Source organism: Oncorhynchus keta, chromosome 29 (assembly GCF_023373465.1).
Source record: "Oncorhynchus keta strain PuntledgeMale-10-30-2019 chromosome 29, Oket_V2, whole genome shotgun sequence".
Classification (NCBI taxonomy): Eukaryota; Metazoa; Chordata; class Actinopteri; order Salmoniformes; family Salmonidae; genus Oncorhynchus; species Oncorhynchus keta.
This window is the reverse complement of record NC_068449.1, coordinates 15,881,820-16,025,998: the sequence shown is the minus strand read 5'-3', so window position 1 is coordinate 16,025,998 and position 144,179 is coordinate 15,881,820. Positions and strand designations below refer to the sequence as shown.

At 43.5% G+C, this 144,179-nt stretch overlaps 3 protein-coding genes across 6 annotated transcripts; all 3 read right to left on the bottom strand.

Annotated features, from left to right (window-relative positions):
• Positions 1-26,352: 26,352 nt before the first annotated feature.
• On the bottom strand, positions 26,353-125,072 carry LOC118362340 (collagen alpha-1(XII) chain-like). Of its 3 annotated transcripts, none has more exons than XM_052486113.1 (66): positions 124,790-125,069; positions 123,874-123,978; positions 116,189-116,305; positions 115,926-116,069; positions 114,871-114,927; positions 113,636-113,899; positions 113,189-113,353; positions 112,887-113,060; positions 110,962-111,252; positions 110,207-110,809; positions 108,304-108,582; positions 107,579-107,854; positions 107,205-107,480; positions 95,544-95,813; positions 93,679-93,945; positions 93,182-93,374; positions 92,859-92,980; positions 90,622-90,771; positions 90,331-90,450; positions 89,801-89,965; positions 89,443-89,589; positions 86,688-86,827; positions 78,619-78,748; positions 77,882-78,027; positions 77,327-77,456; positions 76,984-77,120; positions 74,587-74,716; positions 70,144-70,283; positions 66,360-66,492; positions 66,222-66,245; positions 65,903-66,042; positions 63,092-63,221; positions 62,681-62,820; positions 62,266-62,395; positions 60,283-60,425; positions 58,532-58,661; positions 58,276-58,418; positions 57,949-58,078; positions 57,422-57,541; positions 53,488-53,634; positions 53,271-53,387; positions 52,501-52,653; positions 52,244-52,318; positions 51,993-52,132; positions 51,705-51,828; positions 51,369-51,512; positions 50,970-51,134; positions 50,806-50,844; positions 50,498-50,636; positions 49,126-49,268; positions 48,638-48,747; positions 44,295-44,453; positions 43,859-43,936; positions 42,879-42,965; positions 41,590-41,643; positions 39,944-40,039; positions 39,630-39,683; positions 36,727-36,780; positions 36,244-36,297; positions 35,478-35,549; positions 35,183-35,218; positions 33,684-33,750; positions 33,369-33,551; positions 32,794-32,871; positions 29,676-29,846; positions 26,353-27,309 (listed from the first exon to the last, which is right to left on the bottom strand). In XM_052486113.1, exons 2-66 carry the CDS (start codon positions 123,941-123,943, stop codon positions 27,152-27,154), a joined length of 9,363 nt encoding a protein of 3,120 aa, XP_052342073.1. In that variant the 5' UTR covers positions 123,944-123,978; positions 124,790-125,069; the 3' UTR covers positions 26,353-27,151. The 3 variants fall into 3 exon arrangements, with proteins under 3 accessions (XP_052342073.1, XP_052342075.1, XP_052342074.1); XM_052486114.1 differs by lacking the exon at positions 26,353-27,309 and adding an exon at positions 28,726-29,292 and having other exon boundaries at positions 124,790-125,072; XM_052486115.1 differs by lacking the exons at positions 92,859-92,980; positions 93,182-93,374; positions 93,679-93,945; ... (10 more) ...; positions 115,926-116,069; positions 116,189-116,305 and having other exon boundaries at positions 124,790-125,044.
• A 1,964-nt stretch (positions 125,073-127,036) lies between these two features.
• On the bottom strand, positions 127,037-133,306 carry LOC118362339 (cytochrome c oxidase subunit 7A2, mitochondrial-like). Of its 2 annotated transcripts, none has more exons than XM_035742584.1 (4): positions 133,127-133,302; positions 130,321-130,410; positions 129,302-129,386; positions 127,037-127,275 (listed from the first exon to the last, which is right to left on the bottom strand). In XM_035742584.1, exons 1-4 carry the CDS (start codon positions 133,142-133,144, stop codon positions 127,220-127,222), a joined length of 249 nt encoding a protein of 82 aa, XP_035598477.1. In that variant the 5' UTR covers positions 133,145-133,302; the 3' UTR covers positions 127,037-127,219. The 2 variants fall into 2 exon arrangements, with proteins under 2 accessions (XP_035598477.1, XP_052342072.1); XM_052486112.1 differs by lacking the exon at positions 127,037-127,275 and adding an exon at positions 127,282-128,871 and having other exon boundaries at positions 133,127-133,306.
• Positions 133,307-137,902: 4,596 nt separating this feature from the next.
• On the bottom strand, positions 137,903-142,695 carry LOC118362338 (cell cycle control protein 50A-like). The gene is made up of 7 exons (XM_035742583.2): positions 142,199-142,695; positions 141,906-142,025; positions 141,395-141,502; positions 141,164-141,248; positions 140,156-140,299; positions 139,859-140,071; positions 137,903-139,593 (listed from the first exon to the last, which is right to left on the bottom strand). Exons 1-7 carry the CDS (start codon positions 142,445-142,447, stop codon positions 139,400-139,402), a joined length of 1,113 nt encoding a protein of 370 aa, XP_035598476.1. The 5' UTR covers positions 142,448-142,695; the 3' UTR covers positions 137,903-139,399.
• Between the last annotated feature and the right edge of the window lie 1,484 nt (positions 142,696-144,179).

Sequence of the window (144,179 nt, the reverse complement as noted above, 5' to 3'; positions counted from 1 at the left end):
GTGCAATGTGAGTCCTCTGTCTTACCTGTAGATCATGACACCTCAAATTGTCAACCAAAGCGTCAGCAGTCCTTCCAGTCTTCGATGCCCTCTGTCTATACAAGGTCATCAACCAAGTGTGATGGTCAATCTCAGCATAGAAGATGTTTGGCAAGTTCTGGTTTGTAATTCACTGGAACTCTGCATACACCTACATCTGGAATAGACAGACAACAAAGGACAGTAATTTAGAAGTTCGGAAGACAGTATCACAATTTAATTCAGTATAACTAATATATTAAAGCAACTCAAATTTGTGTAAAAACAGCATTGCAATTTTACCTACAACTCAGAGATCAGGGAACTCCTATCCTATCCTGCTTCAGCAGGAAATGGTTTGGCAGAAAGTTAACTTCATCCCACTTAATTATCTTTGTGTTTGAATGCATTTGTTCATTCTCTGGATTCCTTCTGCTTATTATTCCTGTGTTACAGAGACCTCCTGACATCCTGCTTACCTCAACTTGGTTATGTAGTTACCCATCTTGAAGTTGATGCTGTTCTTCCATCCATTCCACCCAGTGTCAGATCCTGCCTCTTTCAGACAGTGGCGTTTCGTAACAAGAGCTTCAGCTGCTTTTCCTGTCTCTCAGTCATTTGGGTAAGCCTTGAAACTGTACACAGTAGTAGCAACTTTTAGTAGAATAACTTTTGTAAATGAAAGTTCATAGGAACGAAGATGTTCTACATACCATGACTCAAAGTGACTGCAGAGAACATAAGCATTGTTATTCACAAGATATATCTGAGCAATTTTGCAGAACTAAGGCAGCCCCCCACTGACTCCAACTGACACAAACATGCCAGGGGCATAGTCTGTGCCATCAACGGTGACCTTTGATGTAGTGTATATTGTGTTGCTAGTTGTCTAGCTGGATGTCATAAGGTGTAAGGTGTATGCACCAATTTGTAAGTCGCTCTGGATAAGAGCGTCTGCTAAATGACTTAAATGTAATGTAAATGTTGTCTGCCCCATAATGAACACTTGAGCTTCTTCTGGTAGTGTTGAAAGTAGGATAGAATTAACACTAGATCATTTGGGTCTGTGGTGTGAAGAATGATGGAGCACTGAGATGATACTCCATCATGTACTGGTGTCTGGTTGCCAATGTCTTCAAAATGTTCTTAAAGTTCTTTGTCTCGTGTGTTGCCCTCAAACCACATAGTCCAGAGGTGCACTAAGGGCCCAAACCTCTTAATAAGGTTGGGATAGCGCTTGACATAGTGATGTTTAGGGTGAAGTCTATACTCAGGGAAGATCTCTTTAAGAATTTGTCTGTGGTCACTCATTTTACACTGCAAATACTCACTGGTCTCATCTGTAAACGCTGGACACAATGCCAAGTCTACCACTTCTTTCAAGTCCATTAAAACTGCCCGTGAACGATCACCCTCTGGGACTTCACTGCCCACCAGTAATGGAATTAATCTGAGGAGAGTGGCATTCTCATGTCCATTCCTCGCTATTGTCCCTTTAGAGGTGAATGTCTTGGGAATGGGCTGTGGTCTATCAACTTTGTCTGTGTGCTGATATGGGAACGATGCTATCTTCCTGTTTAAATCATTGGAAGTGAAGTATGAAGGCAAATAATATCTTTAGGGCAAAGAGACAGCTCAACAGGCACAATACCTTCCAAAAGATCATGAAGTACACTACCGGTCAAAAGTTTAAGAACACTTTCTCATTCAATCTTTTTTTGAAATGTTTACTGTTTTCTACATTGTAGAATAATAGTGAAGACATAAACTATGAAATAACACATATGGAATCATGTAGTATCCAAAAAAAGTGTTAAACAATTCCAAATATATTTTGTATTTCAGATTCTTCAAATAGCCACCCTTTGCCTTGATGACAGCTTTGCACACTCTTGGCATTCACTCAACCAACCAATGCTTTTCCAACAGTCTTGAAGGAGATTCCACATGTGCTGAGCACTTGTTAGCTGCTTTTCCTTCACTCTGCGAGAGAGTCGGCTCTTCCCAAACCTTCTCATTTGGTTGAAGTCGGGGGATTGTGGAGGCCAGGTCATCTGATGCAGCACCCCATCACTCTCCTTCTATGTCAAATAGCCCTTATACAGCCTAGAGGTGTGTTGGGTCATTGCTCTGTTGAAAAACAAATGATAGTCCCACTAAACCCAAACCAGATGGGATGGCGTATTGCTGCAGAATGCTGTGGTGTCTTGAATTCTAAATAAATAAATTCTAAATTAATTATAAATAAACCACAGACAGTGTCTCCAGAAAAGCACCCCAACACCATGACACCTCCTCCTCCATGCTTTACGGTGGGAAATACACATGGTTCTTGTGTTTCTTGGCCCTAGCAAGTCTTCTTATTATTGGAGTGGTTTTATTGCAGCAATTAGACCATGAAGGCCTGATTCATGCAGTCTCCTCTGAACAGTGGATGTTGATATGTGTCTGTTACTTGAACTCTGTGAAGCATTTATTTCGGCTGCAATTTCTGAGGCTCTCAACTCTAATGAACTTATCCTCTGCAGCAGAGGTAACTCTGGTGTCTTCCATTCCTGTGGCGGTCCTCATGAGAGCCAGTTTATCATAGAGCTTGATGGTTTTTTCGACTGCACTTGAAGAAACTTTCAACGTTTTTGAAATGTTCTGTGTTGACTTACCTTCATGTCTTAAAGTAATGATGGACTGTCGTTTCTCTTTGCTTATTTGAGCTGTTCTTGCCATAATATGGACTTTGTCTTTTACCAAATAGCCTTATATTCTGTATACCCCCCTACCTTGTCACAACGCAACTGATTGGTTCAAACGCATTAACCTCTTTGAGCTAGGGGGCAGTATTTTGACGTCCGGATGAAAAGCGTGCCCAAAGTAAACTGCCTGTTACTCAGGCCCAGAAGCTAGGATACGCATATTGGTAGATTTAGATAGAAAACACTCTAACGTTTCTAAAACTGTTAAAATAATGTCTGTGAGTATAACATAACTGATATGGCAGGCGAAACCCCGAGGACAAACCATCCAACAACAACAAAAATTTCAGCCTACCACTGTGTCCAATGGCTGTCATGTTTATTATGAGGCAAAATCCTCCCAGATGGCAGTTCCTAGGCCTTCCACTAGATGTCAACAGTCTTTAGAAAGAGTTTCAGCCTAGCTAGAATTTGTAGTTTTTCTAAGTGGCTCCCATTTGGGCTGTAGTGTTTTCATGCGCGTGGATGAGAGCGCGTTCTTTGTTGTTTATCTCCAAAGACAATAACGATTCTCCGTCTTAAATGTTATTGTTTATGTACATATTAGGGTACCTGAGGTTTGATTCTAAACGTTGTTTGAGTTGTTTGGAGAAGTTTATTGGTAACGTTTGGGATTCATTTTGTATGCATTTTTGAAGGAGAGAAACCGGTGGATTATTGATTGAAGCGCACCAGCTAAACTGAGTTTTGGGGGAAATAAGTAAGGGGTTTATCGAACCAAAGGACCATTTGTGATGTAGCTGGGACCTTTCGGAGTGCCAGCAGAATAAGATCTTCAAAGGTAAGGCATTTATTATATCGTATTTCTGACTTTTATGGCATACCTGTTGAAAAATGTTTTTCATGCTTTTGTATGCGGGGCGCTATTCTCAGATAATCGCATGGTGTGCTTTTGCCGTAAAGCCTTTTTTAAATCTGACACAGCGGCTGGATTAACAAGAAGTAAAGCTTAATTTTGATGTATGACACTTGTATTTTCATGAATGTTAAATATTTCTATTTCTGTCATTTGAATTTCGCACTCTGCAATTTCACCGGAAGTTGTCGAGATGGGACGCTACTGTTCAACCTGCCCATAATACGTTTTTAAGGAGGAATGAAATTCCACAAATTAACTTTTAAGAAGGCACACTTGTTAATTGAAATGCATTCAGGGTGACCACCTCATGAAGCTGGTTGAGAGAATGCCAAGAGTGTGCAAAGATGTCATGAAGGATCTGAAATATAAAATCTATTTTGATTTGTTTAACCTCTCTCAGGGAAAATGCAGAGCACCAAATTCAAATAAATTACTATAAAAATCAAACGTTCATTAAATCACACATCCAAGATAGTAAATTAAAGCTACACTTGTTGTGAATCTAGCCAACATGTCAGATTTCAAAAAGGCTTTTCGGCGAAAGCAAACGATGCTATTATCTGAGGATAGCACCTCCGTAAACAAAGAGAGAAAAGCATATTTCAACCCTGCAGGCGAGACACAAAACGCAGAAATAAAAAGATAATCCATGCCTTACCTTTGACGAGCTTCTTTTGTTGGCACTCCAATATGTCCCATAAACATCACAAATGGTCCTTTTGTTCGATTAATTCTGTCGATATATATCCAAAATGTCCATTTATTTGGCGCGTTTGATCCAGAAAAACACTGGTTCCAACGTGACTACAAAATATCTCAAAGGTTATCTGTAAACTTTGCCGAAACATTTCAAACTACTTTTGTAATAAAACTTTAGGGATTTTTTAACGTAAATCAAATTGAAGATGGGATGATCTGTGTTCAATACAGGAGGAAAACAAACTGTAGCTAGCTTTCTGGTCACGCGTCTCTATCTAACAGTACACTTCAAGTGACCCTGGTTCAAGAAGGCCGTACTTCTTCATTACACAAAGGAAAAACCTCAACCAATTTCTAAAGACTGTTCACATCCAGTGGAAGCGATAGGAACTGCAAGGTCCCTTAGAAATCTGGATTCCCAATGAAAACGCATTGAAAAGAGAGTGACCTCAACAAACAAAAAATCTGAATGGTTTGTCCTCTGAGTTTCGCCTGCTAAATAAGTTATGTTATACTCACGGACATGATTCAAACAGTTTTAGAAACTTCAGAGTGTTTTCTATCCAAATCTACTAATACTATGCATATCTTATTTTCTGGGGATGAGTAGCCGGCAGTTGAATTTGTGCATGTATTTCATCCGGACGTGAAAATACTGCCCCCTGTCACCAAGAAGTTAGCACTTTTTTGGTTACTACATGATTACATATGTGTTATTTCATAGTTTTTATGTCTTCACTATTATTCTACAATGCAGAAAATAGTCCAAATAAAGAAAAACCTTTGAATGAGTAGGTGTTCTAAAACCTTTGACTGGTAGTGTATATCTGTTGGAAAACTTGTGATGGGGTGGAAATACTGCAGACTCACGCAGGACATAGTCTGCTTTCACACCCGACTGACTGCTCAGAGTATACATTTACATTACATTTAAGTCATTTAGCAGACGCTCTTATCCAGAGCGACTTACAAATTGGTGCATTCACCTTATGACATCCAGTGGAACAGCCACTTTACAATAGTGCATCTAAATCTTTTAAGGGGGGTTGAGAAGGATTACTTTATCCTATCCTAGGTATTCCTTAAAGAGGTGGGGTTTCAGGTGTCTCCGGAAGGTGGTGATTGACTCCGCTGTCCTGGCGTCGTGAGGGAGTTTGTTCCACCATTGGGGGGCCAGAGCAGCGAACAGTTTTGACTGGGCTGAGCGGGAACTGTACTTCCTCAGTGGTAGGGAGGCGAGCAGGCCAGAGGTGGATGAACGCAGTGCCCTTGCTTGGGTGTAGGGCCTGATCAGAGCCTGGAGGTACTGAGGTGCCGTTCCCCTCACAGCTCCGTAGGCAAGCACCATGGTCTTGTAGCGGATGCGAGCTTCAACTGGAAGCCAGTGGAGAGAGCGGAGGAGCGGGGTGACGTGAGAGAACTTGGGAAGGTTGAACACCAGACGGGCTGCGGCGTTCTGGATGAGTTGTAGGGGTTTAATGGCACAGGCAGGGAGCCCAGCCAACAGCGAGTTGCAGTAATCCAGACGGGAGATGACAAGTGCCTGGATTAGGACCTGCGCCGCTTCCTGTGTGAGGCAGGGTCGTACTCTGCGGATGTTGTAGAGCATGAACCTACAGGAACGGGCCACCGCCTTGATGTTAGTTGAGAACGACAGGGTGTTGTCCAGGATCACGCCAAGGTTCTTAGCGCTCTGGGAGATCATGGAACGGGCAGTCCTTCCCCGGGAGGAAGAGCAGCTCCGTCTTGCCGAGGTTCAGCTTGAGGTGGTGATCCGTCATCCACACTGATATGTCTGCCAGACATGCAGAGATGCGATTCGCCACCTGGTCATCAGAAGGGGGAAAGGAGAAGATTAATTGTGTGTCGTCTGCATAGCAATGATAGGAGAGACCATGTGAGGTTATGACAGAGCCAAGTGACTTGGTGTATAGCGAGAATAGGAGAGGGCCTAGAACAGAGCCCTGGGGGACACCAGTGGTGAGAGCGCGTGGTGAGGAGACAGATTCTCGCCACGCCACCTGGTAGGAGCGACCTGTCAGGTAGGACGCAATCCAAGCGTATCACTTTGCACAACATTTTGTACATTAATGTAGTGTGGTCATGTTTCTGCAATACCTCGTTAATTGCCTCCTTGATTAATGGTTGGGACAAGGAGAATATCTGATTTAAGTGGTCAACAAATTCTCTATCAGCATGCTAAAAGTGCAACCAGCACAGCCGAGAGCTGTGATATCCACGTTCCATCTCCTCATTGGTTATACCCACGTGGGTGAATGAAAGACAAACTGAGGTCGGTCGTCATCATGGTAAAACTATTAGATGCCAATCTCCATATAAAGCCCAAAGACGAAAAAGCCTGGAAGAAGGAGAGATGACTTGAAATGATTCGGTTGACCGTTTTATGTGTGGATTAATTGTCGGAGTAGAGGACCTTGTGCATTTTAGGTAAAATAACAGCTCAAGTCGGAAGTTTACATACACTTAGGTCGGAGTCATTAAAACTTGTTTTTCAACCACTCCACAAATTTCTTGAATTTGAATTCTGACTATTTCCTATGATACACAACATCCTGAAATATACATAGATATATTTGTTATAAAGAATACTGTAGCATGTTTCCTTTGACCAAGTGATGCTGAATGTAAAAAAAATCGAAACTTACCCCACTTCACTGTCACAATTCCAATGGGTCAGAAGTTTACATACACTAAGTTGACTGTGCCTTTAAACAGTTTGGAAAAAGATGTCATGACTTTAAAAGCTTCTGATAGGCTAATTGACACCATTTGAGTCAATTGGAGGTGTACCTGTGGATGTATTTCAAGGCCTACCTTCAAACTCAGTGCTTCATTGCTTGACCACATGGGAAAATCCAAAGAAATCAGCCAAGACCTCAGAAAGAAAATGGTGGCCCTCCACAAGTCTGGTTCATCCTTGGGAGCAATTTCCAAACTCCTGAAGGTACCACGTTCAGCTGTACAAACAATAGTATGCAAGTATAATCACCATGGGACCACACAGCCATCATACCACTCAGGAAAGAGACACGTTCTGTCTCCTAGAGATTAACCTACTTTGGTGCGAAAAGTGCAAATAAATCCCAGAGCAACAGCAAAGAATCTTCTGAAGATGCTGGAGGAAACAGGTACAAAAGTATCTGTATCCACAGTAAAATGTGTCCTATATCGACAAAACCTGAAAAGCCGCAGAGGAAGAAAGAAGCCACTGCTCCAAAACCGCCATAAAAAAGCAGGACTACGGTTTGCAACTGCACATGGGGAAAAAGATCGTACTTTTTGGAGAAATGTCCTCTGGTCTGATGAAACAAAAATAGAACTGTTTGGCCATAATGACCATCGTTATGTTTGGAGGAAAAAGGGGGAGGCTTGCAAACCGAAGAATACCATCCCAACAGTGAAGCACGGGGGTGGCAGCATCATGTTGTGGGGGTGCTTTGCTGCAGAAGGGACTGGTGTACTTCACAAAATAGATGGCATCATGAGGAACAAAAATGATGTGGATATATTGAAGCAACATCTCAAGACATCAGTCAGGACGTTAAAGCTTGGTCGGCAAATGGGTCTTCCAAATGGACAATGACCCCCAGCATACTTCCAAAGTTGTGGCAAAATGGCTTAAGGACAACAAAGTCAAGATATTGGAGTGGCCATCACAAAGCCCTGACCTCAATCCCATAGAAAATGTGTTGGCAGAACTGAAAAAGTGTGTGCGAGCAAGGAGGCCTAGAAACCTGATTCAGTTATACCAGTTCTGTCAGGAGGAATGGGCCAGAATTCACCCAACTTATTGTGGGAAGCTTGTGGACGGCTACCCAAAACATTTGACCCAAGTTAAACAATATAAAAGCAATCCTACCCAATACTAATTGAGTGTATGTAAACTTCTGACCCACTGGGAATGTGATGAAAGAAATTAAAGCTGAAATAAATCATTCTGTCTACTATTATTCTGACATAATATTTTACCTTTATTTTACTAGGCAAGTCGTCAGTTAAGAACAAATTCTTATTTTCAATGACGGCCTAGGAACAGTGTGTTAACTGCCTGTTCAGGGGCAGAACGACAGATTTATACCTTGTCAGCTCGGGGATTTGAACTTGCAACCTTCCGATTACTAGTCCAACACTCTAACCACTAGGCTACCCCCCCGTGTATGTAAACGTCTGACTTAAACTGTATATGACTTCAGATGTAATCAAGGTCGATATTTGTGCCTGTCAAACTATCAACTATCAACTATCTCTCTAAATAAACTGAACACCGCAGAGAGAGAGAGAGAGAGAGAGAGAGAGAGAGAGAGAGAGAGAGAGAGAGAGAGAGAGAGAGAGAGAGAGAGAGAACAAACTAGAGAGAGAGAGAGAACAAACTAAAATCAAGACATAAAAAAGGAACTAAGGTCAGGACGTGACAGTTTCACATTCATTATGTTTACAGAACATTACAATTATTGAATAATACTGTTTGGGTTTACAGTGTAGACATTCAAGCTACTTAGTGACGTAGGGCAAAAAAACGCTCCTACAATGCCAGATTTGGCAGTTTGAATTGATATTCAGTTGGTTTATTTTTGGTGTAAATAACATGATTTTGCAGAGTTCAACAGACATGCAGAAGAACGCAACTGTTTGTAATTTATTTCGGAAACCTGGTCACCAGGATGGATTTAATTGGACCCCTGTGTTTAAATACCCTTCAGCTGAAATGTGGCCTGGCCTTCTTAAGTTACAGTAAGTAACAGGGTTAAGGCCTGAATCCAATGCATCAACATTAATCTCAGGATAAAATGCATTACAACACATGACTCACTCACACGTAGCAGAGACAAATAAAACACTACAGGATATACTGCACCATATATAGTAAGTATACTGTTACAGTGATTGGTTAGTTCAATAAATATCTTAACAATTTGTTCACCGAGAGCAATCCTTCAATCAAACTCTAATGTTCATTTTCTGTAAACAAAACAATGGACCAGTTTAGATGTCATGAAGATATTGTTTCTGTGCAATAAATAGCATGACTAGTTTATGTTTGGTTCTCTTTGATCTCAGCGCGAAAACTGGCGCTGTATTCAGCGTCTGCACAGCATACGGTGTCTCACGTGTTCTGTGTTCTCTGATTTACATCAAAGCAAATGTGCTGAAATGTTCGAAATAACCCTCAAATGCAAAACAGGACCATCACTTCTGTGGTGCTTCATGTGTTGCCCATACATATTACTAGGAGGCACGTATGTAAGGTTTCTGAGTGAGGGGAGAGAGGAAGACCACATCAGCTCTTTGAGAAATGTTTCTCTCACGTTAGGCTGTAGCAAGGGAGCTGCAGAACATACCAGAACAAACATCAGTAAAGATGATCTGTGATAAAAACAGGGATCATTAAGTCCATTCTTTTCCATAAGGCCATCAGATTTGTCACTAATGCTCCTTATTGGACACATCACTGCACTCTACACTCCTCTGTAAACTGGTCATCTCTGTATACCCGTCGCAAGACCCACTGGTTGATGCTTATTTATAAAACCCTCTTAGGCCTCACTCCCCCCTCATCTTCCACATACAACACCCGTTCTGCCAGTCACAGTCTGTTAAAGGTCCCGAAAGCACACACATCTCTGGGTCGCTCGGCTTTTCAGTTCGCTGCACCTAACGACTGGAATGAGCTGCGACAAACACTCAAACTGGACAGTTATCTGAATCTCTTCATTCAAAGACTCAACCATGGACACTCTTACTGACAGTTGTGGCTGCATGTGTGATGTATTGTTGTCTCTACCTTCTTGTTATTTGTGCTGTTGTCTGTGCCCAGTAATTGTCTGTGCCCAATTCCACATACAGTAACTGACTACTTTCTGACAGTACATGAATGACCAAATGGTGGAACTTAACCTTGATGTACAGTATATTCTTTAACCTAAACCCTATATTCCACTGGTACGTTTGGTGACGATGTCAGCGTAAAAGCTTTAAGGGTTGACGAGGGTGTTCGTGTCCTCAAGCCATGCTCTCACCATAAAATAGAAACTGGCTCGCATTACTTCGGGGACAAGAAGAAACTACGTGTGAAAAGGAACAACAAGCATGGACACATGGAACTGTTTTCTACAGATGTTCATATTTCATTCGCAGTTGGTTAGGTTTATGATCATGGACAATATTTAAAGAGTTTTCTTAGTCTTAAAAACAATTTAAGCCTCATTTGCCAATCATGTCTATCTAATTAACTCAATGTTTGCTTACTCTGAAATGTATGTATAACACATTCTACCAGAACCACATTCATGTGGAGATGCAGAATGTGTTCCAAATAAATAGAATTTCATACCAAAACAAGCACAACTCCATTTCTCTCATTCACTCCATATGAGAATGTTTATTGCATCCTAAAACTGAAAAACTACACTTTCTAATACAACAAACGGATAAAAACACCACAAAACATTCTTCATCATGACCAGTATTCCCTTCCCGTTGAACAACAGCAGGCGTTTCTCATCAGCCGCTCCGGTAGCCTTACACTGCCTCCCCCCCCACCCAGAAGAAATCTCAGGGGAGCTTTGTCATCCTGGTTCTCTTCCTCTGTTGGGGGTTCTTCCCTGCTTAACACATCCCCCATGGCCCTAGGTCATGATGACCAACAGTCTACCAGCTGCTCAGAACTGTTCATAACTAGAAGCCTGTCATTGTAGAGCTGAGAGATGATTTTTTTACAAGGAAAAGCTGCCAGGAAAAAATGACACAACACAATCATATTTTGTAGTGAGTATTTCTCCTTATTGCCCTCTAGGGAGAAGCATTGGAGATCATTTGGCCAGGCAGAAAACTTTCAGGCCCCCTCACCAACACCCACACTCAGCTCAGCTACATACATCTGAATAAGCCCAGCTTGAAATAACCAACTGAAATGTTCTCCCTTTGTCCCAGAATGCTGCCAGTGCAAATATGGTAAGCTTCACTCAGACCAAACTGACCTTTCCGGAAAAGATGTGATGATTTGAAATGGAATGTGTATTTTCTATTATATTTCATTGCTTTGTTAAACTGAGAAGAAGGATTGTCAGGACAGAATTCTATGGTCATTTCTTCCTCAAAATAATCCATCTGTGAAGAGGCATCATCTGTCTTTCCATCATTTCCCTCTCGTTAGAGACAGCCTTCATATCAACAGGCTCTGTCTGACATGTTATTATCTCTTTATCATTTAGACCAGGGGTATTTACATTTTACCATACGAGGTCAGTAGCCTGCTGGTTTTCTGTTCTACCTGATAATGAATTGCACCCACCTGGTGTCCCAGGTCTAAATCAGTACCTTATCAGATGGGAACAATGAAAATGAAAAAAAGAAATGCAATGGAACTGGCTTCGAGGTCCAGATCTGAGATTGAAGGATTTAGACTTTGTTTACGAGTCCACAATCCCAGACAGCAAATCAAATCAAATGTTATTAGTCACATGCGCCGAATACAACAGGTCTAGTAGACCTTACCGTGAAATGCTTACTTACGCATTCCCTAACCGACAGTGCAGTTTCAAAAAATATGGATAAGAATAAGAGATAAAAGTAACAAGTAATTAAAGAGCAGCAGTAAAAAATAACAATATATACAGGGGGGTGCCGGTACAGACTCAATGTGCGAGGGCACCGGTTAGTTGAGGTAGTATGTACATGTAGGTACAGTTAATTAAAGTGACCATGCATAGATGACAACAGAGAGTGGCAGTGGTGTGGAGAGGGGAGGGGGAGGGGGGGGGGGGGGGGCAATGCGAATAGACTAGATGTTTGACTAGGGATTGGGGACACTGCCCAGGGTGCCGTTTTTCGGGTGGGACGTGAAACGGGTGTCCTGACTCTCTGAGGACATTAAAGATCCCATGGCACTTATCGTAAGAGTAGGGGTATTAACCCTGGTGTCCTGGCTATATTCCCAATCTGGCCCTCAAACTATCACGGTCACCCAATAATCCCCAGTTTACAATTGGCTCATTCATCCTCCTCCTCCACTCTGTAACTGTTCCCCAGGTCGTTGTTGTAAATGAGAACGTGCTCTCAGTCAACTTACCTGGTAAAATAACGGATAAATTAAAAAAATGTTTTAAAAACTAGCTGTTTAGAAGTCTCTTGAACATAGACTTGGCGCTCCGGTACCGCTGCCGTGTGGTAGCAGAGAGAACAGTCTATGATATGGGTGGCTGGAGTCTTTGATCATTTTTAGGGCCTTCCTCTCACACTAACTGGTATAGAGATCTTGGATGGCTGGAAGCTTAGCCCCGGCATTGTACTGGGCCTCTGTAGAGCCTCGCGGTCGGAGGCCGAGCAGTTGCCATACCAGGCAGTGATGCAACCCGTCAGGATGCTCTCGATGGTGCAGCTGTAAAGCCTTTTGAGGATCTGGGGACCAATACCTAATCTTTTCAGTCTCCTGAGGGGGGAATAGTTTTTGTTGTGCCCTCTTCACAACTGCCTTGGTGTGCTTCAACCATGTTAGTTTGTTGGTGATGTGGACACCAAAAACTTGAAGCTCTCTACCTGCTCCACTGCAGCCCCGTCGATGAGAATGGGGGCGTGCTCGGTCCTCTTTTTTCCTGTGGTCCACAATCATCTCATTTGTCTTTATCACCTTGAGGGAGAGGTTGTTGTCCTGGCACCACACGGCCAAGTCTCTGACCTTCTCCCAATAGGCTGTCTCATTGTTGTCGGTGATCAGGCCTACCACTGTTGTGTCATCAACATATTTAATGATGGTGTTGGATTCGTGCCTGGCCGTGCAGTCATGAGTGAACAGGGAGTACAGGAGGGGGCTGAGCATGCACCCCTGAGGGGCCCCTGTGTTGAGGATCAGTGTGGCGGAAGTGTTGCTACCTACCCTTACCACCTGGGGGCAGCCCATCAGGAAGTCCAGGATCTAGTTGCAGAGGGAGGTATTTAGTCCCAGGGTACTTAGCTTATTGATGAGCTTTGAGGGCACTATGCTGTTGAACGCTGAGCTGTAGTCAATGAATTGCATTCTCACATAGTTGTTCCCTTTGTCCAGATGGGAAAGGGCGTGGAGTGCAATAGACTGCATCATCTGTGGATCTGTTGGGGCTGTATTCAAATTGGAGTGGGTCTAGGGTTTCTGGGATGATGGTGTTGATGTGAGCCATGACCAGCCTTTCAAAGCACTTCATGGCTACAGACGTGAGTGCTATGGGTCGGTAGTCATTTAGGTAGGTTACCTTAGTGTTCTTGGGCACAGACATTATGGTGGTGTGCTTAAAACCAGTTGGTATTACAGACTCGGACAGGGAGAGGTTGAAAATGTCAGTGAAGACACTTTCTAGTTGGTCTGCGCATGCTCGCAGTACACATCCTGGCCCTGCGGCCTTGTGAATGTTGACCTGTTTAAAGGTCTTACTCACATCGGCTGCGGAGAGAGGGATGCACTCATGCAGCTGGTGCTCTCATGCATGTTTCAGTGTTATTTGCCTCGAAGCGAGAATAGAAGTAGTTTAGCTCGTCCGGTAGACTCGTGTCACTGGGCAGCTGGTTCGCGCCCGAGTATGGGCGAGGGGACGGTCTAAAGTTATACTGTTACACGGATATAGCCTATAATCCATGGCTTCTGGTTGGGGTTTGTACGTACGGTCACTGTGGGGATGACATCATCGATGCACTTATTGATGAAGCCAATGACAGATATGGTGTACTCCTCAATACCATTGGAGGTATCCCGGGAATATATTCCAGTCTGTGCTATTAAACAGTCCTGTAGCTTAGCATCTGCTTCATCTGACCACTTTTTTATTGATCTAGTCAATGGTACTTCCTACTTTAATTCTTGCTTGTAAGCAGGCATCAGGAGGATGGAATTATGGTCAGATTTGCCAAATGGAGGGCGAGGGAGAACTTTGTATGCATCTCTGTGTGTGGAGTATATGTGGTCCAGAGTTCTTTCCCTCTGGTTGCACATTTAACATGCTGATAGAAATTTGGTAAAACTGATTTAAGTTTCCCTGAATTAAAGTCTCCGGCTACTAGGAGCGCCGCCTCTGGGTCAACATTTTCTTGTTTGCTTATGGGGGAATACAGCTCATTCAATGCTATGTTAGTGCCAGCCTCTGACTGTGGTGGTATGTCAAACAGCTACAAAGAATATAGATGAAAACTCTCTCGGTAGGTAATGTGGTCTACAGCTTATCATGAGATACTCTACCTCAGGTGAGCAATAGCTGGAGACTTCCTTAGATATAGTACACCAGCTGTTGTTTACAAAATTACATTGACCGCCGCCCCTTGTCTTACCAGACGCTGCTGTTCTATCCTGCCGGTACATTGTATAACCAGCCAGCTGTATGTTGATATTGTCGTTGTTCAGCCACGACTCCGTGAATCATAAGATGTTACAGTTTATAATACAATGGCTACTTCACAAACTAAATCCAACTCAGTTTTGGTAACGTCCTGGTACTGGTCACTATGTTTTGTTACCGTCTGTTGGTCTGTCAGAGTCCGCCATAACCCAGTGTGCATCTGTGATTACTTTGTGGCAAGTGTTTGAAGTGGGCTATGTTCCAGAGACTGTCTCCACTAGCTCCCTACTTCTAATGGTTCCCCTCATTGTCAGACAAACCTCATGTGGCTGAGACCTGCAATTATGTCTCATTTTCTCTATCGACAACACAGCTTTCATTGACGATACTCTGTATACTGTATTTGGTCTGGGATGGTAATCTACAGTATGGAAACCAGTCATCTTGCATACTTTTTAACGACATGGACTGTATTATGTTCAGAAAATAGAGCTTCTTGAAATGAAATCTCTTGTCCTCGTTGTACTTATCAATTTCATTCAACAAGCTTTATTCTCCAACAAAATGTACATATGATGGAACATTACATTTTTATTTGACTGATAACACACAAAATAAATTGACACTTGACTCACAAAGATCTGACTGGGTAGAGACATACAGCAGGACCACTATCATTCTATTGCCATATGAGCACTGATAGGTACAGTATGTGATTAGATTAACTTTCTATTCAATAAGTATTTTATTAAATTTGATTCTATACAGTATACCACACTGCTTTGATGTACCCTCTTACAAGAATAATATCGCTAAGATGCCTAGTACCTGAGCATGTTTCAAAAGGCTTTTCTCCCTGGTGTAATATGACGATACTGAATTCACATTGACCCCATGATGACTGGTCCAAGTGGAGACAATGTCAAACACATTGGCAAGTCAAAACAGTGTCTGTCTGTATGGAGGTTCAAGGAGAGGGAAACCTAACCACAGTGATTCCCACAAGTTTCTGATGTATTATGGTACCACGGAACTGAATAAACGTTCAAAGAAAGTTTGAAAAGTTGTCTTTGTGTCTTTGTAAACAATTTACATTTCATTGTAAGCTACTAATCAAATGGTCTGATTTATAGTGAGTCGTTACATAAAGCACCACACATAATGTAATGCCCAAATGGGCAGAAATAATTGGACCATGCAAGGACATTAGACAGCCCTTGAGCAAAATGTACCCAGCATTGAAAAATGCATTAAAAGTGATTGAGAAGTAAACTTTTATTGGACCTATGATTTTAAAGAGGGCTATGAAAACCCACTGGCCACAGATGTCGTTTCAACGTCTAGTTTTGATTTACATTTGGTTGAGTTGTCAACTGACATGAATTAAAAGTTAAATCCTCTGCCAAAATGTCACAATGTCATTGAATTTAGGTTAAAGGTTGGGTCTAAAAAAGACAATATTCCCTTACTTTGCTTACTTTTTGAAAATCCAATCAGTTATCTATCTTGATTCAATGTCACATTGAATTGTTTTGTTCAAAGGACTTGGAAACAACATTGATTTGATGTTTTTTAGTGGTAACAATAGTATGAGGAAATGACCAGATAAGGAAATTACACATAAAAACTAACATGAGAACATACATGTGGAAAATCTTTATATTTTCCTGAAACTATGGTAATGGTCAGTGCTTTTTGAGGATGCAAAATGTTAACGGTTTTGTGGGGTAAAGATGCACAAACGTGTGGTCATTTTAATAATTCAATAAATGTGAATAACCTCAACTGATTTGGAGTGGAGAACTGTGGATGAAACATGTGACCTTATTTTGGGGTGGATTTTATGGTAAATTGAACAATTATGAACACATTTTACTTTTGGTTCCTTGGGCCTAAACATTTCGGCTCTTGTCATATACACTGTGAGGTTCTAAGTTAACCACATTAATATCATTACTAAACGATTATTTGACTATTTTAAGCAGTCTGTCTATTTGTAGCACCGATATTAAGTTATATTCCTCAGTCAGCTTTTCTGCTTTTGGTCTTGGTCCTTTTCTGTTTGCTTATTATGTTACCACACAGACAGCAGCTCCAAGTATTGGACAAACTATCTTTGTATTTCGCTATGGGAAAGACAGACAGTCTCCACATTGATGCTGGTTTTATATTATGCCCTTTAGAATTTAGAATTTCATTGTTCCATAACACTGTAAACTACAACTGTCATCTTAGTTTTCCTTAACAATTTAGATACTAAATACGTCAGTTTTAATACAAGAATTAGGCTTTTTGTTTAGGAAAAAAAATAAATTCTCTTTGGGGAGTTTTGAGACTGAAATCACAAGAATGTGTCAACATTGGATATTAAAAGGGGGAAAGTATTTTTACTATTGTTTTATGTGGAGGTATTACAAAACAATATTTTTCCAGAGGAGGACAAAGAAAGCACTTATTAAATGCAAATGGTACCTTAGGAACGGAGGCACCAGAACATTCTTGAACTGGAATTCCACATCCAATTATACTGAGGATACCACTTCAAATCAAATCTAATGTTATTGGTCACATACACATGGTTAGCAGATGTTAATGCGAGTGTAGCGAAATACTTTGTGTAAAATCGCCTTACAATTGCATTCTTTATGCGAGGCAACAGGTAGCCTACTGGCTAGGTGTCGCTTGGCAGATTATGAATTAAAGACTTTCTTTAGCATTTTCAGTTGAGTCAAGCAATGTGTGTGTGGTTTTGGGGGTTCTGACCATTACATCAGAACTACCTAGAAACTCTATTTGTGTAGTGATGTAAACATGGAAAAGGTTATTACATCAGGAATGACTGATATGATATGATATGATATTCCAATCCCCAAGGATTGGAAAGCTGCGGCAGTCATCCCCCTCTTCAAAGGGGGAGACACCCTGGACCCAAACTGCTATAGACCTATATCCATCCTGCCCTGCCTATCTAAGGTCTTCAGTCAACAAACAGGTCACTGACCATAGAATCCCACCTACCTTTCCGCTGTAATCTGGTTTCCGTCAAACACCTCAGCCACACTCAAGGTACTAAATGATATCATAACCGCCATCGATAAAAGACAGTACTGTGCAGCAGTCTTCATGCCTCGCCAAGGCTTTCGACTCTGTCAATCACCAAATTCTTATCGGCAGACTCAGCCTCGGTTTTTCGGATGACTGCCTTGCCTGGTTCACCAATTACTTTGCAGACAGAGTTCAGTGTGTCAAATCAGAGGGCATGCTGTCCGGTCCTCTGGCAGTCTCTATGGGGGTGCCACAGGGTTCAATTCTCGGGCCGACTCTTTTCTCTGTATATATCAATGATGTTGCTCTTGCTGCGGGCGATTCCCTGATCCACCTCTACGCAGATGACACCATTCTATATACTTTCGGCCCGTCATTGGACACTGTGCTATCCAACCTCAAACGAGCTTCAATGCCAGCACTCCTTCCGTGGCCTCCAACTGCTCTTAGACGCGAGTAAAACCAAATGCATGCTTTTCAACCGATCGCTGCCTGCACCCGCATTTAACTAGCATCACCACCCTGGATGGTTCCAACCTTGAATATGTGGACATCTATAAGTACCTAGGTGTCTGGCTTGCAAACTCTCCTTCCAGACTCACATCAAACATCTCCAATCAAAAATCAAATCCAGAGTCGGCTTTCTATTCCGCAACAAAGCCTCCTTCACTCACGCTGCCAAGCTTACCCTAGTAAAACTGACTATCCTACCGATCCTCGTGTCATCTACAAAATGGCTTCCAACACTCTACTCAGCAAACTGGATGCAGTCTAACAGTGCCATTTTTGTCACTAAAGCACCTTATACCACCCACCACTGCGACTTGTATGCTCTAGTCGGCTGGCCCTCACTACATATTCGAGACCCATGGCTCCAGGTCATCTACAAGTCCATGCTAGGTAAAGCTCCGCCTTATCTCAGTTCACTGGTCACGATGGCAACACCCATCCGTAGCACGCGCTCCAGCAGGTGTATCTCACTGATCATCCCTAAAGCCAACACCTCATTTGGCCGCCTTTCGTTCCAGTACTCTGCTGCCTGTGACTGGAACGAATTGCAAAATCGCTGAAGTTGGAGACTTTTATCTCCCTCTCCAACTTCAAACATCAGCTATCCGAGCAGCTAACCGATCGCTGCAGCTGTACATAGTCTATAGGTAAATAGCTCACCCTTTTTCACCTACCTCATTCCCATACTGTTTTTATACTGTTTTTATTTATTTACTTTTCTGCTCTTTTGCACACCAATATCTCTACCTGTACATGCCCATCTGATCATTTATCACTCCAGTGTTAATCTGCAAAATTGTATTATTCGCCTACCTCCTCATGCCTTTTGCACACATTGTATATAGACTGCCCATTTTTTTCTACTGTGTTATTGACTTGCTAATTGTTTACTCCATGTGTAACTCTGTGTTGTCTGTTCACACTGCTATGCTTTATCTTGGCCAGGTCGCAGTTGCAAATGAGAACTTGTTCTCAACTAGCCTACCTGGTTAAATAAAGGTGAAAAAAAAAATAAATAAAAATAAAATAAAATGTAATGCGCATTTTTAACTAAGCAAGCCAGTTTAAGAACAAATTCTTATTTACAGTGACAGCCTATGAGGGAACAGTGGGTCAACTGCCTTGTTCAGGGGCAGAACAACAGATGTTTACCTTGTCAGCTCAGGGATTCAATCCAGCAACATTTAGGTTGTGGCCCAATGCTCGAAGAAAGGAATAAAGCACTCCTTTAGATAAAGAAAGAGATTCTCCTCAAAGGTCAAGCATTCAGCATTCAGACAGTAGGTTTCCACAGAGTTTCCAAAACCAGACCAGCGACTGATTATAAGGAAGAAGGATGCAGGCAAAGAGCTCTCTAACTGTGGAGCAGTCAAGTCCTCAATCATGAATTAAAGCCTGTCCTCGTCTCAAACCTGTCCCTCCCATGTCCCGCACATTTCCCAGACAATGGAAAAGAAAGACGTGTGAGAATACTGTAGAGTTCATAAGGCAGACAACATCAGTTCAGAGCAATTCCATTACCATTCTCTACTTTTAGTTTCCCATGTGTATAGTTCCTATAATCCAGTGATAAAATCTGAGTTTCAGAATATAGATCATCTGTGATGTCAGTGTGATGTCAAGTCTTGTTATCTGTGCTGGGAGGCTAAGCAGCACAGCTGCCACTTACAGGAAGTCCCTGAACAGAAAACTGATTTTAATTGACCTTTGTCATACAAGTGTCATCTGATCTAATCTCATTAGCCTAGTCATTCAAGTGTTTTATGCTGTTGTTTACACTCTGTGTGCTCCTGCAGAGAGAGGAGGATAGGAGGAGAGGAGTCTCCATGTGTCCTCCATCTTGGCTCAAACAGCTTCCTCTCCAGCAGAAGGCACCACATGTAGTCTGAGACACAGCTGTGCAGATGGCTGTTACTCAGGCTACCGCTGTTTAGATTCCTCACTCCCAAAGAAGAACTGTTTATATTTGTGAAACAAACGTCTGATCCTGTCTAAGTGTGAGCTCTGATCAGATGTTTTCCCTGAAGTGAAAATCTTCCCAGATGTTTCGCTATCTTGTCCAATGTTGTGTGTAGAGGGCTTGTGAGATTAATTGTCTTGGATACTTGACTGTTGCCATCAGCGGGTATTGTTAGGAGAGATCATTAATCATCAATCCGATTTTTCACTAAATGGACATATACTTTAAGAACTAAATATGATTTAATCTCCTATACTGTCACGTATCTTCGCGTAAATGGTCAGGGCATGGCATTTTAAGTTATTTTCCAAAACCTGTAAAAGTCAAACCCCATCCCATCCAATAGTCATCTTAGGACTTGTTATCCAAAATGTTAACAAGCTTACATGTTTATTATGCCTTTGTTGGAGTCTCCAAATACCATCAGGCAGTTGTGAGATATTTTATTACAAGTCATCTCCAATGTTTGGCATGGTCCATCAGCTTCCATTAAAACATGCTCCTTTCATCCCAACCTCTTACTTCCCTAAACCCATTGGATTTCACAGCAATACCAGCCAAATGACGCAGGAATTTGCTGGAATTCATATTATGTGTTTCTGCCTTCCGAGAACGATAGAACTCCACATGCTGCATCTTGAGTCCAAACTGTGATGACACTGGGAACAGACATCTAAATCTCTGGCGAGACAATTTTGTGTCATTCGGTCTTGATTGAATATAAACCTTTTTCAAAAATAGAGAAACACCACAGTGATTTGATTACATTGGTTGAAATATAGGAATATTTGTGTCTTGCACCTTTTGCTTCTAAATAATATCAGAATTTGTGTAACATTTTAACCAGAGTCATGCAATCCCTTGAGTGAAATACGATAGTGAGTGGAATAATTAGCGGGTATGACACACTGGAACATGGATTGAGCTCCGAGGACAGGGAAAACCTCCATATGACTTCAGAAGTTGTGTCTCCATTGTAAGATGGCGCCGGAGCAGAAGGCAGACATTTTACGTGCCCCCAACCGATTGTGTTTTTTTTGTTTGTAACTTATTTTTTAAATATTTTTTTTTACATAATGTTTCCGCTACCGTCTCTTATGAACAAAAATAACTAAATTACTCACCACAGACTAGCAGAATCCTTTTTCTTCTCTCATGACTCTACGGCTCCCTCGGGAACAGGCCCCGACCCCAGTGATCTGCATGAAAAGGAGGCAGAGAAAGATAGGCCAGAGGGCAGGCTGCATTCTGAAAGAGTCAGAGGTGATCGAATAAGCCCCCACTCCCCTCAATTCTGCTAGCAAACATGCAATCTTCGGACAATAAAATGGATGAGTTTTTGGGACGATTAAACTACCAACGGAACATTAACTTAAAGGGCATGGATCCCGCTAACTTCTTGTTAATCCAACTGCGTTGTCAGATTTCAAAAATACTTTATGGGGATTATTTGAGGACAGCTCCCCACACCAAATTACTTTTCCAAACCAGCACAGGCATCACAAAATCCCAAATAGCGATAAAATAAATCACTTACCTTTGAAGATCCTCCTCTGTTTGCAATCCCAAGGGTCCCAGCTACACAACTAATGGTCGTTTTGTTCAATAAAGTCCTTCTTTATATCCCAAAAATGTCAAATGGTTGGCGCACTTGATTCAGTAATCCACTCTTTCAACATGCATACAAACGAATCCAAAAAGTTACCAGTAAAGTTTGTCCAAACAAGTTAAACGATGTTTCTAATTAATCCGCAGGTACTTTAATATCTATATAAACAATCAAGTTTAAGACGGAGAATAGTTTGTTCAATAGGGAAGATAAATAACGAAGAGCGCACACCTCATTCATGCACGCAACAAGACTACTACATTTCTAATGAGAGACACCTTGGAAAAACTATAACTACTCTGTCATTTTTCCCAAAACAAGCCTGAAACCCTTTCTAAAGATGGAAGCCATAGGAACTGCAATCTGGGAGCTATTTATTTGTATATTCCATAGACAAGCATTGAAATGGACTGTGAACTCAAAATAACATTTTCCGGATGGATTTCCCTCGGGTTTTCGCCTGCCATGTCAGTTCTGTTATACTCACAGACATTATTTTAACAGAGTGTTTAACAGAGTGTTTTCTATCCAATGCCATCAATTATATGCATATCCTAGCTTCTGGGCCTGAGTAACAGGCAGTTTACTTTGGGCATGTCATTCATCCAAACTTCCGAACACAGCCCCCTAGCCCTAAGAGGTTTTAAGGCTACCAAAGGTCATAATTCAGACATGTTGAGGGGGTCAGGTTTTGATTAGCATGGAATGTGGTGTTTTCTGTTGATTTTTAACTTATTTCCTTCTTATACTCACTTCATAATCAGACCAATAGCCCATATCGACTTCAAAGAACAGTTGGTTTTGACACAAATCTGTATGTTTATGCTGCGGTTAACATCTTTAAAATAGAGGATTGGTTTTAGTGCATTTAACAATATCTTATAAACAAAGGTCCTTCAGACTCACTACTCTGATGCTCATATTTCTTTTGATGGTTAAGGATCAAAACCCCTATAGCGTCAAGCTACATACAGTTGTGGGTACTGTATTTGGATTTCAAACCTCTGTGGGTTTTCTCCGCTTTTTAATGGTTAACACATGTCATCTGGTCACAAAAACACTACCTGCAGGCAATTTAGCACGCTCTTATAAGCGGGGCTTTAACAAATAAAAAGCGTGTATCAAATGTTTTGATCATCCAAGAAGCAAATAAAATACTCACGACAGGGTAGCCTAGTGGGTAGAGCGTTGGACTAGTAACCGGAAGGTTGCAAGATTGAATCCCCGAGCTGACAAGGTACAAATCTGTTGTTCTGCCCCTGAACAGGCAGATAACCCACTGTTCCTAGGCTGTCATTGAAAATAAGAATGTGTTCTTAACTGACTTGCCTAGTAAAATAAAGGTAAAAAAAAAAATGTTTTTAATAATAAGCCGTTTTATAGCCGTTAATGTTTGCATCCGGGCGCAGTGTGAAAATACTTGGATTCTTTGACTGCTGAGAATCCAGTGCTTTCAACAGTTTCCCATGTCTGCCAGTGGTAGCAGTCTTGGCCTCCAAATGCCTCTTCTCCCACTCTTTCTCTAGGGGATTTCTTCTATAGAACTCTGTTCTTTTCCCCCAGGCATACATTGTGTGTGCTAGTCAAAAGTTTGGACACCTACTTATTCAAAAGTTTTTCTTTATTTCTTAAAATTTTTACAGGGGGTAAGGGTATTTTCCCTTCATAATGATGAATTGAAATAAACTCAGTTGTTCCTTACTTGGCATTTCTGATCATTTTCCTAAGTGCTTGTTTTCTCTTTGGATGGAGATATTGAGCCAAAAATGCATAGGAGTAACAACCTGAACACTATCACATAGTTATTATTAGGCTACATGTAAATACATTTCTGATAATTAAAAAGCTGATAGCATTAAATTAATCGGCCACTACATTTATGTTAAATCAAGTGGTTCTGATATAGCTTTGTTTTATTAATGTAATCTTGCATTCTGAACTATTAGCCTCAACTCTTCAGATAGTCCTCTTTGTGGGACTCCCATTTTGTATTCCTCAAAGTGTTCTTCTTCAGATAAGCTCTTAACATGAAGCTTGTGGTCATGCCGATATAATAAAGTATTTTAAACTTTCCACAGTTAGAAGAGTGACTGGGAAAGTAAGCTTGAATCCCTCCAAATAGCACCTTAGACATTTATGGGGTTAAAGGCATATGCAAGCACTGCTTATAACTTACCTTTTTAATTGTGTGTCTTTGATGTGTACATCCCTGCTCCAAGGCTGCATATTAGCAGGGACTTCAAAAGGAGTTTCCCATGGGTGACTCATCTGGGAGAAACCACAGTGTTTTGTCTAGCGAGGTCACACACTACATCCTTCTGACTGGAATACCAAAGGCTGAGTGAATACTTCAAAATCAAATCAAATTTGATTTGTCACATGTGCCCTGAATATAACAAATACAACAGGTGTAGTAGACCTTACCGTGGAATGCTTACTTACAACCCCTTAATTAACCAGCAATGCACAATAACGAGACTATATACAGGGGGTAACGGTACCGAGTCAATGTGTGGGGTTACAGGTTAGTCGAGGTAATTTGTACATGTAGGTAGGGGTAAAGTGACTATGCAGAGAAAATATACCATGAGTAGAGCCTTGTAAAAACAAAGGCTGTGTGGCCCTTTGATTAATTGTTCAGCAGTCTTATGGTTTCAGGGTAGAAGTCGTTAAGGAGCCTTTTGAACCTAGACTTGGTGCTCCGGTACCGCTCGCTGTGTGGTAGCAGAGAGAAAAGTCTATGACTTGGATGACTGGAGCCTAACAATTTTTTGGGCCTTCCTCTGACGCTGCTTGGGAAATAGGTCCTGGATGGCAGGAAGCATGGCCCAAGTGATGTACTGGGCTGTACGCACTACCCGCTGTAGCGCCTTATGGTCAGATGCAGAGCAGTTGCCATACCAGGTTAGTGATGCAACTGGTCAGGATGCTCTCGATGGTGCAACTGTAGAACTTTTTGATGATCTGGGGACACACAGCAAATCTTTTCAGTTTCGTGAGGGGGAAAAGGCGTTGTTGAGCCCTCTTCACAACTTTCTTGGTGTGTTTGGACCATGGTAGTTTGTTGGTGATGTGGACACCAAGATACTTGAAACTCTCGACCTGCTCCATTACAGCCTTGTCGATGTGAATGGGGGCGTGTTCGGCCCTCCTTTTACTGTAGTCCACAATCATCTCCTTTGTCTTGATAATGTTGAGGGAGAGGTTGTTGTCCTGGCATAACACTGCCAGTTCTCTGACTTCCTCCCTGTAGGCTGTCTCATCGTTGTCGGTGATCAGGCCTACCACCATTGTGTTGTCAGCAAACTTAATGATATGGTTGGAGTCATGCTTGGCCACACAGTCACTGGAGTGGGTCTACTTCCTGCCTTAAGTTGTTGGTGACCAGTGAGAAATGTGGTTTCTGTCTGATGATGTCTCAATGAAAAGAGTTCAATAGGATGATTTTACATTGTTTAGAACAAACTGAAATGTTAAAAATTAAGCCAGAAACCATTCTATACATTTTAGGCAAAAACCTGCTTGCCTCTGCTAGGAGGCTGTGGCGGCAAGTGGATCTGCCAGCATGACAATAACCCCAAATCTAATCAAAATCCACAAAGAAATGTTTAATTGACTATAAATCAACATTTTGCAATGGCCATCTCAGTCTCAAGACTTTAACCACATTGAAAACCTGTGGTTTGAAATGAAGAGGGCGGTTCATAAGAGCAGACGGGATATCAAGGATAGCAGAATATCAAGGATAGCAGGATATCAAGGATAGCAGGATATCAAGGATAGCAGGATATCAAGGATCCGGGAAAAGTTCAGTTCAGAGGAATGGTCTAGGATCCCCTACATAAAACATTTAAGAATAAGGCTCAGTGTCATTACCCTCAGAAGGGGAGGATGCTAGAGTACTGACAACAGGTTGTCAATCATGTTTTATCCCTATCAATTTTTTATTTATTTTATTGCTTCTTAAACAAAATATCTTTCTCTGAGCATTTCCCAATTGTATTATTTATTTTATACAGACTTTTTTGCTCATCTTTATCAAGGGTGCTCATAATTATGGACCTGACTGTATAGTATATACCCATTGATTATATACCCATTGACCCATTGATTCTTGAATATTAGAACTTATATTATTTAACTTAATTCCTTACGAGGTTAGTTCAACTGTCATACCCAATCAGAACCCAAAATATAAACATGTTGAAGTCCATTGTTTGCATACAATGTAATTGTAAAAATCAAATCACTGTATAGCCTCAAAACATGGTTAGAACTATAATTTTGACGTCAGGGATGGTCAATCCTTGCATCCATAGCTCTGTCTATGAATTTGATAGTGGCTACATTTCTCCAGCCCCATCCCTCATCTTTATACCAAAATAGTGGCAGGGTGGCTGCTTTGTTATAGTTTGAACTGCAGATTGCCCCTTTGTAGCTGTACTCACTCTAGTAAAGACCGTTTTTTGGGGATTGGCATGTGACATGAGATATACTATATCCAGTGTTTGCAGCTACAGTGCATTTATCAAATAACTGGGACATAGACTGAGACACCACAGACATGAGACTGAAACAAAATGTACAATTTTCAGTAGTTTTATTGAAAAATGCCTCTTCTGTTTCAGAAATAAATAAGAAAATAAGGCTGTGGAATTCACAATGTGCAGTTAAAACATGAAAAGGCAATTCTATGTCCATAGTCTTGCAAACAAATTCCAACTGCATTTGGTATTGATACAAAACAATAACTATATTCTGATTTGTTTTTGTTTTGTTGAAATCTTAAATATACAACACAGACAGGCAACTCCACCTTTGGGAAAAATCAGCTGTGAGTTAGTATTATAAAAGAAAGATACACATTTGGTCTAAAGTAACTCATTGAAAGCCTGATTTGATAATAGCTGGGAATCTTTGGGAACTTTTAATGGAGCTGGAACCAGTAACCCTCTTTCTGATGAAGAGGGTTGCCAACTACATGATTTCAAAAGAACAACAGACAGCTTGACATTGTGAAATTTGCAATGAACTGTGAGGTACAGGGCTAATGTGGAGGGGTACAGAGACATACATATACCTTCCCCAACGTATTTGCTGACTTTCCGATGATTAGTGCATTAAACATTGGACTCTAACACTTAATGCAGTTATGTTACAAGCAGAGACACTTAAAGAAACAGTTAGCAAGCACACAGGTTTGTAATGAAATAATGTCCAGATTCATTATATTTCCACTTAATCTTGCTAAACTTAATTTGTTGATGCGTAAAGATATGTTCAATAAAGCCAAGGGTATCAGACCCATAGATTTTATTCTCTGAATCGCACATGTAATAATGGAGATAAATTCAATATAACAATCCTTTGTTTTGTTTTTGTTTATGGTGCTATCCTCTCGGTATCGTCTCTTGATAGTGACCTCTTTCCTCTCTGGTTTCGTGAGTAACCAGGCGACTGTATTGCCTCAGATTCATCTTCCGGTTCTTCCTCGGGTATAGGGACTAGGTAGGTTTCAGGGTCGGGCTCGTAGCCGGTGGCTAGAAACATTAGTTTGGCCAATCAAACAGGACTTTAGTCAACAGGCTGAGACTTAACATGCACAATGTACATCCTAAACGTTTGTCCTAAACATGAATAATCAACCAAAGTATTGAATGTATGGACCAAAGAACTGTCATTTATCTTGCTTGTATGTGATTACATGCACTCTTGAACTTAATGTTATTGAGAAATATGAACCATATTGAACACATACATAAAGATAAATAGCAATTCAAGTAATAAAGCTGGGATTGATTTGTAACAAAACACTAATACAACACTGCCACTTGTCTCTAGCTCTATCCTATCCTTTTGCTACTCCTAAAACCCATTGTGGTGTTATACAACAAATGTTCCTCAGCAAATTAACTAATATATATATCCTTGTTTTTGAAAGAAAAGCTAATTTCTTGTCCATTAAAATAACATCAAATTGATCAGAAATACAGTGTAGGCATTATTAATGTTGTAAATGACTATTGTAGCTGGAAACGGCAGATATTGTATGGAATATCTACATAGGCCCATTATCAGCAGCCATCACTCCTGTGTTCCAATGGCACGTTGTGTTAGCTAATCCAAGTTTATCCTTTTAAAAGGCTAATTGATCATTAGAAAACCCTTTTGCAATTATGTTAGCATGGCTGAAAACTGCCGTGCTGATTAAAGAAGCAATAAAACTGGCATTCTTTAGACTAGTTAAGTATCTGGGGTATCAGAATTTGTGGGTTCGATTACAGACTCAAAATGGCCAGAAACAAGTACTTTCTTCTGAAACCAGTCAGTCTATTCTTGTTCTGAGAAATGAAGGCTATTCCATGCGAGAAATTGCCAACAAACTGAAGATCTCGTACAACGCTGTGTACTACTCCCTTCACAGAACAGCGCAAACTGGCTCTAACCAGAATAGAAAGAGGAGTGGGAGGCCCCGGTGCACAACTGAGCAAGAGGACAAGTACATTAGAGTGTCTAGTTTGAGAAACAGACGCCTCACATGTCCTCAACTGGCAGCTTCATTGAATAACACCCGCAAAACACCCGTCTCAAATTCAACAGTGAAGTATGCTGGCCTTCTAGGCAGAGTTGCGAAGAAAAAGCCATATCTCAGACTGGCCAATAAAAAGAAAAGATTAAGATGGGCAAAAGAACACAGACACTGGACAGAGGAACTCTGCCTAGAAGGCCAGCATCCCGGAGTCGCTTTGTCATTATGGGGTATTGTGAGTAGATTGATGAGGGAAAAAAACAATTGAATCCATTTTAGAATAAGGCTGTAACATAGCAAAATTGGAAAAAGTCAAGGTGTCTGAATACTAAATATATATATAAACAGAAGAAAATGTTAGGAAAATAACGTTTAGCATAGGTTAGGCAGACATACAAAGAATATCATGATTAAATGTACAAATGTCACATGCTTCAGATTGGACCGGAACACAAGCTGTGTAAATCACAGGCCTCATACTGTAATAAAACAGAGGTTATGCTGGCAGTAAGTCAGTAAGAAGCGGGTTATAAGGCACAAGCTCAATACAGATGTTAAATGATTTTAGTGGATTGTGTGGTTCAAACATCATTTACAAGGCACAATTAGTTTATTTACAGATATCACCTCTACGTCAACATGTTAACACTTGTTCTTTGGCTATGATATCCACTTTGTTAGTAGTTTTTGGTTTGTTTGTTTTTTTTACATGCTCCTTCCGGCGTAGAGAAGCACTCTCTCTCTGTTTGCTGGGGTTTTGGTTCAAGATGCAAACAGGCCAGTAGGGTTGCCATCTCTGCAGCTTGTCTGATAGTAGCTGTGAAGTGGTGTTAGTGCGAGTCCACTCCTTTCTGTCTCGTTTTTGGGTTTTTAACGTTGTTCATTAATTATGTCCCCGGTGGTTATCCTTAAGGGCTCATTAGCCAGTGAGCTAACATCTCAGAAACAGGACTGTAAGCAGCACAGGCAGCATAGAGAGTTTACTAGGACCGACCTGGAAACAGTTCAAACAGGGGGTTAGATCTCTCTGTTGCAGAAAGTTATTTGCCATTTCTATTTCTACTTGGCAGTGTTTAACATGCAATTATGAATATCCACTCTATAACAAACATATTGAGACCTTGGACGTAAAGGGTTCATAATGTTGCCAAAAGGGGGTTGTCGAGACAAAAATACGTCCACTGTCCCATTTGAACAAACTTTTGTTAACAATTGCATTTTGTTTAGAACCCTTGAAACCCATGACCTCCGTACATTGAACCAGAGCGTTAGCTGTTGAGTATAAAGTTGTAAATAAATTAGTGTGCATACGTTACATTCACTATGTATTCAGCTACCCTGCCATGCAGACTGGGATTCAGTCAGTTGTGGACATACCTGGGTAACCTTGTCCATTGTAAGGAATGCCAACACATTGGGAGGAGTCGCAGTAGCCAGGGGGTCCAGGTGGTCCCCTCACTCCTGAGGTTCCCTGGCGACCAGGGGGGCCCCGAGGCCCAGCAGAGCCGGTAGTACCTGTGGCGCCAGTTCGAGCCTCGCCTGGTGGCCCTGGGAGTAGGGAGAGGGAGATGGGTTGTGGAAAATAATGAAAGAATAGTCAGAACGAAACCTCCCTGACATCACCCTTAAATCCCAACTGGAAGTGGAGGGGGGGGACTATTGGTTTCTACCACTGTAATTTAAATATTTAGACTGCTCAATTAAAAGTCTGATAAGAAGTGAGCCAGTCAGGGCTCTGGTGAGTTACTCCCTGCCCCTGTCTGTCTAGACAGTACAAACAAAGGATGGAATTTCCTCCACTCTCTCGCTCTCTCTTGCTCTTTGATCTCTTAAGTGAGCACATGTGTTGTCAATGAAGGAGCCACCAAAGCAACGCTCATTGTACAACAATCTGATTCTCCCACTCAACAATGAGTCATCATCGCTAGCTAACTAGCTTCCTCCTACAGGAGTTTAGTAGTGTCTTACTTCATTCACAGAAACAGACTTGGCAGTGTTCGACGGGAGGGGGAAGTAGACATCATATATAGCCTGACATTCCCACGAGCCCCCCTAACCCTTATGATAGGAAAGCTTCTGGGGACTCAGGGCCTTCACATGCTGAATATCAATTAAAGGTGGATGTTATGTTGCCTCCATAAAGACAGCATAATATGAACAGTGAATAAGACTATTAGAGACTAATCCTCATCCATTTCTAGAATGGGTTTGGGATCACTGATGAATGAGAGGTCGGGGTAACATTGTTTTGATGAGAGAAGATAGCAGCTATAATGCATAATGTTAAATCTTTCATCCAGAAATAGACCTTGGTTCTCAATTCCTTTGATGTATCGTATGTTGATCGTATGTTGATCAAGACGTGTGAACATATCTGTGCGGACCAATCCCGTAAATTATCTCTCGAAAAGAGAAGGGTTTTTCTGGGAATATGTTTGACAGTTCACTGAGAATTTATGAAACACAGCTGCCCAAACGAAGGTTCATGAGACACATCTAGGTAAATCTTGGCCTGCCCCTTGGGTCTGTCATTTATATTGCACTGGGAGGAGTTCTAAGAGTCACAAAGAGAGGTCCAGGGATAGGATTTAGAACAAAATGGCTACCATGGTGAAATAAGTTAAGAACTGTAGATCAGGAAGTAGTGAATAGGAACCTCCTGTCTCCAGGTGTTGAGCACAACCATTTACAGTTAGTATGCGGGAAGATTATTATGTTCCATACCTTGTTGTTAAGGTACAGTTGAAGTCGGAAGTTTACATACACCTTAGCCAAATACATTTCAATTCACCTTAGCCAAATACATTTAATACATTCACAATTCCTGACATTTAATCCTAATCCTTGTAAAAATTCCCCGTCTTAGGTCAGTTAGGATCACCACTTTATTTGATGATTTGGGAAATGTCAGAATAGTAGTAGAAATAATGATTTCTTTCTTTCATCACATTCCCAGTGGGTCAGAAGTTTGCATACACTCAATTAGTATTTGGTAGCATTGCCTTTAAATTGTTTAACTCGGGTCAAATGTTTCGGGTAGCCTTCCACAAGCTTCCCACAATAAGTTGGGTGAATTTTAGCCCATTCCCCCTGACAGAGCTGGTGTAACTGAGTCAGGTTTGTAGGCCTCCTTGCTCGCACACTCTTTTTCAGTTCTGCCCACAAATGTTCAATATGATTGATGTCAGGGCTTTGAGATGGCCACTCCAATACCTTGACTTTGTTGTACTTAAGCCATTTTGCCACAACTTTGGAAGTATGCTTGGGGTCATTGTCCATTTGGAAGACCCATTTGCGACCAAGCTTTAACTTCCTGACTGATGTCTTCAGATGTTGCTTCAATATCCACATAATTTTTGTTCCTTATGATGCCATTTATTTTGTGAAGTGCACCGGTCCCTCCTGCAGCAAAGCACTCCCACAACATGATGCTGCCACCCCCGTGCTTCACGGTTGGGATGGTGTTCTTCGGCTTGCAAGCCTCCCCCTTTTTCCTTCAAACATAATGATAGTCATTATGGCCAAACACTTCTATTTTTGTTTCATCAGACCAGAGGACACTTCCCCAAAATGTATGATCTTTTTCCCCATGTGCAGTTGCAAACTGTAGTCTGGCTTTTTTTATGCTGGTTTTGAGCAGTGGCTTCTTCCTTGTTGAGCTGCCTTTCAGGTTATGTCGATATAGGACTCTTTATACTGTGGATACACATACTGTTGTACCTATTGCCTCCAGTATCTTCACAAGGTCCTTTGCACTTTTCGCACCAAAGTATGTTCATCTCTAGGAGACAGAATGCGTCTCCTTCCTGAGCGGTGTGACGGCTGCGTGGTCCCATGGTGTTTATACTTGCATACTATTGTTTGTACAGATGAACCTGGTACCTTCAGGCGTTTGGAAATTGCTCACAAGGATGAACCAAACTTGTGGAGGTCTACACATTTTTGTCTGAGGTCTTGACTGATTTCTTTTGATTTTCCTATGATGTCAAGCAAAGAGGCACTGAGTTTGAAGGTAGGCCTTGAAATACATCCACAGGTACACCTCCAATTGACTCAAATTATGTCAATCATAAGCTTCTAAATCCTTTACATAATTTTCTGGAATTTTCCAAGCTGTTTAAAGGCACAGTCAACGTAGTGTATGTAAACTTCTGACCCACTGGAATTGTGATACAGTGAATTATAAGTGTAATAATCTGTTCGTAAACAATTGTTGGAAAAGTTACTTGTGTCATGCACAAAGTAGATGTCCTAACCGACTTGACAAAACTACAGTTTGTTAACAAGAAATTTGTGGAGTGGCTGAAAATCGAGTTTTAATGACTCCAAATAAGTGTATGTGAACTTCCGACTTCAACTGTATATGAGGCAACTTACTGAGTCAGGGGCTTCCGTTAATGGTCTCTGTTTTCTTGTGAGATGGGAGACTTTGGCAGAGGCATAGCTGTGAAATTGGTTATTGTACATGAGAAGTGAGTGATGACCGAGGTCTTACCAGGGGGACCACTGAGTCCTCTCTGTCCTCTCTGTCCTGTTCCAGGGGATCCTCTCTCTCCCTTCTCTCCTGGCGCCCCTGCAACAGCACAATCAGATACACAGGCAACAGGTTATTAGCAATGACAAAAAGTCTCATTGTACAGCACCATGTATTTGTAATAACCACAAATGAGCATGTCTGAGGATGGAGGGAATTGTAGCATGGATCAGATTTACTATAGGAAGTGAAGCATGATGGCAGATGACCATCAATTATTTACATGATGTGAGGAACTTTATATATTTAGAATAGATGTGTTTTGTACAATCGCTTGCAATCAAAACTTCCATTTGATATTGCTCCAGTCATTATTTAATTGTACCATTGTTGTAAACGTTGCAATGTTACTCCAGGCTCAAAGAACAGACCAACCGTTATCCTAGGATGTTAGATAGGTTAAAGAAGAGGACCGTGTCCTGTCATAACTTAAAGTTTTGCATCTCTGATAGGTTGTAATTTACTTTCTAGCCATACAAAAACAGGAAGTAATAAAAACAGGCAAAAAAATACATAAACAGCACACTATCACTCACCTCTCTCTCCTTGGTTTCCAGGTAAGCCGGGGTTTCCAGGGAAACCATTTCGGCCAGTCTGTCCAGGTTCTCCACGAGGACCCGTGTTGCCGGCAGGACCAGGGGGGCCTGCGGGGCCTGGGTTGTTGCTAGAGTAACCGGTGGGGATCTGGTTGATCATATTATTAATTCTGCTCATTTGACCTGAGAGGAATGAATGAAGATATGATTAAGGCAGAGAGAAAAATCACATAGATGGTTTATTTGTATACATTGTATGTGTGTGTAGGTGTACCCAACCAATGCTGGTTTATGAAGGTCTAAATAGGAACTCACTATTCACAAGCTGTTCGCAAACTTGTCTGGCAATGGAACGCATCAGATTCTGAGATGCAAAGTCCCCCTGGAAAACAAACACATTTTGGTGAGACAAGGTCATTCTACTCTGACAAGCAGGGGTCGACAACAGGCTACTCTGAGAAGCAGGGGTCGACAACAGGCTACTCTGAGAAGCAGGGGTCGACAACAGGCTACTCTGAGAAGCAGGGGTCGACAACAGGCTACTCTGAGAAGCAGGGGTCGACAACAGGCTACTCTGAGAAGCAGGGGTCGACAACAGGCTACTCTGAGAAGCAGGGGTCGACAACAGGCTACTCTGAGAAGCAGGGGTCGACAACAGGCTACTCTGAGAAGCAGGGGTCGACAACAGGCTACTCTGAGAAGCAGGGGTCGACAACAGGCTACTCTGAGAAGCAGGGGTCGACAACAGGCTACTCTGAGAAGCAGGGGTCGACAACAGGCGTCTGGCGGGCAAATAAAAAAGCACCTCCCAAAGTTCTGAGGATTTTTGTTTTTCGTCAAAAAAGGACTAAAATCACCAGGGATTCAGATAAAAATGAGTGTAATTTAGGAAATCTGTTCACCAAGTATTCCCACGAATAAAAAAAGATACGTGATCATGTCTCCATGTAATTAAGGTATGAAATGGTTGTTCTTTTTCAATACAACCTCTTTTGTGCCAGTAGTTGCCTAGCCCTGGACTAAAGGATACAGTAGTTGTCTAGTCCTTAACTAAAGGATACAGTAGTTGTCTAGTCCTGGACTAAAGGATACAGTAGTTGTCTAGTCCTGGACTAAAGGATACAGTAGTTGCCTAGCCCTGGACTAAAGGATACAGTAGTTGCCTAGCCCTGGACTAAAGGATACAGTAGTTGTCTAGTCCTTAACTAAAGGATACAGTAGTTGCCTAGCCCTGGACTAAAGGATACAGTAGTTGCCTAGCCCTGGACTAAAGGATACAGTAGTTGTCTAGTCCTGGACTAAAGGATACAGTAGTTGCCTAGCCCTGGACTAAAGGATACAGTAGTTGTCTAGTCCTTAACTAAAGGATACAGTAGTTGCCTAGCCCTGGACTAAAGGATACAGTAGTTGCCTAGCCCTGGACTAAAGGATACAGTAGTTGCCTAGCCCTGGACTAAAGGATACAGTAGTTGCCTAGCCCTGGACTAAAGGATACAGTAGTTGCCTAGCCCTGGACTAAAGGTTACAGTAGTTGCCTAGCCATGGACGAAAGGTTACAGTAGTTGCCTAGCCCTGGACTAAAGGATACAGTAGTTGTCTAGTCCTGGACTAAAGGATACAGTAGTTGCCTAGCCCTGGACTAAAGGATACAGTAGTTGCCTAGCCATGGACGAAAGGTTACAGTAGTTGCCTAGCCCTGGACTAAAGGATACAGTAGTTGTCTAGTCCTGGACTAAAGGATACAGTAGTTGTCTAGTCCTGGACTAAAGGATACAGTAGTTGTCTAGTCCTGGACTAAAGGATACAGCACATACCCTCTCTCCCTTTTCTCCTTTTATTCCAGACAGTCCCTGTGGAAAAGAGGAAACATGGATGTTCTCAATACAAGGAAAGCCATTCATTTGCATGATATTTGCAACAAAACACCACAAATACACTATGAAATAGGAAGTTGGTTAACATTTTCCAATTTAATCAAATGAAGTGGGATGATTCAAGACAGTCTTTGAAGAGGTAGGATTTCCGATGTTTTTGGAAGATGGCTAGGGACTCTGCTGTCCTTGATGAAACATACATCATCATCATATGACCACTTGTATTTGTACATACTGGGTTTCCTGTGTCTCCTGGTTTTCCTGGGCTTCCTGTGTTTCCTGGTGAACCCGGAGATCCTGGACTTCCCTGGGTGATGAGAAGATGGACAGCGTTATTGCTACATCCACTTACCAAAGTTACGAAACAGTAAACATAAGGACAACAACCACTCCTGGTCCCTGTTAAATAGCTGTTGTACAACAGGGACCAGCCCTATACTGAGATGTATATCCACAGTCAAGGCACAACTTGGTATACTGTGCCAAGAACATTTAAAGGACAACACCACCCAAAAACTATCTTTTGGTATTTGTTTCATTACCGGTTGTATTTCTGTATCTTGAAAACTTGATTGCTGACATGCAAAACATTTTCGGTACAATATCAACAATGGACTAACAAATACCAAAAGATAGTTTCTCTGTGGAATTTTCCTTTATCTGTGTGGAAACACTCCCAACAGGGATGGGTTGCTTAATGGTCCTCAGAGCAGACCGAATGGTAAAGTAGGCTATATATTAATATATTTATTTAATTTTTTATTTAACCTTTATTTAACTAGGCAAGTTAGTTACGAACAAATTCTTATTTACAATGACGGGCCTACATGTTGACAATGACGTGCTGGCCCTTTGCCTATTGGTATGGTGTGGCCATTAACTACTGTAGAGGCAGGCCTCAATCATAGTAGGGAGAATGAGATGCATGTTTTAGCTGCATTACTGACTGAAGGACTGAGTTTGTCCATGTTTTGATCACGTCTTCTGGCTGCAGTACTCACCATCGGTCCTGTTGGACCTCTAGGTCCCGATGGTCCTTCCTTCCCTGGTGGTCCCTGGGAAGAGAAGATAGACACTCACAACAGGCAGCAATAAAAGTTGGCATTAAGTTGTTGTTGTGTTAAAGGTATGTTGTCAATGTTAACTTTATTTCTGTATATATGTACTGTACGTTTTATGGTGCTGTTAAACTGGTGATGCTTCCAAGAGATGGGACTATAAAAACTCAGTGAAATAAACCAGGACCTCGCTAATCTCCCTAGCTACCAATCTCTGTAGTGTGTTCTACTGCGCCAGTTTAATGGAGCCCAATGACGTCATCTGACATGCACCAGAATACTAGGAGCACACAACAGTTTAACTGCGCACGTTGAGTGATCACATGCACACGTTGAGTTAAGTAGGTGCTGGCTAGATTCATGGCCTTTCAACAGTGCCTGTACACTGAGCAGCTCTGTGTAGAGGTACAGAGATGCTGATCTTACCCTCACTCCACCTGGTCCAACAGAACCCATAGGACCAGCAGCACCAGCAGGACCCTGCAGGAACACAACACACTCAATCAAACTCTGCTAACCAGTAATAACACACAATTCTGACAAAATGGCACAAAATTGCCTTTTCATTTAGCCAGAAATGATAACTAGTAGTTGTACTGTGTAATAACTGCTCTCTAGTTTCCTTGTGAGAACTCTCTAGTTTTTTAGTGAGAACATGGTAGACTTTTCTGATGCAATTCAGGGTACTTGATTTGGTTGTTGAAAAGCATGTTGTTAGCAGAACCATTTGACAGCCAAGGCTGCTATAGTCATAGCCATCTTAATGCGATGAGAGATTCTCAAACAAATTATTCTCAAGTATTACTAACATCACAGGGTAATTGTTAGGATTCAGGTGAGTTTCATATTTCGAAAGTAAAGTCGTCCTTGATGGGGGTGAGTGATTCTCAACTAAATTATGTTCATTATTGGCGTCACAGGATAATGCCTCCAATCTTTGAAATCCAGGGGCCGATCATTCAGCACTGGAGTTGTCAGTGATACAATCTGGTCAAGCTGTAGGTTATCAGTGATATAGTTTGGTCATGGTGGAGGTTGCCAGTGATACAATCTGGTCAAGCGGTAGGTTATCAGTGATACAGTTTGGTCATGGTGGAGGTTGTCAGTGATACAGTTTGGTCATGGTGGAGGTTGTCAGTGATACAGTTTGGTCATGGTGGAGGTTATCAGAAATACAGGTTGGTCATGGTGGAGGTTATCAGTGATACAGTTTGGTCATGGTGGAGGTTATCAGTGATACAGGTTGGTCATGGTGGAGGTTATCAGTGATACAGGTTGGTCATGGTGGAGGTTATCAGTGATACAGGTTGGTCATGGTGGAGGTTATCAGTGATACAGGTTGGTCATGGTGGAGGTTGTCAGTGATACAGGTTGGTCATGGTGGAGGTTATCAGTGATACAGTTTGGTCATGGTGGAGGTTATCAGTGATACAGGTTGGTCATGGTGGAGGTTATCAGTGATACAGGTTGGTCATGGTGGACGTTGTCAGTGATACAGGTTGGTCATGGTGGAGGTTCTCAGTGAGACAGTTTGGTCATGGTGGACGTTGTCAGTGATACAGTTTGGTCATGGTGGAGGTTATCAGTGATACAGGTTGGTCATGGTGGAGGTTATCAGTGATACAGGTTGGTCATGGTGGAGGTTATCAGTGATACAGGTTGGTCATGGTGGAGGTTGTCAGTGAGACAGTTTGGTCATGGTGGACGTTGTCAGTGATACAGTTTGGTCATGGTGGAGGTTATCAGTGATACAGTTTGGTCATGGTGGAGGTTATCAGTGAGACAGTTTGGTCATGGTGGAGGTTGTCAGTGATACAGTTTGGTCATGGTGGAGGTTATCAGTGATACAGTTTGGTCATGGTGGAGGTTATCAGTGATACAGGTTGGTCATGGTGGAGGTTGTCAGTGAGACAGTTTGGTCATGGTGGACGTTGTCAGTGATACAGTTTGGTCATGGTGGAGGTTATCAGTGATACAGTTTGGTCATGGTGGAGGTTATCAGTGATACAGTTTGGTCATGGTGGAGGTTGTGTGGTTGACCAGTTCCAAAGCCCTAAACAATTCATTATAAGCTGTTTCCTCTTGTTTCCTCTTTACAAGAGGGGCAATGAATCCATCTAACGTAAGAAGATAAAGGATATCCTCCAAGAAATAACCAGGCCAGGGTAGCTTTGACTTTTGATATGTTTTTCCATTGTCTCCAGTCATCGTTCTTTGGGCTTTTGTCCCATTGTCTCCAGCCATCGTTCTTTGGGCTTTTGATGCAATTTAGGATCCAAATATTCCCAGACACTTTGATGGTCATTGGCAACCTTGACGGATGTAGTCTTATAATCCTGAGGTTGCTTATCTTCACATCCCTTCTTTTCTCAGCTATTTAAATCCAATTAGTGGCACCTAAGTAAAACGAAGAATACACTCACAGGGTTCTTCGGCTGTCCCCATAGGTGAACCCTTTTTGGTTCCAAGTAGAACTCTTTTGGGTTTCATGTAGAACCCTCTGGGGAAAGGGTTCTACATGGAACCCAATAGGGTTGTACCTGGAACCAAAAGGGTTCTACCTGAAAGCAAAAAGGGTTCTTCAAATGGTTCTCCTATGGGACAGCCAGATAACCATTTTAGGTTCTAGATAGCAAATTATTTCTAGGAGTGTAGTCTACAATTCACTCTTTTTGGCCATGACTATAGGGTTTACACTATGGGGTTTACAGTATAGGGTTTACAGTATAAGTTTTACACTATAGGGTTTACACTATGGGGTTTACAGTATAGGGTTTAAAGTATAAGTTTTACACTATAAGGTTTACACTATAGGGTTTACAGTATAGGGTTTACAGTATAGGGTTTACAGTATAGGGTTGACAGTATAGGGTTGACAGTATAGGGTTGACAGTATAGAGTTTACACTATAGGGTTTACAGTATCGGTTTTACAGTATAGGGTTTACACTATAGTGTTTACAGTATAGGTTTTACAGTATTGGTTTTACACTATAGGTTTTACAGTATAGGGTTGACAGTATAGGGTTGACAGTATAGGGTTGACAGTATAGAATATGTAAAGTTCATATTAATCCTCTATTCCCGTTAGCAAGACTCTTCTGTGCTCCATGATAGCTTAACTGCACCACTGGCCTTCCACTGAAAATCAGCAGGTTGCTGAGTGTATACCCCACTCTGGGGACTGCATGGTCTACCTCCCACTTTGAATGTGGTTTCAGCTTTGCCATGTGGACAGATTCCAGACTCCAGTAGCGCTGTTTCTCTCTGTGGATCGTCTCTGGTTTCTTGTTGAAAACCACAGCTAATGAAAAAGAAAGCTGTACTCACTTGCAGCCCAGTCAGGCCTGAGTCTCCGGGATCTCCCTTTGGTCCGGGACGGCCCTGAGAAGACAAAGGGAGGAGAGGTTTAGAGCTATAGTACAAAGAGAACTCCAACCCTAAACAACTACAGATCTGCTCTTTCTCTTGACCACGTAGTCTGTCACTGAGAGTGAATTTACATCCCAGCTTCAGGAGGATGTCTAGGAATGAATAAGGTCGTCTTAACACAGAGTAACTGTGTGTGTGTAAATCATAGGTCAGGGAGGACATCCTACAGTCCCCCACACTGTAAATCCCTAAGAACACTGCAGATGACTTACAGGTTCTCCGGGCAGAGACAAGCCATTAGGGCCTTGTGGACCTGGAGGTCCGGATGGTCCTGGAAGTCCTTGTTCTCCACGGGGGCCCATTGAACCCTATGGTAGAAGCAGAACGACAAAACCAAACAGTCACACTAATATTAAACTATTTACACCATATCTCCCGGTAGACCTCCCCACTGCTTTTCCCAGCAGGGCTGAGAGAATGAGAAGGAACCAGAACAATCAGTGACCGTTGGTGAGAAATATGTTCTACTTCTCATCAGACCTCTCAACATAGACCTCCTTAAATCAAGCTGGGGGGAAATAAACAGGACATAACAAGCTGGAAATTATACAGTACATTCAATAAGTGAGTTCAGATGTGAGAAATCTGTTTTGGCTGATGGGGCATGCTAATGGTATGTGCTTTGAGATAACTACTGCATTAGGCTGAACTCTGATTTACTGTAAATGCGTTAGGCCTTGGACTGTATCCCAGCTCAGTAGGATATGGCTTGATTTATAGTCGGATTCAGGCTTGGACCACATCCATAATATTCAATTAATCGCTCTGGATCCAAGTGTGTGTTAAAACCTCTTAAGGAAGCTGCAAATTTTTATTTTTTTAAATCGCGCAACATTTCAGCGCCCTGCTACTCATGCCAGGAATATAGTATATGCATATGATTAGTATGTGTGGATAGAAAACACTAGACGTTTCTAAAACTGGTTAAATAACGGCTGTGACTATAACAGAACGTGCGTTTCATCGAAAAGTGCAGGAAAATCTGATCACTGAAAATGGAAAAATATATCCATGCGCAACTTCAACCAATTGTTAAAAGTGACCCCCATTAAATGGAGCCGAGGTTGCAATACCTATAGCTTCCACACGATGTCAACAGTCTTGTCATTTGCCTGGTATTTTTTTCAGACACAGGGCAGAGCAGTTCTTCCGGTCTCCGACCGGATATTTTGGTTGAGATTTACCCGGACATTATTTCCAGACGCACAGCTATAGAATATAATTCGCCTCGTGATCAATTTGATCGCTTATTAACGTTTACTAATACCTAAAGTTGCATTTACAAAAGTATTTTGAAGTGTTTTGTGAAAGTTTATCGTCTACTTTTTTCATTTTAAAAAATGACGTTACGTTAAAAAACGCTATTTTTTTTCGTTGATCACACACTCTTCATAGATCGATATCTAGGCTATATATGGACCGATTTAATCGAAAAAAAAGACCCAATAGTGATTATGGGACATCTAGGAGTGCCAACAAAGAAGATGGTCAAAGGTAATGAATGTTTTATATTTTATTTGTGCGGTTTGTGTAGCGCCGACTATGCTAATTATTTTGTTTACGTCCCCTGCGGGTCTTTTGGGGTGTTACATGCTATCAGATAATAGCTTCTCATGCTTTCGCCGAAAAGCATTTTACAAATCTGACTTGGTGGATAGATTCACAACGAGTGTAGCTTTAATTCACTACCTTGAATGTGTATTTTAATTAAAGTTTAATGACAGTTTGAGTTTTTTATCATAAACTATAGGTGGCGCTCTGAAACTCCGCTGAGTGATGTTCCTGCCAGGGAACTGTATTCTGCTACTTCCTTAAGAAGTTTTAAATGGCTTGATACTGATACAAAAGCATTACTTACAGTTGGGCCTGAGTCTCCTCTCTCTCCTCTAGGTCCTTTAGTACCTGGTCCACCCTGGGAAAGTCAAGAAAGGATGAGAGACAGAGTCAGAGACTGAGAGTCAGAGCCATCTCCACAACAGGAGCTGCTTCCAGACCTAAATCCCAAGCCAGCAGGAATCCCCCAATGGCTTAGTGAGGTTGCAGAGTGAAGCAAACATATTCCAGATGTACTGTTTTTTCGATGGGCATTTATCTTTTGACACAACCCTAAGTCTGATAGTCCACACCTCATTGCACAGCATTCATCTCATCTCCCTGTCTTTCGTTTTCCATGGGAAAAAACACAGATACTCACATGTTGACCCCACTCTAATATCCACATGCTTAATCTATAGAGCAGGGCAACAGTTATGAGGAGAAAAGTACCCCTGGAACACTATTCCTATATGTCCACATAATCATAGTGGGGATTGAGAGTGGCATCACCATCATCATCATCATCATCATCATCATCATCACATTAGTGAGTAGAGAGAGAGCCCTACCCTAAGATGAGGACAGACAGAAGCAGAGAGAGCCCTGCCTCAAGATGAGGACAGACAGAAGCAGAGAGAGCCCTGCCTCAAGATGAGGACAGACAGAAGCAGAGAGAGTCCTGCCTCAAGATGAGGACAGACAGAAGCAGACAGAGCCCTACCCTAAGATGAGAACAGACAGAAGCAGAGAGAGCCCTGCCTCAAGATGAGGACAGACAGAAGCAGAGAGAGCCCTGCCTCAAGATGAGGACAGACAGAAGCAGAGAGAGCCCTGCCTCAAGATGAGGACAGACAGAAGCAGAGAGAGCCCTGCCCTAAGATGAGGACAGACAGAAGCAGAGAGAGCCCTGCCTCAAGATGAGGACAGACAGAAGCAGAGAGAGCCCTGCCTCAAGATGAGGACAGACAGAAGCAGAGAGAGCCCTGCCTCAAGATGAGGGCAGACAGAAGCAGAGAGAGCCCTGCCTCAAGATGAGGACAGACAGAAGCAGAGAGAGCCCTGCCTCAAGATGAGGACAGACAGAAGCAGAGAGAGCCCTACCCTAAGATGAGAACAGATAGAAGCAGAGAGAGCCCTGCCTCAAGATGAGGACAGACAGAAGCAGAGAGAGCCCTACCCTAAGATGAGGACAGACAGAAGCAGAGAGAGCCCTGCCTCAAGATGAGGGCAGACAGAAGCAGAGAGAGCCCTGCCTCAAGATGAAGACAGACAGAAGCAGAGAGAGCCCTGCCTCAAGATGAGGACAGATGGTGGGATGGTTATTGTCTTTACCGAGGGGCCGGGTGGTCCCGGTGGGCCAACGCTGTCCTGTGCACATGTGCAGGCATGGGGAAGAGCCGGGCACTTAAGCTCATCTCTCTGCAGTGGAGAAAGGAGATGGCGAAAGAAAGAAAGACAATAAGAATGTTATTTCATTTTTTACTGAAATACAACAGTAATAGTTTATTCATCTGTTGACATCTGTGGGCCTTTCTGGTAACTGACGAAATACAACAAGTGCAAATAGGAGTATCTGGGATGAAAATGAGTGTCACTGCTCTGGCATCCCAAACCATAAAATGATGTCTTGAAATTTTCTGCTAGGAAACACATTAGAAAGGCTGCTAAAGCCATGATAAAACTGGGGTGCATACTAAAATATAACTGCTACAATAGCATGGCCTACACACAAATACTATTTGACAACAAACAATCCATCCGTTTTTTTGTGGAAGGGAATATGTGAAATCTTATACAACACAGCCTTCATTGACATGATACATTAATATCTCATGCAAATTACACAGAGAGAGAGATGGGTAATTGGCTATAGTCAAGTATATAACATGTATCCAGTAATAAACATATCATAGATGGGTACAATGATTTATACTGTCCACCCCATGATCAAAGGGACCAGTTGTTTTGGTGGGGTTGGGATTGTAAAACTGCACTGAGATTAGTCCATTTAGTGAGGAATACAATGGTCTATTCAGGCCTGACAGTGCAATCATTTCATTTCAAATAACTTTCTTGCCAGCTAGGCATCACTTCGTAATGGCTATACAGCATGTGCACTCTTAAACATTAGGAATGACATATAAAACTCCAAAATTAACATGCAAAACTACAATGGCTCTCTTAACCTATAGTAAGTGCTCAATGGTGTATAGTGAAAGATGAGCAGAGTCAATGTATCAAGGCTTGATGGTACAGTACTGTACAGATATGAGGCCGTACTATAGGGCTGTTTACAGTGAAGCTGCTCTTACCGTGGCCGGGAGATCACAGCATTTGTCTCTGCTGGTCCAGCTCAAGCTGCACACAATATCAAACATCTGGAGCTGGAACTGCACAACAGAACAGAAAGATGAGAGAAGAGAGAGACGAACACAGATGGGTGTTACACATGGCTTACATTGAGCGCCAGCGTTCAGGACTTAGAAACAACATGGCTCCAGACGCAGGCCAGAACCCACAGAGAGCTGGAACACAGATAGCATGAGAGAACAAGACAGAGAGAGGAGCGTCTTCCATCCCTCCAACAATGACCGCGAGTTGTCAGCTCTTAATTGAGCATCAACACATGAGGAGCACATCTGGGCACTTTGCACTTCACAGTTCACACCAACAGCTTGTGTGTGAGTGAGGGATGCATTTTATCAGGAGTTTTCCATTTCAAATAAGTGTTGTCAATTTTTCACTCACTGTAGCCGACTCTCTCTTTGATCCTCCTGACTTTGCCATCTTGCCCAGCACTTCATAGCCATCTGTGGAGATGTTGTTGGCCTCCTTGATGGGTTTCTCTGCAACCTCCTGGCAGTCCACATTCAGTTTGACCCTCTCGGGAGAGACACTGATGTGAAGCTTTAGGAGGAGGAGGAAGAAGAGGAGAAGAGGATTATTAGTTAAGATCACTCTAGTCTTCTCAATATGAACAACTACTGCAACAATATTTGGGCATAATGGCTTGGTATAGAGTACTGAAAGTGTTCCGTGTTTTTCACATGGTATTTCTGCAATAGCCTAGTGGTGGCAGGTACTAGTGTAGTGGCAGGTAGCCTAGTGGTTAGAGCGTTGGACCGAGTGAACCGAAAAGTTGCACGGTGGAATCCCCGAGCTGACAAGGTAAAAGTCGCCCCTGTCGATCTGCCCCTGAACAAGGCAGTTAACCCACTGTTCCTAGGCCGTCAATGAAAATAAGAATATGTTCTTAACTGACTTGCCTAGTTAAATAACGGTAAGAAATAAATACAAAATAAAATAAATAAAAGCACAATTCTTTAGGAGTCTCGTACCATAAACTAAGAACCCAGTTGAGCCAATGTGCAAACGAAACCCCTAAAGTCTTCTAACTGATGTTTATAAGGACACTGATACTGTATTTTACTAAATCACCATTATTAATATGATTTTCTGTAAAGAAGTTCATTAAAAATCATTGTAAGAAGTAAGAACATTCTGGTTGTAGGTCCCTTGGAAAAAAAGTTAATGTCAGCCACTGATAAACAGAATGATCAACATGAAACAACAAACTATAGCCTATACATGAAATAACACAAAACTGCCAGGGTATGGGCCATTTCTCAACATGATTAACTCTCCAAAACTCCCATCACATCTCGAAATGATGTTGTTTATGGTACACCATCAAAAGTGCTACACTCTCCATACTTTCCTGCGCAACTGCATTTTTCTGCCGAAACATTCTGACAAGCTTTCACCCTGACAGAGACAGCAGGCTAACGTTGCTGTGTTACTGTCCTACAGAGCGAAACCAACCGGACTTGACAACCACTCACAACATTATTATCTGGCCAACCACAGGAGAGGGGAGGGTCTGATACCCCAAGATCCTGGCATGGGCATACATGATGCACTTGAGGGCTTACCAAAATAATGCTAAATTACATACTGCAAGTGCAAATAATGCGTACATATACATTATTTCACTAACCAACAACAATATTACTGCAAAATGAGGATTCAAGAAAATGTCAGTGTCCTTCACCGAGATTCATCATTTGAAAGCAACATGAAATTCCAGCAGTTGGCTGATGATGGGGAACACAAAGCATATTCTATTGGAACACAATCAACGAGTCACACAATGGCTCATTCTCTAACAAAGGCCTGAGAAATCTATCACACTGACACAGATTATGAAAATCTTCTGAATTGATCAAAAACCACAGGAGTCAAGAAAGACTAGACCTTGACTTCCACTATTACTGACCAAGTCACAATTACACTTAATTACTCCTCCCTCTGACTATAACTCCTCTAGACAATGACACATCTCTTTTTCAGCACTCCATTCACGCTTAGGATGGATCCTCCCTCTGGTATACTAGAAACTATAGTCAGAACAAGTTGTCCAGTCCACAGACATAGCAACAGTATACTGTATATGGCTATATTTGGGTTCCAGTATCTCTGACATACTTTCATGATTTCTATCAGACTCCATTTTACTGTTGTTGGCTGTGTCTTCACAACTCCATGTTTTCACTCCATTTCACGGTGGCGCGTGAAATCACAATTCACATGCAGCCTGATATGGGAATCCTACATTAGTTTGATTAAAAGTAAAAGTGGATCTTTCCTGATATTTTTGATGCACTGACAAATTGCAGATTTCACCAACTCTTTCCAGGAATAGACAAAATCATTCTTCATGTATACCACTGCCGCCATATCATTCCAGACATCTACGCTCTCATGTCCAGTCTTGGATACAATATTCCCATCCTGGTTTCAGAAAAGGAGCTTGCTTAGCTTTGTAAAGTCACCATTTCATATCTGAGTGGCTTCTTCTGTTGCAGGAATGGTTGCATGCGTCATTAAGTCTGCTTGGCTACCTCGCGGAATAGAGGGCTTTTAAAAGAAGGCTTCAGAGGAAACTGTTATAATGAGAGTACAAAGAGGGCAGTCAGGGCTATGGAAATGTATCAGTCAGATTGACCAACGTTTTACACTGCTTTGGTTCTTTGGAGCATTCTCTTCTCCCACTCATTCTCAATTAGTGCTTGCAAATACTGACAAAACCCAACTGCTCATTCCACCCAATCCCTGAATGGAAAGTTTTAGAGAGTTTGGGTCCTCTCAGAGAATAATAGCTGCATTTGTGAAGCTCTAAGTATGGGAAGCCTGTAGAGTGGATGGACTGAATACATCTAGCTATTACCAAAAGCACAATTTGTTTTTCATATTTCCACTTGATCAAAACCAAATGCAAAAAAGCTAATGGCACCAATAATACATACATGAGTTGGTGAAAAACATTCCCCCTTTCAAATCAAACTAAATGTATTGGTCACATACACATATTCGGCAGATGTTATTGCAGGTGTAGCAAAATGCTTGTGTCTCTTATTTAGTGGAACGCTCTTTGCCTGAGAATAAAGTTTTCCCTGGTCAAACGCCCCTCTAAGACCACCACCTCTGCAGTGTGGGGTGGGAATCCTCAGTTGGTTAGAAATATTTCCCACATGGTGAATCAGAGGAGAGCCAGACCTCTCTAACCTGGATAATTCTCTATTTAGCTACTAGCCCAAGGAGAAAGGAGAGGTATATTAGTCTGCACTCTGTAACATACACACTGCAGGCACCACCACAGCCATAGGAAGGGAAAAGAAGCACACGCATCCAACTGGAGCTCTGATGATGTCATTGTACTGATGTTAGTCATGTCATCGGCTGAAGCCCTGACCCGACATTTTCCAGGTTAAAGGAAAAGCTGAAGTTTTTACATAATAGGAGGCATATTGTTCCCCTTCAGAAACATTGGATACAACATTCTTCACGTTCATTGGAAACAGTCATTTTTCATCTTAATTGCATTTTACATACTCACTGACCCCCACTGAGACTTAATATTGTAATCCCAACATAGAAGATTATTAGGGCCCCAATGGGAATCCACATTCGGAGGCAGTAAAGATGTATAGAAAATGCAATATACATGTATGTTAAAATATCTCCATTCATGTTTACATATTGTTGTAGGTCTCTTTCAGCTTGTTTAATGTTTTTGGTCGATTTCATCCATATTCAGATTTTCTCAGACTGTTAGAAACTGTCTGTTGAAGCAGGAAAATAATTTTATTGACAGATCATTTTATTCAAGCAGAAAATACTCCTGAAAATAACTTATTGGGCACATGCAGCTAGCTTTCTTTTATGCGGTCCAAAAGTTCGAAGTGGCTTTTTTCCCAATGTATTGAGTTTCATTTATCATAAACGAGGTAAAACAAAACAAACACTGATCCAATAACATCCCACTTCCTCAGAACGTTCTTGAATTCCCACCTGACCGCCGCCAGGACAATGGCCAATCAGTACGCCGTAAGTCTCCATTGCTAGGCTAACTATAAATAAAATCTTCAGGTTGCACATTGTGCAAGATCACCATGGGTCACCAAAGTCTCCTCCAACCTTTGAAGAGATATTTATCGTCCTTCCAAACCATTCATCAAAGTAACTTCCTTCAGCCTCAGAAAACAAAGCTAACAGTGGAGCATAAAAAAGCCTGAAGACTCAATTTTGGCACCAAACCCACATCGCAATACTATAAGATGGATCACATTTAATTTCAGGAGAGGAAAGTAACCATATCCTAGCTAGATCTTAGTCTTGGCGTTGATTATCCACAAGATCATACCCTCAGGAGGTGTACTCAATGAGGCATAACACTAATCAACAGAAACATCAACTATGAACATGACATGACCGACCATAATGACAGAACACATCTATCATAGGTGGTGACCATATCAAGGCTATACATCCCAGACAGGGTGTCTGTCTACTCTGCCTTGGAAATGTATCTAAACATTTTACAACAGAAATTCATTATTCATTTGAAAATGTATCTTTGGAACCTGGTGTTTTGGATGTTATTATCCCAAATTATTGCTGATTATTGCTGATCTGTATGTCCTTGGGAAATTCAACCAGAAAAATAGGCCAAGATATGTTACTCCTCTGCCAAGCCTTAATGTCACCATATGGGCCACAAACCGTTTTCATTCAAGTGAAATGTTTTTTACCTTGTGGAAGCTCCCGTGGAAAATTCTCTTCACTTGATCCTCATTAAACGTGGCTCTTTGGATCTCCCCTCTGGTGTCCTTGTTGTAGAACGTGATTGTTTTGCTGGAAGCTGAAAAGAGGGAACGATGGCGTCAGATGGACCCTTAAACATGCATTACAGGGAGAAGTCATGACAGACAGACAGACAGACAGACAGACAGACAGACAGACAGACAGACAGACAGACAGACAGACAGACAGACAGACAGACAGACAGACCTTACAAGTGAATACTTGTGGACTTGTAGAAAAAGTGTGAAAAGTCAGTGCCAAACCAAAACTCTTCCCTAGAGGGGGATCAGTGGACTGTAGCAGCCCACTAATCATTACACTGGTCCAAGTTTCTGAAGACTGTTATTTGATTCAGTAAGGAGGGGAATCAGATCATAGCTGTTAGCTGGTAGCTTTAGCTAACCCAGAAGAGAAACAAAGCATGATGGGGGCTTACGGTTGACAGTGACCCCGACCTCAGGGTTGTTGTTACCATCGGCAATCTGCCAGATATCAAAGGCCTGGTTGGGGGTGTCAGGAAGGAGACGGAAGAGCAGGATAATGGTGTAGGATGGAGAAAGACCCTCTGGGTGGATCTCCCTGGCAGGAGGAAAAATACAGGATACAGGTGTCATGGCAGAGCTTTTTTATAAAGCTGAGGGATTCTCTTCTGTAAGATGGTCAACTTCATAGACACCAACACCGAGACAATCTGATCACTAGCTGTATTCACAAAACATGCAAAATGTTGACTAAAGTTAATGAATCAGATAATCATGAATCTTTGATCAAAATGAGAGGGTCCACTAAAACCTGTTTGAATTGAGATAGCCAATCGTAATCTATAGAGCCAATCGTAATCTATAGAGCCAATCGTAATCTATAGAGCCAATCGTAATCTATAGAGCCTTTGTAACTTCTGGAAAATCAAAGACACAGAGAAACAAGGTTGGCATCTAAAAGCCACACCATAAACCAAAAAGACACACAATATCCACCCTGTCACGTAGACCACATAATCTGAAAATGGTTGCCAGTTCTACCACAGACTCAAAAAATTACGGACATATTGAAAGTATTTTCCGTCCCTACTTTACTGCTTGAAGTGTTTCCATTTGTGCACATGAATGACTTACCCACGCACAAATACAGATGATTATTGACAAATGAACTAAGCATGCTCATGCCTAAAATGTTAGCGCAGAACTCTTGAGCAGCTCAGCATTTGCCTGAATACATTTTAATGGGCCCAATAAAGAGCTGGGCTCTTGACCTTCGGCTGCTTTGATTGATCCCTCTATGACATCCACTACCATTCAAAAGTTTGGGGTCACTTAGAAATGTCCTTGTTTTTAAAAGAAAAGCAATTTTTTTTGTCCATTCAAATAACATCAAATTGATCAGAAATAAAGTGTAGACATTGTTGATGTTGTAAATAACTATTGTAACTGGAAACGACTGATTTTTAATGGAATATCTACATAGGCGTACAGAGACCCATTATAAGCAACCATCACTCCTGTGTTCCAAAATTGGCTTTGCTTTTAAAAACAAGGACGTTTCTAAGTGACCCCAAACTGTTGAACGGTAGTGTATGTGGGAGAGGGGCTACCCTGGGAGCAAATAATTTTCTCTTCCTAACACCTCATATTCTACAAGCTGCGAACACAAACAGGGCTGACAAAGGGCTCTTGGCACAGCGCTCTCCGAGCAGAGCCTTTTGAAGATACAACAAAAACTATTGTGCAGGCTGGCCAGCATTACAGTACACAGGAGAGGAGCAGGCAACGCGCAACGGAAAAGGCCCGCAAACAGGCACACACTCTTACTTTGTGGGTGCAGAGATGAATGCATCTTTGTGTAGCCTGTAGCCTATAAAGCTGTTGAAAGAGCCAGGTTCCATGGACACGCCGTTCATGCCAGCGAAGGTCCTGTCTGTGATGTTAAAGCCCTCCAGCATTCTGAAGCCTGGTGAACACACGTCAGGTGAAGACAGAGTCAAAGCACAGGAACACAGTACTGACATTGTTGGTAGGAATGAATTAGGGTGTTTTTCTACGTCAGTAAAGAGCTCCTCGCCATAGGTGTTATCAGCAGCTGTCAGTTTATTCAGAATATAGGTGTAGCATATACTTACCAGGTGAGGTGAACCCGTTGATGTAGATTAAAGGACAAGCTGAGGAGGGAGAAGTAAAACAGAGCGATGATGCAATGGAAAAGGCTGGAGGACAACATAGAGCTAACGCCAATCTGCTTTCACTTGTGTCTTGAGGTACTGTGTAATGTAGATGTAAATCTTACTGGATGTGGCTGTTTCACAGATGAATGTGAGGAGGTTGTCCTGGATCTTGGCGAACGCGTCAAAGTCATCCACAACAAAGACGTGTCTTTCACTTGGCTTGCTGCCGATGTTCCTCAACTCTGCCACGTCCACATCGGCCACACCGACCACAAATACACTGTAACCTGGAGCAAGTCGAGCACAAAGATAACCGTTATGATCCATATGCCCTAGCCCAATGGCTGTTCAGATCTTCCAATTTGACAGTGAAAACCCCAAAAAAGAGTAAGTAATGCTTTATCTCAAAACATATCTAGTCATTTCTAAAGTTCTATAGCTACACTTACGCTGACTAATCTAGACTGAAAATATAATTTTACTGACTTCTGTAAGGGCAAATCCAAATGTTGAACACTTACCAGAGTGTATCAGGTTGGAGGCACTCTTCTGGACCTCGTCTTGGGAGCGACCATCGGTGACGACCACCAGAACCTTAGGCACGTACCTCCTCATGCCGTTGTCTGAGGTGAACACCTTCTCACCAACGTGCTTCAGAGCAGCACCTGTACACAGAGGGGTAAGACATCAATTTCCACCTTTAACTATAGACCCATTCAACTCCACCTGCAAGATGAAGAGACTGTAATGACATTAGTGGTGAGTGAATGTTTGTAGACTTTAATTAACTCAACATTATGCAATTGGTGTTAACGATATCATCCAGTAAGATTGAGAGTAGCAGTCTGTGGGCGTACCTGTCTTGGTGTTTCCTCCCATGTAGCGGACGAGCTGCAGCGCAGCCAAGGTCCTTCCCTTGTCTTGGTAAGTGTTCAGTTTGAACTCTGTCTTGGCACTGTCACTGAACTGCACAAAAGACACCTGTTTCCAGAAGACAAAAAGGGAGTGAGAGGGAGCGAGAGCGAGAGTGAGAGAATAATAAAGCATTGACATGAAGAATACACTCTGAAAGAGGAAAAGAGAAGAGAATATGCTGTAAACATCAAAGAGCTAACGCTCAGAGGATAGCCTGGATGGCTACGTACCTGCATGCCGCCAGGGTGGATGACGTCGAAGGCTCCGATCATGCTGAACACAAACTGAATCACTTTGCTGAAGCTCTCGTCTCCGATACTCCAGGAGCCATCAATCAGGAACACCAGGTCAGCCTTGGCCCCTCTGCACACTGTGGTGAACATAGAGCAAGTCAATGTCAGGTAGGACATGTATAAAGAGTTTCTTCTCTGTGTTACCTTCACTTCTCTTCACAGCAGGCTGACTTCAAGCTTTTCCTTACCGTCCATAGCAGGGGGGATGGTAGGGGGTGGAGGTGGAGTGGGGGGCTCAGTTGGGGTCTCTGTGGGTTTAATCACTGTAACAAAGACCAGAACGTAAACAGTCAAACCATTTGGACTTCACTAGCATGCCCTGTTAGCCCCCTGCAAAGACCCTGAGGTGTTTTCTTATACCCGGAGTGTGGTGGGAGGTATACATGTGTGTAAACACAATGAAATGTTACATGTTACAGTTCTGATGGTTAGTGGAGTTTCTTACGGGTCCTCTCCTTGACGCTGACTCCAGGCCCTTCCAGGTTGGGGGTCTGTGTGTACACTGTGGCGTTGTAGAGGGCGTCAGGGTTCAGACCGTCCCAACAGTAGTGGCTCTCAGACCCAGTGATGGTGGTCTCCTGACCTCCCCTGTTAGAGGCTGTAGGAGGAAAGAGTAACACACATTGGTAGTGGATCAGGTGATTTATCCCCATACACTTTAAACATATACCCCATTTATCCCCAAGCACTTTGAGCAACTGGAAATCACACCTGGTAAAAGCACTATATAAATCTAATTCATTATCATTATAATGAATATTTTCAAAGAGAGGGGAAGGAGAGGGGTTAAAGCCAGCCAGTGATAGTGCTTGGACTGAGGTAGCAGTGGGCTTATACAGTGTTTTGTCTTATTCAACATGCCCTTTCAAACAAACATGAATTAACTTAATGTGGCAAAGTGCAGTGCTTCCAACTATAATGGCTACCATACTGTAAACAGACTTAAATATTGCAACATTTTCCCCCATATTTTTTTTCTCTTACAGTCCTCCAGTGTCAGAGAATTAATAGGAGACAGATGGATCAGTGGGCATGAATAAAATACAATTATATAACATTTTTAGACATTCGAACAAAGACACCTTTGTGATAGGGTGGCAACTTTGTCTACATATCTGATCGACAGTAAACATTTTCACATCAATATAGAAACAGTTCTCCCCCACAGGTATCACGGTTATATGGAATGGGCTCCCAGCCTGGTACAGCACTTACGGTTGAATGGATTTAGTTTGAGTCTGTAGGAAGTGGCAGCCCTATGGGGGGTCCATCTCATGCAGAAGGTGTCATAACCAACGTTGTAGGTGGTCAGGTCAGTGATGTTCAGGTACACTGTGAAAAACAGGAACAGTCAACCAATCAATCAAACAATAATTTGATCAACCAAACAACTAATGAGTCAAGCAACCAATCAAACAACCAATCCACTTACGTGTGGTTCCTTGTCCAATGAGAGGTCCGCTGAGGCCAGCGTCGTACTGGGCCAACACCTTAAGGTCGTAGGTGGTTCCAGGCTGCAGGTTGTGCAGCTGGTAGCTGGTCACATCTCCAACAAACGTCTCCATGGTCTGATCAGTACCTGCAGGCACAGACAGGGACACTCCAGGTGGTGAATAACAGCAGGCACAGACAGGGACACTCCAGGTCAATAACAGCAGACACAGACAGGGACACTCCAGGTCAATAACAGCAGGCACAGACAGGGACACTCCAGGTCAATAACAGCAGGCACAGACAGGGACACTCCAGGTCAATAACAGCAGGCACAGACAGGGACACTCCAGGTCAATAACAGCAGACACAGACAGGGACACTCCAGGTCAATAACAGCAGACACAGACAGGGACACTCCAGGTCAATAACAGCAGGCACAGACAGGGACACTCCAGGTCAATAACAGTAGGCACAGACAGGGACACTCCAGGTCAATAAGAGCAGACACAGACAGGGACACTCCAGGTCAATAAGAGCAGACACAGACAGGGACACTCCAGGTCAATAACAGCAGGCACAGACAGGGACACCCCAGGTCAATAACAGCAGGCACAGACAGGGACACTCCAGGTCAATAACAGCAGGCACAGACAGGGACACTCCAGGTCAATAACAGGAGGCACAGACCGGGACACTCCAGCTCAATAACAGCAGGCACATACAGGGACACTCCAGGTCAATAAGAGCAGACACAGACAGGCACACTCCAGGTCAATAAGAGCAGACACAGACAGGGACACTCCAGGTCAATAACAGCAGACACAGACAGGGACACTCCAGGTCAATAACAGCAGGCACAGACAGGGACACTCCAGGTCAATAACAGCAGACACAGACAGGGACACTCCAGGTCAATAAGAGCAGGCACAGACCGGGACACTCCAGGTCAATAAGAGCAGACACAGACAGGGACACTCCAGGTCAATAAGAGCAGACACAGACCGGGAGACTCCAGGTCAATAAGAGCAGACACAGACAGGGACACTCCAGGTCAATAAGAGCAGACACAGACAGGAACACTCCAGGTCAATAACAGGAGGCACAGACAGGGACACTCCAGGTCAATAACAGGAGGTCAATAACACAGGAACACTCCAGGTCAATAACAGCAGACACAGACAGGAACACTCCAGGTCAATAACAGGAGGCACAGACAGGAACACTCCAGGTCAATAACAGCAGACACAGACAGGAACACTCCAGGTCAATAACAGCAGACACAGACAGGGACACTCCAGGTCAATAACAGGAGGCACAGACAGGGACACTCCAGGTCAATAACAGCAGGCACAGACAGGGACACTCCAGGTCAATAAGAGCAGACACAGACAGGGACACTCCAGGTCAATAAGAGCAGACACAGACAGGGACACTCCAGGTCAATAACAGTAGGCACAGACAGGGACACTCCAGGTCAATAACAGGAGGCACAGACAGGGACACTCCAGGTCAATAACAGCAGGCACAGACAGGGACACTCCAGGTCAATAACAGGAGGCACAGACAGGGACACTCCAGGTCAATAACAGGAGGCACAGCACAACAGGGGCACAGGTCACTCCAGGTCAATAAGAGCAGACACAGACAGGCACACTCCAGGTCAATAAGAGCAGACACAGACAGGGACACTCCAGGTCAATAACAGCAGGCACAGACAGGGACACTCCAGGTCAATAACAGGAGGCACAGACAGGGACACTCCAGGTCAATAACAGCAGACACAGACAGGGACACTCCAGGTCAATAACAGCAGGCACAGACCGGGACACTCCAGGTCAATAACAGGAGACACAGACAGGGACACTCCAGGTCAATAACAGGAGACACAGACAGGGACACTCCAGGTCAATAACAGCAGGCACAGACAGGGACACTCCAGGTCAATAAGAGCAGACACAGACAGGAACACTCCAGGTCAATAACAGGAGGCACAGACAGGAACACTCCAGGTCAATAAGAGCAGACACAGACAGGAACACTCCAGGTCAATAACAGCAGACACAGACAGGGACACTCCAGGTCAATAACAGGAGGCACAGACAGGAACACTCCAGGTCAATAACAGGAGGCACAGACAGGAACACTCCAGGTCAATAACAGCAGACACAGACAGGAACACTCCAGGTCAATAACAGGAGGCACAGACCGGGACACTCCAGGTCAATAAGAGCAGACACAGACAGGAACACTCCAGGTCAATAAGAGCAGACACAGACAGGGACACTCCAGGTCAATAACAGGAGGCACAGACCGGGACACTCCAGGTCAATAACAGCAGACACAGACAGGAACACTCCAGGTCAATAACAGCAGACACAGACAGGAACACTCCAGGTCAATAACAGGAGGCACAGACCGGGACACTCCAGGTCAATAACAGGAGGCACAGACCGGGACACTCCAGGTCAATAACAGGAGGCACAGACCGGGACACTCCAGGTCAATAACAGGAGGCACAGACAGGGACACTCCAGGTCAATAACAGTAGGCACAGACAGGGACACTCCAGGTCAATAACAGCAGACACAGACAGGGACACTCCAGGTCAATAACAGTAGGCACAGACAGGGACACTCCAGGTCAATAACAGGAGGCACAGACCGGGACACTCCAGGTCAATAACAGGAGGCACAGACAGGAACACTCCAGGTCAATAACAGTAGGCACAGACCGGGACACTCCAGGTCAATAACAGGAGGCACAGACCGGGACACTCCAGGTCAATAACAGGAGGCACAGACAGGGACACTCCAGGTCAATAACAGTAGGCACAGACAGGGACACTCCAGGTCAATAAGAGCAGACACAGACAGGGACACTCCAGGTCAATAAGAGCAGACACAGACAGGAACACTCCAGGTCAATAACAGGAGGCACAGACAGGAACACTCCAGGTCAATAAGAGCAGACACAGACAGGAACACTCCAGGTCAATAACAGCAGACACAGACAGGGACACTCCAGGTCAATAACAGGAGGCACAGACAGGAACACTCCAGGTCAATAACAGGAGGCACAGACAGGAACACTCCAGGTCAATAACAGCAGACACAGACAGGAACACTCCAGGTCAATAACAGGAGGCACAGACAGGGACACTCCAGGTCAATAAGAGCAGACACAGACAGGAACACTCCAGGTCAATAAGAGCAGACACAGACAGGGACACTCCAGGTCAATAACAGCAGGCACAGACAGGGACACTCCAGGTCAATAACAGTAGGCACAGACAGGGACACTCCAGGTCAATAACAGGAGGCACAGACAGGGACACTCCAGGTCAATAACAGCAGACACAGACAGGGACACTCCAGGTCAATAACAGGAGGCACAGACCGGGACACTCCAGGTCAATAACAGGAGGCACAGACCCGGACACTCCAGGTCAATAAGAGCAGACACAGACAGGAACACTCCAGGTCAATAACAGGAGGCACAGACAGGAACACTCCAGGTCAATAACAGCAGACACAGACAGGAACACTCCAGGTCAATAACAGGAGGCACAGACCGGGACACTCCAGGTCAATAACAGCAGACACAGACAGGAACACTCCAGGTCAATAACAGCAGACACAGACAGGAGGCACAGACAGGAACCTCCAGGTCAATAACAGCAGACACAGACAGGAACACTCCAGGTCAATAACAGGAGGCACAGACCGGGACACTCCAGGTCAATAAGAGCAGACACAGACAGGAACACTCCAGGTCAATAAGAGCAGACACAGACAGGGACACTCCTGGTCAATAACAATCACATCTGTGACTTTCTTCTATAGCTGGATATGTATATTAAGTAAGCCAAGTGAATCTTCTTTCACAGCTGAATATAATAGTATACTGGAATAGTAAAATAGTAGCTATCTGACCTTCAGGTGAGTAGACCAGTTTGTAGCCCACCACTCTGGAGGGTGCTGCGTCCCAGGACACCCTGAAGCGAGTGTACCACTCATCTGACACTCTCAGATTCTGAGGTCCTAGCATGCCAACTGCGGGGAAGATAATACAGACCGTCAAAACCTATTCAAAACATATTACAACATTTTTAACATTAATATCACAGCCATGCAGTCCCAAGCTATGACTTTGCTTTGATTTGGTATAACTGAGGAAATTATACTGGGTATTGGGCAGCTCTAGTGTGAGATCTAACATTGGAGGACAGCTAGTTCAAAGGTTTCTGGTATTCACAGACAGACTGAACTGAAGCCATGTTTCTGACATCCAGGACAATAATCACTGGCTGAGTTTATAAAACTCCTGTACTGTGAATGTGTCTGTGTGTGACTGTAACTTACAGTATGTGTCTGCGAGCAACTGTGTTCGTGGAGAACCTTGTGCGTCTGTTTGTCTATCATGTTGAATAGTGGACCAAGCGTAGAATGTGCTAGCGTACCTGTATGCCCGTCTCCATCCAGATCTCCCCCTGGTCCGTCAGGGTAGATGGCCTGCACGTTGATCTTATAGGGAGTGTCTGCATCCAGATTGGGCAGGATGACGGTATTTCTGTTCCCAGGAACCATGGTCTACAGGACACACAGGCAAAACATTGTATTACTGTTCATTAATACTATTCAACAGGTACTTCAAACAGAGGAGAAATAAGGATCCTGACAACCTCCTCACATTGTGCCTTGGGCCACACTCTAATTCATGCTGTAGACTCATCAAGATGGTGTTTGATGAGGGTATCATCAGAAATAGCAGCAATATAGGTGCTTACGTGCTCCTCGATGGGGTCTCCAGTGGTGGGGGCGTAGGTAATCTTATACTGCTGCACAGGTCCCTCAGCATGTTCCCATGCCACGGTCAGAGAGCTGGTGGTGGCATCATACACACGCATGTTCCTAGGGCCACTGCGGGGAACTGCGGGGATTATAAATAAATGAGCACAAATATCAAGCATATACTTGGATGTGGATAAACATGTAAAGGCAATAGGATCTTATATATGATAGATATTATATACTGGATCTTACGTGTTGTGCCCTTGTCTTCAGCTGGCGGTCCTTCCCCGTTGGCATAGATGGCGACCACTCCCACGTTGTAAGGCGTGTCCGGGACCAGCTGCTCCAGCAGGGTGGTGGTGGAGGTCCCAGGAACCAGGATCTGACCAGAGGGGATAGAGACACAGAGGTCAGCACTGAAGGACCAATCACAGTCTACAGCATGCAGCATGCATTACAGTGGGTTGGATTCAATCAGACTACAACTCTCGCACCCACACGTTTGAGTCTCAAAACTAGAGAAATTATGATGAAGACAAGCATTAATAGTAATAACAAGGATAGCTGTAACTATCAACATTATTCTACATCAATTAGGCTAGCCTACTCTGACACATCCAGATGGGGGAGAAGAGTCCTGTCTGAAAAGTGTATCAGCTGTAGGGGGAAAACAACAATCATACTGTAATGCTGTTTGTCCCATGGTCCTGGCAGCTCTGACACTCACTATGACCCCCCCAGTCTGACAACCTGACAGCTGTTTCAGTGTGACACCTCTATCAACTCATTCTCACCTCACTCAACAACCACTTGTGTTGACACTTCTCAGTGCTCAGTGAATGGGGGAACACAAGTATGAATTGTATTTCAATGATTTGGCCCCTCCAGACAGTCAGGGCAATAACACACTGAGTAACTAACGTAATGTGTTGACAGTTGCTTACAGCAGCCTGGCTCCTCTGCTCTGTCCTCTCTGGCTGGTGCTCATCTCTGTGTCTGTGTTCTCCCATACTAGACCCCACTTGTCTGTCTCTTGATAACATTATCAAAGGTTATCAGCCTCTACCCTGATCTTCTCATCTACCTGCCTTGTCCTGGTATCACATGCAGTACAAAATATACAGGAGTCCACCCACCTGGCATTTGGTTTCCCTCTCTTTCTTTGACCCCAAACACCATTGTTTTGTGTTCAATGTGTGTGTCTCTATCTCTGTGTCTCTGACAGGACTGTTTTTGACGACTGTCATCGAACCTTTGCGCCGGTCATCGCTTTGGAGGGTTTAATAGCAAAATGTTCTTCTCAAGGAGTAAACCCAATATGACAAGGTTGATTTCCTAATATAGTAGTGCATTCACCAAACCTCCCTGTGTTAAATGTGATGGTGCATCGTGACACTGGCCACATGGCTGCTGACGTGGAAAGCTGGCCCTGGCATTGGAAAAGCCCAGCCCAAGTCAATCATAATATTCCCACAGAAACACAATGTTGTGACTTTAAAAGAACAAAGAGAGTACTTCTTGCTATCAATAAAATGGAACAGCATCACTCTTCAAAGACCTGTTAAGTCAAAACAGGGTCTCAATGTCTCAATGCTTCTCACAGATGTGGCTGTTTGTGCAATGTCAAGTAGCAGTTTATTAGTTGTTTGTGACCTCCTTTAAAACTCCAGATGTGGGCACTGTCAAGCCAGATAAGGAGGGGAAAAAGCCCAGACAGCTTCCTGTTTTAATTAATGAACATGAAAATGTGGCCTTAAACCAGGAATAGACTGTTAAATAAGAACCCCCACCAGAGAGACAGTCGATGTGGAGCACAAACAGGGTGATGTTGTTCCATTCTGTTTCTTTACAAATAGCTGTAGTGATGGAAATCTGTAAATGGACCGAAGCGTTCCACTCGGCCACCCCTGTACACACCCCAAGTCACTGGACATTAACATTTGACCTCTGACCTGGGGCGGGGTTAATCAGAGACCCTATGGGTCTCCCTGGTGGTGACTCACCGACTCGGAGGGCTTGGCGCCGCTCAGGGGGGAGTAGACGACCCTGTACTGCACAACCTTGCCTGAGGCGGGATCCCAGCGCACATTCAGGGTGTTGGTGGTGGGGCCGAAGACCTGGATGTTCCTCACGGGGGTACGCTCCACTGTGGAGAGAGAGAGGGATGGAGGGGGCAGGAGGAGAGAGAGAGAGGGGAAGAAAGGGAGATATGGGGAAAGAAGAGTGTGGGGGTGGGTGGGAAGAGAACAGCAGCTGAAAAAATGTATTAGAGAGTCCAACTAAATTATTGGTGGCTGAATCAGACGCTAGGGAATGTTCACCTTGAAGCCATCAAAGCATTCACTGGGTCTATGTACAATACATACTGTACTAGTTGACTAGTATGATGTTTCCAGTATTTGTACCACTCAGCATTGTACCCTCATAAAGACAGAGTGGGAAGTACATGGGGAGCTTCTTTTCTTAGACACCAGAAGTATTGGCCAGAAATAAGTAACAAAAGTCCTGGGCTTCACCCTGAAAGCACAGCATCAATGGATAGTCCACATCAATATCAATATTGTTTTTCATCACAAATTGATAAAATATGACTAAAGCCCAATTTAGATTTGATTAGGAACATTTGTCAGACAGCCTGAAGGAACATTGATTCTTCAATTTCAACGGAATCTATATGTAGAGTCCTATAATTCTGACAGAGATCAAAAGCTTGAAAGATATCATTGATCGGTGTCCCTGGGGGTATATTCTGATGGATTTAATACAGGACAGGTGAACCTAACAACAGGCTAGACAGAAGACCATTAGGCTATGGCTTTGGGGTAATCAGGGTACCAGTAACAGTAATGACATAAAGTGACTTTTGATAAACATAGCCAGTCTAGAGAAGGCTGATGAATGGAAAGTGAAAAAATACTCTCAATTCATTCTCTTCCCTCCTCTAGTTTTTTCCATGGGAGGAGCAAATGACTCACGTCATGCTATCCCCCCAGCCGTGCTACCACAACCACTACCACTCATTACACCCCATAAACGGACCCCATTACCTTAAGGCTGGAGACATCACTAGTGTTGCCAACACAGAGGAATTCCTTCCTGTGCAATCAGCCCACTAAAGACTGAGTCATACTGAGTGGAGGCTCAGCCTTATAATTGTGGAAGAAACTGGAAGAGGGATGGTCTGTTCAAAATGGATGGAAACCAGCTAATAAACTAAATATAGTGTCTACAGTGAATCATACTATCTAGCATGGCATTGGACATTTTAGCTGTAAACAGATGACAACCAAAAACAGATCTTTTTGGCATTGCCCCCAGAAATAAAAGGGGTTCGCTTAATTTAGTAGGAAAATTCCACTACAATAACACTGGGACATATTTTGGGCTCATTACAAGAGTTTACTGGCAGAAGGAGTAAGCAAGCCAACACACTAGACCAGAGAGTGCATGCTCTACAGAAATGCCAGGTCTCAAAGAATGACCAAACAAAAACCCAAATCATTATCATATACAGTGCATGCGAAAGTATTCGCCCCCCTTGAACTTTGCGACCTTTTGCCACATTTCAGGCTTCAAACAAAAATATATAAAACTGTATTTTTTTGTGAAGAATCAGCAACAAGTGGGACATAATCATGAAGTGGAACGACATTTATTGGATATTTCAAACTTTTTTAACAAATCAAAAACTGAAAAATTGGGCGTGCAAAATTATTGAAATGTGGCAAAAGGTCGCAAAGTTCAAGGGGGCCGAATACTTTCGCATGCACTGTATTGTAGCCTTTAGCACACAGCACAATCTTCTCCTCAGGAAATGCTGTACCAAGAATGGTAGAAATATAACCATTTTATATTGTACACAGGCTCCTTCGTTAAATTGACCATGGTAGGTCATGACAATAGCCATGAGAAAAGGGTTGTTGAGGCGGGTCATCTATACTAGATAACGTGAACCATCCTAACAGTAAACCTGTACGTGGACTCACGTGTCTTGCCGTTCTCAGACATGCGTTTGCCCTCTCCAGGGGGGTAGAGAGGGACCACAGTGACAGTGTAGAGGGTGTCAGACATCAAGTTCTTCAGCACAGTGTTGGTGGTGCTACCAGACACCTGGGCCTGTAGATTCAACCACACAACAGGACTGAGTCACAAAGCTACACAGATGTGATCTGTCTATATGAAATGTGGAAAAACGTCATAAAACACGATTAAAAAGAGAGAGAAAAGGTCTGGTAAAGGAGTAGTATTTTGCAAGTATGTTTGACTGTCTGAGTGAATCTGTGAAGTATCAGTGTATTGGTGTTTGTATTTTTTCAGCATTAGATAATGGATGTGATAATGAAAGAGTATGCATGCCATAGTGAGATTCGGTAGTGATTTGTAAGAGGTGGCCCAGCCTACCACTTCCTCAGCTCCTCCTGCGGTGGGCACATAGTAGATCTTGTACTGGCGCACATTGCCCTCGGCGGCCTCCCATTGGACATTCAGGGTGCTGGTGGTAGGGTCAGTGACCTGGAGCCTCCGCACTCCACCCAGAGGCTCTGGAGAGAGAGAAGAAAGAGAGGTCTTAGGATTCATACTATGTTAAATGACAACAATGAGCTACAGATGTTAAAATGTAAGAGGTACAGAAGTGGCAAGTGGTAGGCGTAAAAATCTATGTTTTACAAACACAGTATTTAGGGCATCTTTAACATCAGCATCTAGGTAACAAATGTAGCCCTGGTTCCCTGGTGAAGCTGAGAGGAGAAAAGGGAACATGATGTAATCATGAAGGCCTTAGCGAGGCCACAGTTACAGTAGGTCACTCACTGGTTTTTCCGTTGCCAGAGATGTCCTTGCTCTCCCCATTGCTGTAGATGGCTGACACGGTGATGGAGTAGGGAGTGTCAGGGGTCAGCTTGGGAAGCAGCACTGTGTTCTTCTTCCCTCCAATCTGTGTCTGTTGGGGAATAAAGACAGATTGAAATGACTGGGAGAGAAGACGGAAGGACCCTCACTTTGCACACCTTTGCTCATGATCACACTCAAGGCCTAAGGGTCGACTCATTTCGCAATTATTGGATCAACTCTAAATTCTTGTAATATTCCCTTCAGATTACAAATGTGTCAAATAGTCCATTCAATGTGGCCTCAGAAGAGATGACATGGGAAAAACAGTTGTATTTTCTTATTGGATGTGGATGTCTCCAGCTTCTCTCCCTTGACAGTTTATGTCAGTATCAGAGACTTGATGGAAAGAATGCAGGTTGAGAAATACCAGACTGTTCAAAAAAAATTGTCAGAGGATGCATCGAGCATTTTTGCACTTTGCTATTGTAGTGAGCAAGATCTAAGGTAAAGCTGTACTCTACTGGCCCTATCAGTGGGATGGGTTGTTTTAAGAGGTATGATTGATGAATTTACTGCATTGTTTTTGACCAAGGAGATGCTGTATTAAAAGGAACGATGTTGGTCGCCTCACAGAGACGGCTGACTGAGTAAACCCTGTGTGTGTGTGTGTGTGTGTGCGTGCGTGTGAGTTTTCTAGTTTTTTTCTTGTCCCCCACAGAGTACGTTAACCACTGACAGCATGCCTGGTGAAAACGTATCATCAGTGTCTCCCATTTCCTACACAGACTTTTTGTCACAAATGAATCAAACTGGGGCCACTTGAGCTCTCCATACTTGTTGAAAATCTGTCAATGAACCAAAACACTTGGCTAAGCTTGGCTCATTAGCTTCCAGCTTTCCAACAATGCCTCAATGTTTAGCGTGTGATATCATCACAGCAACCGAGGGACGGACGTCCACTGAACAGAACGGGGTTCTCTCCTCTAATTAAAAAAGGGAAAACATTTAATCCATTCTGCATGGGAATGGAAACTCTGAAGGGACAAATAACTCACATAGCGCTAGCTACCCTTGACTTCAATATGGTAGGCCTATCACTTCACAGACAAGACTGATGAGAGAGTGAAATTCTCTAACTGCTTCCTTCCTCTTACTGGATCTCTCTCTGTGTGCCTCCACATCATGCAAACTCTAAGCGCCTAAACATCTGGCCTGAGGGAAAAAGCCTTTCTGTCTAAACTACTATTCAGCTCTATAGAGTGGAGCAGCAGCAATGCCAGACAGCTTGAAGGACTCTGTAAACACTGTCTGCAGTCAACGACCCCCTTGGTACCACACTCCCTGTCCTGTTACATAAACACACACACACATATACACATACACCCTCAACCCTGCTGGGCCCAGACATTCCATCTCTGCCCCCCCTTCTCCATCTCTCCACACTGATAACCCCAACTCCCCTGGGGCTCTGGCCAAGGTCCCTGACCACTACGTGTTTCTAAAATGCATCAAAGCTGGGACCGAGAGACTCAAAACCATATTCTATATCAAGGCCATCCAACTGTTAAATAGCCATCACTAGTTGGCCTCCACTCAGTATCTTGCCCTGAATTTACAGTAGTCACTGTCACTAACCGGCTACCACCCGATTACTCAACCCTGCACCTTAGAGGCTGATGCCCTATGTACATAGACATGGAACACTAGTCACATGAATAATGTTAACATACTGTTTTCCTAATTTCGTATGTATATACTGTATTCTAGTCAAGGCCATCCCTTTCAACTATTGCTGTACATATACTATTCTATCCTACGTATTCTTCAGATATACTACATATTCTATCCACATACTGTCCATAATGTCTATACATCCCATCACATATATATGTATATATATATACACTCCGGACTCCGACATTGCTCGCCTTATATATTTTTTACATTCTTGCATTGCAATTTCAGAAAATGTCCATACTATATCTGGTGCTATTAGTGGAATGATAGTGTTTCACGGTATTCCTTACTACCCGCCAGTGTTGTGATTGGCTGTGATATTCATCTATCTATTGTCAAACTGGGGAAGCTGTTCTGACTTTGTGGCTGTGATATCTAGTGAAAATCCCGCTGTCATATCCTGGTTGATGAAATTCTACATTGTTCATTCAATTTAGGTTTATGTGAGAAAACAAGAATCATTGTAACATCTAAATCACTCTGAAATATCTTTTCAATAACAAAACATTTTTACAGCTGTTTGAAGCTGGTGGACAAAAACGAAGCTGTTTTGGTCCACCAGCTTCAAACAGCTGTAAAAATTATATTTTTGTTATGGAAAATATATTTCAGAGCAATTTAGATGGTACAATAATTCCCTACACTATTCATTCAGTGCTTGTTTTCTCACATAAACTGAAATCTCTTTCCCAGTATGAGAGATGCCGCACCGGCAGGAGAAATCAATAGGCAAATATCACAGCCAATCACAACACGGCGGTTAAGTAATACTGTAAAAAATGATCCTTCCACTATTAGCGGAAGATATATTATGTACATTTTCAGAAATTATAATGCAACAATTGCTGTGTGTTATAGCTTTAAATTGTGTCATATGAAGATTCTGGTGGGAGCTATTATCTTCCCATCACACAAACAAAGTGCCTCTGTGTCATGCTACAAGGACTCCCTTCCTTATCCTTTCATCATCCAGAGGATGGTTGGGATTAAAAGCTGATGATAGCACTATGAACAGCTTGGAATTGTGATGCCCTAAGCTGGTCCTGGTTTTACCGACTGGGTTTTGCCCCCGGCGGTGGGGACGTATGTGATCTTGTAGTTCTGGACACGACCAGGGGCGTGGTCCCACTTGACGGTCAGAGTGATGGTGGTGGCGTTGAACACCTGCAGGTTCTGGGGAGGCCCTGTGGGGGCTGGGCACGAACACAACATCATAAACAACAACAAACTCCAACGTAAACACACATCCAATCAACACAGATCACCTAACTTCTGGATGGTGACACTTTGATAAAAATACATGTATTTGATTCAAATTAATTCTCTATGAGTGCTGTATGTATTTCTGTTTGATTACAACAAATAAACTTACCAGGGGTGAAAATAACCTTGGACACTACAGAGGGAAACAGAAATATAAAGAGTTACTGTTAACAAATCTGATCTGCATGGTCAGCTCCTAATATGTATTTATTGTAATGCATTAGATGAGATAATTAACTTATCTTACATGTTCTCTGGCTGCCCAGCAGGTCCTCACTCTCAGACTCGTCAGGGTAGATGGCGGTGACAGACACGTCGTACATAGTGTCTGGTTGCAGCTTTTCCAACACGTTACTGGTCTCATCACTGTTCAGGATGGACTGGGAGACACAACACAACAGGGCTTATAGACTGGGAGACACAACAGGGTTTATAGACTGGGAGACACAACAGGGTTTATCGACTGGGAGACACAGCACAACAGGGCTTATAGACTGGGAGACACAGCACAACAGGGATTACAGAATGGGAGACACAACACAACAGGGCTTATAGTCTGGGAGACACAGCACAACAGGGCTTATAGACTGGGAGACAAACCACAACAGGGCTGATCGACTGGGAGACACAGCAGGGTTTATGGACTGAGAGAAACAACACAACAGGGCTTATAGACTGGGAGACACAACAGGGCTTATAGCCTGGGAGACACAACAGGGCTTATAGACTGGGAGACACAACAGGGCTTATAGACTGGGAGAATCAAAACAACAGGGCTTATAGACTGGGAGACAAAACACAACAGGGCTTATAGACTGGGAGACAAAACACAACAGGGCTTATAGACTGGGAGACAAAACAGCACAACATGGCTTATAGACTGGGAGACACAACAGGGCTTATGGATTGGGAGTAACAACACAACACAGCTTATAGTCTGGGAGACACAACAGGGCTAATAGACTGGGAGACAACACAACAGGGCTTATCGACTGGGAGAAACAACACAACAGGGCTTATGGACTGGGAGACACAACAGGGTTTATGGACTGGGAGAAACAACACAACAGGGTTGATGGACTGGGAGACAACACAACAGGGCTTATAGACTGGGAGACACAACAGGGCTTATAGAATGGGAGAAACAACACAACAGGGCTTATCGACTGGGAGAAACAACACAACAGGGCTTATCGACTGGGAGAAACAACACAACAGGGCTTATCGACTGGGAGAAACAACACAACAGGGCTTATGGACTGGGAGAAACAACACAACAGGGCTTATGGACTGGGAGAAACAACACAACAGGGCTTATAGACTGGGAGACACGACACAACAGAGTTTATAGACTGGTAGACACAACAGGTCCTATAAACTGGGAGACACAACACAACAGGGCTTAGGGACTGGGAGACAACACAACAGGGCTTATAGACTGGGAGACACAACACAACAGGGCTTATAGACTGGGAGACACAGCACAACAGGGCTTATAGACTGGGAGACAACACAACAGGGCTTATAGACTGGGAGACACAACACAACAGGGCCTATAGACTGGGAGACACAACAGGACTTATAGACTGGGAGACAAAACAGGGCTTATAGACTGGGAGAAACAACACAACAGGGCTTATGGACTGGGAGACACAACAGGGCTTATAGACTGGGAGACACAACACAACAGGGCTTATCGACTGGGAGAAACAACACAACAGGGCTTATGGACTGGGAGACACAACACAACAGGGCTTATGGACTGGAAGACACAACACAACAGGGCTTATAGACTGGGAGACACAACACAACAGGGCTTATAGACTGGGAGACACAACAGAGCTTATGGACTTGGAGAAACAACACAACAGGGCTTATAGACTGGGAGAGACGACACAACAGAGTTTATAGACTGGTAGACACAACAGGTCCTATAAACTGGGAGACACAACAGGTCCTATAAACTGGGAGACACAACACAACAGGGCTTATAGACTGGGAGACACAACAGGGCTTATCGACTGGGAGACACAACACAACAGGGCTTATAGACTGGGAGACACAACACAACAGGGCTTAGGGACTGGGAGACAACACAACATGGCTTATAGACTGGGAGACAACACAACAGGGCTTATAGACTGGGAGACACAACAGGGCTTATGGACTGGAAGACACAACAGGGCTTATGGACTGGGAGACACAACACAACAGGGCTTATAGACTGGGAGACACAACACAACAGGGCTTATCGACTGGGAGAAACAACACAACAGGGCTTATGGACTGGGAGAAACAACACAACAGGGCTTATAGACTGGGAGACACGACACAACATAGTTTATAGACTGGTAGACACAACAGGTCCTATAAACTGGGAGACATAACACAACAGGGCTAAGGGACTGGGAGACACAACACAACAGGGCTTATAGACTGGGAGACACAACACAACAGGGCTTATCGACTGGGAGAAACAACACAACAGGTCTTATGGACTGGGAGAAACAACACAACGGGGCTTATAGACTGGGAGACACAACAGGGCTTATAGACTGGGAGGCACAACAGGGCTTATAGACTGGGAGAAACGACACAACAGGGCTTATGGACTGGGAGACACAACAGGGCTTATGGACTGGGAGACTCAACACAACAGGGCTTATAGACTGGGACACACAACACAACAGGGCTTATAGACTGGGAGACACAACACAACAGGGCTTATCGACTGGGAAACACAACACAACAGGGCTTATCGACTGGGAGACACAACACAACAGGGCTTATGGACTGGGAGACACAACAGGGCTTATGGATTGGGAGACACAACAGGGCTTATGGACTGGGAGACACAACAGGGCTTATCGACTGGGAGACACAACACAACAGGGCTTATGGACTGGGAGACACAACACAACAGGGCTTATGGATTTGGAGACACAACAGGGCTTATGGACTGGGAGACACAACACAACAGGGCTTATGGACTGGGAGACACAACACAACAGGGCTTATAGCCTGGGAGACACAACACAACAGGGCTTATAGACTGGGAGACACAACACAACAGGGCTTATAGACTGGGAGACACAACAGGGCTTATAGACTGGGAGACACAACAGGGCTTATAGACTGGGAGACACAACACGGCTTATAGACTGGGAGACACAACACAACAGGGCTTATAGACTGGGAGACACAACAGGGCTTATAGACTGGGAAACACAACACAACAGGGCTTATAGACTGGGAGACACACACAGGGCTTATAGACTGGGAGACACAACACAACAGGGCTTATAGACTGGGAAACACAACACAACAGGGCTTATAGACTGGGAGACACAACACAACAGGGCTTATAGCCTGGGACACGCAACACAACAGGGCTTATAGACTGGGAGACACAACACAACAGGGCTTATAGACTGGGAGACACAACAGGGCTTATAGACTGGGAGACACAACAGGGCTTATAGACTGGGAGACACAACACAACAGGGCTTATAGACTGGGAGACACAACACAACAGGGCTTATAGACTGGGAGACACAACAGGGCTTATAGACTGGTAAACACAACACAACAGGGCTTATAGACTGGGAGACACGACACAATATGGCTTATAGACTGGGAGACACAACAGGGCTTATAGACTGGGAAACACAACACAACAGGGCTTATAGACTGGGAGACACAACACAACGGGGCTTATAGACTGGGAGACACAACACAACAGGGCTTATAGACTGGGAGACACAACAGGGCTTATAGACTGGTAGACACGACACAACATGGCTTATAGACTGGGAGACACAACAGGGCTTATAGACTGGGAGACACAACAGGGCTTATAGACTGGGAGACACAACACAACAGGGCATATAGAATATATGTCGGCAATGCTTCCTCATCACAACTTTATTGAGACTACCAAGAATAATCCAATTCTGTATATTATACCAATATTCTGTACATAGTTAATCAAAATCTAATGTCAGTGCAAACCACCTGGATGGTTGTCTTACATATTGAAAGTTGGTTTCTCCTTTCTTAGCCCAGCCGATACGATAGAGGGCCACGTCATGGGCCCCATGGTCCCAGTCGGCTCTGAAGCTGGTCTGGGTCACCTCAGAGAAACGCAGGTTCTTAGGAGCAGGAACAACATCTACACAGAAGAAAGGAAAAATTATATGGGAGAGATTGCTATGCCATTACCATACCCTATAACCAGGGCATCACTACACCCTATAACCAGGGCATCACTACACCCTATAACCAGGGCATCACTACACCCTATAACCAGGGCATCACTACACCCTATAACCAGGGCATCACTACACCCTATAACCAGGGCATCACTACACCCTATAACCAGGGCATCACTACACCCTATAACCAGGGCATCACTACACCCTATAACCAGGGCATCACTACACCCTATAACCAGGGCATCACTACACCCTATAACCAGGGCATCACTACACCCTATAACCAGGGCATCACTACACCCTATAACCAGGGCATCACTACACCCTATAGCCAGGGCATCACTACACCCTGTAGCCAGGGCATCACTACACCCTGTAGCCAGGGCATCACTACACCCTGTAGCCAGGGCATCACTACACCCTATAGCCAGGGCATCACTACACCCTATAGCCAGGGCATCACTATACCCTATAACCAGGGCATCACTACACCCTATAACCAGGGCATCACTACACCCTATAACCAGGGCATCACTACACCCTATAACCAGGGCATCACTACACCCTATAACCAGGGCATCACTATACCCTATAACCAGGGCATCACTACACCCTATAACCAGGGCATCACTACACCCTATAACCAGGGCATCACTATACCCTATAACCAGGGCATCACTACACCCTATAACCAGGGCATCACTACACCCTATAACCAGGGCATCACTACACCCTATAACCAGGGCATCACTATACCCTATAACCAGGGCATCACTACACCCTATAACCAGGGCATCACTACACCCTATAACCAGGGCATCACTATACCCTATAACCAGGGCATCACTACACCCTATAACCAGGGCATCACTACACCCTATAACCAGGGCATCACTACACCCTATAACCAGGGCATCACTACACCCTATAACCAGGGCATCACTACACCCTATAACCAGGGCATCACTACACCCTATAACCAGGGCATCACTATACCCTATAACCAGGGCATCACTACACCCTATAACCAGGGCATCACTACACCCTATAACCAGGGCATCACTACACCCTATAACCAGGGCATCACTACACCCTATAACCAGGGCATCACTATACCCTATAACCAGGGCATCACTATACCCTATAACCAGGGCATCACTGTACCCTATAACCAGGGCATCGCTATACCCTATAACCAGGGCATCACTGTACGCTATAACCAGTGCATCAATGTACCCTATAACCAGGGCATCACTGTACCCTATAACCAGGGCATCACTACACCCTATGGCATCTCTGTCCTCCTGAGTGGCGCAGCAGTCTAAGGCACTGCAGTGCTTGAGGTGTCACTACAGACCCGGGTTCGATCCCAGGCTGTTTCACAGCTGGCCGTGACCAGGAGACCCATGAAGCGGCGTACAATTGGCCCAGTGATGTCCGGGTTAGGGGAGGGTTTGGCCGGCCGAGATTTCCTTGTCCCATCGCGCTCTAGAGACTCCTTATGGTGGGCCGAGCACAAGCAAAGCGGATTTCAACCGCCAGCTGGACGGTGTTTCCTCCGACACACAGCAGTGCGGCTTAACAGGGTCATGTTTCAGAGGACGCATGGCTCTTTACCTTCGCCTCTCCAGAGTCCATAGGGGAGTTGCAGCAATGGGACAAGACTGTAACTATCAATCAGATATTACGAAATTGGGTAGAAAAAGGGGTAATTAAAAAATATATATAATTTAAATACTATGACATTACTATACCCTATAACTATATATTTATTTTATTTTTATTTCACCTTTATTTAACCAGGTAGGCCAGTTGAGAACAAGTTCTAATTTACAACTGAGACCTGGCCAAGATAAAGCATAGCAGTGCGACAAAAACAACAGAGTAACACATACAAACATACAGTCAATAACACAAAAGAAAAATAGATATGGGGATGAGGTCGTACAGTGTGTGCAAATGTAGAAGAGTAGGGAGGAAGGAAATAAATAGGCCACAGAGGTTAAAATAATTACAATTGAGCATTAATACTGGAGAGATATATATGCAGATGAGGATGTGCAAGTAGAGGGTAAGTAATAATATGTTGATGAGGTAGTTGGGTGTGCTATTTACAGATTGGCTGTGTACAGGTACAGTGATCGGTAAGCTGCTCTGACAGCTGATGCTCAAAGTTAGAGAGGGAGATATAAGACTCCAGTTTATTGCAATTCGTTCCAGTCATTGGCAGCAGAGAACTGGAAGGAAAGGCGGTGAAAGGAAGTGTTGGCTTTGGGGAGGACCAGTGCAATATACCTGCTGGAGCGCGTGCTGCTAAGGGTGGGTGTTGCTATGGTGATCAGTAAGCTGAGATAAGGCGGGCTTTACCTAGCAAAGACTTATAGATGACCTGGAGCCAGCAGGCTTGGCGATGGATATGAAGTGAGGGCCAGCCAACGAGAGCAGAGGTCACAATGGTGGATAGTATATAGGGCTTTGGTGATAAAACGGATGGCACTGTGATAGACTACATCCAGTTTGATGAGTAGAGTGTTGGGGGCTATTTTGTAAATTACATCGCCAAAGTCAAGGATCGGCAGGATAGTCAGTTTTACGAGGGTATGTTTGGCAGCATGAGTGAAGGATGCTTTGTTGCAAAATAGGAAGCCGATGCTAGATTTCATTTTGGATTAGAGATGTTTAATATGAGCCTGGATGGAGAGTTTACAGTCTAGCCAGACACCTAGGTATTTGTAGTTGTCCACATATTCTAGGTCAGAACCGTCCAGAGTAGTGATGTTAGTTGGGTGGGAGGGTGCGGGCAGAAATCGGTTGAAGAGCATGCACTTAGTTTTACTAGCATTTAAAAGCTAGTCAAATTAAGCAATTGGAGGCCACAGAAGGAGTGTTGTATGTCGTTGAAGCTTGTTTGGAGGTTTGTTAGCACATTGTCCAAAGAAGGGCCAGATGTATACAGAATGGTGTCGTCTGCATAGATGTGGATCAGAGAATCACCAGCAGCAAGAGCGACATCATTGATATATACAGAGAAAAGAGTCAGCCCGAGAATTAAGCCCTGTGGCACCCCCATAGAGACTGCCAGAGGTCCAGACAACAGGCCCTCCGATTTGACACACTGAAATCTATCTGAGAAGTAGTTGGTGAACCAGGCGAGGCAATCATTTGAGAAGCCAAGGCTATTGAGTCTGCATAGGCATGCAGTGATTGACAGAGTCGAAAGCCTTGGCCAGGTCGTTGAAGACGGCTGCACAGTACTGTCTTCATCAATGGCGGTTATGATATCATTTAGGACCTTGAACGTGGCTGAGGTGCACCCATGACCAGCTCGGAAACCAGATTGTATAATGGAGAAGGTATGGTGGGATTTTGAAATGGTCGGTGATCTGTTTATTAACTTGGATTTAGAATATTTTAGAAAAGCAGGGCAGGATGGATATAGGTCTATAACAGTTTGGGTCTAAGGTGTCTCCCCCTTTGAAGAGGGGGATGACCGCGGCAGCTTTCCAATCTTTGGGGATCTCATACGATACGAAAGAGAGGTGACATTACTATGACATTATAACAAAGACATCCCTATAACCTATAACTATGACATTACTATACCCTATAACAAAGACATCCCTATACCCTATAACAAAGACATCCCTACACCCTATAACTATGACATTACCATACCCTATAACAAAGACATTACTATACCCTATAACAAAGACATTACTATACCCTATAACAAAGACATTACTATACCCTATAACTATGACATCACTATACCCTATAAATATGACATTACTATACCCTATAACTATGACATTACTATACCCTATAACTATGACATTACTATACCCTATAACTATGACATCACTATACCCTATACATATGACATTACTATACCCTATAACTATGACATCACTATACTTTATAACTATGACATTACCATACCCTATAACAAAGAAATCAATATACCCTATAACTAGGACATTACCATACCCTATAACAAAAGCATCAATATACCCTATAACTAGGACATCACTATACCCTATAACAAAAACATCAATATACCCTATAACTAGGACATCACTATACCCTATAACAAAAACATCAATATACCCTATAACTAGGACATTACTATACACTATAACAAAAACATCAATATACCCTATAACTAGGGCCCAAAAGTTTTTTGGGCCTATAGTTCTGAGTAGGACTTCCATGGAGTATAACCCCAGTGTGTTAACCCTCACATACGCTGTGTGACTGTACCTGTGATGGCTGTGTTGAGCATGGGGTTTCCAGCTCCATCATTGTAGATGGGGGTGACAGCCAGGACATACTCAGTCTGAGAGATCAGGTTGTCCAAGGCCTTGGAGGTCACACCTCCCCCCACTTCAAGCTGCAGACCAAAACAACATCTTTGTTTACATCAAGCCCTACAGTCTGTCACATTATTCCAGTGTAAACCATGTTAAATCATTTACCTTTATCAACAACTGAATAACTATTGCATTATTTTGTAAATGGAGGGTTAGAGTTTGTCATGAGTAATTCTGTTTTCCTCATCATGGTCATGTTGAATGCCTTCCAAAGTAATTTTCCATTTTCATTGATGAGTTCCAAAGAATCTGTGAGAGAAACTGTGGGCGTCTTTGTATACATCTGACGAGACAGCATGTTATCTCCACTTCATGTGTAAATCCTTAGCACACGCAGAGGTGGAGAAAGATAAACAATCAAGTTTAAAAAATATATATATATATGACAGTCAAGCACAAACATACTGCACTGGTATGTTTCTTTTCAGTACTCAGGAATCGCACGATCACGGCATTTGGTACAGGAGGTCGTTCCTAATGTTCCTTAGTCTGAAATCTCTGTCAGTGGTGTGATCCTTCCACCAGACTCCTGGTCCAGTGGGGTGATCCTTCCACCAGGCTCTTGGTCCAATGGTGTGATCCTTCCACCAGACTCCTGGTCCAGTGGGGTGATCCTTCCAACAGGCTCTTGGTCCAATGGTGTGATCATTCCACCAGGCTCCCGGTCCAGTGGGGTGATCCTTCCAACAGGCTCTTGGTCCAATGGTGTGATCATTCCACCAGGCTCCCGGTCCAGTGGGGTGATCCTTCCACCAGGCTCCCGGTCCAGTGGGGTGATCCTTCCACCAGACTCTTGGTCCAATGGTGTGATCATTCCACCAGGCTCTCTATATCCTTCCTGTTTGGCCCTGTCCGGGGGTGTCCTCGGATGGGACCACAGTGTCTCCTGACCCCTCCTGTCTCAGCCTCCAGTATTTATACTGCAGCAGTTAATGGGTCGGGGGGCTAGGGTCAGTTTGTTATATCTGGAGTACTTCTCCTGTCCTATTCGGTGGTCTGTGTGAATTTAAGTGTGCTCTCTCTAATTCTCTCTTTCTCTCTTTCTTTCTCTCTCTCGGAGGACCTGAGCACTAGGACCATGCCTCAGGACTACCTGACATGATGACTCCTTGCTGTCCCCAGTCCACCTGGCCGTGCTGCTGCTCCAGTTTCAACTGTTCTGCCTTATTATTATTGGACCATGCTGGTCATTTATGAACATTTTAACCTCTTGTCCATGTTCTGTTATAATCTCCACCCGGCACAGCCAGAAGAGGACTGGCCACCCCACATAGCCTGGTTCCTCTCTAGGTTTCTTCCTAGGTTTTGGCCTTTCTAGGGAGTTTTTCCTAGCCACCGTGCTTCTACACCTGCATTGCTTGCTGTTTGGGGTTTTAGGCTGGGTTTCTGTACAGCACTTTGAGATATTAGCTGATGCACGAAGGGCTATATAAATACATTTGATTTGGTCCAATGGTGTGATCCTTCCACCAGACTCCCGGTCCAGTGGGGTGATCCTTCCACCAGGCTCCCGGTCCAGTGGGGTGATCCTTCCACCAGACTCCCGGTCCAGTGGGGTGATCCTTCCACCAGGCTCTTGGTCCAATGGTGTGATCCTTCCACCAGGCTCTTGGTCCAATGGTGTGATCATTCCACCAGGCTCTTGGTCCAATGGTGTGATCATTCCACCAGGCTCCCGGTCCAGTGGGGTGATCCTTCCACCAGGCTCTTGGTCCAATGGTGTGATCATTCCACCAGGCTCCCGGTCCAGTGGGGTGATCCTTCCACCAGGCTCCCGGTCCAGTGGGGTGATCCTTCCACCAGGCTCTTGGTCCAATGGTGTGATCCTTACACCAGGCTCCCGGTCAAATAGCACAGCCCCAGAGGTCAACTGCATACCCTTCTCACCAGGCTCCCGGTCAAATAGCACAGCCCCAGAGGTCAACTGCATACCCTTCTCACCAGGCTCCCGGTCAAATAGCACAGCCCCAGAGGTCCACTGCATACCCTTCTCACCAGGCTCCCGGTCAAATAGCACAGCCCCAGAGGTCCACTGCATACCCTTCTCACCAGCTGCCCTTCCCATTATGCTGTCCAATGTCATATCTCAAATGATGCGTAAAAAATATCAATCTGCTAGCTGACATAAACAGAGAATGTGCTCAGCACAGGAGCTGGTGTCTGCTGTGACCAGTAGGAGAGAGAGCTAAGCATATGTTTCTGCCCCCAGAGGGAGTATGTAGAGTACAGAGTATTCCTTTCACTGCCGTCTGTATCCAACAGATGTATTGTGATTGTCGTATCTCACCTCTTTGGCCTCTCCCTCATCAGGCGTGTAGGTGATGATGTATTTGAGGACGGCACCTGGAGCAGCATCCCAGTTCATCTTCAGGGTGCTATGGGTAACGTCTCTGACCCTCAGCTCTCCCGCAGGAGGCATGGGCACTACAGAGGGGACAGAGATATAGAACATGAGGCTCACCAAATTACATTATTACTTTAACCCCTTTCATTCCATAAACTAGGGAGTGAGGAGACCTGATTTACTCTATACGAGTTAGGACCTGTCGTGCCTTACCCTCCCTTGGGGCACTGAGTGCAAAACATTAATAACAACATTTGAAGGTAGAAGAGTACTGTTCTGTATGTACATGTGACTCCTTGCTCGGTCAGGGGGTCGCTGGCTGACTGTCCATGGAGGGCTAAGATGGAAAGAGTGTAGGCCGTGTTGGGGATCAGCTGCACCAACTGGACATCAGTCTTGTCCCCTCCAACTCTCATCTGCAGGGAGTACCATGACGGAACAAACATTATTTTACAAGGCTCACTGTCGTTCAGACAGGCAGTTTGGATGAACATGTTTCCACAGATTAAGGGTTTTAGGCAGTGTCCAGTGTCATATAACTTATCTAAGTGTTTGCCAATACTACAGATGATCTAATCCTCTTGATTTGACACCTCAGGAACTAATATCATGCCAGAGTAAGATAAAAAATGTAATAAATAATTCTGTGTTTTGTTGTCTCTGCATCCATAAAAGGAAAGTTATTAATCTCTGCTCCTTGACATCTGCATGCTGTCAGGAGACATTGGCAGGGGACCGGTATATCCGGTCATTGGCAGCATCTGTGTATGTGTGTCAGTGCAGCAGTTGGACTGGCGTGTCTCTCTTTCTCTCGCTCTCTCTCTCTCAGTTGCCGTCTCACCTCTTTCTCCACGGAGGGCTCTGTGGCGTTGATGGCTCTGTAGAGTAGCATGTAGTTCGTGGCACCCACTGCTTCCTCCCACTTCACCCTCATGGTGGTGGGACGCTCCTCATAGATGATCATCTTCCTCACTGCGCTGAGGGGCACTGGACATGGGAAGAGGCAGAGGGAAACACACACAATCCCATCCAAAAATGAAATGTTTGCAGTGAAACGTAGCCATGCAGATTTCATGTGCCTATTCAAGTAGTGAGAACTAAACAATGAGGTATTTTATAGGAGCTTTTATGGAGAAATAGCTCATAAAGAAAATTGCTTCATAAAATCACGCTATTCTAGAGGACAAATAAAATAATAGTGAAGAACAACATAAAAAGACCTCTCTCATTCTTGATGCACATAGTGGGCCCCGAATAACAGCATGGTTTTGAGTTTGAAACAGTGTTTCCCCCTTTGATTACAATAATATCAGCCTTATATGGTATCATAAATAAGACAGTGTTGTTCTTTCTTTAACGTTGAAAACAGGGGCCGCACAAGCACCACAGGAACGTCTATAAAGTCACAGTGGTGTGCTGAATGTAACGGAAGAATACTTGTTTTACAGTCTCAAAGACATCCATTGTTGATCCTATAGAGATTACGTGTGGGACATACAGGTATGTTACAGGACAGTAATGGACAGGTACAGTATAGTGGTTTTAAAGAAGAACACAGAAAAACAGATTAGGACTCACAGGTGGTTTCACCGCCCTTCAGTGGGTCGCTGCTCTCCTCTCCGATGACAGAGTAGACGTTGACCAGATACTCAGTCAGTGGGTTCAGGTTAGGTAGGATGGCTGTGGTCACAGAGCCATCAACAAACATCTACACCCAGACAACAAGAGTAAACATGAACCAGGTGAATACAGTATGAGGTTGTAGAATGACTTTGGATGTCTATTTTAAGTAACCCCATTGACAAGCATGGAAAGGTTGGTTTCTGTTGGAGGACAAATAAGCCAAACAATACAACAAAGTACAGCTATCAGTGTTCCCTGTGTTGATGCTAGTGGTCTTCATTGAACCACAAATATGACCCGTTTCTGGAAGCTAGGCGAATGTTACACGTCACTACTTTACAGGAGAGGCACTTCAAAAAATAAAAAAAGGGGTTTCAGAAATGCTTGCTGGAACATGTGAACTTTCATGTGCCTTAATAACAAATTTGTATGCCTTTTGTAAATATGAATGCAATTGTTAAATGACGAGCCTAGTTGGTTTAGCCATGGAAAATACAGGAACCTTCCCACTAGCCATGATTGGCCGAGACAATGGGTGGGCTGGACATGCCGAGAGATGAGTTTGCATTGGTCTGCCATGTAAGAATGCTTCTGTTTATAACATGAGCTGTTAAATACTGTATGTGTGGATAATCCTGTCTACTGCAGCTTTTTTTTTAAAGATATCAAATTGTTCTCAACATTGCTGCCCTGAAGTTAATGATCGTGCAATGCTGACTCTCTCGAACTCTGAAAAGGAATCAGACAATGAGGAAATCACTGATTTAGGTCAAAACATTTTCATTGAACCAGACATTGTCGAGTCTTCTGGTGACAATGGTGGGGAAGAAATGGTGTCGTTGTCATGGAAGAAGTTGACCCGAGTTTTGAAATCAGTGGAATGCCCAGTGGAAGCCGAGAGATGATTGCCAAATGCGGAGAGAGTCTGTTGTATAAAACATTTGTCTCCGGATAACATCTTCAAACTAAGGGCAACCGTGGCATGCATGACAAAGGGAGAAGCGTTCGCCCATGTATACAGGGAAGAGTCAAGCGACATTTTTAGATATTATATGTTTCCAATTTCGTGGAAAGTCATTTTCATTGCAAGTTAAAGTATTGTGTTAACTAAGCTAGCTAACTTTAGCTAGCTGGCTCTTTGGCTAACGTTACGTGTATGATCTGTGTAGGAGCTCTAGAAAGAAGCCTGAGTTCCAGAGTTGGAATTCTGAGTTGGATGACCATTCAAATCGATTTTTCCCAGTCTTTTTTTTTTAGTTCCCAGTTGTTTTGAACGCAGCATTAGAGTTGGGATTATGGTTCATTGTTTAGCTAGCTAACTAGCTAGCTACATGTATAAACAAAAGACTCCACTATCCAAGTAACCATTTCACTGTACCGTTTACACCTTCTGTATCCGGCGCATGTGACAAATACATTTAGATTTTATATAGTGTTTGTTTACCAGATACGGTAATGTGAAGCACAGTATGACCTGCACCAAAGTCAGATTAGGATATAGGCCAAGGACTAGATAATGTTTATTTTTACTACTACTTTTTGCTTCTACTCTACTACTTTCAGTCTTGAAATCTTTGGTTGTTTACTACACTGTGAATCCTTAGAGAGATGGGTGTGGCTACGGCTTAAGAGGGTGTGAACGATGTTGAATGGGTGTAGACAAAGAGGAACTCTCCAGTAGCTGTACCAAAATACTCATGAGCCATTTTCTCAAAAGTAGGGTTACAATTTCATTATCTTTCAAATTTTGCTACATAGGACCGAATCCAGGTGGTGGGTCAGAAATTGGTTGTAGGAACTCTGAACAAACTCCACACTTTCCGACCCACTCTGTTTCTATTTAGAAGAGTAAAAAACAAACAAAACCTTGATCACACACTAGACCACTGCATCACAAAGCCATGAGAGTTGGAATAAAATAAATACTTAGAAAAATGTAATTGGACTCCAAGAAGTTGTAAGTTAGCTACCCCATTATAGTACACTGGAGCCAAGACCCTGCAGCTGTCAGATAAAGGGATATGAAATAAACAAAACAAACATTTTTTGCTACTAGTACTCTAAATTGAAAGCCTTGTATTTTGTGGTCTTACCCTCTGCCAAACCCATTTTACCAAACACCCTCATACTGAGCAGCCAACACAAGCTTGAGGAAGGGAAGTGGGGAGAGTTTCTGGGGTTTCCCTCTAGTATCTGGCAGATCAGAGGCTAGAACTAAACCCAGGACAATGAAAAAGTCTTCCCAAAAACCTGCCCATAATGTCCTCAAAGCTACATGTAGGTTAGGTGTGGGGTCAGGGTGAATACTTACAGTATGTCATCTCTTCTATCTTTATTTAGCAAAGTAAGTCATTGAGAACAAAACCTTTACAACTTGCTTCCATCCTCATCCTTCCATCCTCAGGTGGGAGTGACAGAGGGATTTGTGATAGAGGGGGAGTGACAGAGGGGTTTGGGTGTTGATAGAGGGTGAGTGACAGAGGGGTTTGGGGGTTGATAGAGGGTGAGTGACAGAGGGGTTTGTGATAGAGGGGGAGTGACAGACGGGTTTGGGGGTTGATAGAGGGGGAGTGACAGAGGGATTTGGGGGTTGATAGAAGGGGAGTGACAGAGGGGTTTGGGGGTTGATAGAAGGGGAGTGACAGAGGGGTTTGGGGGTTGACAGAGGGGGAGTGACAGAGGGATTTGTGATAGAGGGGGCGTGACAGACGGGTTTGGGAGTTGATATAGGGGAATGACAGAGGGGTTTGGGGTTATTTTTATTTTATTTTTTTTTATTTCACCTTTATTTAACCAGGTAGGCTAGTTGAGAACAAGTTCTCATTTGCAACTGCGACCTGGCCAAGATAAAGCATAGCAGTGTGAACAGACAACACAGAGTTACACATGGAGTAAACAATTAACTAGTCAATAACACAGTAGAAAAAAATGGGCAATCTATATACAATGTGTGCAAAAGGCATGAGGAGGTAGGCGAATAATACAATTTTGCAGATTAACACTGGAGTGATAAATGATCAGATGGGCATGTACAGGTAGAGATATTGGTGATATTGGTGTGCAAAAGAGCAGAAAAGTAAATAAATAAAAACAGTATAAAAACAGTATGGGAATGAGGCAGGTGAATAAGGGTGAGCTATTTACCTATAGACTATGTACAGCTGCAGCGATCGGTTAGCTGCTCGGATAGCTGATGTTTGAAGTTGGTGAGGGAGATAAAAGTCTCCAACTTCAGCGATTTTGCAATTCGTTCCAGTCACAGGCAGCAGAGTACTGGAACGAAAGGCGGCCAAATGAGGTGTTGGCTTTAGGGATGATCAGTGAGATACACCTGCTGGAGCGCGTGCTACGGATGGGTGTTGCCATCGTGACCAGTGAACTGAGATAAGGCGGAGCTTTACCTAGCATGGACTTGTAAATGACCTGGAGCCAGTGGGTCTGGCGACGAATATGTAGTGAGGGCCAGCCGACTAGAGCATACAAGTCGCAGTGGTGGGTGGTATAAGGTGCTTTAGTGACAAAACGGATGGCACTGTGATAGACTGCATCCAGTTTGCTGAGTAGAGTGTTGGAAGCCATTTTGTAGATGACATCGCCGAAGTCGAGGATCGGTAGGATAGTCAGTTTTACTAGGTAAGCTTGGCAGCGTGAGTGAAGGAGGCTTTGTTGCGGAATAGAAAGCCGACTCTGGATTTGATTTTTGATTGGAGATGTTTGATGTGAGTCTGGAAGGAGAGTTTGCAGTCTAGCCAGACACCTAGGTACTTATAGATGTCCACATATTCAAGGTTGGAACCATCCAGGGTGGTGATGCTAGTCGGGCATGCAGGTGCAGGCAGCGATCGGTTGAAAAGCATGCATTTGGTTTTACTCGCGTTTAAGAGCAGTTGGAGGCCATGGAAGGAGTGCTGTATGGCATTGAAGCTCGTTTGGAGGTTTGATAGCACAGTGTCCAATGACGGGCCGAAAGTATATAGAATGGTGTCGTCTGCGTAGAGGTGGATCAGGGAATCGCCCGCAGCAAGAGCAACATCATTGATATATACAGAGAAAAGAGTCGGCCCGAGAATTGAACCCTGTGGCACCCCCATAGAGACTGCCAGAGGACCGGACAGCATGCCCTCTGATTTGACACACTGAACTCTGTCTGCAAAGTAATTGGTGAACCAGGCAAGGCAGTCATCCGAAAAACCGAGGCTGTTGAGTCTGCCGATAAGAATTTGGTGATTGACAGAGTCGAAAGCCTTGGCGAGGTCGATGAAGACGGCTGCACAGTACTGTCTTTTATCGATGGCGGTTATGATATCATTTAGTACCTTGAGTGTGGCTGAGGTGCACCCGTGACCGGCTCGGAAACCAGATTGCACAGCGGAGAAGGTACGGTGGGATTCGAGATGGTCAGTGACCTGTTTGTTGACTTGGCTTTCGAAGACCTTAGATAGGCAGGGCAGGATGGATATAGGTCTATAGCAGTTTGGGTCCAGGGTGTCTCCTCCTTTGAAGAGGGGATGACTGCGGCAGCTTTCAATCCTTGGGGATCTCAGACGATATGAAAGAGAGGTTGAACAGGCTGGTGATAGGGGTTGCGACAATGGCGGCAGATAGTTTCAGAAATAGCGGGTCCAGATTGTCAAGCCCAGCTGATTTGTACGGGTCCAGGTTTTGCAGCTCTTTCAGAACATCTGCTATCTGGATTTGGGTAAAGGAGAACCTGGAGAGGCTTGGGTGAGGAACTACGGGGGCGGAGCTGTTGGCCGAGGTTGGAGTAGCCAGGCGGAAGGCATGGCCAGCCGTTGAGAAGTGCTTATTGAAGTTTTCGATAATCATGGATTTATCGGTGGAGACCGTGTTTCCTAGCCTCAGTGCAGTGGGCAGCTGAGAGGAGGTGCTCTTGTTCTCCATGGACTTCACAGTGTCCCAGAACTTTTTGGAGTTGGAGCTACAGGATGCAAACTTTTGCCTGAAGAAGCTGGCCTTAGCTTTCCTGACTGACTGCGTGTATTGGTTCCTGACTTCCCTGAGCAGTTGCATATCACGGGGGCTATTCGATGCTATTGCAGTCCGCCACAGGATGTTTTTGTGCTGGTCGAGGGCAGTCAGGTCTGGGGTGAACCAAGGGCTGTATCTGTTCTTGGTTCTGCATTTTTTGAACGGAGCATGCTTATCCAAAATGGTGAGGAAGTTACTTTTAAAGAATGACCAGGCATCCTCAACTGACGGGATGAGGTCAATGTCCTTCCAGGATACACGGGCCAGGTCGATTAGAAAGGCCTGCTCACAGAAGTGTTTTAGGGAGCGTTTGACAGTGATGAGGGGTGGTCGTTTGACTGCGGCTCCGTGGCGGATACAGGCGATGAGGCAGTGATCGCTGAGATCCTGGTTGAAGACAGCGGAGGTATATTTGGAGGGCCAGTTGGTCAGGATGACGTCTATGAGGGTGCCCTTGTTTACAGAGTTAGGGTTGTACCTGGTGGGTTCCTTGATGATTTGCGTGAGATTGAGGGCATCTAGCTTAGATTGTAGGACTGCCGGGGTGTTAAGCATATCCCAGTTTAGGTCACCTAACAGGACAAACTCTGAAGCTAGATGGGGGCGATCAATTCACAAATGGTGTCCAGGGCACAGCTGGGAGCTGACGGGGTCGGTAGCAGGCGGCAACAGTGAGAGACTTGTTTCTGGAGAGAGTAATTTTCAAAATTAGTAGTTCAAACTGTTTGGGTATGGACCTGGAAAGTATGACATTACTTTGCAGGCTATCTCTGCAGTAGACTGCGACTCCGCCCCCTTTGGCAGTTCTATCTTGACGGAAGATGTTATAGTTGGGTATGGAAATCTCTGAATTTTGGTGGCCTTCCTGAGCCAGGATTCAGACACGGCAAGGACATCAGGGTTAGCAGAGTGTGCTAAAGCAGTGAGTAAAACAAACTTAGGGAGGAGGCTTCTGATGTTGACATGCATAAAACCAAGACTTTTCGATCACAGAAGTCAACAAATGAGGGTACCTGGGGACATGCAGGGCCTGGGTTTACCTCCACATCACCCGCGGAACAGAGAAGGAGTAGTATGAGGGTGCGGCTAAAGGCTATCAAAACTGGTCGCCTAGAGCGTTGGGGGCAGAGGATAAGAGGAGCAGGTTTCTGGGCATGGTAGAATATATTCAGGGCATAATGCGCAGACAGGGGTATGGTGGGGTGCGGGTACAGCGGAGGTAAGCCCAGGCACTGGGTGATGATGAGAGAGGTTGTATCTCTGGACATGCTGGTTGTAATGGGTGAGGTCACCGCATGTGTGGGGGTGGGACAAAGGAGGTAACAGGGGTATGCAGAGTGGATCTAGGGGCTCCATTGTGAACTAAAACAATGATAACTAACCTGAACAACAGTATACAAGGCATATTGACATTTGGGAGAGACATACAGCGAGGTATACAGTAATCACAGGTGTTGAATTGGGAAAGCTAGCTAAAAACAGTAGGCGAGGCTAATCAGCTAGCACAACAAACAGCAGGTAAAATGGCGTTGACTAGGCAACTGGGTCGACAGATAAAACAAACAAGCAGAATGGAGTACCGTGATTAATGGACAGTCCAGCGTGCGTCAGCTATGTAGCCAAGAGATCAGTGTCCAGGGGGCAGCGGTGGATGGGCAGGGAAGCTGGGCTGGCGAGTGTTATCCAGGTTTTAAAAAAAAAACTAACAATGACTAAATAGCTTGTAGCTAGTTAGCTGGTTAGCGTCTGGAGGTTCTTGAGTGTGTCATAAAAATAAAATAAAAATTAAAGGTGATAGCGATTCCGTATCACAGTGGGTGATGCAGGTTTCCGGAAGGTATAAACAAAAAATAAAAATCAAAGAGAGATAGAAAGTAAATGGGTTCAGAGTGTTTAGAACGCAGTGAGCCAGATGGTTAGCAGGCCTGTGCTAACAAGCTAACAGTTCGTAGGCCCGGGCTAGACAAGCTAACCGTTAGCAGGCCGAATTAGCAAGCAGGGAGATAGCGAGGGCTAGAGAGCTAACCTTTGGGGGACGTCGCGATGGGGTGAGTCTGTTTATTCCTCTTCTTGCGGTGACATCGACAGACCGGTTGTGGGCCCGGGTAATTGTAGCCCAGGATTATGCTACAGGAGCTCTAATGCGCTGGGTGAGCTGGAGACACAGCGTTTCAGAAAGCTCGCGGGCCTTGGCCAGCAGATGGATCTTTGGCGATGTCGCAACGAAAAAGCCTGTTGAAACCACCTCGGACGATTATGTCGGCGGACCAGTCGTGATGGATCGGGCGGGGCTCCGTGTCGGCAGTAAAGGGTCCAGGCCAATTGGCAAAAGAGGTATTGTTGGGCCTCTTCGGCTAGTCGGGAGATGGGCTTAGCTCAAGGCTAACTGTAGCTTGTTTTGGGACAGAGACGTTAGCCAGGAGTAGCCACTCGGATTGCAGCTAGCTAGTTGCGATGATCCGGTGTAAAGGTTCAGAGCTTGCGGTAGGAATCCGGAGATGTGGTAGAGAAAGAGCAGTCTGATATGCTCTGGGTTGATGTCGCGCTGGTGTCCTAGTTAGCTTTGAAGACCGCTAGCAATGGCTAACTGAGTAGTAGCTAGTTAGCTGGCTAGCTTCTGACGGTTCTAAAGTAAAGTATAGAAAAAGCAGATCCGTACCACATTGGGTGATGCGGGTTGCAGGAGAGTATATTCAGCTCTAGTTTGAAAGTGAGATTAAAATATGTACGAAATATATACAGAAAAAAAAACGAAGAAAACTATATTTACACTAGACAGGACGGGACAAGACAAAACACACGTCCGATTGCTACGCCATCTTGGATTACCTGTGATAGAGGGTGAGTGACAGAGGGACTTGGGGGTTGACAGAGGGGGAGTGACAGAGGGATTTGTGATAGAGGGGGAGTGACAGACGGGTTTGGGGGTTGATAGAGGGTGAGGGACAGAGGGGTTTGGGGGGCTGATAGGGAAGAGTAACAGAGGGGTTGGTCTTTGATAGGGTTGAGTTAGTGTGGAGGTTAAAGGTATGTACCTGCTGAGGGCGTCCAGACAAGGTCATGTACTCCACACGGTACTTCTCCACTGGACCTTCAGGGCCTGTCCAGCTGGCACGGAACGAATAGTGGGTCACCTCTGAGGTCACAAGGTCCGTGGGTGCCTCGGGGCCACCTCCTATCAGGGAAAATGGGAGAGAGGCGGTCAAATCAACCCAAAGCATAGGATCTCATTGTTTATTATATGTCACTTTATTCCTAGTTAGAGTTAAAGTCAGAAGTTTACATACACCTTAGACAAATACATTTAAACTCAGTTTTTCACAATTCCTGACCAAATCAAATCAAAATCAAATCAAATCAAATGTATTTATATAGCCCTTCGTACATCAGCTGATATCTCAAAGTGCTGTACGAAAACCCAGCCTGAAACCCCAAACAACAAGCAATGCAGGTGTAGAAGCTGACATGTATAATCTTAGTAAAAATTCCCTGTTTTAGCTCAGTTAGGATCACCACTTTATTTTAAGAATGTGAAATGTCAGAATAATATTTATTATTTATATTATTTAAATATTTATATTTCTTTCTTTCATCACATTTCCAGTGGGTCAGAAGTTTACACTCAATTAGTATTTGGTAGCATTGCATTACATTTATTAACTTGGGTCAAATGTTTCAGGTAGCCTTCCACAAGCTTCCCACAATAAGTTGCATGAATTTTGTCCCATTCCTCCTGACAGAGCTGGTGTAACTGAGTCAGGTTTGCAGTTCTGCCAACAAATGTTCTATGGGATTGAGGTCAGGGCTTTGAGATGGCCACTCCAATTCCTTGACTTTGTTGTCCTTAAGCCATTTTGCTACAACTTTGGAAGTATGCTTGGGGTCATTGTCCATTTGGAAGACCCATTTGCGACCAAGCTTTAACTTCCTGACTAATGTCTTGAGATGTTGCTTCAATATATCCACATAATTTTTGTTCCTCATGATGCCATCTATTTTGTGAAGTGCACCAGTCCCTCCTGCAGCAAAGTCCCCCACAACACCCCCACAACCCCTTTTTCAACCAAACATAACGATGGTCATTATGGCCAAACAGTTCTATTTTTCTTTCATCGGACCAGAGGACATTTCTCCAAAAAGTTCGATCTTTGTCCCCAGGTGCAGTTGCAAACCGTAGTCTGTCTTTTTCATGGTGGTTTTGGTGCAGTGTCTTCTTCCTTGCTGAGTGGCCTTTCAGGTTATGTCGATATAGGACTCGTTTTACTGTGAATATTTTCTCCAGCATCTTCAGAGACTCTTTGTTGTTCTAGGATTTATTTGCACTTTTCGCATCAAAGTATATTCATCTCTAGGAGACAGAATGCGTCTCCTTCCTGAGCGGTATGATGGCTGCGTGGTCCCTTGGTGTTTATACCTGTTTGTACAGATTGCATACTATTGTTTGCACAGATGAACGTGGTACCTTCAGGTGTTTGGAAATTGCTCCCAAGGATGAACCAGACTTGTGGAGGTCTACAATTTTTTTTCTGAGGTCTTGGCTGATTTCTTTTGATTTTCCCATGATGTCAAGCGAAGAGGCACTGAGTTTGAAGGTAGGCCTTGAAATACATCCACAGGTACACCTCCAATTGACTCAAATTATGTCAATTAGCCTATCAGAGGCTTCTAAAGCCATGACATCATTTTCTGGAATTTTCCAAACTGTTTAAAGGCACAGTTAACTTAGTGTATGTAAACTTCTGACCCATTGGAATTGTGATATAGTGAATTATAAGTGAAATAATCTGTATGTAAACAATTGTTGGAGAAATTACTTGTGTCATGCACAAAGTAGATGTCCTAACCAACTTGACAAAACTATAGTTTGTTAACAAGAAATGTGTGGAGTGGTTGAAAAACTATTTTTAATGACTCCAACCTAAGTCTATGTAAACTTCCGACTTCAACTGTATATGTACCTGTACATATTTAACTCAACTCACTACTTTGTACTCCTGCAAATCGACTCGGTACTGGTACCCTGTGTATGTAGCCAAGTTATCATAACTAATTGTGTATTTACTAAGCTTTTATTATTACATGTTTTACTTTTCTGTTAATTCTCTAGTTTCTCTCTTTCAGCATTGTTGGGAAGGACCCGTATGTAAGCATTTCACTGTTAGTCTACACCTGTTGTTTACCAAGCATTTGAGTTGTCTTTCACAGATTTGGACACAGCTCCCTAGCAGAAAATCCAGTTGACAGACAGACAAAGACTCTTTACTCCAGATGGCTGCACGCCACGTTTAAGCCTTTTCAAAAAAAAGAACAAAGAAAAGGAACTTCTCCCACATAGTATCCAGTTCCAGCTCATTCATTTGATTAAGGAGCAGACTATTTCTAATTTCAGAGAGGATAAAATAGAGCATCGGGGGAAAGAGGACTAGATTCTATATTATTTCCAGTGCTAAGCTGTCATTCAGCTCCTTGTGTTGTCTCCTCTGGTGCAACTCTATTGAGGGTCTCTCTTAGCCATGACCTAAACCCTGTTTACATAACTATAGCCTCACACAGATCCAGATCGTCGCCCCTATTCACAAAGAGTCTCAAAGATCTAGGATCAGCTCTCCCCTCTTATTCAACATGAAATCAAAGGCAAAACTGATCCTAGATCAATGCTCCCGCTCTGGAACATTTAAGCCTTAGCACTAAGCACTAGTATTAAGACTAAGGGGTTTAACCTGCATAGCCAATAAGACTGTCACCTTATTAACAGTCACGACAAGGAGTTTAATGGAAGGCTGAAGGTACCTGGTCCCTTGACGCTGTTACAGAGGTTGTCAGTCAGGTCGTCCACTATGTCCAGCAGAAAGGAGAAGTCGGCCACGTTGTACATGTGGATCTCCTCCGGGTCAGAGGCGATGGACCTCAGCTCATTCTCGTCAGCGTTCTTCACACCTAGGAGGAGTCAACAAGGGACAACTGTCAAGTCAGCTATCCCGTCTTAGAGCAATTATTCTAGGGCAACTCGAGCATTCACACGCTACGTCAAGACGACAAAGATAACTGTCATTATTCAAGTTGAGATGGATACAAGGAGTGTCAGATGTCCTATCAAGTCAAAATAGAAGAAAGGGAAAAGTTCCCAGTGAAGATGGCAGAGACTCACCGATGGCATACAACTCAATGCCCTGGTCACGCAGGTTCTGGGAGTTGGCAATGATGTCATCCTGAGACTTGCCATCAGTGACCAGCACTCCGATCTTACGAGCGTTGGGTCTCATCCCAACATTCTCCTTGAAATTGTTCTGGAGGATGTAGTTCAGAGCCAAACCTGCAACGAAGACAGAAACATTTATTTATCACACTGATTATACGGTTTAATAATTTCTCTGAGGCCTTTCCAACAAGGCAGCTAAACAGAATGCAGATTATTATAAAATACATTGTGAGCCTATTAGGAACAACAAAGTTTTATTTGCATAATGGAGCATACAATTGAGTTCCGTTCCCTTCACCCTCTGGCTATCACACAAACAGCTCAGCTGCCAAGAATCAAAGCAGTGGCACAGTTTCCATTGTGAAGTTCACGAACTGGAACCTTTTTCAGTAGCCAATACAAGCATGAACATGATAGAGTTAACAGTATAAAACAGTAATGTCTGCATTGAGGTTATAGATGTAGATTAAGTACAGTACCAGTGAGTGTGTTGCCTCCTTTGTAGGGCAGGTTGGCTACAGCCTCCAACAGGGAAGCCCTGGTCCTGTGGGCATTAAGGTGCCACTCAGTCTTAGGGTCACCACTGTACTGGGCCAGACCTGGGAGAAACACACAGAGAGCCTCTGTCAGATCAGATGCCATGTAAATCTACACAACATTATAACACCTACAGAATTACTGGAGAGTGGAGCTACAATAGTGTTATCTACAGCAGGGAGCAGGAATGCTCATATCCTGTGAGACCTTAGGCACACTGAGGTTCAACCTACCGATCTGGACCCTGTCAGGGCTGATGTCAAAGACTCCCACCATGCGAGAGATGAAGGAGCGAATGGTTTTGAAGTTCAGACGGCCGATACTCCAGGAGCCATCGATCAGCAGGACTATATCAGCCCGGGCTTTGGTCTTACACACCACATCTGAGAGGTCAGAGGTTACAGGTCAGAGACACAGAACAGAACAGTGATGGGCTCTAGTTATTATAATGCAGTTTCCGTTATATTACAGGTGAAGTTATGAGGGCAGATATGTCATGGAGATGGCTCAGAGGGGTTTAATAATGCATGGGTGTGAAGAGAGGTGAAGGAGTAGGAAAGAAAAAGAGGTCATTGACATTACATTGTTGACATTGATTCACAGTACATCACACACACTTCCCAAACAGAAAAAAAACACATTTCTCTTTACAAGTAAGCAGTAAAAACACTTTCTATTCCATTTTTAGGGTTACAAGTTATTTTCATCATACACATTTCATTTCCAGGTGCTGATATAATTATTGTCTTCTTTTCTTCCAACAAGTTGAGACTGTTCTGTCTCTCTCTCTCTCTCTCTGTGTGTCCGAGGAGTGTTCTTCACTGGCCACTGCTCAGCCTCTCCCGGGGAACAACAAAAATAAGCTCTCCTGACATGATCTACGAGGGTCTCCTTGGTGAGAGTTACTGTGCATTCCTCACTGGCACAGCTCTCATTGTTTTCCAGACACCTGTGGGATGAGAAGAAGGCCTCGTCCCCAGTCCGTTAAGACTGCAGATGCAGCAGCCGCACACAGACATTGTGCAATCTGCCACTGTCTGCAATTGAAAACAGGTTACATGATGTTTGATTTACAGACTAGTCTTTCCTTCCCCATGCGGCCCACAGATAAATAGATGTCCCGCGGAGTGTGACTGAACCGTGTGTCGTTCGGATTACAGGCTGTTTTAGTTAGCTACACAGTCGTAACAAAGACAATTATCTAAGGCTATCGGGCGAGACTACAGGGGGAAGATTTATCGGCCACGGCAGAGGTTTGTCCTTTGACTGCAATATGCATTTCACCAAATAAATGAATTCACATCCAGTCTGTTTATGGCACTGTAAATTCAATGTTTTGTTTACTTGTGCGTTACAGCACAATTGTATCTGTGACTCTAAGAACAGTTATCTATAATTTACAGGAAAAAACACTTTGAATGTGGAAAAGGAGACACATTTCCATTACTGTCTGGTGTAAAATATCTTCAGAGTTGAGGGAGGCTGATGAACGGATTACTTCAGACCCAATCCCTCTCTCCTCACTCCCTTCTTAATCTCACTCCTCCAGGATTGGGGATGGGGGGACTAAATTGAGGAGTACTGGGTAAGGAGAAAGGTGGAAATGGCGTGTAGAAGGGTTGTTCTGTCCCCTTTATTAAATGATATTATTGTGGGTGGGTGGCTGCCTGGCTGACTGGCTGACTGGCTGACTGGCTGACTGGGTCTTGTCACTGTATCTGCTCCCTATTAGAGGAGGCCTTCCAGTCAGCTGAGTGTCAGACTGGCCTCTCTGGAGCCTTCCATCAAACACATAACATTTTCCTCCTTCTCTCTCTCTTTCCTCTCCTCTCCTGTCACTCACTGCCCTGCACCACGCCACGTGCTCACACCCGGTAGGTTGTAAAACACTGGTAATTGCAAACAGCTTCAACAATTCTACTGCTCTTAGCTGCCGCAGGATCCAGAAAAAGAAAAAGGAACCCAAAGTGATGAAAAAAAGCGAGCAGCCAACAGATGGAACAGTCGTTAAATCTGTTATTTGGTGAGACAATTAGCTTTGAGGAATGGCATTTAGGGCAACTCATCTGTTTTTATGGGGAGAGGGATGAAAAATGTATACCCACACTTTGGCTATGGACGCAGGAGACACAACATATATACATATAAGGTCTTAAGTATCATGAGGGAGAATAATAAAACAAGTTTTAAAAATCCTATAGGTCATTAGGGTTGTTGGGTTCTTTGAGGAAAATGTGTTATTTTGCCTTTGCCTCCAAAATGGATCACAGCTTTTTTATATATATGATTCCTGAATACAAATATTTACCTTTCGCATGACCCTTTACTTTTTAACATGGCTGCCATGCCCACGGTTGTTGATTGGCTGTGCATAAGATCAATTATTCCCAGTGTAGTCTCATGTGTAGTGCTGTGTTGCCGTTGCTGGCTATGATTATTAATGTAGGAGGGGTTTGAGAGTAGGCCTTACCTCCATCATATGGTGGTGGTTCAGGGGCATCAGAGAGAGTAGTCTTTTCCTCTCCATCCAACGGCTGGCTCTCTCCTCCCTCAAACATCCCAAACACACTCACTGTGTACTTGGTACCAGCCCTGTGAGACAAACTTAAATCAGTTACACTTCATTCATCTCAACAGGTTTGTCTGAGAGATATGACTGAGAGACTGACACAACAAATTGCTGAACGAATGAAAATGTGGCATAGCTCAAACGACAGTACCTGTGCAAAGTAATACATTACATGTGACAGTCCATCTGATATACTTTACATTCCAGTCCAAGGATAAGCCTACCTGAGCTCCTCCAGAACCACAGTGTTGTCATAGGGTCCGACCAGCAGCTCTCCTAGGTCTATATCATTCCCAATGGGGTGGAAGGTGACCTTGTAGCCCTTGACCTCCCCTGGAGCGGGGTCCCAGGTCACTCTGAAACTGGTCCTAGCAGGCTCGGAGGTCTGCAAGTTTCTAGGGGCTTTGTACGGTGACACTGGAATAGAGAAAATTCAGATTTGATATAAACAGATGAATATAAAGTGGAAGTAAAATGTGGCTAAACTATTACAATGACTAGTAAAATCCTAGTACTTAGCTGCCTATTTGGAGATCTATTCTCTCCTGGGCTATCCTACTGTAAGCATCTGTTTCATGCAAAATTTAGTTGTTGATGATGATAAGTACTTGATATGAGTCTGCATAACCCTCCAGTGACTAACTACTGTACAAGACTCCCCTAACCTAATGTAAACATCACAGAGCACAGTTCAGTTGTGGTTAATGATAAACCAACGTACGTGTGGTTCCTACTCCTTGCCTTGCTTTTCCTTCTCCCTGCTTGTACACAGGCAGCACTGTGATGTCGTAGGTGGTCATGGGCGTTAAGCGTCTCAAGATGGTGTTGGTGGTCCCAGCGGGCACCTTGGTGGCCAGCTGTCGCCCTCCCGACGCTGGCTTGTATGTCACCCTGTAGTTGACAACATTCCCGGGTGCAGGCTGCCATGTCACCTTCATGCTCTTCTCCGTCTCCTCGGAAACGACGACAACTTTTCCGGCTGCAGACACTGGGAGCACAAATGAAAGAAAATGAATGATTGATGGATTGATTTTGGTATCATGCTGCGAGTTTGAGCAGAAAGTAGAATTGGAATGCATGCCAAATTGCTGCCTACATTTCAAAATGGTACGAAGCCATGGCTTCTTCTGGGCAATCTAAACATTGACACGGTTGGATACCTCCAAGCTTTTCACGGCGATATCTGTTCAGTTTCCATATGCTTGTGAACACAAATCCATCCAAACATAGTTTTATTTCCCAGTCAAACCATACACTGACCAGACTCTGCTTTACTAGATTGTGTTGAGGTGGTGGGTTGTACCCACTGTGTGTTTTATCTTTCCATACTATGACCCCAGTGTGTTTTTGGTGCAGGAAGGACAAGTGTGAATTGCCAAAACCCCTAAACGAGCTCAGGAAAATATTCAGACAGCTAGACTTCAGAGAGAGGAGTTTTATGGACGGAAAAAAGCAGCCTGTCCAAGTTTTCACTGCGTGGTTTGATCCAAATGGACCTGTCCTGTTAGCGGAGACAGAGAGAGAGAGACAGAGAAAGGGCTGGTGGTTCTGGTGGAAGAACCAGCAGGGCTAGTGACCATAGATATAAACCATACGAGCCTCCGGAGGTGCCTCAAGGTTGTTTTCGGGGTAAATTGCACCTGTCCTGCCTTCCAGAATCAATAAACAAAACGATGGAGAGACACATTTTCCATTAGCACATTTTGTCTCGCTAACCAGCGGATGAATTCCCCAATCGGGGCGAGTTTCCGTCAATGTGCTTTTCTCATTTCAGTGGGTCGCTGTATTGTGAGGAGAGGGGAAGCACTGTCTACTCCTGTGTCTATCCGAATCCACAATCTCCCCTGATAACTGGGGGCAGGTGTGGAGCATGGCATCATGGCCATATACATACATAACATACACGTGCACATGCTTGCACAAGCATGCACCAACGCACGCAGTCACACACGTCACCCTGATTACAAAAGCATCTCGTTGGCTGTTCAGATGGATCAGGTGAATGCCAGCAGCATTGACGTTATCTCCAAGCTCAAAGAATGAGTCGGAAATGTCACCGTATCTCACTTTTTCCACATCATGCGCCCAAAAATGGGGCTGAAGTTTCCTGCATAACTCTAAAGCCTGGGTCACTGCTTTCAACAGTCAGGGTGACAGGACTGAAGTTGTTTCATTTATTTTTTACCTTTTTTATCTACTCCTGGATTATAAAGACTATGAAAGCTTGACGCTCATGGTGTATTTACGAAAATAAGGTCTGTTCATAAATCCAATCTCTTCAAGGGCTCAAACCATCTTGACACACTCTTTAATGTCATCAGACATCCAGTTATATAGATAGATTTTCTGAGGTCATGGGGTATTTTTATATCCTACATCTATATATTTTTTTTATTTCAGCTCTGTGGTAAACTGTGGACGAAAAACCCAGAAACCCATCTTCTCAGGCAGACAGAAGGGATGAGTGAAAGAGAAAGAGAGCGAGAGAGAGATTGAATGAGAGAAACAGACACAGAGATACAGAGAGAGAGGGTTCCACAGTAAGTCTGAGTATGGTGGAAACATTAGGGAGGAGAAGTGACTTACCATCTGTGGTCTCAGCACCCACGAGCGGCTCCCCCTGTCTCCTGTCATAGGTTGCGTAGACAGAGACCTGGTAGCGCGTCTCTGGAGTGAGCCCGTCCAGCACTGTGGCCGTTATATCTCCAGGGACTGACTTCTCCCCTGTCTCCTCCGTGTACAACGACTTCCACTTCAACCAGTAGGAGCGCACATTACCAGGCGCTGCCGTCCAGGAGACAGCGAAGCTGGTTTCCGTGACATCTTTGGTAACCAGGTCTTTAGGGGAGCCAAGGACTGTGAGGGGAAAAAGGACAGAGGAAGCTGGGAAACATCTCACATACCAGTGTTTGTACAGAGTCTCTATCAAAAGGACCAAAACAGTTTGTGTTAGGTCTGCTAGTTGATATGGCAGTTTGTCTCTCTCTGTATGCAGATAGTGTGGGCGAGTGTATTCTAGTGAGCAGGAGGAATTCGCTGGTATAGTGATAAACCACCAACGATTTATCTGTCTCCGTTTAACCCCTCAAGGTCTTTTTGAAACAAGTGATTTACTTTGTTCATAATCAGAGGGATCGGAAAAAGCTCTGCAAAACCAATCACTGGATTCCAGCGCTCAGCTCAGAGTGTCTCACTCACAGCACTTTCATTTTCCATCAAAACAGAAGAAACTTGATCCGATAAAGTGTGTTTGTTACAATTGCAGATGCAGAGAGAGAGAGAGAGAGAGAGAGCTGATCCAAATATGAGGAGTAATGAATTCAACAAGGAAATTAATGGAGAATTCCAGATTTTGGAGGGCCTGTCAAGGATAATATTCTGTGGCCCCTCTAGATGCCAAGTCCCCTCCATCCAGGGAGCTTCGAGCTGCTGCCAAGCACTGAGGAGAAAGACCACTGACTTTCCCGGCTGTGCTGCTGCACAAGAGGGACCGGATCACACGATAATGACTTCTGCAGACAATGACCCACTTTTCATCAGTACTCTGAGCACAGCACACTCACAGGGGCCAAACGCTGAAGCACATACATGCAACACATGGAATACAGACTGACACAGCTAGCTGCCTCCATTTTGAAGTAAGCTCAGTTGGAATTAGCAAAACATGCATTTGAAACCAACAATGTAAGCAGAACTTAGATTTGTAAATGGACAATCTCTCCCAGCCTCTGTGCAATGACGAAAAGCATGAAGAAGCATTGAAGAAGGAGCCATTAACAAAGGATGAGTTATTACACATTTTAATCATCACACTGGCAAATACGGTTGTCGGCATAATCCCCTAAATCTCGAAAAAGAAAAATAAGGAAACACATCTGACAAACATAATGGGTCTAGATCACTGAGACACAGAGTCTAATCTGTATACTTCACTAAGTGATGTATAGGAGTAGACCAGCCAGGGGCTTCCTGTAACCAAGGCATGTTTGTTGATGTAGCTAACCTTCAAATCGTCGGCCAAAAGCCGTGTTAGTTTGGGCTCGAATTGGATATGTGGATATATATCAATATGTGTCAAGAGGATGAGTCAGGTGCCAGGAAAAGTACACTGTGTGTGCTGCCTGCTATGAGGCTGAGCCTTCATCAAAAGCTCACCCTATCAGCTCACATATGGACACAAACATCGCTCTTATCAATGTAACTTAACAGCATGCATTTACTGCATTCATACAGTACATGAGTTCTTGTCTAACTAACAGCATACAGGCAATGCTTATTATTGAGCCCACAGTCAAAGAAGAAACACCACTGGTATTTGAGACTTCAATTTACAGATAAACATTTTAGCCAAGTCTCATTTGAGAACCGCTCTTTGGAGATGGTAAGTGCTATCCAGAATCCTTGTGACATCCCTACCCTAAACCCTACGGTTAGTCTAACTTTAACCATGACCCTTACCTAACCTTAACCTTAACCCTTACCTTAACCATTTTAAATATCAACTTCCAATGGGGTTGGGACGCCCCAAGGATGCTCTATAGCAAGGGAACTCTCCAGATGGCAAAGAGAATCCATCAAACTCACTGCACTTCTATTTACACTTCCCTCATTTAACTTCCCTGGAGCCTGGTCCACCTAGGCTCTGTGTAGGGCCAGACCATGATGAAGACACATGGTTCACCTGCATGCAAGGGGCTCTGCCCTTTCGCCTCAAAGGACCTTCAGTCTGGAGGAAAAACCTCGTCTCCCAGCCTGAGCCTGGCAAAGCACTACCCAGCCAGGAGCCCAGTTTCCAAAGGGATCGTCATGAAAGGAAATCAAAGCAAACCGTTTTGAATTAACCTGGTTTCACGCCACACTCTGTGGCCCATTAAATGCTTACTACTGAAAAGCTCAGCTCTTATGCCCACGAACAAACATTCCCTCAAAATGAACCTTGCAAACATTGCATATGATTGTCTACAGCCACTTGCACACGACCTAGCTAGCTATACCTGCATGACAGCAGTTTGTGGTTTCTATAGTGTAATGATATGTACACCAAACTGCACTTTTAGAGTTTTATCGAAAACATATTTTTGTCCTGGCTTGGTGTCAGTGGCGTGGGTTATCTCTGGTCTTTCTCTCTCCATGCTCTTTGGCCTCTCCCTGGACTGGGAGGAAGTGGACAGACAGCCAGTTCTCTGCTGGAGGAACCAGCCAGCACTCAACTGCTCACAGCTTTGAAGTAGCTGCTAAGTAACACCTAACACATGTTGGGAAAGACTTCCTGCTTTAATACATATAAGGATCACATTTAAAATATGAATCCCAGACATTTAACTCAGCCCCCCTTTCTCTGATTCAGTTAATGAAGCCAATCTTTAGTGGTCATGAATCAGGATGTGGTTGGCTGAACATACAAGATAGATTGGCCACTGGCTGCCACAGGGTGCACTATTGTCTCCAATAGCCAGTTAGGTTACCTCACACAGTGGGTACCTGGAAGCCAGTGGCACCGTAAACAATGAGATCAGTGTTGGCCTGTTCTCCTGACATCAAGCTGTGCTGCTGTAACCAGACCCATGCTTTGTCATGGAGCACAGAAAGGAGCCCAGACAAAGGTTCTACTCCGGTGGGACGCCAGGTCTGATGAGTCAGCAAATCTGACCATGTCATGGAAACTGAGCATCTGACATCTGACCATGTCATGGAAACTGAGCATCTGACTTCTGACCATGTCATGGAAACTGAGAATCTGACATCTGACCATGTCATGGAAACTGAGCATCTGACATCTGACCATGGCATGGAAACTGAGAATCTGACTTCTGACCATGTCATGGAAACTGAGCATCTGACCATGTCATGGAAACTGAGCATCTGACTTCTGACCATGTCATGGAAACTGAGCATCTGACTTCTGACGATGTCATGGAAACTGAGCATTTGACTTCTGACCATGTCATGGAAACTGAGCATCTGACATCTGACCATGTCATGGAAACTGAGCATCTGACTTCTGACCATGTCATGGAAACTGAGCATTTGACTTCTGACCATGTCATGGAAACTGAGCATCTGACTTCTGACCATGTCATGGAAACTGAGCATCTGACATCTGACCATGTCATGGAAACTGAGCATCTGACTTCTGACCATGTCATGGAAACTGAGAATCTGACTTCTGACCATGTCATGGAAACTGAGCATCTGACATCTGACCATGTCATGGAAACTGAGAATCTGACTTCTGACGATGTCATGGAAACTGAGAATCTGACTTCTGACGATGTCATGGAAACTGAGCATCTGACATCTGACCATGTCATGGAAACTGAGCATCTGACTTCTGACCATGTCATGGAAACTGAGAATCTGACTTCTGACCATGTCATGGAAACTGAGCATCTGACATCTGACCATGTCATGGAAACTGAGAATCTGACTTCTGACCATGTCATGGAAACTGAGAATCTGACTTCTGACCATGTCATGGAAACTGAGCATCTGACTTCTGACCATGTCATGGAAACTGAGAATCTGACTTCTGACCATGTCATGGAAACTGAGCATCTGACTTCTGACCATGTCATGGAAACTGAGCATCTGACATCTGACCATGTCATGGAAACTGAGAATCTGACTTCTGACCATGTCATGGAAACTGAGCATCTGACATCTGACCATGTCATGGAAACTGAGAATCTGACTTCTGACCATGTCATGGAAACTGAGAATCTGACTTCTGACCATGTCATGGAAACTGAGCATCTGACTTCTGACCATGTCATGGAAACTGAGCATCTGACTTCTGACCATGTCATGGAAACTGAGAATCTGACTTCTGACCATGTCATGGAAACTGAGCATCTGACTTCTGACCATGTCATGGAAACTGAGCATCTGACTTCTGACCATGTCATGGAAACTGAGAATCTGACTTCTGACCATGTCATGGAAACTGAGCATCTGACTTCTGACCATGTCATGGAAACTGAGCATCTGACTTCTGACCATGTCATGGAAACTGAGAATCTGACTTCTGACCATGTCATGGAAACTGAGCATCTGACATCTGACCATGTCATGGAAACTGAGAATCTGACTTCTGACCATGTCATGGAAACTGAGCATTTGACTTCTGACCATGTCATGGAAACTGAGCATCTGACTTCTGACCATGCTCTGGCTGGAGGTCCAGATACGGACAAAGGAGGTCAGCTTGATTGTTAAAGAGAAGAGAGCCCCAGGCAAAAGAGTCAAATTTAAATATGCGCCGAATACAACAAGTAGGATACAGTGAAATGCTTATTTACAAGCCCATTCCCAACAGTGCAGAGTTTTAAAAAATAAGACACAAATTCGCTAAAAAAAATAGGAAATATTAACACAATAACGAGGCTATATATAAGGAGTACCAGTACTGAGTCAATGTGCAGGGGTACTAGGTAATTGAGGAAATACTGTATGTACATGTGGTTGTGGTTTGGGGTAATCAGGATGTATGATTAACAGAGTAACAATAGCATATGTGAAGTGTGTGTGTGTGTGTGTGTGTGTGTGTGTGTGTGTGTGTGTGTGTGTGTGTGTGTGTGTGTGTGTGTGTGTGTGTGTGTGTGTGTGTGTGTGTGTGTGTGTGTGTGTGTGTGTGTGTGTGTGTGTGTGAGTGTGTAGTGTGTGTGGGTAGAGTCTAGTGGGTCTGAATAGGGGTCAATGTAAAAAGTCTGGCTAGTCATTTGATGAACTATTCAACAGTCTTATGGCTTGGGGGTATTAGCTGTTCAGGTGCCTTTTGGTGTCAGACGTGGCGCTCAGATACTGCTTGCTGTGCGGTAGCAGAAGGAACGGACTATGATTTGGGTGGCTGGAGTCTTTGACCATTTTTAGGAGACTTTCTCTGACACTGCCTGGTGTAGAGGTCCTGGATGGCAGGGAGTTTTGCCCCAGTGATGTACTGGGCCATACACACTACCCTCTGTAGAGCCTTGCACTTTGATGCCGAGCAGTTGCCATATCAAGCGATGATGCAGTTTAACTTTTTGAGGATCTGAGGGCCCAGGCCAAATATTTTCAGCCTCCTGAGGGGAAGAGGAGTTGTCGTGCCTTATTAACGTCTGTGTTGGTGTGTTTGGACCATGATAGGTCCTTAGTGATGTGGACACTGAGGAACTTGAAGCTCTCGACCCACTCCACTACAGCAAATCAATGTGAATGGGGGGTGTTCGGCCCTCCATCTCCTGATGTCCATGATTGGCTCCTTTATCTTGCCCACGTTGAGGGACAGGTTTTGTCCTTGCACCACACTGCCATGTCTCTGACCTCTTCCATATAGGCTGTCTCATCCTAGTCTGTGATTAGGACTACCACCTTTGGCAAACTTAATGATGGTGTTGGAGTTGTGCGCGGCCACGCAGTCGTGGGTGAACAGGGAGTACAGGAGGAGACTGAGCATGCACCCCTAATGGGCTCCAGTGTTGAGGGTCAGGAAGTCCAAGATCCAGTTGCAGAGGGAGGTGTTCAGTGCCAGGATACTTAGCTTAGTGATGAGCTTGGAGGGCACTATGGTGTTGAACGATGAGCTGTAGTCAATTAACAGCATTCTTACTTAGGTGCTCCCTTTGTCCAGGTGGGAAAGGAAAGTATGGAGTGCAATTGAGATTGCATAATCTGTGGATATGTTAGGGCGGTATGCGAATTGGAGTGGGTCCAGGGTTTCTGGGATGATGGTGTTGATGTGAGCCATGACCAGCATTTCAAAGCATTTCATAGCTACAGATGTGAGTGCTACGGGGGCGGTAGTCATTTAGACAGGTAACCTTGGCGTTCTTAGGCACAGGTACTATGATGGTTTTGCTTGAAACATGTATGTATTACAGACTGGGTCAGCAAGAGGTTGAAAATGTCAGTGAAGACACTTGTCAGCGGGTCATCGCATGCTCTGAGTACGCATCCTGGTAATTCGTCTGGCCCTGTAGCCTTGTTAATGTCAACCTGTTTAAAGGTCTTACTCACATCGGCTACGGAGAGCATGATAATAAAGTCGTCCGGAACAGCTGGTGCTCTCGCGGATGGTTCAGCATTGCTTGCCTTCGAAGCAAGCAAAGAAGGCATTTATCTTGTCTAGTAGGCTTGCATCACTGGGCAGCTCTCGGCAGGGTATCCCTTTGTAATTTGTGATAATTTGCAATCCCTGCCACATCTGACGAAAGTCAGAGCCAGTGTAGTAGGATTCGATCTTAGTCCTGTACTGACACTTTGCCTGTTTGATGGTTCGGCCGAGCACGTAGCGGGATTTCTTATATGCGTCCAGATTAGTGTCTTGCTCCCTGAAAGTGGCAGCTCTAGCCTTTAGCTCAGTGCGGATGTTGCCTGTAATCCATGGCTTCTGGTTGGGATATGTATGTATGGTCGCTGTGTGGACAACGTTGTCGATTGATTTATTCATGAAGCCGGTGACTGATGTAGGAAACTCCTCAATGCCATCTGAGGAATCCCGTAACAAATTCCAGTCTGTGCTAGAGAAACAGTCCTGTAGCTTAGCATCTGCTTCATTGGACCATAACCGTATTGAGTGTGTCACTGGTATTTCCTGTTGAGTTTTTTCTTGTAAGCCGGAATCAGGAGGATAGAGTTATTGTCTGATTTGCCAAATGGCGGGCGGGGGAGAGATTTGAATGCGCCGTTACATGTGGAGAAAAGCTTTTTATCCTTTTTTTAGCTTTTTATAAATAAGGTAAAACAAATTTCAGTTTTCCTGCATTAAAATCACTGACCACTAGAAGCGCCACCTCTGGATGAGAATGTTCTTGTTGTATACAGCTCATTGAGAGAGGTCTTAGTTCCAGCATCAGTTTGTGGTGGTAAATAAACAGTTATATCAATAAATAAACACAAAATACAGATGAAAACTCTCTTGGTAAATAGTGTGGTCTACAGCTTATCATGAGGTGTTCTATCTCAGGCGAGCAGAACCTTGAGACTTCCTTAATATTACAGATCACGCTACAGCTGTTGTTAATAAAGAGACACACAACCACCCCTGATATTACCGTTCTCTGCCTTTCTGTCCTGCCGATGCGTAGAAAACACAGCGAGATGTATATTGTTCATTTATATTGTCCTTGTTCAGCAATGATGCCAAAAAGCAATTGTATATTACAGTTGTTAATGTCGGATATGTAGGATAGTCTCGAATGGAGCTTGTCCAGTTTATTTTCCAGCGTTTGCACATTCACCAATAGAACAGAGGATAGAGGCGATTTATTCATTCATCGCCGTAATCTCATCAGAGTGCAAGTGCGCCGGCCTCTATATTGCAATACCGACAAGAGTCAGGGATGAGGCACTAGTCCAGCAAAATCAATGTATTTCGCCTCCAACTCATTGAAGTAGAAATCCTCGTTAGTGATAGCTGTTTCGATGTCCAGAAGCTCTTTCCAGTTATAGGAAATGATGGCGGAAACATTACGTACAAAAAAGGAACGTTCAGCGCAAAACAAAATACACAACACAGTACAATTGGTCAGGAGCCGTAAAATGGCTGCAATTCCCTCCGGCGCCATTCTACCATGAAGAAAGAATGAATCTGAAGCATTCCGCTTATGAACTGAAAATAGCTACATACTACTCCATAGCGGACACCTCTCCATTGTTCTCCAGAGTGGGATAAGGCCTCTGATATTCCCTGATGCAGAAGCCATGTGGTCTACTATTAATGTTGTCATAAGTGACATTTAGGTAGGAGGCAACATCAAGAGTCAATGACTCCACTCTTTGGTTATGGTGAATGACTAATCTTTCCTGTGTTGGGGGGGCTCAAACTGAAACCATTTGGCATCTTCCGCTTTAAAGCAGGAATCAGCAGTTGAAACAATTACAAAGTGCACTGTTTTGGTAAAAAGCTCAGGGATGGGTCTGGCGAAATGTAAAAACTCTCCAATTCATAGATGCAAGGACCATAGATGCAAGGACTGACAATCCATGATATCAAAATGATAGTTTTAATCATGTTTTGAGGCTATACAGTTTATATTTTGGGTTCTGATGGGGTATGATAGTTGAACTAAGCTCATGAGTCATTTACAAGTTATATTCTTCAAGAATCAATGGGTACATATCATAAATGTACAGTATATGTCAAAAACTTGATGTAGCAACTGCAGATTGCCCCTTTCAAATGAAAGGGCTAGAACAATATTCCTCTCTACATGCATACTTCTGACCCCCAAACCTAACTAAAGCAAAGCACATACAGCCTCCTGTCTGCTTGACCTCAGCCCTAGTTGGTCCTCCCCTCCCCAGACCCCAGTCCTCTTAGGTGGACCTCTCATCACCAGACCCCAGTCCTCCTAGTTGTGTCTCCACTCCCCAGAACCCAGTCATCCTAGTTGTGTCTCCAGTCCCCAGAACCCAGTCCTCCTAGCTGTGTCTCCACTCCCCAGACCCCAGTCCTCCTAGTTGTGTCTCCACTCCCCAGAACCCAGTCATCCTAGTTGTGTCTCCACTCCCCAGAACCCAGTCCTCCTAGTTGTGTCTCCACTCCCCAGAACCCAGTCCTCCTAGCTGTGTCTCTACTCCCCAGACCCCAGTCCTCCAGTTGGTTCTCCACTCCCCAGACCCCAGTCCTCCTAGTTGGTTCTCCACTCCCCAGAACCCACTCCTCCTAGTTGTGTCTCCCCTCCCCAAACCCCAGTCCTCCTAGTTGTGTCTCCACTCCCCAGAAACCAGTCCTCCTAGTTGTGTCTCCACTCCCCAGAACCCAGTCCTCCTAGCTGTGTCTCCACTCCCCAGATCCCAGTCCTCCTAGTTGGTTCTCCCCATCCCAGACCCCAGTCCTCCTAGTTGGTTCTCCCCATCCCAGACCCCACTCCTCCTAGTTGGTTCTCCCCTTCCCAGACCCCACTCCTCCTAGTTGGTTTTCCCCATCCCAGACCCCAGTCCTCCTAGTTGGTTCTCCCCATCCCAGACCCCACTCCTCCTAGTTGGTTCTCCCCATCCCAGACCCCAGTCCTCCTAGTTGGTTCTCCCCATCCCAGACCCCACTCCTCCTAGTTGGTTTTCCCCTTCCCAGACCCCACTCCTCCTAGTTGGTTCTCCCCTTCCCAGACCCCACTCCTCCTAGTTGGTTTCCCCATCCCAGACCCCAGTCCTCCTAGTTGGTTCTCCCCATCCCAGACCCCAGTCCTCCTAGTTGGTTCTCCCCATCCCAGACCCCACTCCTCCTAGTTGGTTTTCCCCTTCCCAGACCCCACTCCTCCTAGTTGGTTCTCCCCATCCCAGACCCCACTCCTCCTAGTTGGTTCTCCCCATCCCAGACCCCAGTCCTCCTAGTTGGTTTTCCCCATCCCAGACCCCACTCCTCCTAGTTGGTTCTCCCCATCCCAGACCCCACTCCTCCTAGTTGGTTTTCCCCTTCCCAGACCCCACTCCTCCTAGTTGGTTCTCCCCTTCCCAGACCCCACTCCTCCTAGTTGGTTCTCCCCATCCCAGACCCCAGTCCTCCTAGTTGGTTTCCCCATCCCAGACCCCACTCCTCCTAGTTGGTTTTCCCCTTCCCAGACCCCACTCCTCCTAGTTGGTTCTCCCCTTCCCAGACCCCACTCCTCCTAGTTGGTTTTCCCCTTCCCAGACCCCACTCCTCCTAGTTGGTTCTCCCCTTCCCAGACCCCACTCCTCCTAGTTGGTTTTCCCCTTCCCAGACCCCACTCCTCCTAGTTGGTTTTCCCCTTCCCAGACCCCACTCCTCCTAGTTGGTTTTCCCCATCCCAGACCCCAGTCCTCCTAGTTGGTTCTCCCCTTCCCAGACCCCACTCCTCCTAGTTGGTTTTCCCCTTCCCAGACCCCACTCCTCCTAGTTGGTTTTCCCCATCCCAGACCCCACTCCTCCTAGTTGGTTTTCCCCTTCCCAGACCCCACTCCTCCTAGTTGGTTTTCCCCTTCCCAGACCCCAGTCCTCCTAGTTGGTTTTCCCCATCCCAGACCCCACTCCTCCTAGTTGGTTTTCCCCTTCCCAGACCCCACTCCTCCTAGTTGGTTTTCCCCTTCCCAGTCCCCGGTCCCCTTAGTTGGCCCTCCCCTCCCCTCTCATCCTTCTAGTTGGGCCTCCCATCCTCAGGGCTTTCTCTTCTAGACCACCCTGATCAATGACGTTCCGGGACAGAACTCTACTAATGTCATAAAGCTGTCCAGAGACCTATGATTGGGCTGCCACGAGCAGAACGGATTGTGGGGGATGTGTCTGTTCTGGCGTGTGGGATAGAGTGGTCTTTGTTATTGTTGGGCTCCCAAGCAGCCAGACCGGCTTGACCCAGACCATAACCTCCTGCTTCTCTGGCCTGAATGGCTGCCTACTGAAACACCTATATCACTAATATATGTCCCACACACTAACTCACTGCATGTCAGTCCTGAACAACCTTCTAACACTATCCATCAGTGTTAGAAAGAGGGGTATAGTTTACAATGGATTTGGTACATTTTGGCTAACATTCTTGAAGACATAGGTTTAAGTATGCATCAAGGTCTATGGTTGAGGATTCCAGTTAGCAGAGTAAGCCGTCTCTGATCAGCAGCATTGCTATTCCAAATGGTTTACAAAATCATTGAATGAAAATACCACAAAAATATATATTTTGGCAAAACGAAAACTTGATTGCCGACATGGAAAACATTTTGGGACTGTATCGGACTAATGAAACGAATAACAAAACATTTTGAGTGGTATTTTCCTTTAAAGTGATATTGAATGTGTCACATAAAATAATCTCAAATAACCCATATGTCCCTAGAGTGTGTAAAACTGCATGAGCTAGTCTAGCATGGCATGTGTTGGCTGTACTCAGGAGTGTTTTAGGTTTACGAAAGTACCCCCATTTCCAGCTCTCCCTGCTTCATGGGCAATAAAGCAGAGCTAACCTACAGTGTGTCTGTGTCACAGGAATTACATAAAGTTCAATATTCCAGCACTTACAGAGTTTCCCTTAACAGTCATTCATAGAAGTGGTATCCTGAGATATCTGGGAAGGATTTCTAGGGCAGTATGATTTTCTAGGCTGACATCCTACACCGTGCCATGCCACATACACCATGCCTCTCTCTCTCTCTCTCTCTCTCTCTCTCTCTCTCTCTCTCTCTCTCTCTCTCTCTCTCTCTCTCTCTCTCTATCTATCTATCTATCTATCTATCTATCTCCCTCTCTCTCTCTGAAACACAACCCCTTCAAAGCAGCCAAAGAGCAGACAGTTATAACAAACATAAGTGTTGTACCTTCTAGGGTGGTGCCTGTACCCAGGAGTGGGTCTCCCAGCCCAGAGGCGTAGCGGGCGCTGACAAACAGCTCATATTCAGTAGCAGGCTGGAGGTTCTTCAGCAGAGCCACGGTGGAGTCTCCTTTCACAGCTATCTCCTTCCTCTCCCCGGTGCCGTCGGCTGGTTTGAAGGCCACGCGGTACTGGAGGACATTCCCAGGAGCGGCCCTCCATGACACCTTCATGCTAGACATGGTCTCGTTGAATACACGGAGATCACGGGGAGAACCACGGACTGAGAAGGAAAGGACAAACATGTATGTACAGTATAAACTGCATTAGCTATAGGTAAGGAATTGAAATGTTAGCAGCCATGCTGGTTAACTGACTGACCTTCCTTGGTGGTTCCGTCCACCTGCATCTCGTGTCCCAGGCCAGAGGTGTACTCTGCAGACACAGACACATGGTAGGTGGTGATGGGGAACAGTTCCTGGAGCACGATACTGGTGTCAGGTCCGTTGGTCTGGGCCTCCAGAACCTCTCCTCCCCCTGTCATGGGGATGTAGGACAGCCGGTACCTCACCACGGGCCCTGGCGCCGCCAGCCACGACACCCGGAAACTGTCCGTGGTCTCCTCAGACACACTCAGGCCCTGCACCGTCCCTCGTTCTAGAAAGAAGAATGTTTAGGTTTTGTTTAGCAGTGGCTTGTCAATGTAATTTGTAAGGACAAAGACTCCACACCCAGCCTTCTGTGTAAACTATTGAACTTGTGAGAAACATAAACTTGTGAGAAACAGCAAAAGCACTATAACATATATACTCTTAGAAAAAAAGGGTTCCAAAAGGGTTCTTTGGCTGTCCCCATAGGATAACCCTTTTTGGTTCCAGGTAAAAACCCTTTTTCGTTCCAGGTAGAACCCTTTTGGATTCTACATGGGACCCAAAAGGGTTTTACTTGAAACCAAAAGGGTTCTAAACTTGAACCAACAAGAGTTCTTCAAAGGTTTCTCTTATGGGTACAGCAGAAGAAATATTTGAGGTTCTGTAGAGTGTACTGTATCTCTTCACTTGATTATGCTGTGAAACCCCTGAATGTGTATGCTTTAAACCCCTTACCTTCCAAAGTGGTCTCCTCCCCTGACAGAGGGAAACTGTCTCCTTTGTCATACTGGGCGAACACGTTGACCTCGTAGGTGGTGAAGGGGGTGAGGTGTGGCAGGATGGCGCTGGTGGTGTCGGCTGGCACAGCCAGGGAGATGTAGTCCCCAGTGATGTCCTCTGCCTTACGGAAACGCACCAAGTAGGACATGACGTTGGTGGAATCGGTTGTCCAGGTGACACGGAAGCTTCTGGATGTCACCTCAGAGAACTCCAGGTCCCTGGGTGCAATCAGACCTGACGAGAGGGATAAAACACAATTAAGTGACTGGCTTGTGTTTTGTCCTCACAGGAAATGTCATCGTTAGGGCTTTTGATAATGCTAAGCAGAGGTGTCTATCTTATTCATTCAGAAAAGCTGGAATGGAACCAATGAGTTGAACTCATTCAACATCATTCACAGATCCATATTTGACCATTTATCTTCCATGAGTGTCTTGGTCGTAGGAAACACTCCTCATACTGAATGCTAGCATTATGCATTAAGCCGACAAGATTACAACAAATTCATATTAAAACCCCAGGACATTGCCAATGGCTAATTGTTTTGTGTTCTTGGAAAAGGGGGATCATTACTGATAATAAGTGTAGCAGATAAATTGATGTCCTGGCACTGTGGTGTTGAAAACTGTCTAAAGTCCTGTTGACTTTCAGAGACGGGTGGCCTTTGAATTGGAAGGACATTTAGGTCAGAATAACAGAGGGTCTCCAGTCAGTTGCTATAGTGTTTAAAAACAGTAAACGATAACAAATGGTTCAACGAGCTCTCCTGAGATGCAGGCATATGGTTTTGTGATATTTTGAAGGCAGCATGCCCAGAGAGATAAAACAATCAGGGTTCTCCCCAAAAAATGCAAGAAGGGCACTACGCTGACTGGCTGCACCACAATGTAAAAAAATAATAAAAGTACTATATATTTGTATTTGTTATCATTTAAGGCAAGGCACCACACCCTAATTGAGTATTTATTTGCTCTAGATTGCAGGAAATGGCAGTTCCAGGTGTTCTCAGCAGCACCACCACCTTGTTAAAAAATCCTGGGGAGAACCCTGACAATGAATACCTCGCTTGTGTTTGCCTGACCAGAAGCCAGCTGGGGAGAAAGAAACAGACCAAGGCAAGGGTAATAATAGATTCAGATTATTACTCAGCCTTTTGTGTAGTGGAGATGTAGTTACATTATGATATCACTATTGCAGTAACACAGTTCTGACCTGCTTTACCGCAGCACAAATAACTGATTACAATGGACTATACAGAGTTCGAGGTCACTTAGCGGCTGCCACTAAAGAAACCTGCATGTATGGTTATGTAGCTATAGTTACAGGTACAGTACAGCCCAGAGTAAGCATGCTAAACTTCAAACAGGGGTATGTGTAATGAGTAGGGCTAGGAGTTTTTGTTGACCACATGACCAGAGAAGGAAAAACCCCAGCCCTTTGTTATAAGGATACGGGCATTTAATACTGAGACTCAGAATTTCCACTTTAAAATGTATGTCAAACTAATTATTCTTAAACAAACCATACAACTCTATGCACAAGGACTACTATTAACAATGTCCACTGAAAATGTTACAAAAACACGTTTACTTGAAGAACATGGCTGATGCTAAGTTTGGTAACATAATTACAGTTTGTACTGTTTGTGCTGTCATTCTGCTACCAAACTTTGCATCTGCAGTGATCTTCAAGTAAATGTGTTTTTGCACAATTTTCAGTGGAAATTGTTAAAACTAGTCATTGTGCATGGTTTGTTTAACTTTACAATCATTGGTTTTTGTTTGACATACATTTTAAAGTGAAAATTCTGAGTCTCAGCATTGTTCTATTACCATGGAAATGTTAAATGGCTACTCACTCCTCTTCTTGATGTTTAGGAGCTCTTGTTCGATCCTCAGGCAGATGGACTGGGTGAGCTCCTTGGAGATCCTCTGGAAAGCATCAAAGTCCTCCACAGTGTATACGTGGGTCGCTGCTGGGGCGTTAGCAATGGCTTCCAGCTCTGACCTTACAGCGTCCTTCACCCCCACAGCAAAGATCTCCACATCTACATTCCTTAGGTTGGTGGCCGCATCCTTGAAGGAGTCCGAGGACTTGCCGTCTGTGATGAGGACCATGACACGTGGGACGCTGGTTCGAGCGCCTCGGGTGGAGATAAAGATCTTCTCCCTGACGTAGTTCATGGCCTTGCCCGTGTTGGTGGAGCCTCCGCGGTAAGGGAACGTCCGGACAGCCTTGACCACTGAAGCAATGTCATCATAGGTGTTCAGGGCGAACTCAGTGTGGGGGTCCCTGCTGTACTGGACCAAGCTGAGCCGGATCTTGTCAAGCCCGACGTTGAAGGAGTTGACCAGGACCTCCAGGAAAGCTCTGACTTTGGCAAAGTTTTGTAATCCGATACTGTAGGAACCATCGACCAGCAGGACCACGTCAGCTTGTACGTCCACTCCAAGAGAACATTCTGGGGTGGAAAATACATTAGATGTCATCTCTATATGGTCTACATTATGAAATAGGTTGTTCTTTTACATAGCAACTAAGTAAACTTTCAGTGAGTTAGTATGTGAGAGAGTGAGTGGATCACTGATATGCTGTTACAGAGCGTTATCTCACCCAATGACACCTTGACAGGCTGAGTCTTCTCCATGGCCAGGACAGCATCACTGGGTGTCAGACCCTTCAGGGCGAACAGGCTGATCTCGTACTCAGTCTCTGGGGACAGGTCCCGGACGTTGACGGAGGTCTGGGTGGGCCCCACATATACCACCTGGCGCTTCATCCCAGCCATCATGGGCATCAGGGTCAGCTTGTAGCCTGTGATCTCCCCCAGAGAGGGATCCCACGTCACCCTCATGGACTTAGAGGAGATCTCAAGCACCTGAAGGTTAAAGGCCGGTTCCACCACTAGAGACAGAACAAATGTAGTTTGGTTAGGAAACAATTCAACAATACATTTACAGTTACAAAGTTGTTGATTTGTTACATTGACCATACCTATTTCTGACAATGTACTTGAAATAGGTGAAGACTTAAATCAAACAATGGAAATGTGATGTAATACATTATCTATGTCTTACCGTCATCTATAATGTCTTACCGTCATCTTTAATGTCTTACCGTCATCTATAATGTCTTACTATCATCTATAAGGTCTTACCATCATCTATAATGTCTTTCTGTCATCTTTAATGGCTTACCTGTAATCTATAATGTTTTACCGCCATCTATAATGTCTTACCGTCATCTATAATGTCTTACCGTCATCTATAATGTCTTACCGTCATCTATAATGTCTTACCGTCATCTATAATGTCTTACCGTCATCTATAATGTCTTACCGTCATCTATAATGTCTTACCGTCATCTATAATGTCTTACCGTCATCTTTAATGTCTTACCATCATCTATAATATCTTACCGTCATCTATAATATCTTACCGTCATCTATAATGTCTTACCGTCATCTATAATGTCTTACCACCATCTATAATGTCTTACAGTCATCTATAATGTCTTACCGTCATCTATAATGTCTTAACATCATCTATAATGTCTTACCATCATCTATAATGTCTTACCACCATCTATAATGTCTTACCGTCATCTTTAATGTCTTACAGTCATCTATAATGTATTACCGTCATTTATAATGTCTTACCATCATCTATAATGTCTTACCGTCATCTTTAAACTCTTACCGTCATCTATAATGTCTTACCGTCATCTATAATGTTTTACCGTCATCATTAATGTCTTACCATCATCTATAATGTCTTACGATCATCTATAATGTCTTACCATCATCTATAATGTCTTACCATCATCTATAATGTCTTAACATCATCTATAATGTCTTACCATGATCTATAATGTCTTACCATCATCTTTAATGTCTTACCGTCATCTATAATGTCTTACCGTCATCTTTAATGTCTTACCATCATCTATAATGTCTTACCATCATCTATAATGTCTTACCATCATCTATAATGTCTTACCATCATCTATAATGTCTTAACATCATCTATAATGTCTTACCATCATCTATAATGTCTTACCATCATCTTTAATGTCTTACCGTCATCTATAATGTCTTACCGTCATCTTTAATGTCTTACCGTAATCTATAATGTCTTACCGTCATCTATAATGTCTTACCGTCATCTTTAATGTCTTACCTGTAATCTATAATGTCTTACCGCCCTCTATAATGTCTTACCGTCATCTATAATGTCTTACCGTCATCTATAATGTCTTACCGCCATCTTTAATGTCTTACCATCATCTATAATGTCTTACAGTCATCTATAATGTTTATCGTCATCTATAATGTCTTACCATCATCTTTAATGTCTTACCATCATCTATAATGTCTTACCATCATCTTTAAACTCTTAACGTCATCTATAATGTCTTACCATCATCTATAATGTCTTACCATCATCTTTAATGTCTTACCATCATCTATAATATCTTACCATCATCTTTAATGTCTTACCATCATCTATAATGTCTTACCATCATCTATAATGTCTTACCATCATCTCCGCTCACTAGAGAGTTGAGCTGGTCTTCCACACTGGAGCACACCTGAGTGATGAGCTTTTTCTGCACTGCCTTGATCACATCAAAGTTAGGAACATTGTAGACATGTGTGTTGTGGGGAGGTGAGGCCATTTCCTTCAGTTCATCCTCATCTGCTCCTTTGATACCTACATTGTGAAAAACATCTTACAAATTAGCCTGAGAAATGGAGTACTCTGGACATCAGCCATTACAGAATCTCCAGGCACACACAAACTAAAAGCATTATAAGGATGTTCTCAAGAAAGAGCAGTACCTAAGGCAAATATTTCCACTCCAATGTTCCTGAGTCGTTTAGCATACTCCTCCACTGGGTCCTGGGATTTTCCGTCTGTGATGATCATGGCTATCTTCGGAAAGCCTTTCCTGGCGCCAGCCGCCTCCGTAAAGATGTTTTTCAGCAGGTAGTCCATGGCGTCCCCTAGAGACAGAGTGTAACATAATTTACCTTTAAGAAAATAGTGTTACCGAAAATCTTTCAGCGTAAGACAACATTTATTGTCTGTGGGCGGAAGTCTACATCGAGAACAAGCACGGAAACAGAACATAAAATGGAAGATTTGCACCAATGTTCGAGTTACACACACAAATCTCAAGTTAGGATTCGGTCTTACAAGAATTTACAAATGATCTACAGGCTATCCATGCTGTAAGGGATCAAACACGTCCAAGTAGGCTGTTAAGTCACACAAATCATGTATACCTGTCATGGTGTTTCCTCCCTTGTAGGGCAGGGTGTTGATGGCTTTGAGAAGCTCCCCTCGTTTGGAGTGGCGGTTGAGGGGGAACTCAGTGCGGGTGTCTGTGCTGTACTGGACCACGGCCACCCTGGTCTTGTCCTCTCCGATGTCGAAGGCACCAGCCAAGGCACTGATGAAGCTGCGGATATGCTTGAAGTTTTCCCTGCCAACGCTCCAGGAGCCATCCACCAGGAAGACCAGGTCTGCTATGGCATTGATTGGACACTCTGGAGGGGTGGAGAGGGGGATGGGGAGAGAGGCAACACAATTCATTGTCTGAACACAATCTGACAGATTGGTGCACCTTTGTGGTACTCTAATGAAAATATCTGACAGATGATATTCCAACAGTCATGAACACAAAAATGTGTTTTTATGGACCAAGTAATCCCTGAAACTTTCAACGGTATTGTTCGGTTTTATGTTTTCAAACCCTAGTGGGTTTTTAAATCATAGATCCATCCGATTCTCTGGAACATCCAAGATGCAATAATTCGCAGGACTTCTATGAATGTCTTGAATCTTAGATTTTTATTTTTTTATTTGACTCTTTATGCGTATGTGCTTCTCACATCTTGTTATTCTCACCTTTTGAAGATTTATTGATAAAACATCAAATATTCTACTGATTTAGCAGGACAATTAGGTCAATTGTGAGAGCGGTAAGAGCGTTCTACCAGATTTTGTATTCGGGACTTCCGGTTCAATTTCCACCCAAATCGTACATGGTGGGGAAAAGTAAGCGTGTCTCCCTGTCAATTCACAGACTGGACTCATGGAGAGGCAAAGAACTCCAGTAAAAGGACTTCTGGTCAGAGCAGTAATCCTTTCCACTTCTTTCAACATTTAATTTAAAGGACGGACATGCACCGAGTTGGCATGCCAGTGACGTCATCCCACTCATTGGATTATGGGAGCCCAAAAGGAACCCATTTGCCTCAATGTGAAGACTGTTTTCATTTACGAATTACAGTGTACATTCTCAGCCACTGTCGGTCCACCTGTCTGCTGACACTGTGACAACTCATCAGTACAGAAGGGGTATTTGAGGCTGAGGAAAATATTCCAGAGAAAACCATTATGATTATGATGGAAGTTCATGGACAAACACAAAAAATGTACTGGAAAAATGGTACAGCTATGTGGACAGGCAATGGGCATAGAGGGGATTGGTTGACATTGAGATAAACATACTTACTGATTGCATCTGAAGTCTGAGGTCTCCTTGCTGTTCCACTTGTGTTACTGGATTGAACTGAAACACAAGAGAACTTGAACTGTTATCATGACATCCTGTGTGCCATAGGCCATGTATAAATCCAAGACAATCAACACATCATCAAGCCTCTTCAATGAGATATCAACCACATACATATAAACATATTTTTCCTGGTTCATTACCTATAAATTATTCAAGTTTCAATAATCAAATGTGATTTCCTTCTTCTGATGTGTCAAGAAGCTAACGATATAAACTCTCATTTGTTCCATTAAAAATCGTATGTTTTTCATCTCACTTGGCAGCTACACCATAGACAGCTGGAGGCTTGAAACTATGTAATTGGCCCATTGTTCCTATGGCTGAGTGATCTGCTCTGAGGTTAAACCCTTTTGATATCAGTCCACATCAGGCTTTTGGGAAAGCCATCTGACTTTTCACACAAGTTATTTTTAACCTTGTAACAGCATCAGAATATATCACTGGGCCCAAGCTTCCTGCCATCCAGGACCTCTATACCAGGCAGTGTCAGAGGAAAGCCCCAAAATATGCCAAGGACTCCAGCCATCCTAGTCAAAGACTGTTCTCTCTGCTACCACACGGCAAGCTGTACCGGAGCGCCAAGTCTAGGTCAAAAAGGCTTCTTAACAGCTTCTACCCCCAAGCCATAAGACTCTTGAACAGTTAATAAAATGGCTACCAGGACTAATTGCATTGTCCCCACCCCACATTTTTACGCTGCTTCTACTCCCTGTTTATAATCCATGCATAGTCACTTTACCTCTACCTACGTGTACATATTACCTCAATTACATTGGCTAACTGGTGCCCCCTCACATTGACCCTGTACCGGAACCCTCTGTACAGGAACCCCCTGTATATAGCTTTGCTACTGTTATTTTATTGTTGCTCCTTAATTATTTGCTACATTTCAACTTATTTTTAAGTAATTTAAGCATTTCACTTTAAGGTCTACACCTGTTGTATTTGGTGCAGGAGATGCATTTGTTTTGATTTGAATATTGAGCACTTACTAGTGAGCTGGCCAAAGATGGGTATACTCTCCTCTGTGCCATCATAGGAGATGATGGACACTGAGTAGTCCAGATCAGGAGTCAGGTCTGGGATAGACGTCTTTGTAGCAGTGGCTGGGAGGTTAAACTCTTTGGCTGGTTCATCTGGGATATAGAGAATGGGTTGCCATTAGCATTGGTGCAAATTATCATTCAGCTTGGCATGAAAGGCTATAATTAGTAAGGCAAACGTCAATTAACTGCTGAGATCAATAAATACGAACCTGTATCCGATACAACTTGTATTCTGTAGCCTTGTATCCTTTGCGACGGTTTTCTCCATGACATTTGCACTGTGTTCTCATTTAGAATTTTAAATTTCAAGTCTGAGGGGGGCTCCACTGCAAACAAAAGAGGAACTGATGTTAACTTACATGTGAGCAAAACATGGGTATGAGTATATAAGTGTTGATCAAGTATTTCAGCAAGGCATTTTATATCAAGCATTCACATTTAGCCCAACGATAAACACTTCATGACTGAAGTTGAGACGTTCATTGTTGAGGGAGACAAAAACCCACATCCATGGTAAATGTGACAAAAAATAAACTTACAACAACATTTAAAAAGTGTGAGAAGCCATTTTGGAAAACAAAATGGCATTTGTTTGAGTTGCACGACCAGGTGACCCTAGTCAGCAACTCAAGCACCGGAAGTCTGGAGTAAACAACATTAATACAGACCAACTCCACACAAAACTCCCCTAAGGACAAACATTGAGTGAACCATCCAATACATGCTGAGTGCAGTCATTACCACGCATGCCCAACCAACCAGCACCAACAGGTTGCTCTCAAGTCATGGAGTTGATTGGAACAACACACAAGTACAACAACATTTTCATTCCAACATTCTTGATTATACAATGGAGTCAAGATTGCCAGGTAATGTTGATGGCATTTGCTGATTTTAACACATGTTATATATACAGAGTATATATACATATTTTGACAAACTATTTGTATATTTAGAGACTAGCACAAGTCATTGGCATAAATCCATTGCAAACCTTGCAAAAAGAATACACAATGTGTCACGGGAGACTGTTGTGTACGTTCTTTTCATTGGCAGAGTGAACAGCATGGCATGAGGTGCTGGGACACTGCTTGCCTTACACAGACAACATGAAGAGAGAGTTGAGATACAGGGGGAAATCATTTACAAATATATTGAAAAAAATAAAACAACAGATGCCATCTGACAACAACACACGTGTCCACATTGAGCTGGCTGCCACGGCACCATGCACATGTACATGAGAAAGTTGTTTAGAACAACTTGACAAATTGGATGAAAGTTTCCATGTACATGACAGACCACACACAGAGATAATAAACACATTTTAACATGATATTCTTCCTCAGTTGGGGTTCACATGCAACCTATTTAGATCAGCTGAGTGTTGAGTGACCTTTCACCTTTATGTGAGTACAGTTAAATTGGAAACAAAAGTGTTTGGACATATAAACATGTACTTGAGGGTAAACAGAATAACAAGATAGCTAGAACTGTCAGAATGTAAGAGTCTTAACATTTACGAAGTGAGGTGCTGTAGGAGTGCCTCTTCCTCCTCTAGCCTATGTCTGTATAGGCACTTCTTATATGCTACATACTATAGTCCATGATGATGATGAGTATGTGATGAAGACATACATGCCAAGGCTGGCCTTGCAGACCATGTCAGCAGGTGGGTGGCATGCAAGCTGTTGAGGAGGGGCAGTGGGATGGGATGCAAGAATATCATTGTAAAATACCCACTGAGAAAGCCACAGCTCAGGACACACTGAATGCACAGGCGGACAACAACTAGGACCTGAACTAAGCTGCTATTGGTACACAGTAAAAGAGGATCACCAACCTGACATCAATTCAGGGGGCCCGGGAAAGCTCCCCTCATGTCTCCAAGAAAGTCTCTGAACAAGAATAAATAAACCCACTTGGGGGTAGGGAGGGGTTTTGAGTAAAGGGGAGGTGGGGAGATGGAGGGGGAAGTTGGGTAAGGAGAGTGGGTAGGGAGGGGTGTTGAGTAAAGGGGAGGTGGGGAGATGGAGGGGGAAGTTGGGTAAGGAAAGTGGGTAGGGAGGGGTGTTGAGTAAAGGGGAGGTGGGGAGATGGAGGGGGAAGTTGGGTAAGGAAAGTGGGTAGGGAGGGGTGTTGAGTAAAGGGGAGGTGGGGAGATGGAGGGGGAAGTTGGGTAAGGAAAGTGGGTAGGGAGGGGTGTTAAGTAAAGGGGAGGTGGGGAGATGGAGGGGGAAGTTGGGTAAGGAAAGTGGGTAGGGAGGGGTGTTGAGTAAAGGGGAGGTGGGGAGATGGAGGGGAAGTTGGGTAAGGAAAGTGGGTAGGGAGGGTGTTGAGTAAAGGGGAGGTGGGGAGATGGAGGGGGAAGTTGCAAGGAAAGTGGGTAGGGAGGGGTGTTGAGTAAAGGGGAGGTGGGGAGATGGAGGGGGAAGTTGGGTAAGGAAAGTGGGTAGGGAGGGGTGTTAAGTAAAGGGGAGGTGGGGAGATGGAGGGGGAAGTTGGGTAAGGAAAGTGGGTAGGGAGGGGTGTTGAGTAAAGGGGAGGTGGGGAGATGGTGGGGGAAGTTGGGTAAGGAAAGTGGGTAGGGAGGGGTGTTAAAAAGGGGAGGTGGGGAGATGGAGGGGGAAGGGGCAAGGAAAGTGGGTAGGGAGGGGTGTTGAGTAAAGGGGAGGTGGGGAGATGGAGGGGGAAGTTGGGTAAGGAAAGTGGGTAGGGAGGGGTGTTAAGTAAAGGGGAGGTGGGGAGATGGAGGGGAAGTTGGGTAAGGAAAGTGGGTAGGGAGGGGTGTTGAGTAAAGGGAGGTGGGGAGATGGTGGGGGAAGTTGGGTAAGGAAAGTGGGTAGGGAGGGGTGTTAAGTAAAGGGGAGGGGGGAGATGGAGGGGGAAGTTGGGCAAGGAAAGTGGGTAGGGAGGGGTGTTGAGTAAAGGGGAGGTGGGGAGATGGAGGGGGAAGTTGGGTAAGGAAAGTGGGTAGGGAGGGGTGTTGAGTAAAGGGGAGGTGGGGAGATGGAGGGGGAAGTTGGGTAAGGAAAGTGGGTAGGGAGGGGTGTTGAGTAAAGGGGAGGTGGGGAGATGGAGGGGGAAGTTGGGTAAGGAAAGTGGGTAGGGAGGGGTGTTGAGTAAAGGGGAGGTGGGGAGATGGAGGGGGAAGTTGGGTAAGGAAAGTGGGTAGGGAGGGGTGTTGAGTAAAGGGGAGGTGGGGAGATGGAGGGGGAAGTTGGGTAAGGAAAGTGGGTAGGGAGGGGTGTTAAGTAAAGGGGAGGTGGGGAGATGGAGGGGAAGTTGGGTAAGGAAAGTGGGTAGGGAGGGTGTTGAGTAAAGGGGAGGTGGGGAGATGGAGGGGGAAGTTGGGTAAGGAAAGTGGGTAGGGAGGGTGTTGAGTAAAGGGGAGGTGGGGAGATGGAGGGGGAAGTTGGGCAAGGAAAGTGGGTAGGGAGGGGTGTTGAGTAAAGGGGAGGTGGGGAGATGGAGGGGGAAGTTGGGTATGGAAAGTGGGTAGGGAGGGTGTTAAGTAAAGGGGAGGTGGGGAGATGGAGGGGACGTTTGGTAAGGAAAGTGGGTAGGGAGGGGTGTTGAGTAAAGGAGGTGGGGAGATGGTGGGGGAAGTTGGGTAAGGAAAGTGGGTAGGGAGGGGTGTTAAGTAAAGGGGAGGTGGGGAGATGGAGAGGGGAGTTGGGTAATGAAAGTGGGTAGGGAGGGGTGTTGAGTAAAGGGGAGGTGGGGAGATGGAGGGGGAAGTTGGGTAAGGAAAGTGGGTAGGGAGGGGTGTTAAGTAAAGGGGAGGTGGGGAGATGGAGGGGGAAGTTGGGTAAGGAAAGTGGGTAGGGAGGGGTGTTGAGTAAAGGGGAGGTGGGGAGATGGAGGGGGAAGTTGGGTAAGGAAAGTGGGTAGGGAGGGGTGTTAAGTAAAGGGGAGGTGGGGAGATGGAGGGGGAAGTTGGGTAAGGAAAGTGGGTAGGGAGGGGTGTTGAGTAAAGGGGAGGTGGGGAGATGGAGGGGGAAGTTGGGTAAGGAAAGTGGGTAGGGAGGGGTGTTGAGTAAAGGGGAGGTGGGGAGATGGAGGGGGAAGTTGGGTAAGGAAAGTGGGTAGGGAGGGGTGTTGAGTAAAGGGGAGGTGGGGAGATGGAGGGGGAAGTTGGGTAAGGAAAGTGGGTAGGGAGGGGTGTTGAGTAAAGGGGAGGTGGGGAGATGGTGGGGGAAGTTGGGTAAGGAAAGTGGGTAGGGAGGGTGTTAAGTAAAGGGGAGGTGGGGAGATGGAGGGGGAAGTTGGGTAAGGAAAGTGGGTAGGGAGGGGTGTTGAGTAAAGGGGAGGTGGGGAGATGGAGGGGGAAGTTGGGTAAGGAAAGTGGGTAGGGAGGGGTGTTGAGTAAAGGGGAGGTGGGGAGATGGAGGGGGAAGTTGGGTAAGGAAAGTGGGTAGGGAGGGGTGTTGAGTAAAGGGGAGGTGGGGAGATGGAGGGGGAAGTTGGGTAAGGAAAGTGGGTAGGGAGGGGTGTTGAGTAAAGGGGAGGTGGGGAAATGGAGGGGGAAGTTGGGTAAGGAAAGTGGGTAGGGAGGGGTGTTGAGTAAAGGGGAGGTGGGGAGATGGAGGGGACGTTTGGTAAGGAAAGTGGGTAGGGAGGGGTGTTGAGTAAAGGGGAGGTGGGGAGATGGAGGGGGAAGTTGGGTAAGGAAAGTGGGTAGGGAGGGGTGTTAAGTAAAGGGGAGGTGGGGAGATGGAGGGGAAGTTGGGCAAGGAAAGTGGGTAGGGAGGGGTGTTGAGTAAAGGGGAGGTGGGGAGATGGAGGGGGAAGTTGGGTAAGGAAAGTGGGTAGGGAGGGTGTTGAAGTAAAGGGGAGGTGGGGAGATGGAGGGGGAAGTTGGGTAAAGGAAAGTGGGTAGGGAGGGGTGTTGAGTAAAGGGAGGTGGGGAGATGGAGGGGGAAGTTGGGTAAGGAAAGTGGGTAGGGAGGGGTGTTGAGTAAAGGGGAGGTGGGGAGATGGAGGGGGAAGTTGGGTAAGGAAAGTGGGTAGGGAGGGGTGTTGAGTAAAGGGGAGGTGGGGAGATGGAGGGGGAAGTTGGGTAAGGAAAGTGGGTAGGGAGGGGTGTTGAGTAAAGGGGAGGTGGGGAGATGGAGGGGGAAGTTGGGTAAGGAAAGTGGGTAGGGAGGGGTGTTGAGTAAAGGGGAGGTGGGGAGATGGAGGGGGAAGTTGGGTAAGGAAAGTGGGTAGGGAGGGGTGTTGAGTAAAGGGGAGGTGGGGAGATGGAGGGGGGGTAAGGGGTGGGTAAGGAAAGGAGGGGAAGTGGGTAGGGGTAGGGGGGGTGTTAAGTAAAGGGGAGGTGGGGAGATGGAGGGGGACGTTTGGTAAGGAAAGTGGGTAGGGAGGGGTGTTGAGTAAAGGGGAGGTGGGGAGATGGTGGGGGAAGTTGGGTAAGGAAAGTGGGTAGGGAGGGGTGTTAAGTAAAGGGGAGGTGGGGAGATGGAGGGGGAAGTTGGGTAAGGAAAGTGGGTAGGGAGGGGTGTTGAGTAAAGGGAGGTGGGGAGATGGTGGGGAAGTTGGGTATGGGTAGGGAGGGGTGTTAAGTAAAGGGGGAGGTGGGGAGATGGAGGGGGAAGTTGGGCAAGGAAAGTGGGTAGGGAGGGGTGTTGAGTAAAGGGGAGGTGGGGAGATGGAGGGTGAAATTGGGTAAGGAAAGTGGGTAGGGAGGGGTGTTAAGTAAAGGGGAGGTGGGGAGATGGAGGGGGAAGTTGGGTAAGGAAAGTGGGTAGGGAGGGGTGTTGAGTAAAGGGGAGGTGGGGAGATGGAGGTGGAAGTTGGGTAAGGAAAGTGGGTAGGGAGGGGTGTTGAATAAAGGGGAGGTGGGGAGATGGTGGGGGAAGTTGGGTAAGGAAAGTGGGTAGGGAGGGGTGTTAAGTAAAGGGGAGGTGGGGTGATGGAGGGGGAAGTTGGGCAAGGAAAGTGGGTAGGGAGGGTGTTGAGTAAAGGGGAGGTGGGGAGATGGAGGGGGAAGTTGGGTAAGGAAAGTGGGTAGGGAGGGGTGTTGAGTAAAGGGGAGGTGGGGAGATGGAGGGGGAAGTTGGGTAAGGAAAGTGGGTAGGGAGGGGTGTTGAGTAAAGGGGAGGTGGGGAGATGGAGGGGGAAGTTGGGTAAGGAAAGTGGGTAGGGAGGGGTGTTGAGTAAAGGGGAGGTGGGGAGATGGAGGGGGAAGTTGGGTAAGGAAAGTGGGTAGGGAGGGGTGTTGAGTAAAGGGGAGGTGGGGAGATGGAGGGGGAAGTTGGGTAAGGAAAGTGGGTAGGGAGGGGTGTTGAGTAAAGGGGAGGTGGGGAGATGGAGGGGGACATTGGGTAAGGAAAGTGGGTAGGGAGGTTGTTTTCACTCACAAGAGTAAAGAGCTGTGGCACTTTGCTCAAGCTGTTTGAGCAATGTTGTAGAAAAAGTCGTAAATAGTTGGAAACACAGTTGTTACAGAGTTGTTACTACGCACATTTTCTGTTCAATCTTCTCATCTTGCATTTTAACATACTTTTCTAAAACAAGACATTGAAAAAAAGTATTGAAGATATAAAATAATCACAATAAACATTGGTGGATATCTTTTCGGTCGAGTTCCCTCAACAGGCGTGGATGCACATCACAGCACCCTGGTTGACCAGAGGACACCTCTGCCTTTCCCATAAGCCAGACTCTGGCTACTGTCAGTAACATTTGTCTACAGCCAGTCAGTCATTCAGAGGAAAGAGCTATGACTCTCCAAAAGAGGCAGAAGGGATGCCAAAGTAATTTCGCAACATGTACTGACAAAAATTACTACAAATTAACTTTCCATATGGATCGCAACTCAACGTTTTTGAGAATGCCACATTATCTTTGTCTTTGCCCTGTCTGAGGATTAATTTCCATTCCGTTAGTGAAGATATATGGGAGTAGACATCGGACTCCCCAAAAAAGCTTTCAGGGGGAATAATAAGAACTTTCCATTTTGGGTTTTTGTCTTTGGTCTGAAAATGTTTTTTCACTTAAAAAAAAACATAAGAATTGAATTCTCATGTTTTGAACATCAGGGATATTGAAACTATGATCTCACATTTCTACAAATGATCATGTCATGACCACTTATTTTGTTTGGCGATCGAAATATGAGAAATACTCAAATCTAGAACAGCTAATGTAAACTTCATTTTAGTTGACATAATTACAGAGGGGAATAACTAAACCATGAAATTATTTTAGTTTTACTTCTTTTTAGTGTACTTTTGTTTTAGAACACATCATTGGAATATAAATAAAAAATCCTATCTAATTTTCAATGAAGGAATGACTATTGAGTCCTGGATTATTTTACCAAACCATAACATCAATACGACTATGGTTACACATGATGGTTTCAGAGCCCTGTGAGGACTCTGACATCAACATAAAAGTCAGATCCAACCGTTGAGACAGTAATGTCACATACTGGGTATTACAGATGACTGTTGACGACATAATATCAGAGTCCCTGATTTCTCATTGGCATAGCTGGAGACATTTCCTGATTTTGGTTTCATGACAGAGTTTGTATATGTCCTATCATAATTATAAAAACTAATTTAGAATATATTATATACATGTACCAGGATTGAGTAAATGCAATTGTAACTATTCTGAAATAACTTATAATACATTACAGAACAAGAGACGAGGTTCAGGACAAGTCAAATCAAGCACAATACACACATAACTGGGTATAATTTTATTAATCATACTGTACAATGCATTAGGGTTGTTTCCATGTGAAAGTAGGTCCACACACAATAAAACCCCTACATCCTAAACACTGTAATCAAACAACGAGAGAGAGAGCGATAGAGAGAGAGAGTTGGAGGGTATATGAAAAGGTTTGACAGGAGGGATAGGGGGAAGGGACATTTACCTTGAGCTTCAACTGTGGAGAATAACACAGCAACAAAGGCAGCCACGGCCAGCGACAGCCTTATCTTCATTTTTATACGTTATGGTCAGCAGCACATGAATCAATCTGAGAAGAGAGTTGCAATCAAATTTTCAAACCCATTTAGTGTAGCGTTGGGATGAGAGTGGCCAGAAAGTCACGAGCCCTTGAAAGGGAATAGATTACATTTGCCTGACTGAAAGGACATCTGCCAGTGGAGGAATTTACCTACACCACTGTCTGGCAAAATTTGGTTCAATGAAAGAGAGAAAAAAGTAGACCTATTTAACGGCCTAACTTCTGTCACTTTATGCACGGTTATCTCAAAAAATAGAATCACTTTTTTCCTTGAACTATATTCGTTATTAATCATAAGTAGTCTAAAAATGTATTTCGTTCACTCACTGTTAATAAATAATGTAATCATAATTAAACCTGTTGTATGGGTTAGACTCATAGATTATAAAAGTATATATATTATGTAGAATAAAAAACTTTTGCCAAAACAATATACCCAATAGCAAATGTATCATTGCTTTAAAGTAAAGTTTTACCAATTATCAACTAACATATTGATTACTTTGGCTAAACTATTCTCCTTCGATGCGCATACTCTCATACAGTATAATTCTTGATTACACACTGGGTCCAGAAATAATCCAACATAGACGTGTTTCTTTATGGACAAACTATAACCTAAAGAATTAACCGACCGCGAAAAAAATCACTAATCTTCCCAGAAATAAATTAATATTTGCGTTCCTGTATCCAGGTCTTTGAAAAGGTGCATACATAGCACATATAGATTAGCACAATGTCTTATTCATTGAAAGGCATTTATTTTGTATGAATTATTTCTAATCAACAGCAGGATCAAATAAAAATATTTGTAGCTCACCTGGTCAATTCTGACAGAATAAAATCAAAAAATGTAAAATGCAATCTCGTTGAAGATAACTTTTACGAATAGATAACTTTTAGGAGCTCTGGGTATACCCTTCTCTCCTCTAGCTGGCTACTGGAAGCTCCAACAGCAGATGTACAAGAAGGAAGTCTCTGTCCAAGTGGGTAGAATCTTTCCACAATCTGCTACTTAATAGGGGGCTGTTCCCAACTCTCATTTTACCGCCGTAAACTCTTACGAAAGTCCACCGGTAAACCTTGCCATGGTTTGATATGTGAAACATTCACCAGTGGGAATACACTTCGGGGAAGTGCATTCTTTTCTGCATTCCTTTGGCACATCACGATCTTCTGTCTTAAGTGCCTATAACGGGTTAACAGGGATAATGTGAGTCACAGTCTATTTGGCCAGTCAACCCTGAGGAAATTCAAATGTAGGCTATATTAGGTTTTTAAAAATGGTCTACTTACTATTTCAGTGAAAGTATTTGTTCAATCAATAAAAACCAGCTGAATTTACTATCCAAACGACTCGTTCGTGGATTTTCTTGTGGATCTCTCTGAGAATATATGCAGTCGCCAGGGCAACCTAGACTACATGCGGGTAATTTGTACACATACAATTCCACCGATTTTAAAACACAATGACACGGTCCTACATTTAATGACAACTGCAAACAATAAACTATTAAACGTATTTAGTACAATTTCACTTGATTAAGTAATTGTACGGGACAGGTAGTCCCAGTGGTGTATCGGAGGTTTATACCCACTTATTTTCTTATTATTATTCACTTCTTAACCCCCATTGATACGTATGATAGTGGTGTAGTGGACGTATACGCCGTATAAATTAATAGGACTGATGGAAAGGATAGGAATGTCTAGCTTAAAATATTGATAAACTATTATTCATTCACATTTTAGAGGCAGCAATGTTCACACTGCAGTTGGCCTATGCATGGATATTCCAAAATGCAATTAGCGAGAAAACACCGCACATGCAAGCGGACAGATATGGAAATATCCGTTAGAAGGAGGAGGGACTTAAAGATGCAACAACTATCATGGTTTGATAATATGTTTAGGATAATGCATTTAGCTGCTATACAATGAAAAACCGTTGACATAAACCAATAGAACAGGGGAACGCATACGAGTAAGTCTATCAAAATAATTGCCTCCACGTTTCTACGGTGGGGTTTTGGCTGTAGGCTACTTTGAAGCAAGGTAAGACATGCTTCATAATATGAAGTAAAACGTCCAGGTTTAAAACAATTAAGGAACGGGAAAAATATAGCGATGTTAATAATAGGTCTCACTGTCTTCTGGTAGATGGAAAGGCTTTCCCAAAAACCTTCTCCATTACGTGTAGGTATAAAGTAGCCCATGCCCACTCAGAATCATATGATTATTTGCATCAATCCAGTGGCCATTACTTTAGCAAACTCCTTCTCACGCGCTACAGAAACACCTCTAATCAAACAATTGAATTAAAGGGTAACTACTCTAATAAATCCAAATTTATTCGATTTGTCCAACCTCAAAATTGGTCTCCTGGTGTGGTTTAAGCATTGTTATGGACTTAAAACATACAATTTTGTTTTTCTGTAAAAAAAGAATAATTTTAAAGCATGATGTGGAATGTTTGAAACCTGTGAATTTCTGACTCCGTCATCTGTTGTATACATACTATTAGCCTACTGCACGGTACAGTTTGGGTTGGCCTGACTGTGAAAGACCCATATGGGATTCATAATTTTAGGTCATTCAGAGTGTGTGTCATTGTTTCTCACAATTTTTCCACATGGGGTGCCTTTCCTTCAGTTTTGATATTTTCTTTAGGTAAATTTGAGCGTAACCACTACTACACCACTGGGTAGCCCATATCAACAGCCTTGAACAGCTTGGGTTTCATTGAGGCAGTGTCACTCTTGGGATGATTGTAAACATGGTCAAATGTCCCTCATTTCACGATCAGTGAGGGCCTCTAGTGTTTAAAAGCAGGAAATACATTTTGGGCAGAGCATTGAAAGTCAACCACATGCACAGAAGTAACCATTATCCTATAGGCCCAGGGGCTTTTGTCCCATATAATGGTTTATCTATTGGTTCATGTACACAATCACAGCTAAAAACAGAATTGCTATAGACAAAGTATACATATTCTGTATCTAAAAATAAATAAATAACTCTTTATATCAGATTTATTGAGATTTTGAAATGATAACATTCACATGGATAAGACTTCGTATTGTGGTTTTATTCTCTATGGTACATTCATTGAACAATCAATAAATATTGATCCCATGCATGAAACAAATTGGCATTATTGACAGAACGAAAAAAATAAAAAAATCTCCCAGATCATACATATCTGTACCACAGAGAAGATTCATTTAGGGATGGAAATGGATAAGGGCACTCATGCCTTCTTGGGCATTGCTGCACTGAGGAGTTCATACACGACAAATCCACTTCCTGTGAAGAGAGGAGAAAGATGCTTTATATAACAGGCATAGGGGCGGTAGGTAGCCTAGTGGTTAGAGTGTTGGACTAGACTCGGAAGGTTGCAAGATCGAATCCCCGAGCTGAAAAGGTAAATATCTGTCATTCTGCCCCTGATCAAGGCAGTTAACCCACTGTTCCTAGGCCATCATTGAAAATAAGAACTTGTTCTTAACTGACTTGCCTTGTTTAATAAAGGTCTAATTATAAAAATAGCAGGAAATGTGAGAAACTGGTATTTGACTCCACTGTTTGTAGTTAGACCTGATCTACAGTGCCTTGCGAAAGTATTCGGCCCCCTTGAACTTTGCGACCTTTTGCCACATTTCAGGCTTCAAACATAAAGATATAAAACTGTATTTTTTTGTGAAGAATCAACAAAAAGTGGGACACAATCATGAAGTGGAACGACATTTATTGGATATTTCAAACTTTAACAAATCAAAAACTGAAAAATTGGGCGTGCAAAATGATTCAGCCCCTTTACTTTCAGTGCAGCAAACTCTCCAGAAGTTCAGTGAGGATCTCTGAATGATCCAATGTTGACCTAAATGACTAATGATGATAAATACAATCCACCTGTGTGTAATCAAGTCTCCGTATAAATGCACCTGCACTGTGATCGTCTCAGAGGTCCGTTAAAAGCACAGAGAGCATCATGAAGAACAAGGAATACACCAGGCAGGTCCGAGATACTGTTGTGAAGAAGTTTAAAGCCGGATTTGGATACAAAAAGATTTCCCAAGCTTTAAACATCCCAAGGAGCACTGTGCAAGCGATAATATTGAAATGGAAGGAGTATCAGACCACTGCAAATCTACCAAGACCTGGCCGTCCCTCTACACTTTCAGCTCATACAAGGAGAAGACTGATCAGAGATGCAGCCAAGAGGCCCATGATCACTCTGGATGAACTGCAGAGATCTACAGCTGAGGTGGGAAACTCTGTCCATAGGACAACAATCGACTGATTGTCGATTGTTATATATATTGCACAAATCTGGCCTTTATGGAAGAGTGGCAAGAAGAAAGCCATTTCTTAAAGATATCCATAAAAAGTGTTGTTTAAAGTTTGCCACAAGCCACCTGGGAGACACACCAAACATGTGGAAGAAGGTGCTCTGGTCAGATGAAACCAAAATGGAACTTTTTGGCAACAATGCAAAACGTTATGTTTGGGCGTAAAAGCAACACAGCTCATCACCCTTAACATACCATCCCCACTGTCAAACATGGTGGTGGCAGCATCATGGTTTGGGCCTGCTTTTCTTCAGCAGGGACGATGGTTAAAATTGATGGGAAGATGGATGGAGCCAAATACAGGACCATTCTGGAAGAAAACCTGATGGAGTCTGCAAAAGACCTGAGACTGGGACAGAGATTTGTCTTCCAACAAGACAATGATCCAAAACATAAAGCAAAATCTACAATGGAATGGTTCAAAAATAAACATATCCGGGTGTTAGAATGGCCAAGTCAAAGTACAGACCTGAATCCAATCGAGAATCTGTGGAAAGAACTGAAAACTGCTGTTCACAAATGCTCTCCATCCAACCTCACTGAGCTCGAGCTGTTTTGCAAGGAGGAATGGGAAAAAATGTCAGTCTCTCAATGTGCAAAACTGATAAGAGACATACCCCAAGCAACTTACAGCTGTAATCGCAGCAAAGTATTAACTTAAGGGGGCTGAATAATTTTGCACGCCCAATTTTTCAGTTTTTGATTTGTTAAAAAAGTTTGAAATATCCAATAAATGTTGTTCCACTTCATGATTGTGTCCGACTTGTTGCTGATTCTTCACAAAAAAATACAGTTTTATATCTTTATGTTTGAAGCCTGAAATGTGGCAAAAGGTCGCAAAGTTCAAGGGGGCCGAATACTTTCGCAAGGCACTGTATATTATTTGACCATATGCCGTAAAAATTCCATTAGCACTTACAATCAATGTTACATTCAAGGAGGGTCATATCAGGGCTGTACAACAAGTAATGCATACTTACCAAAGACTGTAAGGGCCATCGTTGCCCTGTACAGAATAGCATCCTTGGCTCCTCCCTTCAGATGGACTGGTATCCCGTTATCTGCCTGTGTAAACAGGAAGAAGAGGAAATTAGCCTAGAAATGATATTCAGAAGTATGCAAAGAAGCCCATCATAGCAACATATGAACCACAAACTAAATGGTTCGGTCTGGTGGCTGTATTTTAAAATGGTCTAAGCACTTTTGCACCACCTGAATATTTCCTTAATCAACACACACTGCACTACAATAGCCCCAATTATTTTGTGAGATGTTTAGAACTGCAATTAAAACAAGTAAACGTTTTTAAAAGATGTATACTTATTGGAAAGCAAAGTTCTACTTGGGACATATTACAGCCTAACCTAATACAAACGGAAACACTTACCATGAACATTATGACTTTAAAAGGATCAGGTAATTCTTAGGCTAAGATGAAAACCAACAACAAATTGCAGAAAAGCAGCCTCCCGGGTGGAGCAGTGGTCTAAGCCACTGTGCCACCAGAGATTCTGGGTTCAAGCCCAGGCTCTGTCGCAGCCGGCCACGACCGGGACGTCCATGAGGCGATGCACAATTTTAAAGCAGGGCAATGGACATCCTCTGGGTGTTATTCAAGATTCAGCAAAGCACTGATATCAAAAGTCTCATTTTGTATCAGCTGTTTGCATATCACGCTGCATGCAAAATTAGTCAGCCCAGCCCAAACTAAGAGTGAACCTATGAGCAAACATAAATACTTATCTTTCAGGCTACAATGGTGGGAAAATAAGATTCTGTTTCCAGAACCTGAGAATAAAGTGCAAACTTTAACCTTAGCATTACTGCACCATTACTAGTCAAACAAGATTGAACACAAATATTGACTGTCAAAATTAGGTAAACAAAACCAGAACAGAATTGTCAACTTTTAAAAACAGTATTTGAGCTTTGGTAGACAGGTGTTCCATTCCACATTTCCACTCCATCGCCATCTGCCTGTCTTGGCCCTAGAGCTTACCTGGAACAGCTTCTGCTTCTCCCTGACCATGTTGTCCACTTGTCTGCGGGCACTACTGGAGATAGTCCGGCTGGACAGCTGCTGAAGTCTCTAAACATATAGGTGATCAGGAAGAGATGCAGAAAAATAAAAACATTAACTGGAAATTATTACTGAAGTATTTACATGTGCACTAACGAATAACCTTGCTTTAGCTACAATACATGACCAAAAGAATGTGGACACCTGCTCGTTGAACATCTAATTTCAAAATCATGGGCATTAATATTTGGTCCCCCCTTTGCTGCTATAACAGCCTCCACTCTTCTGGGAAGGCTTTCCACAAGATGTTGGAACATTGATGCGGGGACTTGCTAAGAGCATTAGTGAGGTCGGGCACTGATGTTGGGTGATTAGGCCTGGCTAGCAGTCGGCGTTCCAATTAATCCCAAAGGTGTTCGATGGGGTTGAGGACAGGGCTCTGTGCAAGTGTAACGGTATAGCTTCCGTCCCTCTCCCCTACCTGGGCTCGAACCAGGGACCCTCTGCACACATCGACAACAGCCACCCTCAAAGCATCGTTACCCATCGCTCCACAAAAGCCGTGGCTCTTGCAGAGCAAGGGGAACAACTACTTTAAGGTCTCAGAGCAAGTGACGTCACCGCTTGAAACGCTATTAGCGCGCACCACCGCTAACTAGCCAGCCATTTCACATCGGTTATACAAGCCAGTCAAATTCTTTGACACGGATCTCAACAAACCATTTCTGTATGGACCTCGCTTTGTGCACAGGGGTAATTGTCATACTGAAACAGGAAAGGGCCTCCCCCAAACTGTTGCCACAAAGCAGGAAGCACAGAATCATCTAGAATGTCACTAGCATCTGTAGCATTAAGATTTCCCTTCACTGGAACTAAGAAGCCAAGCCATTATTCCTCCTCCACCAAACTTTACAGTTGGCACTATGCATTCGGGCAGGTAGCGTTCACCTGGCATCCACCAAACACAAATTTGTCCGTCAGACTGCCAGATGGTGGGGCATGATTCATCACTCCAGAGAATGCGTTGCCACTGCTCCAGAGTCAAATGGCGGCGAGCTATACACCACTCCAGCCGACGCTTGGCATTGTGTGCGGCTGCTCGGCCATGGAAACCCATTTTATGAAGCTCCCGACAAACAGTTATTGTGCCGACGTTGCTTCTTGAGGCAGTTTGGAACTCTGTAGTGAGCATTGCAACTGAGGCCAGAATATTTTTAGGAACTACGCACTTCAGCACTATTCTGTCCTGTTTTGTGAGCTTGGGTAGCCTACCACTTTACAGCTCAGTCATTGGTGCTCCAAGACGTTTCCACTTCACAGTAACAGCACTTACAGTTGACCGGGGCAGCTCTAGCAGGGCAGAAATTTGACAAACTGACTTGTTGGAAAGATGGCATCCTATGACAGCACCATGTTAAAAGTCACTGACCTCTTTAGTAAGGCCATTCTACTGTCAATGTTTGTCTATGTAGACTGCCTGGCTGTGTGCTCGATTGTATAAACCTGTCAGCAACAGGTGTGGCTGAAATAGCCAAATCCATTAATTTGAAGGGGTGTCCACATACTTCTGTATATACTGTATAATGTACACCTGCTAGACACTGTAGATCTAGCCAAGAGAATTGGTCCATTAGAAAGCCATGTAGCTAGCTGTGATTCTAGACAGTTGAGCATAAGTTATGCCGTGTTCAAAACCACTGGTAACTCGGAAATCTCAGACTTCCAAGCTTTCAAGACAACTGGGAAGTCGGGGAAAAAAACAAGCTCCGACTGGGGAACATATTTTTGAACGTTAACTCGTAATTCCAAGTCGGAAACTCTGGCATCTTTCTAGAGCTCCGACTTTCCGAAGTGAAGATCATTGATGCCAATTATCTTGAAAGCGCCATTATCCTCCACACACATACATTAAAGCTACAATGTAACTTTTTGGGCTACCTGACCAAATTCACATTTTAGTTATAGATCATTCATTCAAGTTGAAAGCAAGTCTAATAAGCGGTAGATCTGTTCTGTGTGTGCTATGTCTATGCTTCCCGTGCTAAAGGTTCTGCGTCTTTTACTTTCGGTTTTCTACACCAGCTTCAAACAGATGAATATACAATATGTTTAGTAAAAATATATTTCATATCGGTTTAGATGGTATAATTATTCTTTACACAATGACTGCTTGTTTTGTCACAACCTGAAATTAGGCGGACTATTAGAATTTTAGCAACCAGGAAGCGTAGCGCATCTTTAAGTTACAGATGACGTAAACCCTGTTCCAAAAAATAGCCATTCACATGACAAGTGTACGCGCAAACGCCACCTTTTACAACACTTGGATAGTTAGAGCTAGTCAGAATTTTCCTAGCTAACCTATGTGACCTTTACACTTGTGGATAACAATTCAAGACGGTGGAAGAGAATACGTGGCAAGCTAGGTTTAGCTGATTGAATAAGTATGTAGTTACGCATTTGGTTAGCTTACCAAGTAGCTAACATGTGTCATTCTAGCTAGGTTAACAATATACTGTATAAAAACAGGTATGTTTAGATCAGAAGGCTAACTTGATTGTCAAGCAAGTGTAAAATATCAGGTGATAGCTAGCTAGTATGCCAACTACCCTGACAAAAAAGGCTAGTTAGTCAACGGTTAACGTTACACGCTAGCTTAGCAACATAGCTCGGTAGCTTAGAGTTCACTTGAGGCATGTCAGATAACGGCAGTAGCCAAAAATAAAACATCGAATAGCGTACACAAATACATAACAATTGGTCGAATATATAATTGAACGCTTACCATAAATTGTCTGTACATTTTGGCAAACTTCTAGGTGAGTGCACAAGGACACTTTGAAAACCTATCTACTGTGCTTCCGGTGATATCCCAAGATTCTTTATGGCGAATAAATTGCTGTTGTCAGTCACTAGAGAGGAAGCCGGTGAGTGGCCCAACTCGGCAGAAACTCTGTCTCCCTCCAGCAGGTGGAGTTGTTTCGCCCACCAAGCAAGGAGTTTTTGTATGGAAATCAATGAGAGTTGAATTTGGTCCCCCCCAAAATAATGGTTTATTTGCTAAGTGAGGTTAATTTGATCAAATGGAAGTTCCGTAATGCTTAACATGTTACGAGTGTACTGATATAAGTAGGACACGTGACATCCCGACAAAGCTGGGATGAAAAACACCTTATATGGGAGTTGTCTCGTGATGGCTATGCATATTCATAAATTGAGGCTAGTAGCATAGCATTTAAACAAATGTTTTTATTCAAAATACAGGTCAACAATTTACATTCTTACATCATACAAAACAGAACTAGGGTATTAACGAGAAAATACTGAAACAAACAAAAAAATATTTTTAAAAAACCAAACAATTCTAATGTAATTGTAATCACTCTGAAAAAAATCTTATTGTAATGATTTAGAAAAATGTTATTGTTATTGTTCACAAGGGTTAATGTTTTAATAAAATAGTTCAATTCAATCAAAAAAATGTACTTTTTGTATAGAATTTTGGAATTTCTGTTTGTGTATGAAGTATTTGGCAACAAGAATAAAATAATTCACAATCATTTCAGTGGTCTTGTTATCATTGCAATAGTAACATATTATATCTTTCATGTCAAAAACATAGCTAGTGTTCATAATTGTATATAAGTATTTTGCAAGGTTTTCCCAAAATTCTGACAAATTTACATTCAAAGAACAAGTGAGACAGATTCTCACCTTCTTTTTCACAGAAAATGCAGATATCATCAATTGCCACAAATTTGGATATCATAGAATTACATGGATATATCTTATGTAAAATGTTAAAGTGTACTTCCTTAACTTGGTTTGGTATACAATATTTGTAAGGCCTTAACCATGCATTTTTCCAGACAATGTCAGGAATAAGCGTGTTCCAGAAAAACTTTCCTCTCAGTGTAAGTTGGTTTTGTGAATGAAGAATTTTGTCTTATATATTTATTACAACAAGATTTGTCAAGTAAGCCCATGCCTTCCAATCTGAGTTCTGGATAAACTTTGTGATTATTACCTAAGCTAAGATGAGTTTTCATTCGTGTATTTAAACCACTGGGAACGGCTTTAATCACAGACATTAACTCTCTGAAAGGTATTGGAAACTCTTTCAATGTTATAAATTGTTCATATGTGAGAATATTACCCTTGTGGTCAAAAAACATCTAAAACAAAGTCAATATTCCTCTCATGCCAGCTGGGGTAGAACAATGACTTATTCCTTACAGTTATGTCTGAATTATTCCACAAAGGCTAGTAGCATAGCATCTCTCTCCATTGAATACAGGCGGTTGACGTCACCAACCCTCATCGAAATTAATAAAACGATTACAATAATGTGTGCACACCGCCCACAAAATGAGGTGGAAACTGAGCTGCACTTCCTAACCTCCTGCCAAATGTATGACCATTTAAAGACACATATTTCCCTCAGATTACACAGACCCTGCCCACTTTAATAAATGGAACACTAGTCACTTTAATTCTGTCTACATATCTTGCATTACCATCTCAATTCCATTCTTTTGTGTGTGTATTGGGTATATGTTGTGTGTTTGTCGAATATTACTTGGTAGATATTACTTTACTGTCGGAGCTAGAAGCACAAGTATTTTGCTACACCCGCAATAACATATTTTAAGCATGTGTATGTGACCAATAACATATTTTAAGCACGTGTATGTGACCAATAACATCTTTTAAGCACGTGTATGTGACCAATAATATCTTTTAGGCACGTGTATGTGACCAATAGTATTTCATTTGATTTGACCCACAAAGAATTCGAAAACAAATCCAATTTTGATAAACTCCCATATCTCTTGGGTGAAATACCACAATGTGCATTCACAGCAGCAAGATGTGTGACCTGTTGCCATAAGAAAAGGGCAACCAGTGAAGAACAAACACCATTGTAAATACAACCTATATTTCCATGTATTTATTTTCCCCTTTGTACTTTAACTATTTGCACATCGTTACAACACGGTATAACGCTATAATACGACATATGAAATGTCTCTATTCCTTTGGAACGTTTGTGAGTGTAATGTTTACTGTACATTGTTTATTGTTTATTTCACTCTTGTTTATTATCTATTTCACTTTCTTTGGCAATGTAGAAGACATATGTTACCCATGCCAATAAAACCCTTAAATTGTATCCACCAATTCAAAGAAAGAATAGGCGGGAGCTGGACATCCAGCTGTGTACCGCTTTGCCGACAACGACTCGCATTGTTATGGCGGCGAGACATATCTTGTCAGAAAATCCATAATCTTTGTCACTTGTTAACACAGCCATAGTCTCGCGTTGCCATACCCCCCAGAATCACGCTGAGGCTACCACAGCCACAAAGCCCAAAACGTACAAATGTATGAAAACAAAATACAAAACAAAATCTTAATTCAAAGTTAGGGTAAGGCATACGGTTAGTAGTGTGATTAGGGTTAGGTTTCAAATCAGATTTTAAGAAGATAAATTGTAGAAAGAGGTGAGGTTTAGCCATAACTATGACTTTGTGGCTGTAGTAACTAGAGACGACCGGAAATTGCTGAAATATGTTCACACGCTGCTCATTGGTTGCTTTATGTGAAGGCTGGACCCTTGTAGACTGGTGCTAGTGTAACGATCAGATATTTTGTATCATTTTACATTTGTATTTATTAGGGATCCCCATTAGTTGGTGCCAAGTCAGCAGCTACTCTTCCTGGGATCCCAAACACATTAAAGTACTAACATTGAATATAAAGCAAAAGATAAAACAGTACATCATATTATTATTACATTATTACACCACTACATATCTACAATACAAAATGTACAACACAAAATGTATAGTACCACCATACAACAATATTACAATGTATACGCATGTGTGTGTATGTACCTTTGTGTGTGTCTTCACAGTCCCTGCTGTTCCATACGGTGTACTTTTACCTTTAAAAAAAAATGATACTATTGCTTGCATCAGTTACCTGATGTGGAATAGAGTTCCATGTAGTCATGGCTCTATGTAGTACTGTGCGCCTCCCATAGTCTGTTCTGGCCTTGGGGTGTCCGTAGTTTAAACAGACAGCTCGGTACATTCAGCTTGTCAACACTTCTTACAAAAACAAGTAGTGATGACGTCAATCTCTCTTCCACTTTGAGCCATGAGAGATTGACATGCATGTCATTAATGTTAGCTCTCTGTGTACTTTAAGGGCCAGCTGTGCTGCCCTATTCTGAGCCAACTGAAATTTTCCTAAGTCCCTCTTTGTGGCACCTGACCACACTACTGAACAGTAGTCTATGTGCAGCAAAACTAGGGCCTGTAGGACCTGCCTTGTTGATAGGGTTGTTAAGAAGGAAGAGTAGCACTTTATTATGGCCAGACCTCTCCTAATCTTAGCTACTGTTGTATCAATATGTGTTGAACATGACAGTTCTGGTTTGCGCTTAGTGTGATTATAATTTGAATTGGTCCTTCTGTAGCTCAGTTGGTAGAGCATGGCGCTTGTAACGCCAGGGTAGTGGGTTTGATCCCCAGGACCACCCATACGTAGAATGTATGCACACATGACTGTAAGTCGCTTTGGATAAAAGCGTCTGCTAAATGGCATATATTATTATTATATATTATTATAATTTGTTTTTCAACAGGACAATGTCCCAACATACCTCCAGGCTGTGTAAAGGCTATTTGACCAATAAGGAGAGTGATGGAGTGCTGCATCAGATGACCTGGCCTCCACAATCACCCAACCTCAACCAAATTGAGATGGTCTGGGATGAGTTGGACCGCAGAGTGAAGGAAAAGCAGCCAACAAATGCTCAGCATATGTGGTAACTCTTTCAAGAAGGTTGGAAAAGTATTCCAGGTGAAGCTGGTTGAGAGAATGCCAAGAGTGTGCAAAGCTGTCATCAAGGCAAAGGTTGGCTACTTTGAAGAATAAAAAATAGATTTACATTTGTTTAACACATTTTTGGTTACTACATGCTCCATGTGTTATTTCATAGTTTTGATGTCTTCACTATTTTTCTACAATGTAGAAAATAGTAAACATAAAGAAAACCCCTTGAATGAGTAGGTGTGTCCAAATCTTGACTGGTACTGTATATTCCTCAATAAACTGACAGTTTCCACCTTGGAAAATTGGTCGGACAATATTATCCCGGAATTGTGAAAAGTAGGTGCAGCTCCTACATGGGATGAAATGCTCACCGTAGTCTATGAAGGTGGTTGCTGTCAATCTGGAAAAAGTCAGTTTCCCCGTATGGTGGAAAGTGACATTGGCAATTGGTGTGTTCTCTGCTCAAATTTAGAGAAGCCTGGCCTGACATTCAGTTGGCAACTGAGAGTCAGTATCTTCTGAAATGTGGAAATTGTGATAGAATACCTGTGTGTGTGTGTGTGTGTGAAATAACTTGGTATGGGGCAATGCTAGTTTTATATATACACTAGATGACTGACAGGGAGCGCTGTTTTAAAGCCCCCACATCTCCATCTTGGCACTCCCTCACATTGTAAAATTATTTAGACGCTATAGAAATACATTTACTAATGTCTACATTTGTTTTTATCACATTTATTCTATTACAGACAGCTTAATGCATACTTTAATCATGTTCTGTAAGCTAAAAATAAACAATTATTTTGAAAGTTCTCATTTTACTGTCCCCAATACAATATGTACTTTTGTCCTTGAAATTAAATACTCTATAATTCCATTCATTCCTACATGTATGTGGGACTTATATGGCTGATCGTTGGCTGCAAAGCCCCTCATTGGCCATAGCATAGCAAGCAAATTCTAGGGTTTATTTCCATCATTGGGCAACACCCAGGAATGCACCTCACATTTCCATTAACATTGATGAGGGAAATAAAAACCAATCAATAACTTGCAAATACCATTTTTCACATTTGATTCACTTTTGAAATATCAGCAGATTATCCAATGCAATATATTAAAGAATAAAGGGCAGAATTAGCTTTAAAAAAACAAAGAAAACCTAAATAAACATTCAAGTACTGCATAACAAATGTAACACTTTTAAAATGCATAGCATTTGGTCAACATTGAAATGAAGCTTGTTAAATGTTTTAAAATTCATTTTGATAGTCAAGTCAAAAAGTTCCATTGTAGAGACAACATCAACAGCATTGGTCCATAAAACCTTCAGATCAAGTTGGCTATGGCTGTATCCTAAGAGGACAAAATAGGATTTCACACATACCATACTAGAGAAAACCAGTTTGACCAATACAGTAATTGATCAAAATGTGATTAAACATTGACAAACCAATCTCAATAAGATCTCTTTTGATGAGCAGCAATAAAATCGATTAGTGAACATTTATTCGATCAAATCAATAACTGCTTATATCCTTAAACAATCAACATGTCTATGAACTTTTCCCCCCCAATTCAAATCTGTTTGAAATTGCCTCAGAAGTATGTAAATTAAAAACATTAGTACATTCAAACAGGAAATATTACAGAATAATATGTGTGGAACTTACATTAAAATAGTGCCATCAAGCCATACAACATACATTGCTCAAATAATATACATGTTGTGTTTTGAGATAAGATAAAAAGATAACACTATGTACTTCAGAACAATTTCAGCAGTCATCTTGTACAAAGACACAGTATCCTAAGCTCCCAGAGCCTTTTTGTGCCTCACCCCATTCATTTACAGGGTGTAACACACACACACACACACACACCTTTTTCAGGAGGGCACAATATTACAGACATATTGTGTAGAACAGACCTTTGTCACGAGAATCCGCAATGGTGTAAGTTCTTTACAACAGATATCTAGAACATGCTGAAATTATATATAATCACCCTTCTGAAAAAACACCTGACTGCAGCCTTCCACTGGAGGTGGGAATGAGTGAGCTAACATTACAACACAAAACAAACATTAACAAACAGAGAGCAGTGCCTCCAGTCTAAATCAGCAAGCAGTCCAGAGCAGGGAAAACTAGTGGTGGCTAGACCCAGGCATGCAGAGGGAGGAGGAGGTAGGGTCTCCATATGAGCAAGGCCTTCAGCTGGAAATATCTGCACTGTTGTTACATTTGCCATATCTGTAATGGATGCTGAGGAGGACTAAGCCCAGGCAGAAGCAGACAGAGCCCACAGTGATGTAAGCAATGCCCAGGAAGGGGTTTTTGCCACCCATCCAGGAGATGGCGCTCAGAATCATGCGCTTCCTACCATCGAAGCTTCGCACGGGGTAATCTGAGGTCACATGGTTAAAGAAAATGACAGCAGCGCATCTGGACACAAGGATTCTAAAGATACTTGTGCGTGTCTTATGTAGACTTTGTGAATGGTAAAAGATAATAAAGATTCATTACAGTAAGCATTGTACTCTACATAGGTTTATAACTGAACACAAACTCATATGGCGCTGTCTCCTATGTGCAATGTTCACTCAATACAAACATATGCCTGCCACGAATCTCTAGGTTGTAATGTATTACAGTCTTTTTCAAAAGGATACTGTAGGTGACCTCCAGGATGTATTCTCCTCGGGGCAATGTGGGGGTCATGTTGTTGGGTTTCTTCTGGATGATGCGGTACAGCTTGCGGAAGGTGGGCAGGGCAGCGGTCCTCATCCACACAATGAAATCCTCATTGATGAAGCCATTGTTGTCAGAGTCTGATGGGTCCAGCTCAAAGACAGGCTTTCTCCAGTTCACAGGTTTGCTTGTGCCTGAAGGAGGCAAAAGTCCAAGTCAGTCATGATAATTTGATTATTACAAGGTAGTTGTGTCATTTTGCATGGTATGCAAATCACCTTGGAAAACTACAGTGAGGTTGTTGTTTCCACTGGGGTTCCTGAATTTGACATGCTTGTCCGTCCACCATGCAATACCCTTCTTTACCAGAGGAATTGCGGTTCTGGAGCCATTGGGGTCAATGTAATAGAGCTCCAGAGTGTCTGATGAGAAATACATGGCAGTCAATAGCAAGCCCGGTCTCTGAAATAGTGGACCAACACTGATGCTTCATGGCAAACTAGAGTAAAGCCACTCCAAAAACTCTAGTCAAGGGTTGGTCCAAATAGGTAGACGTTTATCTACAGTACATCTGTAAAGTATTCAGACCCCTTCCCCTTTTCCACATTTTGTTACGTTACAGCCTTATTCTAAAATTCATTAAAACACGCCCCCCTCTCAATCTACACACGATACTCCACAATGACAAAGCAAAAACAGACATTAGACATTTTGGCTAATGCGTTCAGAATAAAACAGAAATGCCTTATTTACATACGTATTCAGACCCTTTGCTATGAGACTCGAAACCGAGCTCAGGTGTATCCTGATTCCATTGATCATCCTTGAGATGTTTCTATAATTTGATTGGAGTCCACCTGTGGTAAATTCAATTGATTGGACAATATTTAGAAAGGAACACACCAGTCTATATAAGGTCCCATATTTTACAGTGCATGTAAAAGCAAAAACCAAGCCATAAGGTTGAAGGAATTGTCCATAGAGCGTCGAGACAAGATTGTGTGGAGGCACAGATCTGGGGAAGGATACCAAAAAAATGTATGCAGCATTGAAGGTCCCCAAAGAACACAGTGGCCTCAATCATTCTTAAATGGAAGAAGTTTGGAACCACCAAGACTCTTCCTAGCTACCCAGCCAAACTGAGGTCTGAATACTTTCCGAATGCACTCAAAATAGTTTTATATACATTTGTAGTTGCGCATTGGTGTGTGCCTTAATGTTATTAGGAGACTGCGGAACCGAAAATGGCAACTATTTGTTAAGTGAATTCCACCCTCAAGTCTTACCATTGAAGAGGCTATTGGCGATAGCACCACATGGAGCAATAGGCTTGTCACTGCTGCGGTACGGCTCACATTCCTTGCTGGGGCTCTGTAAAGAGTGCCAAGAAGTTTCAGTGCAGCGTAAAAATAATGGATGTTTAAAGCTAACAATTAGGCCGACATCTATTCAATGTATAATGTGATACTTGACAGATGTAGCTTACGCCCTCACAATTAAGTGTACCTGTACCATACCTGTAGAGAAGTCTTATCTCCGTTTAACTGGCTGTCATCTCTGGACTTCACATAGCGTCTGTGATTCTGATAAAAGTTGGACAATCCGTAGTACATGAAGACATTACTCTGTCGGGGAAGAATTTCAGATCAATGAGTAATACATTAGTTTAGTTATTCATCAGATGAGAGAATAGGCCTTCATAAGACATTGCAACAATGCTCCAACTCCAAGATGAAAGTGCAGGAGGCGGAGAGTCTAAATAAGGATTTCCTTCACATAATAACGTCATCCTGTAAAATCTATTTGAGTGCATAATAAATAACATTCAGGGAAATGGTGTAAAATAGTAATGATCGATTCTGAATAGAGGCCGACCATTAAGTGTTTCTAAATAGAGCAGCTAATGGACACGAAGTATGCCTCCAGTCCAGTTATTACTGATTGACTTGTCTACACATTTAATTGTGATTATACAGTACTTTGAGGACCCAAAAGGGTAAATAAAGTTGTAGGTTATGTTCAGTTCACCTCAAATGGTTGATCCAGAGAGAAGGGTACAGAACAGGTACATGACTTTGTGTTGTTCCAGCTGTAGCTTTGAGAACAGTTGTAGCACGGACTTGACATGTCAACGCCAGTGTAATCAATCTGTAAATTAGGGAGATGACCAATAACACTTAGCGTCAATTTAGCTAACAATTACACCCAAAGCAGACAAACTGAAAGATGTTTAGCTAGCCAACAGCGTTAACCCATACACAATCAAAATGAATTGACTATGCTATGGTACCTATACTTTATGGATTGTTAGCTAACGTTACCTCGAACTCTTTGATGTTGTTTGAGGTCACGAAAAGCCCAACGCCGATGGGGATGAAGATGAGACCAATTACAAAGAAAGCAGGAAGAACAGTGCCGGCTGTCAAAATAGGTTGCCAAGCGGGCAGTCTTTGCTGTTTGAACGCAGTGTTGTCAGGCATTTTATTTGTCATAGTTCCTGCGCCTACATGGCCCGTAGCACCAGGCTGGTGTCTGTCCTCTTCCTTAGGGTTGTAGCTAGACGCCATCATGTCTGCTGCAGTTCTCGTCGAACAAAATAATCCACACTTTCAACAGTGACAGCTGGCTGTCGCGAGTAAACTTTCGTTTCTAAGTGAATCAACACGTTATCTTGTCGATAGTGTTACGTAGCGTTAAATGTAATCATTTAAAAAATACAAACATTGTGGATTTACTTTGGTGGGAATTTCGAGTTACCGTGAGAGCGAAAGTAGGCAGTTATGAGAATAAATCAGGAAATTTCTATTAATCCGAGGATGTTGCACGTGATCAGGTAAAGAGCACGCCCCTTTGATTCTCTAAAAAAATACCCTTGTGAGACCATATAAATTAATCAGAATATTTTTTTCGGTGTGAGGCAGAGGTTTGAAACTCCCATCCGAACAGACAATGTTCAATTCTAATTAAAAAATATATATTTATTGTTGTATAGGATGTATTCATCATTAAAGCTGCAATATGTAACTTTTTTGGCGAAGACCAATTCACATAGAAATGTGTGTTATAGATCTGTCATTCTCATTGAAAGCAAGAAGGATGCAATTGCGGGCCGCTGTCCGGGCGTTCTTGCATGTGGGCATATCTGCATTTGCAGGATCCCTCTTTATACTTCTATTGTTACATTTTTAAGGGACAGGCCGGAGGCAGGGGTGCTCCGGTCATTGGTGACCTGTCATTCAGGGCAGGTGGGGCTCTAGCTCATAATTGTATATATCACACACACACACACACACACACACACACACACACACACACACACACACACACACACACACACACACACACACACACACACACACACACACACACTTGTTGATTTTGTCCACTCACACCTGACGCAGGTTGAAATATCAAAACGAGCTCTGAACCAACTATATTAATTTGGGGACAGGTCAAAAATCATTACACATTTATGTCAATTTAACTAGCTAGCTTGCTGTTGCTAGCTGATTTGTCCTGGGATATAAACATTGGGTTTTTATTTTACCTGAAATGTACAATATCCTCTACACTGACAATTAATCCACAGACAAAAGGGTTCTTTTTAGTAATCTCTTCTTCTTTGGACTTTATATGGTGGTTGGCAACCAACTTTAAGGTGCGTTACCACCACCAACTGGACTTGAGTGTGGACCTCAGTTCATCTTTCAATCACCCACGTGGGTATATGTTTCTAAAAACCAATGAGGAGATGGGAGAGCCGGACTTTCAGTGCGTCAAGTGTTCCAAATGGAACCACGTTCTATTATAGCGCCTGGCTACGCAGACTCTTGCGCAGTGTGGGTGCAATGACTGAATAACATGTATGTGTACATTTATTTTGCAATGCTTGCGCACGCGACGTGGGCGGTGTGGTCAGTATGTAAGAATTTTGTTCCTCTCCCCCTCAGAACTTATCCTACTGTTCTGACTTGGTGGTGCACATGTAACCTATAGCCTGTTTCAGAAAAATGTCATCATCGAATATTGTAAGTGCTTTCATTGTCTGTTTATATGCCCCCTTTATTTATCCTATGGTTCTGGCTTGTTGTACAGGGAGAATACTGTAAGAACGGCCTATGTTCTGATTTATGTGCTGCCTGTTTCAAAAGCTCGCTCATTTGTCTTAATCAAAATTATGGCTTACCTCTTATCTGCTCATTGTTCCCAATTGTTATATTGCTTATACATGTCTATATCATTAGTATCTTATTAATAATTTTAGGCGATATTGGAATGATGCATTTCATTGTTTTGCTTACT

What these genes read in the sequence shown, in the direction of transcription:
- LOC118362339 (XM_035742584.1), bottom strand. An exon ending in AGAAGCAGAAGCTGTTCCAG is followed by an intron (nt 129,387 to 130,320) that starts GTAAGCTCTAGG and finishes CTGTTTACACAG; the next exon opens with GCAGATAACGGGATACCAGT. An exon ending in GATGGCCCTTACAGTCTTTG is followed by an intron (nt 127,276 to 129,301) that starts GTAAGTATGCAT and finishes CTCTCTTCACAG; the next exon opens with GAAGTGGATTTGTCGTGTAT.
- LOC118362340 (XM_052486113.1), bottom strand. Translation starts at nt 123,943, where the DNA reads ATGAAGATAAGGCTGTCGCTGGCCGTGGCTGCCTTTGTTGCTGTGTTA. An exon ending in TGAAGACAAGGGCACAACAC is followed by an intron (nt 58,419 to 58,531) that starts GTAAGATCCAGT and finishes TAATCCCCGCAG; the next exon opens with TTCCCCGCAGTGGCCCTAGG. An exon ending in CAGCGTCAAGGAGAGGACCC is followed by an intron (nt 52,319 to 52,500) that starts GTAAGAAACTCC and finishes TCTTTGTTACAG; the next exon opens with TGATTAAACCCACAGAGACC.
- LOC118362338 (XM_035742583.2), bottom strand. Translation starts at nt 142,447, where the DNA reads ATGATGGCGTCTAGCTACAACCCTAAGGAAGAGGACAGACACCAGCCT. An exon ending in CCTCACTGTAGTTTTCCAAG is followed by an intron (nt 140,072 to 140,155) that starts GTGATTTGCATA and finishes TGCCTCCTTCAG; the next exon opens with GCACAAGCAAACCTGTGAAC. An exon ending in CATCCTGGAGGTCACCTACA is followed by an intron (nt 139,594 to 139,858) that starts GTATCCTTTTGA and finishes ATGTGACCTCAG; the next exon opens with ATTACCCCGTGCGAAGCTTC.